The 142940-nt window shown below is 38.4% G+C and overlaps 12 protein-coding genes, 1 long non-coding RNA gene and 3 other non-coding genes across 20 annotated transcripts in view; 8 read left to right on the forward strand and 8 right to left on the reverse strand.

The window, feature by feature from the left end:
* Window positions 1–8129: 8129 nt before the first annotated feature.
* On the forward strand, window positions 8130–8214 carry TRNAM-CAU. Its single transcript is given in 2 exon segments — window positions 8130–8167; window positions 8179–8214. It is a non-coding gene; the product is annotated as a tRNA-Met (tRNA).
* A 2477-nt stretch (window positions 8215–10691) lies between these two features.
* LOC122646143 (uncharacterized protein At5g41620-like) lies at window positions 10692–19909 on the reverse strand. The gene is made up of 3 exons (XM_043839638.1): window positions 19483–19909; window positions 17635–17760; window positions 10692–12469 (listed from the first exon to the last, which is right to left on the reverse strand). The coding sequence occupies exons 1-3, from the start codon at window positions 19819–19821 to the stop codon at window positions 10934–10936; spliced, it is 2001 nt and encodes a 666-aa protein (XP_043695573.1). The 5' UTR covers window positions 19822–19909; the 3' UTR covers window positions 10692–10933.
* Window positions 19910–23658: 3749 nt separating this feature from the next.
* On the reverse strand, window positions 23659–26710 carry LOC122665380 (F-box/kelch-repeat protein At3g61590-like). 2 transcript variants are annotated; one of them, XM_043861731.1, is made up of 2 exons: window positions 26384–26710; window positions 23659–25107 (listed from the first exon to the last, which is right to left on the reverse strand). In XM_043861731.1, the coding sequence occupies exon 2, from the start codon at window positions 25083–25085 to the stop codon at window positions 23877–23879; it is 1209 nt and encodes a 402-aa protein (XP_043717666.1). In that variant the 5' UTR covers window positions 25086–25107; window positions 26384–26710; the 3' UTR covers window positions 23659–23876. The 2 variants fall into 2 exon arrangements, with proteins under 2 accessions (XP_043717666.1, XP_043718160.1); XM_043862225.1 differs by lacking the exon at window positions 26384–26710 and adding an exon at window positions 25658–25923.
* Window positions 26711–36558: 9848 nt separating this feature from the next.
* LOC122660992 lies at window positions 36559–37580 on the reverse strand. Of its 2 annotated transcripts, none has more exons than XM_043856274.1 (2): window positions 37529–37580; window positions 36559–37496 (listed from the first exon to the last, which is right to left on the reverse strand). In XM_043856274.1, the coding sequence occupies exon 2, from the start codon at window positions 37442–37444 to the stop codon at window positions 36593–36595; it is 852 nt and encodes a 283-aa protein (XP_043712209.1). In that variant the 5' UTR covers window positions 37445–37496; window positions 37529–37580; the 3' UTR covers window positions 36559–36592. The 2 variants fall into 2 exon arrangements, with proteins under 2 accessions (XP_043712209.1, XP_043712219.1); XM_043856284.1 differs by having other exon boundaries at window positions 36559–37492; window positions 37525–37580.
* Window positions 37581–41437: 3857 nt separating this feature from the next.
* LOC122662494 (ARF guanine-nucleotide exchange factor GNOM-like) lies at window positions 41438–46762 on the reverse strand. Of its 3 annotated transcripts, none has more exons than XM_043858156.1 (2): window positions 45936–46762; window positions 41438–45167 (listed from the first exon to the last, which is right to left on the reverse strand). In XM_043858156.1, the coding sequence occupies exons 1-2, from the start codon at window positions 46642–46644 to the stop codon at window positions 41662–41664; spliced, it is 4215 nt and encodes a 1404-aa protein (XP_043714091.1). In that variant the 5' UTR covers window positions 46645–46762; the 3' UTR covers window positions 41438–41661. The 3 variants fall into 3 exon arrangements, with proteins under 3 accessions (XP_043714091.1, XP_043714084.1, XP_043714098.1); XM_043858149.1 differs by having other exon boundaries at window positions 41438–45255; window positions 45913–46762; XM_043858163.1 differs by having other exon boundaries at window positions 41438–45255; window positions 45936–46065.
* A 5296-nt stretch (window positions 46763–52058) lies between these two features.
* LOC122649283 lies at window positions 52059–52156 on the reverse strand. Its single transcript, XR_006331249.1, has one exon. It is a non-coding gene; the product is annotated as a small nucleolar RNA snoR113 (small nucleolar RNA).
* Window positions 52157–71199: 19043 nt separating this feature from the next.
* Window positions 71200–74459, forward strand: LOC122648263 (cation/H(+) antiporter 18-like). The gene is made up of 3 exons (XM_043841499.1): window positions 71200–71467; window positions 72151–73152; window positions 73249–74459. The coding sequence occupies exons 1-3, from the start codon at window positions 71276–71278 to the stop codon at window positions 74425–74427; spliced, it is 2373 nt and encodes a 790-aa protein (XP_043697434.1). The 5' UTR covers window positions 71200–71275; the 3' UTR covers window positions 74428–74459.
* Window positions 74460–86009: 11550 nt separating this feature from the next.
* LOC122648252 (cation/H(+) antiporter 18-like) lies at window positions 86010–88666 on the forward strand. The gene is made up of 3 exons (XM_043841491.1): window positions 86010–86241; window positions 86365–87366; window positions 87458–88666. The coding sequence occupies exons 1-3, from the start codon at window positions 86041–86043 to the stop codon at window positions 88640–88642; spliced, it is 2388 nt and encodes a 795-aa protein (XP_043697426.1). The 5' UTR covers window positions 86010–86040; the 3' UTR covers window positions 88643–88666.
* A 261-nt stretch (window positions 88667–88927) lies between these two features.
* On the reverse strand, window positions 88928–89536 carry LOC122655547 (cation/H(+) antiporter 17-like). The gene is made up of 2 exons (XM_043849745.1): window positions 89190–89536; window positions 88928–89068 (listed from the first exon to the last, which is right to left on the reverse strand). The coding sequence occupies exons 1-2, from the start codon at window positions 89388–89390 to the stop codon at window positions 88928–88930; spliced, it is 342 nt and encodes a 113-aa protein (XP_043705680.1). The 5' UTR covers window positions 89391–89536.
* A 1580-nt stretch (window positions 89537–91116) lies between these two features.
* Window positions 91117–92212, forward strand: LOC122655554 (cation/H(+) antiporter 18-like). Its single transcript, XM_043849759.1, has one exon. It carries the CDS (start codon window positions 91487–91489, stop codon window positions 92210–92212), a length of 726 nt encoding a protein of 241 aa, XP_043705694.1. The 5' UTR covers window positions 91117–91486.
* Window positions 92213–94729: 2517 nt separating this feature from the next.
* LOC122655561 (BAG family molecular chaperone regulator 6) lies at window positions 94730–99860 on the reverse strand. The gene is made up of 3 exons (XM_043849771.1): window positions 99683–99860; window positions 96826–98863; window positions 94730–96430 (listed from the first exon to the last, which is right to left on the reverse strand). Exons 2-3 carry the CDS (start codon window positions 98743–98745, stop codon window positions 94730–94732), a joined length of 3621 nt encoding a protein of 1206 aa, XP_043705706.1. The 5' UTR covers window positions 98746–98863; window positions 99683–99860.
* Window positions 99861–110921: 11061 nt separating this feature from the next.
* On the forward strand, window positions 110922–111532 carry LOC122655569 (disease resistance response protein 206-like). Its single transcript, XM_043849784.1, has one exon. It carries the CDS (start codon window positions 110922–110924, stop codon window positions 111498–111500), a length of 579 nt encoding a protein of 192 aa, XP_043705719.1. The 3' UTR covers window positions 111501–111532.
* A 4326-nt stretch (window positions 111533–115858) lies between these two features.
* On the forward strand, window positions 115859–115930 carry TRNAC-GCA. The gene has a single exon. It is a non-coding gene; the product is annotated as a tRNA-Cys (tRNA).
* A 284-nt stretch (window positions 115931–116214) lies between these two features.
* Window positions 116215–125509, forward strand: LOC122662688 (GDT1-like protein 1, chloroplastic). The gene is made up of 12 exons (XM_043858393.1): window positions 116215–116430; window positions 116724–116814; window positions 118400–118711; window positions 119516–119569; window positions 120652–120713; window positions 122332–122400; window positions 122911–122962; window positions 123152–123226; window positions 123703–123832; window positions 124296–124366; window positions 124485–124532; window positions 125218–125509. Exons 1-12 carry the CDS (start codon window positions 116261–116263, stop codon window positions 125287–125289), a joined length of 1206 nt encoding a protein of 401 aa, XP_043714328.1. The 5' UTR covers window positions 116215–116260; the 3' UTR covers window positions 125290–125509.
* On the reverse strand, window positions 118719–137942 carry LOC122662697. The gene is made up of 4 exons (XR_006333080.1): window positions 137932–137942; window positions 129712–129715; window positions 126719–126723; window positions 118719–118852 (listed from the first exon to the last, which is right to left on the reverse strand). It is a non-coding gene; the product is annotated as an uncharacterized LOC122662697 (long non-coding RNA).
* LOC122662679 overlaps window positions 135498–142940 on the forward strand; it is a 7567-nt gene continuing 124 nt past the window's right edge. Inside the window, exons 1-2 of the mRNA XM_043858384.1 lie at window positions 135498–135650; window positions 140402–142940. The exon at window positions 140402–142940 is cut by the window's right edge and continues 124 nt beyond it. Coding sequence (XP_043714319.1) covers window positions 140722–142785 — 2064 coding nt within the window. The 5' untranslated portion in view covers window positions 135498–135650; window positions 140402–140721 and the 3' untranslated portion in view covers window positions 142786–142940. The remainder of the gene's footprint in view (window positions 135651–140401) is intronic.

Genomic DNA, 142940 nt, shown 5'->3' on the forward strand with positions numbered 1-142940 from the left:
CCTTGGGCTTGAGTGCAACAGTGGTTCCTTGTTTTAACCTAAATCTTTAAGGATACGGACCGCTATATCTCCTACTCGTCTTCCCTTCTCTTTTCGCTTTGCGTTATTATTTTATTTTGGAAAATGATGTACATGTTACTGGACATGGATTTAGGTATCAATACCGATTTGATACCATTATGGATTGAAGGTATTCGTATCGTTGGTATCATTGGAGGGTAAAATGGTCCAAAAAGGTATGTGCATTTTTGGGAATAAAATGGTCTAATCCGTACCGATATTGGTATTGGTATCAGTCGGAACCAATGCGGCCAACAATAGTGTATACTAAACCCTTGGTTGCATGTAGTACTTGTCCTCTCTCTTCTCTCTAACACACACACACTCTCTCTCCTCCAAGATCATGTGGATCCTTGAGTACGAATCATAAAACACTTCCTCCCTTTATGCTTAAGGACTAGGTATGGAAGATATCAATAGATACGGATAGCTTGTAGATCCCTTTCACGTTCATTTTTTGCCAATCACAAAACGCAAAAGCTTATTTGGTTTTGAACACAAAAAATGATCGATTTTCCTTCACTCTTCTGATTGACATAGGGACGGATAGTTTCAGGTATGTACAATAGGGGCGAGAGTTAATGATGACACAAATTTCCATTCACATATTCACATCACCAATAGAAAAAGAAAATTTTATCCCGCAAAATATATCTGATCAAAGTTGGATTGCCCTAGGCCTAATAAATAGTCAAAGTTTGGATTAGGGCCAAACCCTAAAAGCCATCTCCACTCCACAACTTAGGTACCCTTATAAACAATAATCCACCACACATTTTTTGGGTAATCATCTAACCTGGAACATACATATAGTTTATGGGTATTTAACTCTATGATAAAAATATTAAAAAATCACATCTCAAAGAAATATAAAATAATTATTGTGATACTGTATGAAATAATACCTTTGTGGGGGGGGGGGGTGCAAGTCCTTATTTTAAAAAAAAAAAAATTATTCTCTTTTAGATATCATTTGCAATATGTCTGAAAAATTAATTCAGAGCCCTTTGGAACTCCTCCTTTTCTTTTTTCTTTTGGTTCCCCACCTTTCTTCTTGTAAAGCCAATTGCCTTAAATTCAAGCCTCAAATGCAGATGCACAAGGAGGCAGGTTCAAATAGTGTCTCACTCTCTCCCAACCTCTAGTGGTTTGATTTTTTATTAGGTTAAAAGAGTTAAAGATGCTTTATTTGAAAACTCCTAAAGCCCTTATCTTATGGGGTCTGCCTAATAACATTGAAAAATTGGTGAGACTCATGCGTGTTCCAAAGAGCATATCAACTTGAGATTGAGCAATATTTTAAGATCCAACATGATACTAAACTATATATAAAGAATAAAATATGGGTGATCTATATTTCTATGATCATGATGGAATATAGGTCATAGACCTGTGGAAAATATATTACTTTGGAATGTTTAATATCAAGAACTGATACATCTAATTAGATTTCATTAAAGGATGCCATATCTCAAAGTGATCATCATCATTATATTAGTATTTTTTTACTCTAGTATATAAAATTTTTTATTTTTATATTAGAGCTGGTTTGGGAATAACTTTGATACATAATATACTATCAGAAAGTCGTTTGAGGTGGCATGACCATGTTTAACAGATACCTTTGAATGCTTCAATACGAAAGAGTGATTTGATTCAGATTGAAAAAACTAAAAGAGTTAGGACAGACCTAAAATAACCTTAGGAGAAGTGGAGAGGAAAGACATGCATAACTTAGGTTTTGTATCAAGTATGACCTCAAATAGAGTTGATTGGAGGACAAAGATCCATGTAGCCGGCCTCATTTGGTTGGGATAAGGTTGAGTTGTTGTTTTGTTTTTTTTTTAATTTTGTTTTTTTAAATGTTAAGTGCAATTTATATTTTGTTGGAATTATCATTTTTTATTCACGGTGATTTATGTGTTTTACGTAAATTTCGATTATAGAGAAAGAAAGCTCTCTCTCTCTCTCTCTTCACACATGTTTATTGCGTTTTCCTTTTTATTTTAAGTGTGATTTATATTTTGTTGGAAGCGTATTAACAGTGCCTTCATTGATTTATGTAAATTTCAACCATAAAGAAAGAAAAAAGAATGAAAATTTTCAAAATATAGGAAAAATAACATTGTCTAACTGTATAGCGTATGTTAGCATATATTTGTTTTTATCTATCTCCTCCCTCTTATGAAATGACATATATATCTGTTTTCTATTGTTGAAGAAGAGAGATAGACACATGGAGACGCTAGAAAACTCTACATAGAAACTAAGCCACACAAAAAACAAACCATATAAATATATAATTGAATTAAGCCACAAAATTCGCCATGAGATCAATTACAAAAACAAGTTTCTATCTATCCAACAATGGCAGAAACTGTATCAGTATTGCACATGACCTAATATAAGCAAACAATGTGAAGAGAAAAAAGAAAAAAAAAAAAAAAAAAAATCAAAGTGACCCACTAAGAAATTTCTCCTCTATCTGATAATAATGATGATAATCTCAAGATAAACAATGCAATTGGAAAAAAATGGTACTTAGCATTGACTTCAAATTTTTGATGCATTTGCTTTCAAGACATATCTACATAATTATGCAACGCACTTAACTTCCAATTACATTTTATAATCTTAGAATGCAAGTTGACTTCTATTACAAAAATTAGTTTCTATAAAGAGTTGATTAATTCATGAAACATCATTTTAGATTGCTATTTATCGACAATAAAGAAATGAAAGGTCAATTTTAGACTCAATTATTTAAAAACCCATTGTTTTGCTTAGAAATCCCATTGATAAGACATTATAGGATACTTCGAACCATATCATATATATCAAGTATTGTAAGAGGTAAAAATACTAAAATATTATGATAAAAAAAGGATTTCTTTCTATCACTGTGTCTAGTGAAGTATAACGCTTCATTATTTGCCACATGGTAATACATAGGTTAGTTTTTGTGATAGATTGAGGACAAATTAAGCATCTCATTGATACAATTTCAGATTAAATAAATAGAGGAAATAGTTAAAATTTTATATTTTATATTCATCTTCATTTTATGGCATTTCGATAATTTTACTAAAACTTTGAATTTGAGTTTAAACATCTTTCTTTGCTTAAACTATCGCATTAATAATCCATGTATTTTCAAGTGACAATTAGTGAAGCGTTATACTTTACCGATGCCCAGAAAGATCCAAAAATTATTATTTTTTCTTTTTTCTACATAATTATGCAACGCACTAAACTTCCAATTACATTTTATAATCTTAGAATGCAAGTTGACTTCTATTACAAAAAATTAGTTTCTATAAAGAGTTGATTAATTAATGAAACATCATTTTAGATTGCTATTTACCGACAATAAGGAAATGAGGCCATAGTGAATAGCCAAAAGGTCAATTTTAGACTCAATTATTTTAAAACCTTTTTTTTACTTAGAAATCCCATTGATAAGACATTAGGATACTTTGAATCATCATGTATATCAAGTATTGTAAGAGGTAAAAATATTAAAATATTATGATAAAAAAGGGTTTCTTTCCATCACTGTGCCTAGTGAAGTATAACGCTTCATTATTTGCCACATGGTAATACATAGGTTAGTTTATGTAATAGAGGACCAATTAAGCATCTCATTGATACAATTTCAAATAAAAATAAGTAGAGGAGATAGTTAAAATTTTATATTTTATATTCATCTTCATTTTATGGCATTTTGATAATTTTACTAAAACTTTAAATCAGAGTTTAAGCATCTTTCTTTGCTTAAACTATCACATTACTAACCCATGTATTTTCAAATGACAATCAGTGAAGCGTTATACTTTACTGATACCTAGAAAGATCGAAAAATTGTTTTTTTTTTTTTTTTCATTTTTTTTGGCATAGATCTAGAATATTACGATATACCATCCTCACTGAGATGAGAAAGCGGGTCCTCTATTTATGCACCTTCAGATTCATAGTGTGCTCGTGAAACACTAAAATGCTTCCAACGCAAGGCTTAAAAAATCCAAAATCGTGATCCGATTGGAAGAACTCACTCTCATAAACCGGTCTACAAGGGGAGGGAACCCAATATTATATATGCCTACATCCAAGCCTTTACAGGACCGATGTGGGACTATTGTACATAACATTACCCCACCCTTTAATGGCCGATGTTCTCGATGGCCCACTCCGGATCAGGTAGCCCTTTCTAGGCGGCTCCACCCTGCTCTAGGATTCGGCTTGGCAGCAAGAATAGCCTTTTCCTAGCGGCTCGCACTCTAGCACCAGGTCGCCCCTCTCAAGTAGCCAACCGCAAAGGACGGGTCGATGAAAGCACCAATGATATGTTTGGAAGAACTTACCCTTATAAACCGATCTACAAGGTGAGGGAACCCAATATTATATATGCCCACATCCAAGCCTTTACGAGACCGATGTGGGACTATTTTACATAACAAATCGAGATCCAGATCTATCCTATTTTGGATTGAAATCAATCAAGATCGGGCTTGGTAAATTTCGATTTGAATCGACCAACCTATATATTCGAATTCAATTTCTAAAATGTTGTTCCAACCAGGAATGTAAAATGTTAGTAGAGAATTTAAAAAAGAAAGAGCAACATATATTTTGCATTAGCACATATTACATCATAATATCCTCATCAAAAAAAGGAATTATATGCATAGATTAGTGTTCCTAATTTTTGATTAGCCGACATGCCACTTTCTTTGTCATAAAAAGACCCAATAAGGTACTTAGTTTGAGCTTTGTGCTATACAAAGCATTACTAACTACAAAGGAAATTTCTTTTTAAAAGGTATTGTTTGATAGTGTAGCATGAAAAGTTTAACTCACACTAATCATCATATCTAAGATCTAAAGATGAAGCTTAATATACAAATCAACAATGGACCTATTTGACAAGAAAATAAGCAACCATCATTATGAATTATTTATTTGATTAGTGGCATTGGGCTCAAAAGCTTTCTTTCTTAAAGTTAGGCAGAGGAAATACTATAAACCTGCAACATTACTGTTAAGCATTGAAATTTTCACAAATGTGCTCGTTAATAGAGGTATTAGTGTGGTAAGAAACCCAAGGGGTGCATCTATGGTTCTAAAACTAGCCATCAGATCACCGATTCCGATCGAATTGGATCGGAATTAGCTGGATCCGATTCCTGATTGAAATAATCGGCATAATTTTAGGGTTCAAGGCAATTCCGGCTTTTCTTTATCGATTCTTGACCTTTTTTTTTCTTCTCTTTTGGTAGAGATAAGTGTGTCAAAGTTCATCCTGATCTAGTCGGACAGATCGAAAATGATCTCTTCAGATCGAACCGAACTCTTATCAGTTTGGTTTCGGGTTCGGGTTTTATGGAACCGATAGAAATCAAAATCAAATCGAACCGAACCCAATACAAAACTGAAACCAGATTGACAGTAACCAAATTAGAAATTGAAAGCCTAAAAAACGTTAATTTTCTTATGTATACATTTAAACTCGAAGTCAAGTCAAATCAAATTGAACATAATAATATCCCAATTACAAACAAACAAATATCAATAAGAAATGTTATGATCAAATTGGACTAAAACCGAAAACTTCTCAAGGGGTTAGTTTTGGATTGGCCTAGTAACATACAAAATCAATTTAATCCTTATCAAAATTGACCACGTCAAACAGAGCGATTGACATCCCTTCGGTAGAGATTAGGGAGCTTACTAAACATACCATGTGTATTATGAAGTAATTATGCTATTTTCATGGTTTAAACTAGTTGTAAATAATTGAGACAGAGTAAGGACCGAGTTTCCTTCCACCCACACTGAATGAAATCCCATACACCACGGAACCCGGAGATAAGAACAAAAAAGAATATCAAGAGGGTGTTTTAGAACATAAAAAACCTTAAGAGAGGTTTGAGGTTGGTTGTAAATATTTTTTTTTTTTTGGAGCTGTCAAGGGAGGTATATACTTGGGTTGGGTGAGATTTGGGAATGTTATGGGTAATTGGTCCCGACATTCTCCAGGAAATCGGGCTTCATAATGGAGGTCCAGGACACAAGGAGCATCGGGAACATGTCTGTCAACGTTACCAAACAGCAACTTTATGTTCTTCAGAGTTAATTTCACACTGGTCTGGGCCGGCCAGGATATATGAGTTGTACGTCCGCCGCTCCATGGATAAGTTAGGATAGGCTAGGTGCCTTAAATCATGGTTTAAGTGCACGGTGTTGGATCGGGTATCAGAATCGATCCGACCCGTATGAGATAATTTTGTCTCTAATTTTTAAGAAAAATTAGGTTTTTTTTTGTTGACAAGTTTATCCCTGATCCGTATTATTCCACCGATACAAAATTGGCCAGGTATCAATATCGATGTTGGCTGCTCTGGTCCGATACCTAAAAGAATGGCTTAAATTTGATAAGTTGCTAATAGATTATAGAATAGAAACAAGAAGGGGAAAAAAAAACCCCATACAGACGTATTGGTATTGATATTATACATTAAAACCCTGTTTTTAGAAGATAATTAGAAAATTAATTATCTCATTATTGTTGGGATTCTATTCAAAAACAACAATTCCACATCGGAAGTGAGTAGCCCAATATAAAAGCTTATAGAGGTTTAGACTCTCTCCTTAATAGTTAGCTTTTGAGATTGAGTTTTGTTTGAGGTTTAACAAGTGAAATCAAGTGCATCCGAAGATGAAAAAAAACATTCCTTAAAAAAGATCTCATTCTCACATGTACTTGCGCTTAGAGGGAGAGATTGTATTAACTATATTCCTTAGTGAATCTCTTCGAAGGTTTTGTTAGAAAATAAAATAAATATATTTTAAAACTCAAATAAAAACGCAAAGCTTCCCTTCCCCAAAATCTTTTACCTCGTTAAATGAAATCTTAAATTAATTTATGGGTTTCCTTTCTCTTTCCTTATAACATAAACAATTTCGACACCTGCACCAAATCCAGGATCCCGGACTAGAAAATCTCTACTTTAAATTCTTCCTATATGGAAAGACGTGTTGAAATTGAAGGCAAATTTGAATCTTAATCTATTATTTAAGTAGGGTTATAGTTCCATATCCAATACTTCCTTATCCTGAGCTGCTAGAGAAAAAAAGTTGTAGGTGTTCTAAGGAGAAATGGGGAAGTGGAGTTGGTTGAATGCCACTACACGAGACACTATTGGTGGGTGGTAAGTGGGTTTACAATACAATAATTTTTGCAGGGTGGGTAGGGAACCATGACTAATGCATTTGGAAGCTTCTTCTCACTCCCAATCCCATAAACAAGGGAGGCTGCTGGTTCATGAATACCCAGAGAGGGGGAGGGGGGGTGTGGTTGCTGCGCAGTCTCTAATAAAGGTTTGTATGACCGATTAGATGAGAACCCTTAGACTCCGCTCTGATCAATTTTATTGACATTGAAGTGTAGGAAGTCCCTCCATCTCTTTCAGGGTCTAAAAATTAGATCATTGAAAGGACTACTACGTATATAAGGGGGGCTGTAGGCTGATTAATAATCGATGTGAGACTAAACTCTCAACACTGGGGATGATCCAGATTAATCAAAGCCAATTTTTTTTTGTCTGTTTTTTAGAGAGGTTTTCGATGACATCAAAATGCAGTTTCTCATAAATATGCAATGAACTAATTTATCAAAAAAAAAAAAAAAAAAAAGAGATGGGAATCCATCAGACTTAAAATTGGATCAGATGCAGATAATCACTAATTGTGAGAATTTCATATTCATCAATAATACTAATGAAGCTTAGATTCTTGTAAGCAAGGAAAATTTATTCTTCATGTTTAAAATCTCACCCAATTATAATAATATCCAAAACCTATCTTATAATTAGAGATTTTTCTTTCACTAATTAACCCCCTAAACTGGAAGTGCTACTACACCTAGTAAGACACATCCTAAAATGAAAATGGTTTCTGTTTTTCTTATTTCAATAATAGTTAATGCAACCATTGTAAAACTAAAATTTAAGCACATGCTGATTTAGGTTTAAAATGTAGATAAATTAAAATTGGCCTACTTGGACATCAAAGGGGTGGTGGCGCAGTTGGCTAGCGCGTAGGTCTCATAGCTATAGAGTAATCCTGAGGTCGAGAGTTCGAGCCTCTCTCACCCCATCATTTTTTTATTATTTATTTAAAGGGCATCCATCCACATAGGCCCACATGGTTGAGAAGAGACTATTTTTTTTTGGAGATACTGGGAAACTTTTGAAGTGTAAGCTAGTGTAGGAGAATCTTCCACGTTACACCAATGGTGACGTGGAGAATGGCATCATCTACAAAGGGCCCGCATGGTCAAGGTAAGAGAGAGAAAAAAAAAAAATGTGAGATGGCAATAGTAGATTGGTATTGGGAGAAAACTTTTGAAGGAAGTGTAAGCTAGTGTGGAAGAATCTTCCACGTCATATCAATGGCAGTGTGGAGAATGGTCAGGGTAAGAGAGAGAAAACAATAAAAAAAGCCAATGTGAGATTGCGATGGTAGACTGATGAGAGACTTTTGAAGGAAATGTAAGCCAATGTGGGAGAGAATTTTCCATGCTACACCAATGGGGGTACAAAGAGTGGTATTATCCACAAGGCCCCACACGGTTAAGGTATGAGGAGAAATTTTTTTTAGGGGTATTAGGAAACTTTTGAAGTGTAAACTAGTGCGAGAGAGTCTTCCACACCACACCAATGGCAGCACAGAGAAATGAGAGAATAGGATCATCCACGTGGGGTACATATGGCCGGGGTGGGACGGAGAAAACAATAAAAACCCAAATTTGAGAAGGCTATAGATACTACATTGGCATTGTGAGAAACTTTTTCCCTATTCCTTATTCCTTGTGTCTCTATACTTTGAAGGATTCCAAATAAATGTTATAGAGTGTAATAGGCTCGATTGAATGCCACTAAAAACATTTTTTTACAAGCATTACAGAACAATTAAAAGGCACAAACAAGACACAAGGAATTCAGCTTTGGTCTTCCTGTCCTGAGATTAGAGAACAAGAATACGTTTTATATGGTTTCTGATATATTTATTCTTTTCCGTACTATGATTGTGAAGAAATTAATGGAAAAAAGAATGTTAGAAAGGCAAAGGATCACATTTGATGGTCTCTGCATTTTTCGTATTTTAAGACACCAATTCTCAGTAGAGCTTTTGAAGTGATCATCCAAAATACTAGCAAAACCTAATTATAAAATTCATCAATTCCCCACCCCAGGCCGGGTTTTAAAATTCAGGATCAGATCGGTTGCGCTGATCCTAATTCTGACCGATCCATACTAAGGGAATCTGTCCGGTTTCGGCCGATTCTGACTAACCCAGATCAAATTCTGATCAGAATCGGCTGGGACCAATCCAGATCTGTATCCTGATTTCGATTCCACAATTTAAAACCCTTATCACTCTGTACTTGTATATGTACATGGGCCAAGTCAAATTTAGCTCAACCCTGACCCATACCCAGCTTGAGATTTGGTGGTTGGGCCGAGCAATTAGCCCTAGGTTAGGCTTGTAATCTAGTCAAGACCTTAAGCTTCCACCCAGCTTATCCTTAAGACTGTAATCTAGTTAAGACCTCAAGCCCAAACACATCCAGTTAAATATTTGAGGCTTCAATTTTTTAGCCCATTTACACCCAATTTACAATCCAACAGCTACAGAATTTAGACTGAAAGAAGTAACCAACTCGCTTCATCAAAATATAACAAAAAAGAGAGAGCGAGAGCATGCACAATTGGAAACTAATATTTTTTTTTTTGGGTAAGCAAAAGAAATATAATAAAAGAGAGAATGGGAAACTAATCTTTTTTTTTTGGAGGGGGGGGGGGGTGGGATTGTAAGCAAAAGAAATATAATAAAAGAGAGACGGAACAATGGAGTAGAGCCCTTCAAGGCAGGTGATGAGCCACCCGGGCAGTTCTCTATCAAAAACTAGAGAGTTCACAGAAAGAAGAGCTCTCTGAGCTCTAGCATGAGCACATCCTTCATCATCTCTTAGGACTAAAGTCTATATTTACATGGTCAGAAAAGGGAAGAAGATATCTGATATATTTAACTAAAAATGTTCGTTCAAAACAATCCAGTAACCCACCTTCAAGAGATCCAAAATAGCATTCACAATCGAACCACAGTTGCTGCTTAAGTGGATCCTTTTAATGTTGTTTGATATAGTTAGCTGAATCCCATATAAGATTGCTAGTCCTTCAGCCATTGTACAGGATTGAGACTGCATTCGACTTCCTGCTGCACATAGGAAAGAGAGATTATTCTTAAGGATCAATGATGCCACACAGTAAAAACCTAAATGAGAAAGAAAAGCTCCATCAACGACGACGTGGCATAATTGTGGGGAGAGATGTTTGTGGGAGCAATTGTTATTGTGAGATTGTTTGTGGAGGTCTCCCTCTTTTTTAATTCCTGGATGGCTATCTTCAGAAAGCTCATATCTCCTTTCTTGATCATTTGAATTACAGTTTGAGGGATCTTTTTTCTTTTGGCAAGGAATCAAAATTCAGGGTTCACCATTCTATGCATAACTGCTATAAAATATGGGTAAGAGCAAGACTGTAAGAGTTGCAAAAAGTTGATGCGGCAAGTTATTAGAATCCCGTCAACTTAAAATCTTTTATGATCCCTATGTAACCATGTAATAACAATACAATTTTCATATACAGAGGTAATTCCCAAAATTACAGAAGTGGGGAAAAAGTATATGGCATACAATGGAAACACATCGCAACATTCTAATTTAGAGAGAAGTACCTCGGATGATGTGCACAAAAACCCACAGATTCTTGATCAGGATTGTTTGTCAGCTGAAATCATTGTTGCCATCAACCTACGAAGAACCTTTGGAAGATCTTAGGCGAGAACGCTGCCCCTCTAACCTTGCTTCGAGTAGTTTTGCTTTCAAAGTATTTTCCTTTGAGCCCCGTGTCCATTTTGATGAAGATTCAGATATGTCGAGGTCTGGGGAAGTGAATCTTGACACCCATTGTCGTACTGGGCTGGCATGACCCCTCCATGACGTGCGACTGCATAATTCTTCCTTGCAATTTTCAGGATGAACCTTACTACCTTCCTCAAAAGACTCGCTTCTAATTAAGTCATCAATCACGTGGTTTGAGTTTGATCCATGGTTCCCATCCCGTTTACTCTTTCTTTCATGGCTGCCCTCTTGTGTAACTGCATAGTTCTCGGACTTCTGAGAAATGCTTATTTCAACTGGGTTTACATCTTCTCCCACCTTCCCCTGCTCCTTATCCATAACCTGGGTCTTTCCATTACATGACATTGCCCTTGCAATTTGTTGTTCAAACTGCACTTGCAAGTTGGAGGGATTATGGCCCTTGATCCTTTCACGGGAGCCTGGCTTCTTCTTTGTAGGGCAAGACTTCATTTCTTCCAGTTTATCTTCTCCATCTTCTTCTAAATTAGACCTAGACCAATGATTGGTTTGCTTGTCCTTGACACACTTGTTCAGTTCAAAACAGTGAGAATCGTTGCCAAGAGTATCTTCTTCGTCTTCTGGATCATTTGGTGCACTAACAGCCTCATTCAAGTGGACAGACTCAAGAGAATGGTGACGCAAGTAGCTGTCGTGATCTTTAGCGAAGACATCATTGCTCCTAGAACTACCAGATCGCTTTGCTTGAAGGAAGGTCTCTATTTCAGAGCTTAACTTCTCCACTATCATGTTCTTTTCAGTGAGATCAGAACGAGCTTCTGCAAGCTTCATCTGCATCCGCTCATCAAGCCATGCCTCAGAAATATGAAGGATCATCAGGTCATGGTCATCCCCGCCACCATGATCCTTGTTAGATTTGTGTTTTATTGTCCGCACCTCCTGATCATAATCTCCTATTCCCCGAGCAAACTCATCACATAGGTTTTCCAACAAAGCCCTTGCTTTTCTCTCTCTTTCAAGTTCTTTCAGGGTCTTTGAGAAGGCAGACTTCATCTCCGACAGCTCTCGTGCTAACTTCCGATGCAGGCTTTCGGAGCGCTTTCTTAACTTCCTCTCATCTTCTAGTTCATCCCTGACAGACTGAACTGCAGCCTTGATGCGGCTTTGCTCCTTGCTCTTCCTGACCACTTTGTCCTCGGCAACTTGCTTCATCAAATCATCTATTTCTTGTCGGTCTGCTTGCTGTTCTTGCAGCAGCTCTTTGATCCGAGTTCGAGAATGACCCAGCTCAAATTTAAGTGCTTTCACCAATGCTATGTTGGACATATGCTGTTCTTCAAGGCTCCAAATCCGGTTCAATACTTTTAGTAATTCTGCAGATGTTTTAAGGCTATAACCCGTCTCCCCAAGCCTTCCCTTGAGTTCCAAAGAACTACTAGGAGTGACAGCAGGGTTATAAGCTGCCACCTGCAAAGAACAAAATGATATTTTGTAAAACTGAGATAAACAGGGTTAAATTACTTTGCATCTGGGCCGGTGGCATCAGACAGTACATGGCATGCATAAACTGGTTGGCACAACCAAATCACAAAGGACCAATCACACAACACTAAAATCCTTATGTTTCAGCTGTCAACGGCTAAAGCCATGACAATGACAATCCACATGAAGGCTTCCACGAATCAAAGCAGAGATTAGAAAAGAATAAACCGGGGAGAAACGCAAAGAGAAAAACAAGAGAGAGAACAGACAAATTGTACAACCCCACTGAAAGAAAACTCCTCTTGTCGTAGTATCTCTTTCTTATAATTTACCTCCCTCAAAATCACACACAGACCAAACTGCCTCACTGGCCCAATGGGTGGCTTGAAAGTTGAAACAATGACAAGGCCAACTCATAAAGACCGCAGAATCATTTCTCCCACAATTAGTAGTCCAAACAAAAGAGTTTCAAGAAAAAAAGGGAATCCAGAATCTAAAATCCATTTAGAACTGTCCAAAGCATATGAGAGGAAGTAGGAGTTGGTTTCTGAATAAAAACCCACCCAGAAAAACATGTCAGCTTTAAAGTAAAGCCACAGTATAACAGAAAAAAAGATGGAGAAGCAGTTAACAGATTCTTCAGTCACCTTAAAGGTAGACAAAAAATTTGGAATAATGCTTTGTCTACTAACCATCAGAATCTTTTCAAGCGGATACTAAGGCCACTCGGAACAGTTGCGAGTGCTCAAATAATCTTTCCTGGAAGGAACAAGCTTACAGAGAGTACTATGCAGAAAACCTCATGTGCACATGTACTTAATACTTTCCTGGCTGACAATATTTTACTTTCTTCTGAGCTTCTCCTCCCCTCACCTTCTTAACAGGAAATCGAGGCAGACATCATATATCAGGTTCCAAAGGAATTACGAAGCAATCATTCTTGAACTCTTGTGAGGCCCTTTAATAGTGGAAAAGAGGAATCCATCACACTGTCACTGCACTTTGATTATGAGTTTACACTTGAAAGAAGCAACTATGATCTCCGACAATGTTTTATGCTGCTGGTTCCACACGCGGATAAAGGAGGAGGGTTGGTGTGTCAGGTCGGCAGCTGGCATTATTATAACATTAGCCAAACCTTTTTGGATGGATCCTAGAGCTTGAAAGAAGCAACTCTGAACACCCCACACCCCACAATATATATATATATAAAACCGAGGTTCAAGGATTGGAATACTTAACTGTCATGCTCATATTTCCTTTATATTTATTGGATAGAGTCTGTTACAACCCCTTATCCCAAAAGCTCGAGCTGTTAAGGGTCAGAGCAACGTATATCAACACACAAAAACACCCCTGCATGTGCAGCCCCCCCCCCCTACACCCCACACACAAACACGGCTCTGCACATGACACCATCACATGGCACCAAAGAGGCACAATGTGTAGGGGCAGAGTAACACACAACACAAACTGATGTGATTCCAGGTTCTGAAACCCTTAAATTGGATTGCTTATGACCCCATCCAAACTCTAAATAACTCAAGGACCAATTGACAGAATTATAAACATTGTGAACAGTGTAGTTCTTTTTTTGGTAATAGAACAGAACCAAAACTCAATTGTAATGAAGTATCATGTATGAGGGTATTTCTGGAATTATAATAATGGAAATAAGAAAGGAACGAAGGGTATTTAAGTGAGACAGCAAATAGAATGGAAAATATGTAAATTCGGGGTTGCTTCTTCTTCAACCTCATGAAGGAAACAAAATCAAGCAATAAAACAGCAATAAGGAGTGTTCAATCTCTACCAAATTGACTTGTATCGACCCGAAATTTCAGGAGGAAGTCGATTTCTCAATGCTCTACTGAATCCAGCCCACAATCTGGTGAACCAGCAGCTGGAGATTTGTCTACAAAATTCTGAAACAGGTTCTCGCAGAACAATGGAACCAGGTTTGAAGTTCTGGTTAGAACTTTCAGTAGAGGTCAAATCTTGACTCGAAACTGTGTAGGCTGAGTCGTTTCTATTAGAGGGATGAGCCATTAAAATCTCAAACTGATCCGAAGGATATCAGGAGAGATCAATGTCAACAACTGGGAGTTGCAAGTACTGCCCACAACAGAGTACCAATAGCAGACACAAAGGAAGAGGAATAGTAAGAGAGGAAGAAGAAGAAATATAAAAAATAGAATAGAGATCAAACATGGAGGAGGAAAAAGAACTGGCTCAATCAAGGAGCGGAGAGAGAGAGAGAGCAGAGCAGAGTGAAAGAGCACATGGTTGCACACGCAGGTAAGCATAGACCAACTTCTTCATTCATTTCTCCAAAATCCAACCAAGAACCGTTGGGTACATGCTGTTGTTATATAGAAGCAAACTTGGAAGTCCTAATCCAATCCTAAAACTGAAACAAAATTTGACTCTAACTTAGACTCTATCTGCGACTCCATCAACAGGAATAAAAGAAAATTACAAAATAACTAAAACCCAACTTCCTACTACATCACAAACCCCTGCACTTACCAAGGATCAAGCACCTAACCACGAATTGTTATCCCCTCCAATTCGCTGCCCGCTTCAATTCCTCCAATTTCTAACATAGGAGCGGAAATGACCACCCTACCCCCTGTCCGAACACTGTCCAAGGTGGGGTAGGGTGGTCATTTCCGCTCCTATGTGAGGAATTGGAGCGGGCAGCGAATTGGAGGGGATAATTATTCCCCGACCACCTAGCTTTGATACCATATTACACCCGTTTATCCCAAAAGCTTGAGCTGTTAAGTAAGGGCCACAACAATGTATATCAACATAGAAGAACAAAGTCGACACTCTTTTTTATGAAAAATTCCAATAATTTGATTTTGTGAAAGGTAGGATGTATCGTTGCTCAGGATATTCCTTATGAACAGGAAACAGGATAAGAGCATCTTAACTGTGGTAACCCATAGATTCCTAGTTTGATACCATATTACAACCGTTTATCCCAAAAACTCAAGCTGTTAAGTAAGGGCCACAACAATGTATATCAACATAGAAGAACAAAGTTGACACTCCTTTTTAAGAAAAAATCCAATAATTTGATTTTGTGAAAGGTAGGATGTGTCGTTGCTCAGGATATTCCTTATGAACAGGAAATAGGATAAGAGCATCTTAACTGTGGTAACCCATAGATTCCTAGTTTGCTTGGTAGTTCAAAGACCCAAACAAGGACAAGTCAGTGAAGGGTCCCATATTATCACTTAGTGGAATGAACTCTCTCACATGCTAAATATATTGCCAGATTGTAAGACTAAGGATAGTAAAACAACCCTTTAATATATATTGCTAGGTTCGAAAACTCGGGTCTCGGAGCCATCTCGGCCCAGCAAAAAACCGAGTTGGAACGAGATCTCTCCGAGATCTCGGCGAGTTTGTGCATTTTTTTTTTTTCCTACTCAAAAGCCCATCTCGGTGGGTTTTAGACCTCTTTTGGGTCTGAAAATCGGTATACAGCCTATTTTAGGCCATTTAAACACAATGGCATTATTAGATTTTGCAAAAACAAAGTCCAAATAGGAGTTTCAGTTAGTGAGAAAGCAGGACAGACACTTACTTATTCTAGAAACCAGGACAGACACAGGACAAACAGTCTTATTTATGCCTAATATCATTTAAGTATTTGTATTACAAATACTTAAGATATTATTCATAAATAAACAAATACCCCCTATTTGAATCTAATAAAAATAGTTAAAAAATCAAATTCCAAAAGAAAAAAAAGTCAACCCCCCAGTTCAAGAACAAAAACTGGATTTTCGGCGGTAGGTGCAATTTTCAACTTTCTAATGCTGGGGTTTTTCTCAAATCTAAAAGTTCCATAAATCTTAATATGGTACAACATTGCTAAAAACCAAAAGTGCGGTAAAATATTCATTTGCTTTGATGTGTCCAAAAATATATTTTCATTCAGAGCGATTTTGACAGCATTCGCGCACACCGAATATATGGAATTTTTAGATTTGAGAAAAACCCGAGCATTAGAAAGTTGAAAATTGCACTTACCGCCGAAAATCCAGTTTTTGTTCTTGAACTGAGGGGTTGACTTTTTTTCCTTTTGGAATTTGATTTTTTAACTATTTTTATTGGATTCAAATGGGGGGGGTATTTGCTTATTTATGAATAATATCTTAAGTAAGAATACTTAAATGATATTAGGCATAAATAAGTGTCTGTCTTCTCTGACTTAGTTCCTGGCATAGATAGGTGTCTGTATACCAAGAATTTCCAGCAAGATCTCGAGATTTGACACTCGTATAAAGGACCTAGATGGGCATTTTCCTATGTCAAACCGAGATCTCGCTGAGATCTCGGAGAGATATTGACATTTTAAGTTTCGTAGGCCATCTCGACTCGGGAAATTGGAAAACCGAGAATCTCGGCGAGAACTCGGCTAGATCTCACAAGATTTCAGACGGACTATGGCCAGATTGCAAGCCAAGGATGGTAAAACAACTCTTTATCGATAAAGAACTCTCTTTTGTAGTTTCTATAACTTTCTTCTCCACCAACAATTAACATTTGAGTTTGTTAAGTTTTGTTTCTCTTATCCATGGTGAAGAGAGAATCTCTTCATCCCCAGGATCTGACCCTTTGATTGGACTATAGAAGGGTATTTCGGACTTCAACAATAGGGGATGGGAGTTAATGATGACATTTGCTCTTCCCAAAGTCCAATCCTACTGTCTATGGTAAAGAAAAACTAAACTCTGTTTATTAGGTTGAATCTACCTAGTCAATAACAAGCCCACCCCCCAAAAAAAGTTGGTAAAATCGGTTGTACCATAAATCCCATCCAGATTCAAAACCACCATCACCTACTAAAACCTCACTCATTGACTCTTGAAAAGGCGAGGGGGGAGAAGAATGCAATGGTTAAATCCATCTAATTCACCAGGGTAATATGACCTGTATCTCACTTTACACAAGGGTTTAATTGGACTCATCATAGTCAGGTTAGACTCTGTTGCAGCATGGTTTCAAATAGATATTATTGCTATTAGTACTATTACTATGATCATCACCATCTTTCATGATTTCTTTCGTCTCCTTCTTATTGGTTCTTTTGGAAGAAAAAAAGGAATGGGGGCTTATGAGAGGATGTTTACCTCCAATGAACTACTATAACTTGCAAGAGACATAGGCTGTCGAGCGCGACCATTCCTTTCAATTGATTGATGGTGCTGCATTAATGATGCTGCAACATGCCTCCTCAAACTACTAGCACTGTCCGGCTGTTATGGAAAAACAAAACAAAGATTACTTGTACTACATGTTCTAACTTGAAAAAGAAAGAGGGGGGAGGGGGGAATAATTGAGCATGCAAAATGTTCAACAGAAGAGACACCTCTTCAATGATGGACATAGCCTGGCCGAAAAACATACCAACCAGTGTGCAATTCCAATCTAGGTAGATACGGTTGGAACCAACCGAAGCCAAACCACAAAAACTAAATGATCAATTTATAGCTGAATCCAATTCCAAAGTCAACCCAAGCCCAATCAATCTCATTTAGTAAGCTCTAAACCCAAACTGAATTGGATCACGTTTACTTGAAGTTATACCTAGGATGAGAGTTGAAAATATGCCTCTTCACTCATGATAAGGGTACCGCTTATAAAATCTAGTAGTACATGGCTTCCACCCCACCCTACTTTCAGTGAAGGGACGCGATTTTCAGCTAAAGCCCAAACCAAAAGGTCTTGAAAAACCAGATCACCTTATTTATTTCAGGTTGAGCTCAGTTTATGTTTTGAAACCACTCAAAGACTTTTTTTTCCTATGGCGATAAAAAGCGTAACTTTTGGTAAAGCTGGTTACGGGGCTCTGGATGGCAGCCCAGCAAGTTAATGAACCTAATGACTGAACGGGTGCACTATGCCTACAATCAAGGATGTATCACTCATTGTGGATGTGAAAACTCAGGTCTGGTGTTATTATCATCCATTAGAATGAGATTTAATGCAATTATTAACAATTTCCTTTCTATGATGAATGAGAAACTGCAAAACATTTGACAGCAAAAGAGTTACAGAGGTTTGGCAACAAAAGGTTACCACCATTAAAATAAAATATCGCTTTTCCCTGGGCAAATGTGAATTTTCAAATTTTGAATTCCAAAGTTTTTATTTACTTACAAGCAAGGACATAAATCGCAACTACCATTGTTCACCAAGTTGATGCCATCCTGTACAATTCTACATAGTATGCTACTGAATTGGCAAAGGTTCAGAGAAAATACATCCAGTTATCAAGGTTGAGTACTTTACTGAGCCAAAGAATCATCATGCATGAAACAAACCCATAATTCCACATAAAATGAGAAGTTTTAATGGAAGTATAATTCAATTGAACATTTTTCTAATCATATTGGATCAAATGCAGGACCAGAAACCTAACTCAATGGATGTCACGTACTAAGGGGAATAATGAGTAAAGAAACAGTGTAAGAAAACGAATAGAATTTAACAAATAAGATGGTTAGAATTTGGGGCAAAAAATTGCCACGAAATGAAACACGAAACACACCCGGAAAATGTCCACATAACACAATCAGTAGAAATAAACTAAAATAAACCCTTGAAGGTAAAAGCAAATCATGAACTCCATATACCCAAAAATAAAAAAGGAGCAAAGAAAAGAACAACCGAGAAAACCAGGAATGCAAAGCGAATGATTTCAGGAGAGGAACCCAAAACTAAAATCCTACCATCAAACTCTATTTTTCTAAAAATTAGATAAACCCAAGAAATATTGAACCCCGAAAGAATGATTTGGAAGTTATAAACAATATATCTATTCAACAAAAAAAAAATAAAATTCAGGCCCTGCTGATGAACCCATCAAGCAGAAGAGCTGGAAGAAGTTGAAGAGAGAGACACATACACTGGATATAATTATATAAATACAATAGCAGGGGGAAGTGAGTAAAGGGAGGTGTACTCTAAGCCTCTACCTGTGCAGGGGGAGGACTATAAGAAGGATCGGCCAAATGGGTGGGAAGCTCAAGACCCTTGTCCTTGTGGTGACGAAGCCTGAGACCAGCCTTGTTCATTTTAGAAAGCGGCAGGTGCTGGAGTTCCCAGAGGTTGGCACCGAGCGTTCTAGCAGAGACGGTGGGGGGTACTGTGATAGGGTCTTTGATGGTGCTATCCGGCGCATACCCAAGTTTCCAGATGGGCACTGGAGTGCAAGTGCCCCCTCTTTTCCCTACCGAAATCCCGCGTTTTAACTTTATCCCCAGAAATTCCTGCTTTTCAGCTGCCCCATCTCTACCTTTTTCTTCCCTTTCCATCTCACTCCAAAGTTCAAACTTCAAACTCCTCCCTCTCTCTCCATATTCCTATAGTGGGTTGGTCTGTTTTACTGTTCTCTTCTCTTCTTTCTTCTTTCTTCTTTCTTCTATCTTCTTGCTTCTTGCTTCTTTCGATTGACTGAAAGCTTTCTTCTTTTTGTACATCTGCACGCGCACACGCGCACACATACACACACACACTCTCTCTCTCTCTCTCTCACATGCGTGTCACTGTTTGTTACAAAAAGTGGAGAACAACTATTATTAAAAAGTAGGAAGGAAAAATTTGAAGGTGATATGATGGTCTTAATGGAGATGATATGATGGTCTTAGCTTGGTATTGAAGTTCAGAATTAATCCTTAACTTAGCACAATTAACGGCTTTAACCCTGCCCTGCCTGGAGCCCTGGACAGGCGGACACGGGTGCCATAGGGCGGTTGGGCCTAATGGCCTATACCTCTACCTTTAACTCCTGCCGACCTGTCCAGGGCTCCACTACTGTGTGACTCTTCTTTGTTATGACCTGTGCCCAGTGCCCAGTGCCAACGGCCCTACTGTAGCAATCCCATATTCCCTCTGATCCGGCTCGGGAGAGCAACCCCAGGGGATATCCAAGGTTGGCTTGTGCTGCACATATTCCTAGGCATACGTGGAAGGATGTATATGGTTAACGGTTGGATGATCCTTGGACATAGTAGACTCCCTGGAGAGAAGCTTACCTCTGGGCTTTGGTTGGCTCTCCAGTTTTGAGTCTTAGAACACGAACAAATTTAGTGCACCAAACGATCAAAGTGGTCTCACGGACTCAATAGTAAGCTCTGCTCTCCCTATTTACTTGCTTAAATTATGCTTATGAGTTCTGAGTGAACTCAAATGATAAACATCTTGTGTTTAATGTTCAAAATCCTTGAGCAAAGAAGTGAAAAAACGCTTCAATCTACAAAAGCAACCCTATTGGATGCTGTCCTAATGAATATGGACATTTTGTTTGCACCATTAACTTCTCCATGTTTAGGCTCACATTCTATAGTTATGTAAGTCTTAGAGTAAGTCCAAGTTTGGATCTTCTGCAATGAGATTAATCAACCTAGACAGCAGAACCCAAGTTCCAGAATCTAAAGCAAAAGTAAAATGTGGACTAAAAACCTAAAAAAGAAGGATTACAACCATTTTGTCCAGAATAAAATATTAATTACAGAACAAGAAACAAAAAAGTAAAAAAAAGGGTAAAGATCTCTGAACTGTTTCGTTTGACCCAGAGGCATGTCGTGGACAAGATTATCTAAGCAATAAGATAAGGGTCCTATCTCATCAAACCAAAAAAAGATAAGGATACTAAAAACTGCAGTGTTTGGTTATCTTTCTTATTACAAATAATAATAATAATGGGACCCATGAAGATCCAGAACAAAGCTTTGGTCGCTCGAGATTTCTGTCCATGACCCTTTTCTTGGGGGAAATCCTAGGATTTTAATATCCAGCTTGCCTTTTAAGTAAATAGTTAATTTAGATTCTGTACTACTTCAAATCTCTTTATGGACATCTCTCTTCGCTTGCATTGGGGTCCAGAAGATGAACAATAGACCGACTCTGACAATTTCTCAGCAATCTGAAAATTCTGAATGTCGAACTCTGAATGAGGTTTGGTTGTTGAGACAGTAAGGCCCACGAGAAATATCTTAGGGGCCACTACTCGCAATCTTCCAATTGGTTTAGTCCTACACCAACTGATGCTGAGGCTGCCTTAACTCTTGATGCTGTGATTGTCTTTTGTCTCTCTGGTGTGCACCTAATTCCTAATTTCCTACCCATAACCTCTTACATCCCAATTCCACCCCCCCACCTACCCACACGAATTAGGTGAATCAGGTGATTCGATTAAAAAAAAGTGTACCCAATGCAAAAGTCTCCTATCACTGCAGGATCTGAGGAGGGTCATAACGTACGCAGCCTTACCTTTACTTTCGTAGAGAAACTATTTCCAGACTTGAACTCATGACCACTTGAAATCGAACTAGGTGACCTGAAGAGAAAAAATAAAGGGGTATTTACAACCCATGAAAAATTCTATAGATAAAAAGATAATATATATTAAAATGAGAAAAAATAAAAGGGGAGAGGAGGAAGAAAATCAAAAAAGACCCTCATCACAGATAAGTAACATCTAACAATTTCAGGAGTAAGCTGTTCAAAAAGTAAGGACTATCTTGCCAATGTTAGAGAGCAACTTAGCCAAGTGTGTGAGACGACTAAGGAGCTTGTGAATGTGCTCTAACAACCAACATACCATCCAAGGGGCTCTCTTGACATTGTCGATATACTCAACAGAACACTTGGAATCAGATTGAATGATGATTCTTTGATAACCCAACCTTTATAGCTTCCTTAGTCCAGCTATGATAGCCTAAAGCTCATGGATAATGACTGAAGGAGGAGGAACAAACCAGTTACGGCAAAGATGACTGCATCACTAGTTTCTCGAGTCAAACACCCAAAGCCAGTTCTCTGTTGATCTAAAGAATCATCACAGTTAACTGCCAGGAAGTAACCAGGTGGGGGAACCCAAGAGCACCATTGTTGGGAGGGTGTTCTGAACAAAGGAGAAATTCCCAAACAGTTAGCAAAAACTGCGAGAACGTGGAGTATCATGAGAAAATCTGGGCCGAGACCTTTTTCTTTCTCTAATGCACTCAAGTATTTGTGCAAAGGGAAAACCACTCATCTACTCAAAACACAAGGGGTAAGTGGAGCTAAGTTGATACTTGCGTTTGAAACTCAATGGCAGTGGTCAGCTTATTTGAAACTAACTTTATTATATATTTAAAAGGAAAAGGGAGAGAAAAATGAGATTGATTTCAAGATATACTGAGATCTTACACGCCAAGTTAATGATAAAGAACAGAAAATGTATTTTGATGGGTGTCAATTAATCATACAAGAAAAAGACTCACGTAATTACTGAAGAGAGAGGGAGAAAAAAAGGCATTGATGATGGCATCCCTGTCCTTTTCCTCAAAAAGGAATTATTCTCCAAGAAAAATACACTCTTGTGGGCTTATGGCCCCTAGCCTCTTCCTTCCTCGGCCGACTGCTAGTCTGCTATCAAGACAAAGCTTCTTTTTTCCTATTCTGTATTCAGTTTTACCTACCAGAAGCAGAGAACGACAGCAGATACACCAAGATGGCATTGTAAGAATGCCACTTCATGCAGCAAGTCTCAGCAAAAAATAAAATTGAAATTGTATTAATTGCATTTCGCACCCACATCCATAAAGAGGAGAATTTTAAAAGGGCTTAAACATTCCACCAGGATATGGAATACAGAAAAGTTAATGCCCATCACCGTCTACCATATTGAGGAAGAGAACCACCCATTTTTAGATCTTCCCCTGTGGTAAGGACTCTCCTACAGTGAAAACCCACAAAGCTAAAATATACCTGCATGACATGAAAGGCAAAACGATGCATTGGGCCAATATATATCTCAACTACAAACCCTCTCCAGCCCAATCCACCCACCATGAGAGAGAGAGAGAAAAGATATTTCAAAGAATATTTGCAGCACCAAGCCACATAAAAAGAATGCTTGCTCTATAGTGCCCTACTCGGGAAAAGGAAAAGAGAGGGTGGGGGGGACCTATGAGATGAACCCCAACACAATAATAAACTTCAATTCAGAAAGGCCACTGGAAAAAGAAAGAAAAAAAATAGAAGAGAGGAAGGGTAGGGGAGCAGCAAAAGCCTATCCCAGCATGATATTAAGCAAAAGATGCAGCATCAAAATATTCAGTGATTTTCTTTTTCAGAGAGTGGCGGCAAAAAGAAGGCCATACCACTTGTACAAGGCTTCAAACTTTCAACTTGTAACTCTTCTGACGATATCTCCAAAAGCAAAGAATACAATTCACATTTCATGAGAGACATGAATAAGCCACAGCCTTGTCCACTACATTTTCTATAGAATTTTCCACTGACTTCAATTCCAAAATTACTTAAAATAAGGGAGCAGCATTAAATTATCAATTACCATGAAGAAGAAAGAACATGCCCACAATTAGGGAGCAACTTCGAGCCTAGGTTCGAAACAAAAACCAGTGAAGAGCTGAAGTGGGAATCTCTTTGTCACAGGGCACTTCTGTGACCACTTCCATTGCTTCTGGTTCATATCAAACACAAGAAGTGCCGGAGCTCCATAACTCTGTATGTATATGAGATCATCAGTTCCACCGCTGGCAAATACATCATCAAACTCACCAAATCCTTGGAAGAACTTGTGGGGCATCCTTGAAACTTCTTGCCACTCTTCCCCATTGAGAATCCAAATTCCAATCCCCTTTATTATGTCCGGTCTGTCTAGTTTCCCAATCCCACCCACCATCACCAACTTATCCTTAAGGTTCATCAGACGACCACATGTCAGAGAGTAAGGGACAGGAATATGCATCAGCTTACCATGGGAAGATCGGCTAGAAAGATCATGCATAATCAAGCCATGGCGATCATGCCAACCCATGCCACCTCTAGTAGAGTAACTCAAGAAGTACAAAACCCCATCACAAATCACGCTCTCATCTCCTCCTCTCCACCCTGTCAACTGCTCTGTCGCAGAAGTCATCCATGTCATTGTTTCTGATCTGTAGACATCAACTGAGAGATCCCACTGGAGGAAATTGCCAGGAACTTGCTTAGATTTTGCAATGGTAACAATGTAACTGTTAGATATCCTATCAACTGAGATTGCAAGAGCACTGTAGTCAGAGTATTTCAAACCCGGAGGCTCATCAAGCGACTTATATTCTTTGGTAATAGGGTTGCAGACAAATAGCTGGCTTCTACTATCATTGTCCATGAAGCAGACCAAACCACAGGAGGAAGCAATAAACCAGTTAGATGTCTCAATGCGGGGGAGCTCCAAACTGTACCATTTCCGTAGGATGGGATCATAAGCATACCCAGTCGGTTCATCAGAGCTGGTAAACATAAAGTACCAAGGTTTCTGGGACAAAACACTTAAACTTCTGGAATTTACAAGCTCATACCAACGTTTACATACAGAACCTGCTCTAAAGATGCTTACAATAGGGAGATAGGCAAAAATTCTTTCCAGTAAGTCATCAGGAAGAATGAAATCTATGGGAACCAGTGTGTTTAAATTACTGCCTTCATCACTGATTTCAGGGAGTATCTCAAACTTTGAAATATATGTAAACTCTCGCCCAATGTCATCAAAGCGGTTGGTGATCCATGATGTTTCCTCCTCCATGATCAACAAAAGTGTTGATACCCTAAACAAAGGGAAGGACAAAAAAAAAGAAGGTAAACAAACCACCAATAATTACAAAACAAGTTTTCTTAAATTGTAAATCCAAGCCACAATCATTACACTGAAATCATAACACCTTGAAGACAGAACCTCCTCAATACACATATCAACTAAAGGTAGGCCTGGATGAAAAAGAACAGCAAAAAAGCTTAAGTAATTGGGGGAAAGAACACCATTAAGAGACTTCACAAAATTTTCCCTTCTTTGGAATTCTGAACAAAATAACCTTTAAACACAATCTCAACTAAACTGATTCGTGAGGCTTACTGTCATTGATGAACTTAAAGAAACTACACCCAGGGTAGTTGGGGTAAGGCTTAGTCCGGTTGAGTTGAGATACAATAGTGGGATAACAAGAAAACTACCAACCAAACAACTCCTCTCCCCCCCCCCCCCCCCCCCCCCCCCCCCCCCCCTCCCTTTTGTTTCCAAAAGAAAAATCATATATACAAATTTAACATTAAAAAATGTGTAATTTCAACGCTAGTAAGTGAATATTAAACCCATTTCACCTGCAAACGATTCATGTTATGCTAATCTGGGAATTCTGTCAAGAAAAAGATACCCACATAAAGAAAAAATTCGAGAATCCACGAGAAGATTTCAGAACCTAAAATACCGAAAAGTAAAATAGAAGCTAGGTAGCAAACCAGAATCTCCAGCTATTACGAGATGAAAAATGTGCCTGAGAAGAAACATAAGAACCTTCATCTAAGAAAAAAGGAAGTACAGTAGACAATCGGATTTATCTGGTTAAATTCCCACCAGTAAAGAAGAAAGAATCAAACTCAAACGATTGAACCCATACCATAAGACCGAATCTACACTCAATAAACTTTCCATAGTCAAAGAACTTTGAAGAAGGGGGAAAAATCAAACTCAAACGATTGAACCCATATCATAAGACGATGGGAAAGACCAGCAAACATTAAGCAAGAGAGACAGAGAGACATTTTAATTTTTATCCAACCTTCGACTACAAGGAGCACTCTTCCATTATCATGATTCATGACATCGAACAAACCCTAAATGCGATCCTCAAAGAAAAATGTTAGGTAAGGCAGTGGAAAACGGAAACCCATCTATAAAACATTGGTGAAAACACCCACGACATCATAAAAAAAACAACAACGAACAATGAAAATAGAAGAATGAAAAACAGATCAATCAAGGGAACAAAAATAATTCAACGACAAACTAAAAATAACCCAATAGGGGGAAAGTGATGATGAACCCACCTTACCGGAAACAGAACTATGTTGTGTTCTTCCAACAATCTTTTCTTTGGTTATTTATCAACAACCTCCAGATTTAGCAGAGAAGATGAATGATAAATAGGAAGGATTAAAAAGAACCCAATGAACGTTTTCTGAAAAATGTCAAGAACATAGAAGGAAATGAGATGGGTAACACTGTTTTTATCCTTAAATTGGTGGACTCAGCATAGAAAAAGCCATAGCGATCCATTAACTTAGGCTTTCTTAAAGGACGAGTTGAAATATATGGCCTTTATTCCGAGGAAACAAAACGACAGGTTAGGCCTAAGAACGGAAGCAGCTTTTATAGGGTTGTTAAGAGAGAGATAAGGTTTGGGTTTGGGTTTGGGTTTGGGTTCGGATTTGTTATTGTGTTAATTAGATGAAGTTTAGAGACAAAAAAAAAAAAAAAAGACTCTTGGACAAGCTTTCCATGGAGGTGGTAGTGTGTTCCTCACTTTTGCTTTTTTTAGTGATAGACCCATTGGGTTTTTACTTTAGCCGCACTCAAATGGGAAGGAAATATTCGTACCCAAAAAAAAAAAAAAAATGGGAAGGAAATATAATACTCTCTTGTTCTTCCTAGTACTCATGATTTTAAGTATCGGTGTCATATCGTTTGATATCGGTTTTGCTAGTCATCGATATCAATATCGTGTCTATATGGTAGCACGGTATGGACAAAGAGTAAAATGGTCAAAAAACTTATTTTTTAAGAAAATTTAAAGGTAATTTTGTTCGACACATCCGATCTAGGCCGCTACCATATCGGTATCATATCAATTTTGTGTGTTGCCAATACCCGTTTCGATACCGTGCATGAAAACCATGCTAATACTACTTACTACTCATACTCATGACTCATGGGTCATAATCTTGGTATCGGGATTGGATTGGGTTGGATTTGGATCGTTGAAACTCGGGTCAAATATGATACTTTTGTCTCTATCTTTGTTAAAAAAAACTAATTTTTTTACCTCCCTTGTCTATCGGATTGGTCTAGATCGATATTGATCTGATCCGATCCGACCAAAATCGATCAATCCGATCTAAAATTAAGAACCATGCTCACACCAACCGATCCGATACATTGATCATGAACCGATATTAATGTTGATACCATGCACTAAAACCCTGTCATCAGCATATTTCTGCTACCTTCATTTATCTTTTCTTCTTTCATAAGCCCTTTTTTTTTTTTTTGGTTTTAATTGCTTTGCTTTTTTGGATTCTTTTCTTCCTGACTCCCTCCACCCTTTCTCTCTCATCCTTCCTGTTAGGGTTGGGTTCCCCCCTTACTCTTCTCTTTTTGAATTTTGTAGCAAGACTTTTAGGAAGTCAGACCTCCTTCAGAAGTTTTTCTTCCATTATAAGCTTGTCTTTCTGTTTCTCTTTCCTAAAGTGGACTCCTTTTCATGTTACTAGAAGAGGCCCCTCTATCCTAACTCGTTTCTCATTTCGTAAAAGGTCCATGTGAAACTAGGGGTGTAAATAAATAATCAAAATTGGTTTTTGTATCCATTTAGCACTATCCGAATTCGTTCGAAAACTAAACAGATGCGGATACGGATAGGCTATAGCTATCCGAAAAATTATATTTACATGTAAACGGATAAAATATTCGATCCGTATCCATGTTCGTATCCGTTTAGCACTATCCGAATCCATCCGAAAACTAATCGAATGCGGATGCAGATATAACACTATCCAAGCCGAATCTGATCCGTTTACATCCCTATGTGAATCCCATGATTTTAGTATATGATATCGAAACAGGATTGGGTATCGATCAACTCAGAAACGGATATGGTATTGGATCAGTGTTGGTACAGATTGATCGTATCGAAAAAACCTCCCTTGATTCTTCTTTAAAAATGGGGTATTTGATCATTTTACCCAACCCAGCCGTTGGCTGCACGCTGGTGCCCCTCCACCCGGGAGAGGATCCAAGTCCTCCCCCCCCCCCCCCCAAAAAAGCCCCAAGAAAGAGAGAGAGAGAGAGAGAGATATTTTGCTTGAGGAAGAAGTTGGCCCCAACTGATAGCTTCAAGTCTTCTAAAGGAATCTGATAACTCTAACAATTAGGTGGATGGATAGGGATCCTTCTAAATTGATTAGATGTTAAATTTCATCCCCATTCATAATAGGATGGCCACCATGGCAGGAAACTTTTTTCAAACTATTTAGGACCAAGTTTAAGGTGAAGGAAGACTTTCTCCCATTTTGATAAATTAGAATTCAAAATTTTCCTAAGTAATTTCTTTGTTTGACTTAGAAACCATTTTTTTCCCCATATGATGATGCATTCGACCCGAAACATATCAACATAAACTGATATGATCACAACATGTCAACTAAGTATGATTGCGGGCGAACGACCATGTGGTACACATAGCAATTGTGTGGACAAGTTCTTCTATTTATAGTTTACAAAACTCTGTAAATTTTATATTTGGGAGTGTCAAATGAAACCTCTATAGGTGATTAGGTGTATTTAGAACGGACACCTTTTTCTATTTTCAAAAGTTCTTTAAGATAGGGGTATAAAAGGTATTCAAAAATAATTTGAAAAGTATATATCATTATGGCATTATCAAAAAGTGTAATTGTAATGCATATTTTCAAGTAGACATGTGAAATGAAGGATCTTTAGCCTCTCAATTTGCCTGCCTCTCAATTTCCTCAATTCCATCTAATAGAGGCTAGAAATGACCACCTTAACCCCCTGCTCGAACACACTGCCCAAGATGGGGTCCACCTTCCTCTATTAGAGGGAATTGAGAAAATTGACGGGCAAGCAAATTGAGGTGATATTTTTCCGTGAAATGACACTATTACCTTTATTGAAACAAATTATGTATCATAATGAACAGGCAAAAAAGTAAAGTTACAAATTATTTGACATCTTAAGGGGTGTCAATAAGAAGATCCTTTTACATTTATGTGTTAAAAGATCTTTTTTATGGCCTTCCTCAATATTCCAACTAGTTGTGCCGATAGACTGTGAAAAGGGAATGTGCCATTTCTGACAATTGGATATATAGGGAATGGTCGAATGTTATATTTAAAGACAAATTCAAACACATAACCTTCATAGATTGGCATTTTTCCTTGTATTTTTAATTATAATACTTTTTTTTAGTCATTTTCCATTATTTTTAATTTTTATTGGATTTTTTAAGCTTCATTTTACCACTTGGCCATTTCTATTTGAACTAAAATTTTATGTATGAGTAGGCGATGTTGGAGCCTAACCGATGTTTTATGAATTAACAATGCAATAGAACAACAATTAGCAAAAGAAAAACAAAAAAGAGCTTACACACAAACACGCACAGAACACAATGATTTATGTGGTTCACCCTTGATGGGCTTATGAGAAAACCCATATATATAGTGTTGTTATGTGTTACAATACAGAGAAACCCTAATCCCCAAAAATACGAATCACCCCCAATTTACATGACTCCCAAAAATTTATGAGTGAGACCATTGAAAAATAAAAAAGAATCAACAGTACTTCTTAAATTAAACTGAGACCAGACTTTACCAATAACACGATGTTCAAAATTTTAACTACGTCAAATTAAAAATATTTAGATAATTCAAAAAGACCTTTCCATGTGGGTTATCCAAGAAACAGTTCCCTATGCATTTGCTTGATAAAAAAACAGTCGATTTCATATAAGATTTCTTTGATTGTGAGGGTACCCTCTAATGAGGATTTGAATGAATGTAGAATTTTTACCTAAAAAAAAAAAGAAAAAAGAATGAACGTAGAATTGTTGTGGGAATGGAATGGATTCATTCCACTAGATGTGGGGTATGGCTAAGGTGAATCTAGTCTCATCTAACATGATTTAGAAGTGACTTCTCATCCAATCACACCCTCATTGAATGCAATATTGGAATAAAAGTCTTAGAACAATTATGATTATCTTTCCTTGTTTTCTTTCTATTTGTAAAGTGGTTGGCTAGATTTTTATTAATCAGGCAAAGCTATCAATTTGAATTGGCAATAAGCCCCAAGGGCAACAGCCTCTGTTGGGTATTAACCATCTAAGTTCTACAAAATCAGTTAAAGAATGAAATAACTAAAACTTATAGAGTAAATTACACTACGATCCATGAGAGAATGAGACTTTCGTCATGTGCTGTATTTAAATATGAGAAGGATTAATTTTTCACTCTTCCATGAATCATGTCAGCATGAGAGATAGAAACTTATAATTAAAAATAAAAGATTAAGTCATAAAACTCGGCTTGAAACTATATTGGAAAATTTCTATCTAGTTAAATGAGATGTTTTCTTGACTTAGAAAAAACCAAAATGATTAGATCTAGAGGAAGAATAAGGATTCCAAATTGACAATTTGTATTTATTTTATGGCAATAAAATGAAATTAAAAGAAAAGGGACATAACATAAATATGTGTTATGTTAAGAAATCGTCGTATGGTCCTTCGGGTGCTGTAACCTGCAAAAGGACGTCAGGGAAAAGGGAGACCGGTGTAGTTCCGACCTAGGACTCTCCGATGCCTAAATTGGATTTCTCTGAGTAACAGATAAATTGTTGGAATTCAAGATGGATTAATGAGATAGAATACCTAGATATTTATAGCTGGGTATGGCGGTGGAGAGTCTAGGTAATTGGTGATAGTCTTCTTGGTAGTAGAGTCCATCACCTAGTAGATCATCTCCTCTTGGGAGGTAGAGTCCGGATAGGAAAGGTGTTTCCTAGCAGATGGACATGTGCTTTCCTCGCGTATTGGATAAGATCCTTGAGGGTCGTACGTAGATAAGGTTCATCTCCTTTGGGATAGATCCCTTTACTAGTAGGATGACGTTGATCTGGGTGGTGATGCCCTTGCCGATTTGTGTAGTGTCCTAGCTTGGTCCTTGAGTGACCTATTGGGTCTCTTCCTCTTGAGTCTGGCGGATGAGTCTTGAGGTAGCCGAGTCTGGGTCGTCCTCTCTTCATGCCATGCTATGTGGCAGATCGGGGTTGGTCCCGAGTATTTATGGTTTATCAGTATGTATTGATTCTAACAAAAAAAAAAAACTTTTAAAATAGTCTGAAAGAACCCCGGCCTACCCATTTCTTTTATGGGTATACAGGATGAGTTTGGATCTCGTTCCCCGTTCCCACATGGGGACAAATCCAGACCCTCCATTGGTATGGGTTTGAAATGTCAGAGGTGAGTCCCACATCCCATGGAGGATGTGATATATGTCCTTCCTGTCCCCATGTGGGGATGGGATCTAGATTCACACTGAAACCCATGAGAATCATGAAGTCATTTTCATGTGGACAGCCCCAAAAGACAAAGCATAATTGAACCAAGGACCTCTCCTTCCTTAGGCATGATCCCTTGCCTAACACCCCATACGTACCCAAGAGTCCAATTGAGGGAAGGGAAAATAGGAACAGAAGATATCCTTTTAGGATATCCGTTTGTCTCCATAGTTCATACTTAAAGATTCAAATATTCAACTAAGTCATTACATATATAATATAATCTTATAAGGTATGTGAGTATGTGTTTCCTCCACTAATCACTAATGTGGACACTTAGATTTAGAAATTAAGTTAAACAATCACCACTAATCTCTTTGAAGTTCAAAATTAAACTGGCTTTGAACTTCCACGTAAGAATTTGATGTCCCTTTTTGACCTTTGAATAAAGAATTAAGTAAAATGGAGATTAGTGGCCTCACCACTATGGCAACTCTTTCCAGCCACTTAGCCTTTTTTTTTTTTTTTCCATCCATTCTCATTGGTATCATTGGATTGCATTAGGGAGAGATAATTTTGACTCGTCAATAAGAATCTATTCGAATAGTCATATCACTAGTGAGGAAGAGATTTCTCTTTAATACACCCATAACTAATCCCATTTTCAACCGTGTTTTGTGAATCAAATTAAAACTCAAAGTAGAAGAAAACAAAGAACTTTAGAAATTAGGAGAGAGGACAAAAGTATAAGGGGCTTTACGATTCTCTATTCTGCTTTGTATTTGATGGAAGGTGCCACCTTTGTTTTGTTCCATTTTGATTCAAATCGAACGATTCACCCGATCCGATTCCAATTATTAAAACCCATAGGCACTAATCGCTAATTGTATGCACGTGCATCAGCTAACCCATAAATCTATCTAACTCTAAAAAGTGGATGATAATGTGAAGGAAGATGATGTTTATCTTTTATTTATTAACACTCTTAAAGTAACCTTAGATTATTTGTAGTTGTTGTCATCAAAAAAAAAAAGAAAAAGATTATTTGTAGTTGTTATATGGTTTCCAACTTTCATAATTAAAAGTTGTTGAAATCTTTGGTGGGTCACATTTGCATCCTCTCCCCTTTTCCCTTGTGGGTTTAATAAGAGTTGATACATCAACAACCACCCACCTTTTGTTTTCATTTTTAATGATGTTTATAATTTTTAAATGAGATCATGAATACTAATTAGTAATTAGTTGTACTTAAATATATCACTACATCCATATTCCTTATTGTAAGAGAAATATGTTTCCTCCATTGCCCATGCTAAAATATGTTCTGATATTTAACACGTGATAAAGTCTGATTTGAGAAGAATTTGACACGAGTGGAGAGTTACATGGATGACATAGTGATCCAAACAAACTATTTCATGACATATATATTATATAACATAAGCTATTTGGTCGAAAATCTTTGTTTTATTGGTCATCACAAATGAGAAACTTTTTTCAAAAAAAAAAAAAATAAAATAAAATAATAATAATAATAATAATAATGAGAGGACTCGTACGTAACACATGATTCATGTCCATGGTCACTTGACTCACTCTATGGACAACGAGTCGCCTATAGACCATGTTTGTTTGGTAGAAAATAAGAGTGAATATTTTGCTTTTCAAGTTGATTAGTTGGTTGTTTATCAAAAGAAAAGAAAGAATATTCTTCTTTTAAATTTAAAATCACTTTGTGAAATGGCAGAATTTTTTTTTTCTCACAAAGGTTCTTTCCAAATTTGTAAATGGACAAAGATTTCCTCCACCCATAGCCGACAGTTCACCCACCATCTTAATAGTGGCTGTTTAATGTTGATTCATATTCTAATATAAGTCAAGGAGGCCATCATTGTATATGCAAATTAATTAAATTAGTAGAGGTATTTGAGAAGATTTCACGGACCAAATTTTTACAACAAAACAAAACAAAAAAAAAAAAAAAAAAAAGAGAAGAAGTGGGTTGGAGGGGACTGTGGCAGATGAGAGGATGGGATTAGAGGTAATTTTGAAATATCAAGGGAGATACAGAGATGAAAGTTTGGTTTTTTTGAGAGAATAATAAAAGAAACTTTGAGTAGGAGAATTTGAGTACCTATAGGAAAGTAATAGAAATATTCCCTAATATTATCTTAATCTTTAAACCAATTGGATCTCCCTTTTCCCCATATTTTTGCTAAATATTATATGACAAACCATGCATGTTAATGAAATTTATATTTATTAAGCATTAGAAATTTAGAATAAAAGAAAATCAAGTTAATGTTTTTTTTTTTTTATCTTCTTAGTTTGAGGTAAGTTGGTACAATTATTGTTTTGTGAAGGAAGGTTTCATGTTCAGTTCTCTAGGTACAGCTTCATAGTGGTCCTCCAACACTCCCTCAACATAGACACAAAAATAAATTGTATCCCTAGTAGCAGTAAGGATCTATATTTTAAAAACATTATAGCATTTGACTTGTATATTCATGATACAAAAAGGATGAATTTAAAAAATTTATATAAACCTAAAAAACTTTTAGGTATTGACTATTCATCCATCCTAGTTGAAATCAAATGAAACATAGTACTGATATATATATATATTGATGTTTTTTCATATATACAAATAAATTTTTTATACTCTTTATATATAAAAATTTCTTGCTTGAATGCATTAGAAGACATCATACCAAAATGAAGCCTTAGTTTTCATCCAAACAAAAAAAATATATATATGAAGCCTTAGTCTTCCACCAATGATCTTAAACATTTGGACCCACTATTTATTTTTATTTAGTGGAAAAGAAGGCTGCTAGGATGCATGGAAGCTGCACCCAGACACAAGAAAGGCAATATGACAACTCCACCCACCCTCTGAAATGAAAAATCCCACCCTTGTTGGATGCTCCCGTGTTGGTCAAAACAGTGCGGGATTACGTGAATAATTATCACCTCTAATTCACTGCCCCTTCCAAATCCTCCAATTCCTCTAATAGGGGGAGTGGACCCCACCTTGGGCAGTGTGGTCAGGCAAGGGGTGGGTGTTCATTTCTGTCCCCTATGAGAGGAATTGGAGGAATTGGAGGGGACAGCGAATTGAAGGGGATAACGATTCAGGATTACGTAGCCTGGCAATGATCCCCTTCCCATTTGTTTAGCACATTTTTTTTTTAATGAAATTATTTAATGTATATTTGTTAACTCATATTCTTAACCTCAACAATTTGTGGATCCTTGGCACCCCACCTCCTGAAGATCTTCAAAATTATATAGTTAAAGAGGATTATACATCTATACTTTGAGAACGTTAAAAATCACATTGTGGACATTTTGAAATTAAGGTTGCATTTGGTATGATTTCTTGGAATGCAGCTTTAGTTTGGTGGGCCTCTTTAATGTACTCTTACTCCCTTACAGCCCACCCCCTGTTGACATGAAAATGTTTTGGTGGCCCTAATGGATTGGTACTTCTTTTTCTATTCCTTCAATAAAGTCTTTTCTGGTTTCCTCAAAAAAGAAAACTTTGGACCTTTATACGTTGCTGTGCCATCGTGCGGTGCAGCAGTGGCCATGTGAGCACAGGGGGCCCATTTTCCTCGGATTTTTTGAAGTGCTCAATCATCCTAAGTGACACATTCTCACTATTTCTTTTGCTGTACTTTTAAATTTAGGACCAAATTTCCTTTCGCCCATGGTGATGGAGGAATTCTTTCATCATGGACATCATTATCGCCAGATTGCTGAGGGAGAAGGTAGTTTCAATTTTATCAATTAGGGGTGGGAGTTCAATGATGACCAAAGAGTCCGATCACAAGATCACTTCGCCAGTGAAAAAGGAATTCTCCATACTCTACAAGGGACAGATACTTTGGCATTATAAGTCTAGAATGTATTGATATTGTTTGGTTCATGTTCATATTTCGAATTGCTGTAATGGTATTAAAAAGCCTATTTCGACAAAAATGTTGTTTGGTACATCTTTTGGAATAATTATCACCTCCAATTCGCTGTCCGCTCCAATTTCTTCCAATTCCCCACATAGGAGTAGAAATGACCACCCTACCCCACTTGGGCAGTGTGTTCAAGCAGATGGTAGGGTGATCATTTCTGCTTCTATGTGAGAAATTGGAAGAATTAGAGCGGGCAGCGAATTGGAGGGGATAACGATTCCATTTTTTGTCACTCCACAATGCATTTTAGACTCTTTTATTCAGTCTAAGAATGCATATCAAACAAAGCCTTAAGGGCTCATAGTAACATTAAGGCAAAATACTAAAAAACAAAACCCTAAATCCTATCAAATTGAGCTTTCCGGATTAAAAGTGAAGCATCGAAGAAAAATTAGGCTGATTCAGATCGGAGTTGGCCGTAACTGATCCCGATTCCACCCCCAATTTGAATCGGCCTCTTTGTATACTGATTCTGATCTGATCTGGATCGGAATCAGCTGGACCCGATTCGGAGACCGATTCCGTCTTTAAATTTTCTCATTATTGGAAGAACCAGAAGCGAACATTAGAGTGTTTCATCACCAAAATACACTACAGACACAGTATGGAATCCATTAATGGCCGTTTTGCAACATTACAGTGACGAAGGATGAGGGATTACTGATGAACAGGGGTTCCTAAATCCTACCCTTTGTGAAAAACCGAGGGGAGAACCCACCGAAAAATAATGAGAGATCATCTTCTGAGACAGGATCACTTGCAGGAAGAAAGGAAAGGAAAGGACCCATTGAGGCCATGGTTCCATCCGATTAAGATTTCTAGAGAGGGAGAGCAGGAACGACGAGAGAAACAAAGAAAACCAGAAATGATGTTAAGCACCCACCACTAACATTAGCAACCGCTGCCTACAAAGGCACAAAGAACACGATCGGAACCCCAACGCATGAGCTGCAAAAAAAAATTGCAGGTTCTAATCCAACGGAGTCAGCCGAGAGGTCCACCGAAACCCCAACGCGTGCAGCATTGCGCTAGATTCATATTAATATGATTCTTCTTCCGCTGAAACCCTAACCCGCAAAGCGATCCTCCAAAGTCCACCAAATCTTTTTCGTTCCCATCCGCAGCAATGTCTCTTCTTCCATTACAATCTTGCAGAACCGTCGATGAGGTCGACGTAGACGAAGCCGAAGACGTTTCAGCGTCGGAATAATCACCGGAGTCTGCACACGAATTATCGCAAGAATCGGACTGTTCCTCACTGCTCTTGTTCGATTGCTCCCGCCTGCGGTGTTGGTGTTGGTGTTTGTGTCGGTGGCGTCGGTGGTGCCGGTGGTGTTGATGGCCCATCATGTCACGGTACCCAATCGCCGAGAATTCCGTCAAGCCGAGGAGGTCTAAGCCGTTGATCAACATGGCTCCAAGGTTGAGAATGCCATGAAATCTGCCAGAGGGGCGGCGGATTTGGAGAGCGATGAAGCAAGGAATGCCGACGCCGGCGACGACTGTGTCAGGGGAAGAAACTGAAACTGCAGGGGAGAGGCAGTTTCCGACCAAGAACCTAACAGTGCCGATGAGGGCATCTTTGAGGCAGCCGATGGCGTAGATCTCAACGGAAACGGCCGAGGTATCGCTGGAGAGAAAGTCCGGGGAGACTCTGAAGATGAATTTATCATTCCAGGTAGGGTTTTCACCGCCTACAATGTCGACACGAGTGCGGAGCTTGGTGGTTGGGTTCACCCACGCCAATGCATACGTCTGCAACCGACGCAGGTTGGGAGAGGGAGTCTTGAGGCCCTGAGCAGAGATCAAGTTGATCTCCAGGAGATGTGTTTCCATGCTTCGTCTTTCTTTCTGTCTCTTTCTCCCTTCCTCTTTTCCCCTGTAATGAGCGAGCAAGCGAGCGAGCGAGCAAATCTATGAACGTCTCTGAACTTCTGATTCGATTCAAGAAGAATAAATCAAGAAATGGGGACGTAGACGACGAAGAAAGACGTAATAATAAAGGGCGAAAAACTTATGAACAACAACAAACAAGGGAGCCGTGTTTCTCTGTACAGCATTTTTATACACAAAATTTACACACAGATTCGATAGTTAGCCTCTTACAGAGCAGAGGAGGAGAGTGAGGCCTCACGCTGTAACCGTGTAGGATTTGCTTTGAGAGCTAACTACAACTCTACTAGTGATAGATGGAAGGTATCTTTAGGAATTACTTCAACCTAAGGAGGGTATTATAGTCTAACAAAATTCTTCCTCCACCGTTTTGTTTTTTAAGGGCTCGTACTCCTTAGCCGACCTGATGAAACCCACGGTTTGGTGATCCGGCTCAGGGGCGTAGACTAGAGAATGTTCTTGTAGGTGAACCTGAGCCAAACTTGATTTGGAGTTGGGCGAACGGCTCCCAGCTGTTCAGATGGAATCCATCCATGTGGATCCCATAAAATGGATTCCATCTGAACAGCTGAAAGCCGTTGTTGTATGCTCACGTACGTGAGCTTCACTTGTTTTGGAGGGGGGTTGCATAAGAAATTTTTTCAGAAGACGCAGCAACTTATGGGAGTCAAAGTTTACCGATCAAAATTGATGGGTAAACCAAAATTTTTGTTTAGGTAGAAAGTTCGCTTGCCCAACAGAAAGTTTGCTAATTTGTTTATTGATGAAAGGCAAAAGTGACAATTTTCTCCCACGATTTATGGTAGAGATGCTATCAAAGATTGACCAGAACATTATTCAATCTGAGGATTATGTTTTCATCGAATTATATGTAAAGTAATTAATAGGAAAAATATGGTTTTTCTGTTTTTTTTTTGGGAAGGGAGGGGGTAAGTCTTCTGCTTAAAAGGATGAAACTAGTGAGGAAGCCGCTGATACTAATCAACCGTATTAGTAAATGCATTACAAGAAATTAGGTGCCCGCTTGATAACTTTACGGGTGTTTCTGTTCTGATTATGTGCTGAGAAACAACAAAACAGTTTTTTCATTTTCTGTGCTGAGAAATCGTTTTTGACCCGCTTGGTAAATCTGTTCTTGGAAACAAGAAAAACCCTTTTTTTTGTTTTTTTAACTAACAAAAGGATATGTTTGGCACACTTTTCCAATTTTACAAAAGAGCATAGTAAACGAATATAGGAGTTTTTATCGAGCACACTTTTTCAATTTTCAGCCAAGGAACGACAACAAAAGTCTTCCAGGGAGCATAAATTTTGATTTATGTTTCAAAAAACAGTCACAAAAAACACTTTATTATCAAACGATTTTTAAATGTTTTTCCGTTTCTCAGAACGAAAAAACACCAGAAATTGTTTCTTGTAAGGTTATCAAGCGGGCTCTAGGTCTACAAAAACATTTCCCGGCATTTATAGGTACACTGCAAAAGCACCACTATATGTACCGTCGGGAACGAATGACAATGTTTTTCCGAAGTGCCCATGTAGATTACCTTTTAGCTGCGTTTATACGAAAAGGCGAACATCAATATGTCTGGGATCGGTCAAGAATCATTATCTGTCACCACCGATACCGATAAATCGCCTGAACCTACCAATCTAATGCCAATTCCTAAAACCATGGGCTAGAGTGGATTTTTAAAGACCGATTCGATCTCCAATCGGATCTAGTCTATTTCAACCAGGTGGGATTGGAATAGGTTGGAATTGGTTCAGAAGTTGCCGGAATACGCCAAAAACAAGTGGAACTCTGGAATCACTATGCACTTATGCAGATAGGCCAATTCAAATGGGGAATCGGGATCAGTTGCAGCCGATTCTGATCCGAATCGTCATATTCATCCGATCCAATTCTGATTTTTTAAACCATGGAGTCTAATCCGATTCCATGCCTCTTGAATCCCAAAGAATCTAATCCACAAGGATTCAAACCCAAAACCATATTTGTACAAGCATCGTGGATCGTGGTGTGGGATGTCATCGCAACAAAGAACTAGTAATGCTCTCATAAATACAACCGATCGAGGACCATCAAGTCTTCAACATAATCCATCATGCCTAACCAACTCATATTCAAGAGATTCTTCTGCAAAACCTCACATTGGTATGCGATTAGTTGATGCTATGACATTGCCAATAACACCAATGAATAAAATTTACAAGGACTAACAATTGTGTTGCTAATGCCTTGGCAAGTTGGGCCCTGTCTACTATGTGTTTGATAGATTGATCGAGTTCCACTCTGTGGCTCTTTGATCTTTGCAGATCAGAGGCCACTGATTGTACACATGTGATTAATCAGTAAATTTCCTCTTCACCCAAAAAAATGAATAAAACTTTCAAAAGAAACTTGGATTGTGCTTTTATTTATTTTGAAAATAACCTTATTATTTAGGGCATATGGTGTTTAGCACAATGGTGGTGACCATCTAGTTGAGTATGGTGTAAGCATGGATTAAGTGCACGGTATCGGTATATATCGACATGGATCGGCCTGTATCAGACAGTTTTGCCCTAAGTTTTCCCTAAAAATTGGGTTTTTAGACAATTTTACTCCCGGTCCGTACCAGTCCCAGCTAAGAGGATTGCATAAAAATTTTGTCACTTCAGTCTACAGATTTGAAAAGGAACTGAACTCCAATCACGACTTTATAGCTGTGGAAACGCCATTCAGCCAATTGTTCATCCAAAAATTGATGCTTGTACCATCACCAGCTCATGAGAAATTAACATCTCTTAGGCTGTGTTTGGTATACATTCTTAGTCAATTTCGTATTTTTGAACGATAAAATCATCTACTTTATCATCGGAGAATGCAAAATCAACCTAGAATGCATATCAAACGCAGCCTTTTAGTCTTCTTACACCCAAACCTCCTTCAGAAATTGACTTACATACATCACCACCATCCAATGGTAATTCCTTTTTTAAATTTTGGATGATCATTCCAAATAAAATTTTGCATTCACCTTTCTATTATACTAATAAGAGATGATGGCCACTAGTAAATGGAAAAGTTGTCGACCAGGAGATTAGAAATAACAGATTTTACCAATTGCACCCATCCTATCATAGAGATTTTTTTTTTTTTTTTTGGAGATAGGAGGGGTATCCGACTTTAGGCCGACTAAATCCCCCCTGGGCTCGTACATGACCCCCGCGCAATGCACGAACCGGGAGCTTCTGGGCCCTAGTGAGCCTCAGGCGGGTGGCCTCAAGAAATTATGCAGCGGTGAAGGCTTGATCACGAGACCTCACTTCTTGAGACGGAGTCTCATGTCCCCTCCAAGCCAGCTGTGCTAACCCCTTGAGGTTATCCTATCATAGAGATTAGTCGGCCTTTCCAATCAGAAAGCCTAGTTTTAAACTTGTCAATAAAAAGAAAGAAAAAATATCCTTTTTTAGGCCTGATTTGGTATGATCTCTATTTCAATTTCAGGAGGTGATTTCTATTTTGAAAATATAGAGAATCAATTCTCAAAAATAGAACTACCAAATGGCATTTTTTATTCTTGAAATATTTCATATTGATACAACCAAAACAATTTCAATTTTTTGACCAAAAATCTATTTGTTGACTATTTCATGAAATCAATCCGAAAATGAAATAGAAACCATACCAAATCTGGCCTTATTCTCCCCTTAAATAATTTCGCATCACAATTAGACATTAATAGCTGCTAGAGTTTGAATAATTGGATAATAAATTACGGGTATTTGTGTAGACACATTAATTTCCAAAATTTGGAAGCCTTGATAGCACTTGCTTGTGTATTTTTTACATTTTAAAATAAAATTCCTCCAATTGATAATTTGCTTCTATAAGTGGCATAAGTAGAACTTTCACATGGTAGACAGACGGCTTCAAAGGCAAAGCAACTGAAAGAATCAACAGGAAATATAATTAATTGAGAGCATAAAAATGAGGGGCTACATCTACCTCTTAATACAGAAATAGAGCTGAGGCCCATATAATTGTGGTTGTAACCACATCCTAACTTCTCTCGAGAATCTGTCTAACCATCGATGGATATCAGTGAAAAACACCTCAAAGCTGAATGAAGGGGAAAAAATTAATTAAAAAACTGTTTTCATTATGAAACCTACTATGACTGTATGAAACCTGTTGTACCACTTTCTTCTGGTGATGCTGGATTTGCTGTCTCTTTTAGCTGGTTGTCTGGTTCCTGATCTGGGAACACTTCAGACTTCAGAGAAGAAGCGATGTTACTTACAAGGGGCCATGTCAGCTCCCACAATGAATCACTTCCTGTATCATCACTGTTTGGCTTCACAAGGACACCTTTTGTTTTCATCACAAGCAAGGTGTTTTTGAGGAGTTCAGGAATGAGTTCCTGGAGCTTCTCACTCCTCTTTCCTCTGAGCTTGACCTTGGTGTACTTCTCCATGCGTCCGAGAATGCCTAGCCACAGTCTGGAGAAGCTCTCCATCGGAGAGAGGTCGTTCACAAGCTGCAAGAACACCTTGGATGATAACTTTACAGCATGTATGAGTGTTCCTTCCATGTTACGGTAGTCCTTTGATGATGATTGCCCCTGTGTAACCTCAAGCATGTCATCTAGCATTGTGAAGATCACCTCATCAAAACACTGTATCCAAATCAGAGGCGGAATGGAAAACTCTTCACATCCTGTTGTGCATCTCTGCAATGACAAGACCGCATGATTTCTAACTTCTTCCCTTCGGTCCAAGCAGACTTTCCTCAGTCCTCGCACCAATCTCATCCAAATCTCCCCAATTTCCTGAGGAGATACTTCCCACTTTTTGAGACATGTGAAGGACCCTGCCATTAGATCCAATGCATGTATGGACCTCTCAGAGGGCCCAACCCGGGATTCAGCAAACTGCCTTGATGCATCAATAAAGAGTACGCAATTACCTGGAGAAAGGTGAGCCCCATCATACATGACGAATGCCAAAGCCTCAAACCCCACTTCTGAAGCCTCTGGATGTCGAGCTGTAATTGAAAGGAGGGATGTTATCGTCCGCCACCCCATCTGGGATCTGATACATCCAGCATTTGTTTTGACAAGGTCTGTGACTTCTTGCGTTATGTGCTCACAGTATGCATCAGCTACCCGGGCATCAAGCTTCAGGACAAGTTGCAATGACCTTAAGAGATCATCAGCCAGGTTCTCTTTGTATGGAAGAAGCCGCCGACATATATGCAGGAGTCCGAAGACAGCCCTTTCAACAAGGGCAGAAGGCATAGCAGTAGACTGAACAATACCGGCTATATGCTCATGCACACTGGGCCAGAGGAGAACTATCCGGTCTCGATTGTACAGTGTGACAGTAATCAGCAATTCCAAGCAGAAAACAGAAGCGTCTTCATCCTCGTGAGAAAGGTATTTCCCTTTCTGGGATTTACCTGACACCCAGATAAGGGCCTGCACAAGATGCAACAGTGAATTTGACTGTAAGAACTTGCTTTCTGTGAAAATACCATTAATCCGGCACTTCTGGATAGTCTCATGGGCACGTTGACGAGCTTCAACTTCCTCGTCGCTAGGTTCTAAAATTGGCTCTTCAGCATCAAAAGATAATAGCCTACTAAACCTGCTCATCAGACCTGATGACCTCTGGGCAGTAGTCACAATCTTTGCAGGCACATGAGATGCTGATGTTGAACTTTTAACAGGTTTTCCTGGCATGGAATCTGAAGAGAGCTCATTCTCACCGGTGGAGTCATGGCCTACAAGAGCAGGAACTAAGCCTAGCTTGTGCAAAGTTAAAATGCACTCCAGGATGCTTCTCCAACCAGTGTGGATACTATCACCGTATGTGTTCGCTATGGTGAAAACTGTTACAGTTGCCATCATAGCCTTGGCATCATCAGTAAAGGTTAGAATGAGTTCTTCTGGTTGGGAAGGATTTAGAAGGGTTGTGAACTTGCATAGAGACACGACCAGATCATCCAAAACCTCTTCAAAGTGATGGGATGCTGATATCTCTGCAACAGCCAAGAAGCCATCAATGCACATTTGGTAAACATCTTCATGCTCTGCATGATCATATACCACTGAGAGAGCAGCAAGTGTTGGCCCAGACAAGATAGCAAACATGTCATGGTCAAGGAAGGGTCTGGAGTCATAAGTAATAAATGGAGTAGCACCCTGTGACTTGTGCAACAGATTGATCCAACGGCTCGATGTCACTTCGACAAAATCAGCCCCTTGTTCTGGAGTCATCCGGATCTCATTCTTGCAGATTGAATGGTACAGGTCTGATAGGAATTCACGTGGAAGGTCATTCCCACCGTTGATGCGCCGATTATTCCGAATAAAATCCTCTTCTGTCATCTTCTTTTTGACTTGCACATTGTGTCGATCTGTGTTTAGCATTATGATTGAATAAGACAATAACAGAGCAGCATCCTTGTTAGCAAGAATCTGTGGTGATTGCTCATAGTATCTCTCTGAGAACGCCTCAAGTACCCGCTGTATTTTCTGGGATTCTCCGGGTAGTCTAAAAGATTCCAAGAACAGACGCAAGGCAGTATCCAAACTCCTATCTTGGAAATCAAAAGTCCGAGCAAATTCATGGAGCACCTGCACCCAAAATTCATCATGACTTCCCAACAGGTCACCAACTACATTCTTATCCAATCCAGGTGTGTATCTGAGAAAGCAAGCCACACTTGATGGATCAAGCTTATCAGGCAAAAGATGCATTCCTTGAAGGAATTCCAGCCCTTTCTTTGTGTCCCTGTTGAAGTGATCAGCGCTGGTCATTAGCACTCTCTTCAAGTGCTTCCTTTGACGAACAAATTCAACCCAGCAGTTAGGATCTGTATAGTTCTCGCACTTCACAGTCCAGAATGGAGTATAGTCAGCAAGACCTAATAAGGTCTGATCTTTTACGGGTAAGGCATTGCAAGTTCTTGCAGCTAGTCCCTGAACAACAGCAAGCAAACCTTCCAAAGCAAGAATATGCATTGAAGACAACGGTGAGTTAACTGGAAATGCACTCTTTGACAACAGGTTAGCTAGGTCTTCAAACACATCACAGAAGGATAAGTCACAGTCAAAGTTGGTATACATCTCTGCCATGAATGTCTTCTGCCTGCAGAAGTCAACAAGAGCCTCCATTAAAACTTCATGCTGTTGGTATGAAGCACTTCCATGCCTGCTGTGTGTAAGCCTCCAAGTCAAACATGAGAAGAAGGCCTCAAGCTGTAGTTTCAGTTCAGCACGCAAATGAAGATATAGGTTAAGTGTGATATTACAGACCATAGACAGAATTAGCGGGCTAAGCGACATGCCAAACTGCATCAAGTTATGGAATAGGTCATCCTGTATCAAAGCCAATAACTTTGGATGTCGTTCAATAGCTGATCCCGCTAATTCAATAGCTGAATTTATCAATCCCAAGGCGAAGAGTGGGACATCCTCATCGAATTCTGTCTGGTTAGACCTTGGACTCATTTCCATCTGCTCAGCAATATTCAGTAGAGAACACAGAAAATGGAAAACCTCCACCATACAAGGAACACCATATGGTTCTCTCATGATTTGCTGCGTGTCATTTACAGCCTCGCCAACGCTACCATCACTGACAGCATTTGCAGCTGGCAAGCTCCACTCTGAACCTACAGAGATTGAAGCATGTTTGAAACTGCCATTTGCACTAGCTGATTGCTTAACCCCAAAAGTATATTCACTGTGAACTCCACCTACCTGCACAATAAACTTGTGGTTGACATTAAGTCTGCCACAAATATTCTGATATTTTCATAAATTCACAAAAGGGAAAAGTTTTCGTACATGGTCGTGTAAACCGTGTATGTGAGAGGGTGGGAGTTTCAAGGCATTAATTAATAGGTAGGGATTTATGACTTTTCCAACTCTTTGTGAGAGACCCTCTCACATACACGATATACACGGCCGTGTATGAAACCTTTCCCCTTCACAAAATTTCGTTTTCCATAGACAAATTAAAATACTAATTCCTTATGGGACTTAGAAATATGCAAGACAATGATTTTTAAATTACATGCATGCGGGATCATGCATATGCAGCTAAGACATTCAAACGGATATATAAGGGAAAAAAATCAAACTATATGTTGAGACAAGGCCCACAGCAACGACATAATTAGGAAAATCCAGGGAGGAAATGAGGAAAACTGTGTTGTCGCATTTCATTCCACTCATTAGATAGTAACCAATTACATGTTTCCACTTTATTGAGAATATCAGGACATTATCTAACATTCTTTTTGTAACATAGTATCAACAGGAGAATGATAATATATCATTACTTATCAAAATAGCATGGTATAAATTCACAAGGAGATGTCCCACAGAATAAGAGAAGCAGTTAAATAGATGTACCTCAGTTTGGGAAGAAGGCCCACCTCCATCAGATGGCTTTTCCATATGTTGTATATATGGCAAGCGTGAAAAAATACACCTTATAAGTTCATGCATTGTGGTACGAGCTATCCGCTGCAGCAACTCACCTTTTGTTCCTGCTTGATGAACAATGCGGAAACATGTGTAGACTATGGTGCACACTTGTTGGTTGTTTAACAAAATGGATGCTTTACATTTCATACATGCCAGAAGAACTTGAAGAATCTTCATAAGCACAACCTCTTCTGATGCAGGGTCTGTGACCTCAAATCTGCAACCGGTCACAGCATCGACTATCAAATGCATTGCTTCTCCTACATTTACAGTGTTCGGATCAAGGATGCCAAGGGTTAGTATTTTGTATACAGATGAAAGTGCAACTCCCGTTATAGGGGCACCAATTTCATCTGATCGGATCACATCCAAGAAAGGCTGTAGGTAAATGGATGGACTGACTGTATGCCACTGATTGTCCCACGAAAATATTTGCTTCCGTAAGATCTTCAGAGATTGCACTAAAGAATGCTCTAACTGATCATCATCAGCCATATACCGGCCCCCCCATCTTACATTTCTCCTCACAACAGCCAGCACAGCACCAATTTCTGAATTCACCATACATGCTAAAGCACATCCGCTAGGTATGCAGTGTCCTGGCTTTTCCTTATCTCCTTCGACTCCATACTGGAGCTTTAAACTGCCAATCTCCATCTTTTACTGTTTCAAGTACTCAACATTGTAACACTCACAGCATGGGAAGGAACTGGAACTCAGCAGCAGCATCTCCTTCATTATGATCTATGAGATAACCTGAATAACAAAATAGAAGACACGGAAAGAGTTGTAAGATTAAGGAACAACTTTAAATTATTAAACAAAAGCTGTAATTTTGCATTAATATTAACAGGTGTCCATAAAACTGGAAGTGTAAAAAGTTGGCCACATAACCCAACCAACAACAAAAGAATGCCAAGAAGATAATTGTGGTTGTTAATAAGAAATGAATATTATCTACTTTGTAGAAATTAGAGCCTCCTATAGTATGTTCTATTTCCTAAGACAAAACACTAGGCAAGGATTTAACCAGTTTCATCTTGTTCATAACTATACATTGTATTACCAAGTACACAAGACGCCAGTTTTCTGGTTTAAATATGGTTCGAATAACACAGAAAACAAAAAATAAGAGACTAAAATGCCTCTCCATGATGTCCACACCCTGCATATTTATTATGATATCACATAGAAGAAAAATGCAAGGAAAATGAAATTTTGCCTTGTACAAAAAACAATGAAAACCTCAAATGGAGGTTCTAAAGCTCCAGTAAATCGAAGCTAAGATCTTTCGTTGAGTGGCTTCACTAAAAAAATGCATACAAGGATATTACAGCTAGCATTACATAAACAGAATGAATGAAGTTAAAGGTTACAAAATAAAAAGCTTTCAAAACAACAATGAAGTAAAACTGTAATGCAGTTATGCGCATGGTTGCTTAGGGATATTTATGTAATTTGATTTTTTTAGTTTATCTTGTTGGAGTTTCTTTTAGAGTTTGATTAGGAAACCTCTTTCTTAGTTTCTTTTCCTTATAAATGTAAACACTCACCGAGAGATTATTGGATTGAATGAAATAGTTGGTTCGCAAGCTGCTAAGAGCTTTGTCGTGTTTTCCCTTCTCTCACTCACCTTCTCCATTTGATTTGTTGATTCCGATTCTCATTCTCAGGTCAGTCTTCTACTTATATTTCTTCCTGTTTTTCTGTTTCTGATTTCCTATCAAATTTCTTGATCAGAATTGCAGGAATGGGACCCAACTGGCAATCAGGAGAAAACTCATGAATCAAGCAAAACAGATCAAATCAGGCTATAAGTCTGGTCGAGGTCAGATTTAGGGAAAAAAATAGTCCTTCAAAGTTTGACTTGAATCTGATGGCCAGAATAGAAATTATGGGACAATCCCACAGGGTATATGATTCTACAAACAGAATGTCAAAACACTAAACTCATATCAGAAGTTTAAGCAACCGGAACAGATCTTTATTAAATAAAAAGGAATAACAGTAGTAGCACACCCCACCCCCCCCCCCCCCCCCCCCAAAAAAAACAATTATCATAAATCATATGCCAAAATACTAAATCAGCAGCTCAGAAAATTGGAATGAAGACTAGAACTAGGACTCTTCTATTCAATGGAAAAATAAGAACTTGAAACCAGAAAATAAAGTAGAATTCAGAAATGATTTTCAGAACATGATGGAAGAGGAATATAATAGGAAAACATGGTCCTTAACGCAATATATGATTTGCAAATGCCATTCATGAAAGAAGTTACAGATCGATTACTCACATGGTTCCATACCCCCGGCCCACTCTTCCTGCGTCAAGAATCAAGAGGTTGACGATTTGCATATCCCATGTATCTTCATGTATCTGCAACTCGCCCAATCTATCAGCTCGACCAAGAAACGAGTTTAAACCAGATGGGGCTTTGAGTTTTCGAAAAATTAGGGTTCAGGGATAAGAGATAAGGAAATTTGAAGAGAGGAAGAGCAGATTTGGTGATCGGATTTCGCAGGGATGAGAGGTATCGTATGTTGGGCTCGAAATCTGATTTCATGGGAAGATGAAAGGGAAGGCATCGTAATGTGCTTTTCTGGGTTTGATTCTGAAGTCGCAGAATAGGGGCATTTCTCCACAAAAATCATTATGCACATAAGTATACCAAACGATTTTTAAGTTTTGATTTAAAATAATTTTTATTAATGATTTTTGTTAAATAGACAAAAATCAAAAATAAAAATGATACCAAAGATATCCTAATTATAAAAAATTACCATTATGGGCATTTACATAGTTCACGCTTCAAAACATATACAAATGATGACCTTTTAGCATTTTATGAATTACTACTTCTAATATGAGGTTCATAGATCTCATGGCCCCTAGGTGAACCAAGGTGTTCGAGGGGGCAAAAATAAAGAACCAAGGTGTTTATGCAATGCTAGATGTAATATAAATGCTTCTAATGCTCCCTTTTCTTGTAGTGTTTACTCTTGTCCTAGTGATTGAAAATCACAGTAAATACCTTTATTTTTTCCCACCAATTAAAATCTAATCTATATACTACCAAATTGAAGGTAGAAAGAAAAATATGATTTTATGATTTATGAAATAGTAATCTTAAAGTCCATGGTCCTTATACCTTTAAGATCTATGAAATAGTAATCTTTGGTGTCCTCCCAGTGTTGCGTCCCTTGTCTTTTACGGGTTCATGCCTCCTCTTCTATAAAGGCAAGGCCTTGTAATTTTTGTTGTATTGTTTATTATCTCCCCCCTTCTCTTTCCTTTGGTAATGAATTTTTTATTCATAAAAAAAATCTTGAAGGTCAATGGTAAAATATTCACATAACAAATAAATTGTTGTATTAATTTGATTTCCTCCAATGTCTTGGCCCCGTTTGGTAATGCTTTCATTGTGGGAGAATGTTCTTTTTATAGAAGTGCTATTTTTCAGTTATTTGATGTGAGAATAGTCTTGTCGAAGAGAAACAATGTTTGGTAAAATTGTTACAGAAATGTTACATGAACAGAAAAAAAGTAGAAATAATGTTTGACAAACATTTTACAAAATCATATCTTACCACTACAACAAATAATTACGTAACTGCCATCACACCGACACACCCACACCTAACAAAGTTATTAATATATTGCCCCGTTATCATGCTTGACTAGATAATAAAAAGATTTACAAAATTGATAGATGTAAATTATGTTTTAGAGTCACAAGTTACAATGTTGAAAAGATTTACCAAATTCCCATATAAAGAAAAAAACTAAATGAATATCCTAAACTACTCTTAGCATCCTTCTCTTTCAATTTTTTTCCTTTATTTAACCTTTTAACTTTTTAGTTTTTTTATTGATCCTACCCTTCGTTCTTTTTCTCCTTCCTCCAATGAATATTTCTGTAACCACTCCCTCCTTCCTCCACTACCACTCCGCACCACCATTGCCATCCACCTCCTCCCTCCCTCCCGTTCTTGACCCTTCTCTTCCCTACAACCCCACCCCCGCCCAACCCTGTGAAACTATTTCCTGCTGTCTGTGGAGATCTGCTTCTCCTTCCTTGCTGATGAGGGTGCAAGTCTATCTAAGATGATAGGCTGCAAATACAGCATATTGAACTACATGCTTTTTCGGGGAAAAAAATTACATTTTTAACCTTCTTTAGTTTTTCCCGACATGTGCCCCTCACAATGCCCTATAGAAAAACAATAGAATAAACTGATCAATGCTGAATCACCCTACCTGAAAAAAAAATAAAAGATAAACAAAAACTTTGGAGAAGTAATAAAGTCCTTCTCAAAAGCTCATAAAGAGAGGGTTTTCGATATTTCCAAGCAAATTGGGAAAATTCAGAACGGATTGGGGATTAGATGCGAAACCGACAGGAAACGCCTAGATTAGAAGAATAATTTCAATGAATCTAAGCATGCGTTGATGGATGATGGCGAAGGGTTCACTCAGGCGAGGCAAAACATAAGAACATTACGGTTTTAAGTGCAAGAGAGGGATGAAGGGGTGGATGGTAGTGGTCGTGGCAGTGGTAGAGGTAGTGTGGACCAATCTGCAGGGAGGAGGGTGGGGTGGGGGTTGCAGGGGATGGTGGAGGGAGAAGGGGGGGTGGGACTGGTGGCGGAGGTGTTCTTCCGTCAGAGGCCGAGGAGAAAGAAGAAGGAGAAGAAGAAATATAAAAAATAAAAAACAAAAAATAGAAAGTTAAATGAAAATACAGAGGGAAGAAAGAAGCATGCTAGGGGTATTTTAGGTTATTCCTCAAGCTTCTTTTACTCATGTGGGGATTTGGACAATCTTTTCAACATTACAACTTAAGATTGTAAAACATAATTAACATCTACCGTTTTTGTAATTCTTTTTTATATATAGTAGATCTAGGCAATTTCCCCAATAACATATTGTTGAACGAAAAAAAATAATTTCAGCAACAAGTCAATTTAAAATTGCTTTGTTACATAATCTTGGCATTATAGCGAAAGAATATTTTGGTATTTCAACAAATCAATTGATTCTGAAACCAAAAAAATAATCAAAGCAAGGTTGTTGATACATCAATAGCGTGCATGATTACTTTCATGAACGCTATGTGGATGATTGCCTTAATTGATTATGCTATGAACAGTTGAATAAAAAGGGTCTTGGTGGATTCGAACCACCATCCCCTTGGAACATGTTTGACATATGTTCATGTTTTTGAGCTAAAGACCCATCAAGTAGAGTTTGGAATTTACAAATAACCATGAGAGCTTGCTTCAAAGAGAATACCCAATGGAGTTTCTATGACCAAAGCTCAACCTACCTACATCACGTAAGGTCAAGATGAAACTGAACCTAAATACATGAGATTTGCAAGAGAGTAAGCTTGAGCTTAACCAAAGTACAAACAAAAAATGTAATAAAAAAGATAAGAAGTTAAAATGAAGAGGCCAAGAATGAAATTGCACCTATGTCTTAGTGGTGTCAATGGGTCGGGCTGGGCTGGGCTTGGCCTTTACCCAACCCTGACAGCCTTAACCTAAACCCAAGCCCAGCCTGACCCTACCAGGGTCAAGCATACCCTCAACCCAGCCCGACTCTGGTAGGTTTTCGAAGCCCGGCCCGGCCCTGATTGGCCCTAAATAGTGAATAGCCCATTACAGCCTAGTGAGCCCACTTAACAAATAACAAAGCCCTAGCCCACTTAACAAAGCCCATTATACATATAATATATATGAATACATTGCCCCAACCCACTTAACAAAGCTCATTATACAGATAATATATTGTGTATATAGGGTCGTCGGACTGCCCCTGCCAGAGCCAAGGCCTCAACCAAGGCCCAGGGCCAGCAAAATACTAAACCCAACCCGAACCTATCTAGAACACAGGCCCAGCCTAGTCCTGTCTGAGCTCAGAGTGGGTTAGGGCCGGATCGAGATGACCGGGTTTTTTTTGACACCCCTACGGTAGTGTATCACTCTAATAGTGTAACCCAATGTAAATGATATATGAAACTTTAAAGGGTAACTATTTGATCTCGGTTCTAGTTTTTAAATAATCCTGACTGGCTCACCAAACACCTTCAATAAGTCTCATCATTCTACTACTAATTGGATGAAATCCAAAGCAGTTGTAAGCACGACCATTTTATCACCATTGCCAATGAGAATGTTACCACAGTGCACCATGTGTATAAAGTAAACATAAAAGTAAATGAGAGCAAAGGCTTTAGCAATGGCAACCCACGGCAGACTGGTGCAATAGGCTTAATATATTTGACCCCTAATTGTAAAATCCGTAATAAATTTAAATTTTTGGAACTTGTGTGATTTCAGGTTTCAGTTCCATGTCGATGCTTGCTTCGATGTTATGGGCTGCATCAATCAAGGTATTAGATCAATCTACTGACACACCTATGGAGGATTTCGGGGAGTCTTCTTCTCAACCAGCCCTTCTAGTATCAGAGAACCCTAGCGGGGTCTCGCATCTAAGCTACCTGTGTCAAATCTGCTACCTGGAGGGCTTGCAAAACCTTTCCCTTAACTAACTCATTGTAAGTATGAATTTATATGTGTATTTATATACAGATTGTACGATCAATTAGAGTTTATAGGGGTAGAATGATCATTTCTACCTGTGGGACCCACATCCCCAAAGGAGAATCCAATTTCCAGTAATTACCCGTGTTTGGATAACCTCAAATGTCGTTCGGCATCACTTTGTGGTTAGAATAAACCAATAAATACAAAATTCAGGTTATAAACTGTTTTAGAAATTAGTTTAAACCTAATTTATGCCCAAAAGACTAAAATGCCCTTTAGTGCTTAAGTTATATATATACAGCCCATCTTTACTATTCATTCATTCATAAGCTAAGAGAAACGAATCTGCCTTAGAGAAGAAAAATAGAAGGAAGAAAAGAAATGAGAAAAGAGAAGGAAAAGAAGAAGGGAAGGAGCCGTACCTTAGGGCTTTACCTCTCCACCTGGTTTTACTGATTTGGGAATCTCCATTAGAGACCTTGGAGCAGGAATTTAAGGCTGCATCTTCCATCTTTACTGCTGCACACATAGGTAAGTCATGAATCCTACTGGTCTCTTCTTCTTCCTTTCAATCCTCTTATCTCTAAATAGTCCATAAACTCATTCCAGCCATTAAACCATAGAATTGATAGGTTTAATTGACCAAACCCTAAGTTTAAACCCTAATTTGGACCAATTTATGGTTCAGGTATTACTACAACCTGTGATCTTCTGTTTTATCTTCCAATTCACAGCTGAATTGTACAATTCATTAACCTTAAGATGGTAATTTGGGTTAATTAGACAAAACTCTCAAATTGACCCCAAATCTGGTTCCATGAACCAGATTATAGAACCCTAACTTTTCAATTTGGGTTAAATAACTAAAATCCCCAAATTAGAATGTAATTTCTCCTCCATTTCTCAGTCCTAAACAAGCCCTACCCCCATGGCTGCCATTAAAACCTTAACACCAGGTTGTGATAATAGAATTTTAGCATCCTAGGGATTGATTTGGATCAATTTTTACTCAATTACACCTGAATTTCATGGCAACCCATTTAATTGTATCTAAATCTGGTTCTAGAGACCAGATTTATGAACCCTAACCCATTAATTTGGGAATAAATAACCAAAACCCCCAATTTAATAAGTAATTTTGAAATTCAACAAACAAGAGGACTGACCCACCTTTAATTGGGTCTGAAACATGAAATTGATGGCCTGTATGTGAAGATAAGAGCACCTGGGCCAAAACCCCCAATTTTGCCCCTAAATCCGATTCATTTTTTTTATGTCCGTTTTGCCCTCCAATGGTAGGGTACTGTCCTAGACCTATACCAGACCCTAATGCTTGCTGTTTTCTTTCTGTTCTAGGACTATCTCTGCTGTTCTTCTTTTGTTGTTGTCTAGTTTGCTGGGATCTTATTTCCTAGGCTAGCCTAACACTACAGGTAAGGGAATTTTGTCTTAATTTGTGTGTGTTTGTTATTTAATTGCTATTTATTCTGTGTGCCATACCATGTTCAATTAATAATGCACTCTTCATGTAGTTTGTTAGCTTGTTTTTCTTTTGCACTAGTTGCATATGATACTAGGCTACATTGGTATTCGCATTTGCATTAATATTACTATTACTGTTCAATAGTTGAAAATGAAGTACTGTTTATTCTCACAACTCAGCTATCCATACATGTTCCTTCATGCATAGATTGCACTGGGCTAGACTGTTATATCATAACCCAGTACTACGCCCCTTACCAACAGGGGGTGAGGTGTTGGACAACCCGTAGTACAGCCGAAGGGTATGTCGGTGTACCATTCACTATCCCATGTTAGCGTGTGTGCTCCGCTGTGGGAACAAACAATAGGGTTGGTCATTGAGGGTCTCTTGGGTTGGCTGCCTGGTGATATGCTTTTCTGATGGGTCCTCACCGTGGTAGAATGGTTTCGCTCGGGTGACCGACGTCTGGTTATGTGTTTCTGGGACCGAAGTTGGCATCTACCACACTAGTACTTAAACCTCATGTGACTTAGTATCCATACTAGGACATGTTACATAGGACATTTATCAGAACTGCTGTGATATGTTTTGCATGCATTCCCTTATTGGGCTCAGTCGAGAGCTCACCCCTCGTAATCACTTTATTTTACAGATGAGGCTACTGTCGCTGCTGCTTTTATTTCATGGGTACTTCTTCTGTTCAGGGTTCTTCTGTTGACCGTGGAGTTGACACTACTGTTCTGGTGGAGCTCTGTGATGATTGCTCATTCTCCTGATCTCCCAGACTGATCAGGCTTCTTCTCCCCTTTTTGTTATATCACTTTTGTAGTACCTATTGTATATAATCTTTTTGAGTTAGTGTTACATCTTTTGTGAACCAGCATTGTAACCCTGATGTACATGAATGTTCATATATGATATATAAACTGTTATCACTAGTTTTCCCTTAAATACTGTCTTATGTCTTATTATATTGCTTTCGCTGTATTTAATTCTGATTATTGTGAATGAGATTGCGAATAGACTACAACGCTTGCGATCCTGGTGGGTTGGTTGGATGTGAGACACATCCTGTCATACTTAGCCCTTATCAATCAGGTCGGGGTGTGACACTAATAGTTGGGGATGAAGCTTAGCAAAATTGACTATAAAAGTAAAGAAGTGTAGGGGCTTTAGCAATGGCAACCTAGGATAGTAATTACAAGCATAGAACTAGGGGTGAAAGAGGGCCGGGTTTTTTAAACCCCTAGCCCAACCCTGAGTCCTCTTAGCTCAGCCCAAGCCCAACCTGACCCTAGGTCGGGTTGAGATATCTTAGTCCAGGACAATCCTGTCGGGCTCAACCCAGCCCAGCCCGGCCCTGATTGACCCTAATTTTTTGCTAGGGCCTGGTTGGCCCTGATTGACCAGTCTCATGTGATTGAGTATTGGTTTGTTTCATACTCACTTGACTAGTAGACTATTTTTTGGGTTAAATACTTTTGTTCAATTGATAGTAAGCCCTTTTTTTTTGGTAAGCCAATAGATAATTAGATACTAAACAAAAATTACATAATGAAATCAATAAATTGTAAAGCATAACCTAACACATGGCTGGGCCGGGCTGGGCTTAGCCTGAGGTCTCAACCCTAGCTCAGCCCGACCCTGACCCCAGGCCTAAAAATTTCAAACCTAACCCACCCTTAGGTTTGAAAAATCCAGCCCAAGCCTTGTTCGGGCTCAGAAGAGGCTCGGGCCGACAGGGCAAAACTTACACCCCTACATAGAACTAATGCATTTTATTGAGAAATACTGTAATGACCCAAAATAAAAAAATAAAAAAAAGAAGCAAAAACTCAATACCAATTTTCCTCAGAAATTATCTATCATGCAAAAGAGAGAAACAGAGAAATTGAGAGAATCAACAGCGTACCTGGTCCACCTCAAAGATGAGCTTCGGTGGTTTCGCAGGTTGCAAAGAAGACGATGTGTGCGTGATCTTCAACTTCCACCTCAGAGACGAGCTTCGTCAAGCCTACCGATGGAGTCGCTTGTGCCAAATCCACCCAGATTTTGGAGAGTTTCAGCGCCTAGCCATTCTCTAGAGAAGTATTTGTGAGAGAGGCCGAGTGTGAGTCTATTTTTTCCATAACACAAAAACAAACTGATTGTGCCAATCACATTTCTGTTGTATTATCAATCTTGTAGCACAAAAGAACACCAGAAGTCTTGTCGCTCGCTTTGAATTTTCACGATTGTAATTCTTTCTTGTATCAACAACATACACCCAGGTTGGAAGATAAAAGCAAAAAAATTGTATATGGAGTAGGGGTACAAGTTTGGCCTTGTCGGCCTGAACCCGCCTTAACCCACCCTGAACTCATCTGGGCTGAGAGCCTGAGATATATGGCCCTGAAGGCTGGAAATTTCTAGCCCTGAGTTAGGGTTGGGTCGGGCTAGGGTTGAGGCCTCGGGCTAAGCCAACCCAGCCCAACCCCACCTTGTTTTAAATTATACTATAAAATATATATTGACATACTATATATATTATAAACTTTAAATGTTACACATATTTTGTTATATATTATATTATATTTGAAGATAATAAGTGCTAACATATTTTATTTTAGTGTTATTGTATGTAAAATTGATAATTTTCTCTCCGACCCAGCCCAACTCAGTACAGTCTATGCATCTCTCCCTTCCCCCACTCCATGATCAAGACCAATCAGGGTCAACCTGGCCTGACCCTGAGGGCGGGTCAGAGTTGAGTTTTCCAGGCCTTGAGTCAGGGTTGGATTGGGCTTGAACCCAACTAAGGTGACTCAGAGTTGGACTAAGATTTTAAAAAGCCCGACCCAACCCGACCCTGTTGCAACCTTAGCCTGGAGTATAGTGAATACTTCTCTAGGGTAATGAGTTGTTATAAATAAATATCATGTCAGTAAGGTACGGTGATTGTGTGTCCTTCATTCATAATAAATGCATGCCTTCTAATACCATTTAACAACACCTAACATGCATCTTATCATGGTAGTGAAAGTGAAATTTATATTTTTGTTCTTTATTTTCTATTATAATAAAGTGTTATTAAGGCACTCACTCGTACCATGTTTTATCTTCATTATGATTTCATTCATTACCCTTATGAAAAAGAGTTTTTTTCTAGATGGGTGTCAATGATTCTCTTTGGTAGTATTCCTCTTAATTGGTTGGAAGATAAAAAGTGACTTTATCATCCATAGCCAAAATAATGGCTCAGTGACAATAGTAATCGAGGGCACTTGGACCTTCTACACGAATCTGGATTAGCTACCCACATGGGACGGGTGGGGCTACATCTGAACATTCCATGGGACGTGGATCCCACACCCTAGAGGTGGGTCCCACACCTCCATGGAGGGTTCAGATCTATCACCAACCGTCCCCATGTGGGTAATAGATCTGAACTCCTCCTACATCACTCCATTCCTATCATACAAGACTCGGAGCATAAGAGTAGCATGAACCAAATGTTAACCACTAGACCTACAAAAAATATCGTCAAAATTTAAACACCATATAGCCATTAATCTATTGTAAACATAAAATTCATTTACTCAAACAACATCACAAAACTTTAAGTTATTGAAAAATGTAAATCAAAAGCTAAGCCGTTCTAATATTGTTTGCATTCTATGTTGAATGTTAGAGCAATTGAAGCTGTTGACTTATCTAGATGGTATGGGCCTTGTCAAACAGGTACGACGATCGTCAAAATATCTCTCTCTATCTCAAGCTCTAAAAAGATAGAAAAAAGAGGGCAAAATTGGGCAAGGAGATTGAGGAGGGAACGCGTGTGTGACGCCTCTGCCTTTTGTTTTGAGAAGGAGAGATAGACACATGGGACTATGGGAGCGTTGGCATAGACCAAAGTCCAGGCAGATCTTTTCCATAGTACGCACCCCACATATTTTGATTCAATTTTTAAAATGACAAAAATACCCCAAGACCCCTCTCAAACACCAAGACAAGATCACATATTTCATCCTCTTAGTTTTGCAACGGTCCAAAATGCCCCTGACCCTCTCAAAACTGTTGCGTGCATCGCCTCTCCAAAAGTCGCAACTCGCAAGTCTCCCCTCGCTTCCCTCTCCTCTTTTTTGGATGAAAGAACAATGGAACCCGATCTCGAATTGCAAGTAACATGAGACCATATAAATAGTCGGTCTAGCTTGCAAACTAGGCCAGATCTTCTATGGCGTGGCTGCTCCAACGGTTTGTGCTGCGCAGACACAAGGCGGAGTGCAATGACCACTTTACGCCCACTCGGGCAAGGTGCTCGGACAGGAGTAAGGCAGTCATTGCGCACCACCTTTTGTCTGCGCAATACAGGCTGTTGACCCGTCAGGCCAGATCTTCTATGGCGTGGCTGCTCCAACGGTTTGTGCTGCGCAGACACAAGGCGGAGTGCAATGACCACTTTACGCCCACTCGGGCAAGGTGCTCGGACAGGAGTAAGGCAGTCATTGCGCACCACCTTTTGTCTGCGCAATACAGGCCGTTGACCCGTCATTTGGAGCTTTTGAGACGCTAAGTAATCCATGTTTGATTTATTGGGCCAAGATTTTTCAAGACCTCAATCGCTGGATCGAAGAATTAAAATTTGTGAATCAGTTGAGTAGATGTAGAATTAGAGAGGTATTTGCGTAATATGTGTATGTATTAGACTCTAATTACATAGAGTCATTTAGTTTGGATGCTACAGAAAGAGGGAGTGCATAAGTTAGACGATGGAAATCACAGAAAGGGAAGAACTAAGATAGAGAAACCCAGATCAGCTTCGACATGATCAATGCTTCAACGGAAAAGAAACTAGAAATTGATCACCCGAATCACAATGAGAGAGTGAAACAAGATCAAAACAAGTTTTTCTCTTCCTCTAAGATCACAGAAGAAACACAAAACTCTGAATAATCTCGGATCTATGAACCCAACCCATCGATTCAAATAATTCAAGAGAGATAGAGAGAGAGAGAGAATAAAATGGACGAAAACTATACTTTCACATCAACTCTGAAACAATTCAGAAAGCCAAACTGATTGAATTGAATATCAGAAAATTGGCGGTCATGGCTCTGGGTTATGGATTAGAAAATTAGGAGAAGATTGAGAAATAACGAGCATCATCCGTCAGGGTGGGTCTCATGTATTTTGTTAAAGGGCAAATTTATTTTTATCACAGCAGGGATTTTATATCGAATTCACTTTTTTGAATTCTTACAGGATTAGATCATGCTACGAAATTAGGGTTGAATATGAAAGAAGTTTGGGGCTCTCACAAGAATCTGTCCGGTCTTCTTCCATCTCCATCCCAATCTCTGTGGCCTTTGAAAATTATTAATCTTTTTTTGCAAGTCACTGACATTTCTAAAGAAGTATCTTTTTGTCTTTGTCATAGCGAGCATCATCCGTCCTCTACGTCATATTAGAGAATTGTGAATTACATGTATAGGTATTCCTTGTTCTGTTTGTTTTGAACCTAGATGGCTGACAATTAAAAAAAGAGCAAATTACATGCACCTCTCCTTGTGTTTGAATCAATAACAAAAAACCCCCTGTTGTTTCAACAATTATGTATGTGTACCCATTAATGGGGGGAATGGGGGGTTTTCTGTTACATGGAAAACCTTGGTTACGAATCGTAAAATATGAGGTTTGGGAAGAGAGAGAGAGAGAGGCCCTCAATTTGTATGAGATGGTCTAAGGGTGTGTGAAAGAATTCGTAAGATGGCATCGTGCGAATCTTTTCCCCGACCTAAAGATAAAGCAAGTTGATATGATTCATATTGGAAAAACCAAAAGAACCAACGGTAAACCTAAAATGACTTTAAGAGACTTGGTAAGGAGAGGAAAGACACATATGATTAGGACCATAACAAGGTGGCATTGACTAGAGTTGATTGGAGAAAGAAAATCCTTCTAGTTGACCTCATTTAATTGGGATACACTTGAGGTGACTATTCAAATCCACCATCAAATTAGATGAACCTCAAAGCCTTCTTAATTAGGTTAGAACATAATGAATTGAAGTGTCTTAACAAAAAAAAAAAAAGGGAGAAAGAACGCCACCCGTGTGCCCTGACACAGGGGTGCGTGAAATGACCGCCACCCCTGTGCCCTGACACAGGGATGTGTGAAATGACTATAACACCCCTATTCATTTTCACAGTTCCAGGGAGTGCGTCGATCATTTCGTGTATGCCTATGTCAGGGTGCAGGGGCGGCGTGCACTGCGCAATCGGTGGAGTTCTTTTTCCCAAAAAAAAAATATATAAATAAGGGCAAGAGATTGTTGCTTGGTCTAATGTTCCCTAATAATAATAATAATGAATTTTTGTGTAGTTATATTTTCCTTGTTCCCCCCCCCCCCCCTCTTCTCTTAGGGGATCAAATAAATAAAATTTGTTAGGAAAATTACATGCCTCTCCCTTGTATTATAGCCTAATTACACATTCATACCCTGTATTTTCCCTAATTACTCTAAGACCCCTTTGGCTGCCAGTGTTAACCTACTATTAGTTTTAATTTTAAAAATAGTATTTTATCCTTGTACTAAAGATGTGAAAATACAATACTACCTTACTACCAAAAAAATGAAAAAATAAAAAATACAATATTACCCTTTATTCATCTTCAACCTAAAACACTCATGTATCTTTCCTCTTCCACCGCCAGCACCACCACCGCCGCCGCTTCCGCCTCCTCCACCGCCTCAGTTCTGAATATTTACAATGTTGTTCAAACTGCAGAGCTGCAAAAATATAAGGAAAGCCCTGAGATTCATGCGTTAAACTGACGAACAAAAACTGCACTAGTGCTGCAACTATTTCAACCCACCTTGGCCTTCCAAACGAAAACCAACCCCAATCCCCCCCATCTCTTCAATCTCTGATCCTTTAATTGCCCCATTCCCACCTTCAGGTCCCAATTTCACCTTTGAGAAATCAAGACCAGTCATCTGTGAATTGTGAAAAAAAAAAACACAAATGATAATTAGATTGCCTTAGATCCAATCAAACATAACAGTTAGGAGTAATTTCTTTCTTCACATAAAGGAAATAACAGTGCTCCATGAGAGGAAACTAAAGGGATTACAGCTCGCCTAATAAGACATCTCTTGTTTTCCCAACATGTTTGGGTTTTATTGAAAGGTTAGGGAAAACAAAAGGTTAAGAAACCCTATCTGTGTAGGAAAGGGGTTGCAGGAGGAGGAAAAAGAAGAAAGAGGGTAGAAGGGTCATCTCACAAAGACCTAGGGTTAGTTTAGGAATTATGAAAAATATTATTAAACCACGTCATCATTTAATAGACAGACACTAACGGCAGGGATGTAATAGTATATTTTTGCAAACTAGAGAGAGTCAGAGCGTAATTAGGGAAAATGCAAGGGAGGAATGTCTTAATAGGGCTTGAAACCAACTGGAGACAGGTGAACACAAAAGATCCCTTTGTGGACATAATTTTTTTCTTCATTTGTGGGAGGAAAATGCATTTTTATGTGCAGCAAATCCATTTGATATACTAGTAATAACTCATTGGGGATATGTTCTTTCGTTTCATCCTATTGTGGTCGATGGTTGCGCAAGCATAGGAAAATGGTATCATACATTGGAGGGCATTAATTAAATATTATATTAGGGGGAGAGGATATTTTGAGCAAATGGTAAAGGAGAGCAATAAAGTAATATCCTACATCAGAGGACAGCGATGTCATTTAGTGTGAGAAAAAGACATATAGATACAAAAGGTGCTAGCGTACCTAGCCCAGCGGTTCAGAGAACCTTTTCAATTTTAAAAAGGCCAGTAAGCAATATTTATCTATAGAATGCTAACGTTACAAAAGTGTACGGCCTTGAATTCTTAAAAAACATTTATAGGACCACTTGTCATATCCACAGGACCCAACAAATGATTGAAATTTGTTTTTTTTTTTTTAATTTTAAGTAAAAAAGATTGATGAAATTTCAATTTCCCCACCAAAATGATGTAGAATTTCTACATTATCCCATCAAATGGCTCAGCAATTTTAGCCATGCGATGGGATGATGTAGAAATTCTAGCGCGCCTTGGATAGATAGGTGTAGAGTTGGATTATCCACAATTCAAATTTTAAGTTTTAATTCAATCAAATGCTCTCGAATGCATTGGCTCCATGCCCATGCACACTTTTTGTAGCTTCTCATAGTCTTATTTTGCTACTAGGTGAACTTTGTTTGAGTTGAAACTTGACAAGGCATGAGACCATGAGCGCTACTTCTCCACAAAGTTTGAATGGCATGCATCCATCTATTTGTCAGCCATTTTTGTGGCCTTTCATAACCTTATTTTGCCACTAGGTGAACTTTGGTTGGGCTGAAACTCAAAAGAGGCATGGGACCATGAACTCTACTCCACAAAGGTTGAACCCCATCTGATCTATCATGTGATAGAAACATATTTTCTTCTCTAGCAACCGGTTCAATGTGGCATCGTCCCTTGTAATGATCAAGGCTGATAAGTGTTATATAAGGCATATACTGTAAGACAAAGCAGATATACAGAAATAGAGAAATACCTGTTATCGCACACCAGTTGCAGAGTGAAACGAACCAAAAAGGAAGAAGCACGGACAATCGAGTTGAGTCGTATCTGTAAGATACTTTCCTTAAGGATTTAGATGCCCCCTCTTCTGCAACGGGGTTGACCTTGCACCTTACCCTCCAAGATAAATACAACTCCTAAATGTATAGGTTGCAGAACCTAATACGAGTACCAGAGATATCAAACGGCTATACAACCCTCTTATTACTTAAACAAAAATACAGTATCTGTCTCTGGAACGGACTGTTGCAGGGACAATACGTTTCTGTTGTCTATATTAAAATGCAGGAATGACATGGTGTATATATATATAATACTGGAGTACCCTTTCATGAAGGGATACATCCGTATGAATACAGGTGATATACATACAAGGGTGTAACCCTTACATGGGAGGTGTGACCGTATGTATACCTCCACGTACAGGGAGGGGGTGTAACTATTTATATATATGTACGAATAGACAAGTGTGGTTCAACCGTATAGATGAACCAAATCGAGTTTTAAACAAAACATTAAAACTCCTATAAGGTTTTGTCCACACCCACACCCCGACCCCGACCCCGACCTCGACCACGGCCCGGCTCGGCTCGGCGCGCGCGCGCGATTCAAAAGCACCCCAAGGACCCCCCCACACACTAGAGAGTAGGGTGTCTTCCTCTCCAAAAGGCTCACACCTTAAGGAAACAATCCTATATATATACCCCTCAAGTAACTCTCCCACAACCAATGTGGGACTATTCTTGAGCTCAATTCTAGCCTCTTGCACACAAGAGAGTACAACCAATTTCAAACAAAATAGAGGAGGAAAACAAAAAAAGGAGGGAATGAAATAAAACACAATTTTGAAACTTTGACACACACTTGAAAAAGTGTTTTTTTGAAACAAGTGCTTTGTCCCAAAGTGCATCTATAAAATAATAATACAACAATTCCCCCACAAGTTTCAAAATAGTGATACATATCGAGTGATAAGTATATTAGACATAGTAGGACACATCGTTGCGTGTCTTCAGGACTTGAACCTACACTAGGTCCGATGAACTACGCCACGCAGTACAGTGAAGTCGACTTCTTGAACCTTTCCTCATCGGTGTAGCCGACTAGTTCACTGACCACATCCTACTAGTCGACCGTTTGTGATATCCCTTTTATAAAGATGGACATTTTTTAACGGCCTTGTCCCCTATCCTGGTCTCATAGATGTTTAGAGAATTCGCCTATAGAATTCTCATCGGTAGGCGGCCTCACCTCCTACATCTATTTAGGTCAGTCCATAGTGTGCACCACAGTTAACACACCCCCACTTTACATGAGATCCGACTAGATTAAGAGTCTATAAGACTCATCCTCCTTCCTTTGTGGTGGTACTACTTTTCCTATCTACCTAGAATGAGCAAAAAAATGTAGTAGTACTAGACAGGTCATCCAGTGACTTCGTTTGTACCCTTTGAACCTAATTCAGGAATTTACCTCTTCACATAGGTTGGGTGTCCATCACATAACCTATGTCACAGGCCTTAAGCTCATTCCCTTAGATGAATCATGAATTATTTTTGTAGGCAACGGTTTTGTGAAAACATCAGCTAAGTTGCTTTCAGATTTCACAAAATCAATAGCTATTGTTCCTTCATTAATATACTCGCCGTACAAAATTATGTCTTAGGCGGATGTGGCGCTTCTTTCCATTGTACATTTTATTCTTAGCTTTAGCTATTGCCGCTTGATTATCACAATGAAGTGATATCGAAGGCAATGGTTTTGGTCACAATGGAATATCTCGCCATCAAAGTTTCGAGCCACTCGCCTGGTTCCCGCCTTTTCCAAAGCTATAAACTCAGCTTCCATGGTGGATCCTGTACCACAGGATTGCTTTACCGATTTCCACGAAATCGCTCCACCGCCTAGTGTGAAAACATATCCACTAGTTGCTAATGTTTCCTTGGTATCTGAAATCCAATTAGCATCACAATAGCCCTCTAACACGGCTGGTCTTCCACTGTAGTGAAGGCCATAGGCTATCGTTCCCTTTAAATATCGCAATAATCTTGTCATAGCATGCCAATGCTCTATACTTGGATTATGAGTGTATTGACTCAATTTCCCAACTGCTAAAGCGATATCTGGTCTGGTGCAGTTCATTAGATATGTAACTGAACCAATGATTTGTGAGTATTTCTTTTGGGAGACAGGTTCCCCCAAATTCTTTTGTAAAAAACAATTAATGTCCAAAGGTGTTTTAACCGATGATAAATCATTATAACCATACTTCTTTAGTATGGTTTCAACATAATGGGATTGGGATAATATAATCTCTTTTTCTTTTCTGATGATCTTAATTCCAAGAATTACATCAGCCTCCCCCATGTCCTTTGTATCAAACTTAGACATTAAGAAACCTTTAGTTTGCTTTACAATGTCTAAACTCGTTCCCATTATCAACATGTCATCTACATAAAGTACGATGAACACACCTTTGCCTTTATTGAACTTACTATACAAGCACCTATCAGCATCATTTATGAGAAAACCATTCGATACAAGTACCGAATCAAGTTTTTCATGCCACTGTTTTGGAGCTTGTTTGAGTCCATAAAGTGATCTAACCAACTTACATACCTTGTGTTCTTGTCCAGGCACAACATAACCTTCAGGTTGCTTAATGTATATTTCTTCTACCAAGTCGCCATTTAGAAACGCTGTTTTCACGTCCATTTGGTGTATAACCAAATTATACATAGATGCAACAGCCATCATTACTCGTATAGTAGTTATTCTTGCTACTGGAGCAAATGTGTCAAAGTAATCTATATTCTTCTTTTGTCTAAAGCCTTTTACTACTAACCGGGCTTTAAACTTATCTAGTGATCCATCTGGTTTCAATTTCTTTCGAAATATCCACTTAGTGTCCAACACTTTGGAACCTTTAGGTAAGTCAACTAATATCCATGTGTGATTGGCTAAAATGGAATCTAGTTCACTTTTGATGGCCTCTTTCCAAAACACGGCATCTAAAGATGTCACCGCTTCTTTATACGATAAAGGATCATTGTCTAAAAGATAGACAACCCAATCACCATCCGAAAAAGTAGCTTTCTTTTGCCTTTTACTCTTCCGTAATTGACTTGAATCACTAGATATAGGTTCAATATTCTTTGACACTTCTTGGCCAAAAGATGATACACTACTATCAACCTTCCTTTCTAATAGGTTAGACTTAAGAGGAAATACATTCTCAAAGAATTCTGCATCCCTTGACTCAATGATATCATTTTATGTCAAACACATCATCTATGGTTTTAATAACCATAAATCGATATGCAGTACTGTGAGCTGCATATCCAACAAAAACACAATCACATGTCTTTGGTCCTAGTTTCCTTTTCTTTGGTTCTGGTATAGCCACTTTGGCTAGACAACCCCATACCCTTAAATGCTTTATGGTAGGTTTTCTTCCATACCATAATTCAAAGGGTAACAATCCGGTTTTCTTGTGCGGAACTCTATTTAAAATATAACATGCCGATAACATGGCATCCCCCCACATGTCTAGGGGTAACCCTGAGCTTATGAGCATTGAATTCATCATTTCCTTCAATGTTCGATTCTTCCTTTTTGCCACCCCATTAGACTCAGGTTGATAAGGGGCGGTGGTCTCATGAATAATACCATGGTCCTCACAAAACTGAGAAAGATTAGAGTATTCAGTACCTCTATCAGTTCTAAGCCTTTTCACTTTCCTCCCTAATTGATTTTCCACCTCTGCCTTATAGGATATAAAAGCATTACTTGCTTCATCCTTGGACTTAAGAAGGTAAACCATGGTAAATCTAGAGTGGTCATCTATGAATGTAACAACATATTTTTTACCTCCTCTAGATTCAAGTGACTTATAGTCACAAAGATCACTATGCACCAAATCAAGAAGGCCACTTTGTCGTTCCATTGACCTATGTGGTCTTTTAGTGAATTTTGCCTCCACACATGTGGGGCACTTTGTCAATGGTTGCTTAATATGATTGTCTATTAAGCCTTTCTTATGCATATAAGAAATATAAGATGCATTGCAGTGACCTAATCTACCATGCCATAAATCATAATAATCAATAAAGTAAGCAGAAGAAGCACTAGGCTTTTCTTTTATTATCTCAGAAACACTTAGTACAAATAAACCATCGCTAAGATACCCCTTGCCCACAAATACATCATTTTTCGAACTACAAGCTTGTCGGACTCAAAAAGTAACTTCATTCCCGCCTTGTTGAGAAGCGCCCGAAATAAGATTGCGTCTTATTTCGGCACATGCAAACACATTGTCCAAAACAAGTGTCTTTCCTGAAGAGAGCTTCAAAGTAATTTTTCCTTTGCCGATAACCTTGGTTGACTGAGAGTTGCCCATATAGACCTTATCATCTAAAATAGAATAACTCAAAAAAGAGTTTCGGTCCCCACAGATGTGCCTCGTAGCACCTGTGTCTATTATCCAGTCATTTGGTTTTTCAACCAAAAATACTTCGGTTATCATTGCTGCAAAGACTTCCTCTTCAGCAAGATTGACTTTTGCCTTATCTGGCAAAACCTTCTTCTTGTTCCTGCAGTCTTTCTTGAAGTGACCTGGCTTGCCGCACATGAAGCAATTTCCTTTCTTCCTCTTTGAGTTTGAACTTTTCTGAACAGGATTGCCTTTCCTCTTAAGATTTGGTTTCTTCTCTGTTTCCACCAGATGGGCATTGGATCGAATGTATCCAATGGGCTTTTCACCTTTGTCTTTAATGCGGTTCCGTTCCTCTATTTTGATGCGAACTACCACCTGATCAAAAGACCAGTCCTTCCTCTTGTGTTTCATTGTAGTTTTGAAATCCTTCCAAGAGTCAGGTAGTTTATCAATTAAAGAACTCGTGACAAACAGATCTGGTAAAATCATGTTCTCTTTAGCCAAATTCCCAACCATAACCTGGAATCATCTACTTGAGAAGAGATGGTTTCACCTTATCATCCGGAAGTTCGAAAATTTGACACCACATACTTCTTTAAGCCAAGATCTTCCAGAGTATATTTGTTGACCAAAGCATTCCAAATCATGTAGGCATGATCAAAGGAATTGTAAACATTATACAATTCATTCGATAGAGCATCGTAATCCTGTTCTTGCATTGAAAGTCTGCTTCGATCCAAGCAAGCCTCTTCATATCAAGATCAATATCCTCACTGTCCAGAGGCTTGGGATCAGTCAATGCAAACGCCACCCCTATTTGCGTTAATGCAAATAGCATCATCTGCTTCCACCGTTTAAAATTCTGCCCGGTGAACTGTGCTATCTTATCAAACTCGAGACTATTCTCGTTTCTCCATACTCGGTTGTATGGTAGCAGATATTTTGGGCAATGCAGCAGAGGTGGAAGGTCCACAGATGTGATAGTATCCACAGATATTCTTACCATAGTCTTACACAGAAAATAAGCCAAATAAGGTCTTAATCCTTAAGATTGTTATATAAGGCATATACTGTAAGACAAAGCAGATATACAGAAATAGAGAAATACCTGTTATCGCACACCAGTTGTAGAGTGAAACGAACCAGAAAGGAAGAAGCACGGACAATCGAGTTGAGTCGTATCTGTAAGATACTTTCCTTAAGGATTTAGATGCCCCCTCTTCTGCAACGGGGTTGACCTTGCACCTAACCCTCCAAGATAAATACAACTCCTAAACGTATAGGTTGCAGAACCTAATACGAGTACCAGGGATATCAAACGGCTATACAACCCTCTTATTACTTAAACAAAAATACAGTATCTGTCTCTGGAACGGACTATTGCAGGGACAATACGTTTCTGTTGTCTATATTAAAATGCAGGAATGACATGGTGTATATATATATAATACTGGAGTATCCTTTCATGAAGGGATACATCCGTATGAATACAGGTGATATACGTACAGGGGTGTAACCCTTACATGGGAGGTGTGACCGTATGTATACCTCCACGTACAGGGAGGGGGTGTAACTATTCATATATATGTACGAATAGACAAGTGTGGTTCAACCGTATAGATGAACCAAATCGAGTTTTAAACAAAACATTAAAACTCCTATAAGGTTTTGTCCACACCCACACCCACACCCCGACCCCGACCTCGGCCACGGCCCGGCTCGGCTCGGCGCGCGCGCGTGCGATTCAAAAGCACCCCAAGGACCCCCCCACACACTAGAGAGTAGGGTGTCTTCCTCTCCAAAAGGCTCACACCTTAAGTAAACAATCCTATATATATACCCCTCAAGTAACTCTCCCACAACCAATGTGGGACTATTCATGAGCTCAATTCTAGCCTCTTGCACACAAGAGAGTACAACCAATTTCAAACAAAATAGAGGAGGAAAACAAAAAAAGGAGGGAATGAAATAAAACACAATTTTGAAACTTTGACACACACTTGAAAAAGTGTTTTTTTGAAACAAGTGCTTTGTCCCAAAGTGCATCTATAAAATAATAATACAACAATAAGTCCATTGGTCCACCCAATTGAAACAACTTGGGTTGAAACTAATTAAAGATGAACTTAAGCCGTATCAAACCTGTGGACATTGAAGCTAGATCGGTTGATGGAATAGATGAGGAGGTGTGGAAACGCTTAAGTGAGTGAAATGAAAAAGGCAAACTGCTCGTGATGTCGCTAGTTGGTTTGTTTCATGCCAGCATGGGTGAGTAGCAGGGAAAAGACAGTCTGCTCGTGATATTGCTAGTCGCTCCATTCCATGCCTCATTTGACCGAGAAAATCAAAGTGATTCTATTTCATTTTAATTAATTGTTTTTAATAAAAGAGATTGCATAAATGACAAATCTATAGGTGTGCCTGGAGCTTAATTGATAAATTTTTTTGGATTATCCCAAAAGTTCTTTAAGTCAGGCGTGAAGAAAGGTTTACAAAATTATTTGAAAATGATTAACATTATGTCATCATCAAAAGATGTCATTGTGTTGCACATATTTTTAGAACACATATGAAATAATTTGATTCCTCCTAATAATAATAATACAAATTATTAGATACCGTACCTTAAGGGATATCGATAAAAAAATAAAATCTTAATTACATAAAATCTATATAAGTATGTATGTGTGCTTATTGGGTTTGCTCCAATCATATACTTCAATTCCTTGGATTTTCATTCTGTCTTTGAACTGGGTAGCTAGAGAAAAGGAAGAGATTTATGGCTTATTCAGAAATATCATCGTAGGCATTAGCATTGAAGGAAAGCTCTAGCTATGCCTACCAGCTGAAACATAATATTCAGGTAAGAAATCTCTCTCTCACTCAAGAAAAGTAATAGTCCTCTTGTTTGTTTGTTAGGAAAAATTAATGGATAGAGATTATTTCTTGCAAGCAGATTGATTGGTTTTGTATTCCTGTTCCATGATTTTTTTTCTTCTTTGTTACCTTCACGTTTATGGTTTTTTGCAAAGATTAACAACGACTGAAAGAGAACAATATCACAAATTTTCAGTTAAATTAGTCTTAATCTTAGCAATTATGACTTTCAAAACAAACCTATTTAAACATATTACAAATCCAAATCTCCCAGTCAGAATATAAACATGACACAACAAAGAGAATATTTCCCAAAATCAATCCGATCTTGTGTTTTTGTCTGACCAATCCATCATTTCCTGACAATCTGTCTAAACTTCTACACTCGGCCATACCAACTCCAATATACTTTACAACCAATAATTTTTGCCTCTTTGGTATATCTTGCAAAACTATAATCCATGCCATGTAATTTTTTTAAACAAATTAAAAAATTAAATCAATTTAAAAAATGGGTTAGTCTTGGAATTCTATACACGCTCTCTAATATTTTGTAATGGATTTATACCATATAAATTATTTTAAATTATTGTTATTTCTTAAGTCACAATTTGGGTCTAGGTGTCGTGGTTCAAGCCCAATAATATCAGATTTCTTTATTATGCTTCAAAAATAGTTTCGTTCCTAATTGAGGGCCAGAACTATTAACTCAATCTGGCAAACAAAACAAAAAAGAAACCAATAAAAACCATTTAACCAGAACCGTTTATTAATTTGTTTTTATTTGGGATATTGAAACTGTTTAATTAACGGTTCGATTTTGGTTTCTACCCTTCATACATCTACCCAACCAGAATCGAACCAATTAACAGCCTTACCTGAACTGAGTTTAAACATGGTTATTGGGTTTTAATTGAAGAATCTGAGAGCTTTGTGGCGGGTCAATTATCTAACTTTTCAGTTCTCAATGATCAGATGAGGAGATCACAGTAGAACTGGATGTTTTGGGGCAAACCATACCCTCAACCCAGTCCGACTTTGGCAGGGTTTTCCCAAGCCCACCCGGACCTGATTGACCCTGAATATTTTGGCCCATTGACAACCCTAGATAGGGGTTCAGTTCAGGGTGAGCCGATCAGTTTCGATTGGTCCGACCAATTCGGACTGGAAATTGACAATCCTATGTCCCTATCAATGCTTGATATGACGACCAAATCTTTGAGTTTGTAGCCAAATTTCATAATCTAAATCTGTAAATTGGAATTAAGAAGCTTTTATATTTTGTTTGCAGGTCTTGAAGTACAGAAAATTTGCTGTAAGTGAAACAAATATTGGTAGAAGAAATGGCTTCCAATGCCACCGTATGTCCAGCTCCCATAGCTGCTACTTCTAATGGGGTCTTCCAAGGGAATAATCCTCTAGACTATTCATTACCTCTCGTCATTCTACAGATTTGCCTTGTTATCACTGTTTCACGCACACTTGCTTATTTCCTCGGACCCCTCAGACAACCTCGTGTCATTGCTGAAATCATTGTAAGTTTATCCAATCAGTTATCTCCCTTGCTGCTTCCATAAAAGTGAAATCAGAATTGATACCTGTTGCGCATCTAAACGGCTTAATTTTTTAATGAAGCAATTCAATTTTGTATAATATGAGAGTCAAAACACGAACAAAATCACGAGCACTTGATGGGATCGAGTCGTGCCACTGATCACTTTCCTTAATATCATAGTCATCTCCGATGCAACAATACAAGTTCTTGTGAATTGACCACTAGAACACTTTAGAATCATATTCTAAAGTATCTAGTTCGTCCTCTATTTATAGAAAAGAGATGCCCTTAGAGACACATGTCCAAAGGAGTCCAAAAGATGTCTCTCAAAGAGAGAAGGCACGTCAGGCGATGCTCATCTGCTATCAAAAAAACCACGTTTATCGTAAAATAAAAATAAAAATGAGATATATACAAGTCTGATCTAGAGCAAAAAGAAACTTCGAACACACTGAGGCCCACCTCGTCACACCACAACTCTCTGTGGCTTGGCATACATTGAATTCTACTCTCTTCCATAAGTAATGTGGGACTAAACATTTCCCAACCATATGCTTTACCAAAAAACAGCATCAAATGGATATCAAGTGAGCCCTCTATCTTTCTATCGCTCATTTACTCTCTTAAAAATTTTGTTTATGGGTTGTTCTTCAATGTTTGCAGGGAGGAGTATTGCTTGGGCCATCAGCACTGGGTCGTAATATGAGCTATTTGAATTCAGTTTTCCCTTCGAGTAGCCTCACAATCCTAGACACTCTGGCCAACCTTGGACTTATGTTCTTTCTCTTCCTAGTAGGGGTAGAATTGGATCCAAAGTCTCTCAGAAAGACTGGAAAGAAAGCCCTTGCCATCGCCGCCGCCGGAATTATCTTCCCCTTTGCATTAGGGATAGGTTCATCCTTTGTCCTCCTACAAACTATCTCCAAGGGAATAAATACACTTCCCTTTGTTGTCTTTATGGGTGTATCCCTTTCTATAACTGCCTTCCCTGTCTTGGCTCGCATCCTTGCTGAACTTAAGCTCCTCACAACTGATGTGGGCCGAATGGCAGTATCAGCTGCTGCAATTAACGATGTAGTTGCTTGGATCTTGTTAGCCCTTGCTATTGCTCTCTCCACCACTGGCCATTCTCCTATAATTGCTGTGTGGGTTCTTCTCTCTGGTTGCGGTTTCCTTATCTGCGCCATTCTTATACTTCCTCCACTCTTTAAATGGATGGCAAGGCGTTGCCAAGAAGGTGAACCTGTGGATGAGTTATACATATGTGCCACCTTAGCTCTTGTATTAGCAGCTGGGTTTATCACAGATGCTATAGGGATCCATTGCCTCTTTGGGGCTTTTGTGGTTGGGTTTCTAGTCCCCAAGGATGGACCCTTTGCAAGTGCTCTTGTGGAGAAAGTGGAAGATTTTGCATCTAGTCTCTTCCTTCCTCTGTTTTTTGTCTCCAGTGGATTGAAAACAAATGTGGCCACGATTCAAGGGGCTCAATCATGGGCTCTCCTAGTCTTGGTCATTGTCACTGCTTGTGCTGGGAAAATTGTGGGTACTATTGTAGTCTCCCTCCTCTGTAGGGTACCTTGGCGTGAGGCTGTTGCACTGGGTGTCTTAATGAACAGTAAAGGATTGATAGAGCTCATCGTCCTCAACATCGGTAGGCAGAGACAGGTAGAATTTTGTAATTTATGTCCTCAGTTTTTGGATTAATTGTGTACTTTTGTTAGCTTTATAGATCAATGTTTTGATTGATTTTCATTATCGCAGGTGTTAAATGAGCAGACCTTTACCATCATGGTTTTGATGGCTCTCTTCACAACATTTATCACCACACCTCTTCTTGTTGCGGTGTATAAGCCTGCAAGAAGGGCCACCATGAATGATTATAAGCACAGAACAATAGAGAGGAAGAAAAACTCAAGTACTCAGTTTCGGATTTTAACTTGTTTTCATAGTAGCATTAACATACCAACTTTGATAAATCTCATTGAAGTCTCTCGTGGAACTGATCGGCAGCAAGGTCTATGCGTCTATTCTATGCACCTCAAGGAGCTCTCAGAGAGACCCTCTGCAATTCTCGTGGTAAACAAGGCAAGGAAGAATGGGCTGCCTTTCTGGAACAAGGGGCAACGACAGGTGAACTCGGATCACGTTGTGATCGCCTTTGAGGCATTTCAACAACTAAGTCGTGTGTCTATAAGACCCATGACAGCTATCTCTTCAATGTCTACTATCCATGAAGACATCTGCACTAGTGCTGAAAACAAGAGAGTGGCTATGATCATACTCCCTTTCCACAAGCACCAAAGAGTGGATGGTTCAATGGAAACGACAAGAAATGATTTCAGATGGGTCAATCAAAGAGTTCTTGAACACGCGAGATGCTCAGTTGGGATACTCGTTGATCGTGGCTTCGGTGGAACTACCCATGTCTCTGCTAGCGAAGTTTCTTCATCCATTATTGTCTTGTTCTTCGGAGGGTGTGATGATCGTGAGGCACTTGCATATGGAGCACGCATGGCTGAACACCCTGGTATCAGTCTCACAGTGCTTCGCTTCTTGATGGAATCTGAGCCAGAAGTCGTTGGAATCGAAAAGATTGAGAAGTTGGACAGTGGGAATTGCTCAAAAGATGATGAGTACTTGGCTGAATTCCAACAGAAGATCCAAACTGAAAACTCAATCAAGTATGAAGTGAAAATGGTTAGAAATGCAGCAGAAGCCATTGCCATGATTAGGGAGTTGAGTCGTTCTGATCTGTTTGTGGTGGGGCGAAAGCCGGAGGGAAAGGTTGCAGAGATTTTGGATGTTAAGAGTGACATTCCTGAATTAGGACCAACTGGAAGTCTATTGGCATCATCAGATTTCTCAACTACAGCAACAGCATTGATTGTACAACAGTATCACAGCTTGACATCTTCGGATTCACCAGTAATCTCCATTTAGCCTTTAGGGAAGGGAGGATCATTTGTAAGTCATACATAATAGGCTGTGTTTGGTAAGTATTCTTGGAATGCATTGAAGGCAATTTCGTTTTCTCATGTGATAAAAACAACTGTTTTATCATCTGAGCGAAATGGACTTAGAATGTATACCAAACACTACCTAATCATTGACTATGATGTTCCCTATGATGTTCTTGGATAGGTGAACACTGATACCCTTGATTATATATAAAGCTTTATCTTTCCCAGGGAAATGTAAAGGAAATAATATTATTAAACCTCATTTGCTTAGCGGGGAAGTTTGGGTGGGACAGTTGGAAGATTATGAAGTTTTAATACAAGAATAGTTGTTTTTTTTTTTTGATTGTAAGACAAGAATAGTTAAATGGGAAATATTGTAGTAATCAAAGTTGGTTAAAAAACAAAAAGAGGAGGGTTGGGCATGCTGACAGCTTAGCGAAAGCTAGCAGCATACACCAATCATAAGACTGAATACAAAAGGACAGGAAGGTCTTTTTCTAAGGGGGAGGAGAGAGGACGACACATGTTGGGCACATGAAGGTATGCCAGTCTTGTTCCAAAAAAAAATAAAATCGTAACTTTACTTTTTTCCCCTTTTAGCTAACATATTTTTTAGGGTTAAAGAACACTAACTGGTCGCACAACGCAGTGTACCTGCGGTGCAAAATGACCGGCACACCCCTTGAAAAAGTGGAAAGGACCAAGGATGCACCAGTTATTTCATGTGTGGCTGTGTCTGGACATAGATACACGTTGCACTACTCGACCGATAGGCATTCCTTTTCCCTATTTTTTATTTCAATGAAAGTAAATCTTGTCCTTTTCACATCCAATTTTAAATAGTCCTATCCGGCCCATTTATTAAATGTGTCGGGCTTAAGCCCAACATGTTTAGTAAGTGGTCGGTCCCGGTGTGGGGTTTTAGCCCGTCGGGCGCCCGACCGGACTGATCGATTCCAAGCCCGACCTAGCCTGCTCAATTATAGCCCGACCTTTAATTTTAAAATTTCCCTCCCCTTCCCTCTCCCGGTCTCCCCTGTGTGGTTGTGTGACTTGTGTCTGATCTTGTTATATGTTGTTTTCTTCTCATCATATCCTGTTAAATGAAAATTGCTCGAGTAATAAGCCCATAGTCCACACATGAAAATTGCTTGAGTTGTAAGCCCATAGTCCACAAATGAAAATTGCTTGAGTATAAAAAAAGATCTTGTTATATGTTTTCTACTCCATAAACCACACATTGTATCTTATTTCAATAAGCCCATTATATTCAAAATTGACTTGATCAAGATGAAATGGGTCGAAATGGACAGCTTGAATGGTGTTTCTCATTTTTAGATTTTTACTTTAGCCCTCTGTGGCTGCACCGATTAAGGCCTGTTTAGAGTTAAACATGTCCACAGCCCGGTTATGGCCCGATTATAGCTGTCCGTTTATAGCACAATGCCCGACCTAGCCTGACCGAGCCTGACCAGGCCCGGCCCGAAAACTTAAACGATCGGTCACGGTGCAGGCTTTTAGCACCGTGAAGCCCAGCTAGGCCCGACCAAACCCGACCGAGCCCAACTGGTTGACACCCCTAGTCTGAACAAAGAACGTCCGTTCTTGACTAGAAACGTTCTTTTGCGTTCTTGGTCTAGAACGGCGTTCTGAGACAAAAAATGACCTTTTGGTAACGGTCTCAAGAACGTCGTTCAGAACGAAAATGGTGTTTGGTAAAACCTGTTCTTTCCTATTTGATAATCAAAAAAAGACTTGTAAAATCCTTTTCTCTTACCAACCTTAGCATAAAATTAAAATATCTCATTAACATAACCAAAGTAAGTATAAAAATATGTCAAATTTAAAAAATGCCATTAAAATTGAGTTCTTGTGTGGATTGGTGGCATAACTGACTATGTTATGAACAGTTGAATAAAGAGGGCCTTGGTGGACTCGAAACACCATCCTCTTGGAACATACTCATGTTCCAAGTGCTCTACCAATTTGAGCTAAAGACCCATCAAAACTGAGTGCAACCCCTTTCTTCTTCTTCTTTCTTCCATCATTAGTATACTCCAACTCCACCAGCCCAGTTTTCTTTCCTTTGTATTTTGTTTGTCTATTTACATACTGATATAAGGTAATCATAAATCATGTTTTTTTGCAACTCAATCTACTAACTTTAACAACCTGAAATCAATTGACAGCAAAAGAAGAAACCCATCTCCCCTCCTCCCCCCCCCCCCCCCCACCCCCAAAAAAAATGTTTATCAATCCAGCTAAACCCAAGTATCAAAACTTGTGGATGAATGACACCAAACTCCTCTGAGGCTGTAGATTCCAATTTACATCATTCAACCATGCACACACACATACACACGGCAGGGGAGAGAGAGGGAGTTAGCAGAAACCAAAAAGAAGAAAATGACTTGACTAGGATGACCACCTTCCCTAACTTTTCCTTCCACTTCCCTGCAACCCTTCCCCCCCCCCTCTCCACCCCCCAAAGAGAGAGAGAGAGAGATGCTGGAATGGAAGGAAAAGTAGACCAGCAATTCACATTGGTGGTCTCACACAATGCCTTTCCGATCATGGGCCCACCAGCTTCTTGGCTTGATGTGTTGAAAACCACTACTTATAAAAACACATTTGTTCAAGATTGCCTTGCCAACTTGAAAATAGTTCATGCCATAGACTATGGCAATATTTATCAAGAAAAAAACTCTCTTTCACTCTCTCACTCTTTCACTCACTTTCACTCAAAATGCAAATCCACCCCAAGGTTGAAAAATGCTAAACAGATCAAGGGTGAAACTATAAAGAATAGAACTGACACTGAATGCATTCCCTAGAACCTAGTGTTAACACCAATTGGTAAGATGAAGGAAGTTGACTGAGATGGTTCAGTGCTGTGTAAGGAAAGTCCAAGTGCTGCATGAGAAGCATGACTTGAATAAGATTGGATGTTTAAAAAGGAAATGGGTGAAACCAAAAGGAAACTATTGATACATAATAAGCATTTTCAGATGTTAAATTGACTACATGAGCACTAAACCACTCTTTTTGGTGTTCATTTGCAAAAATCCAGGAGAGGCATATACATTCATTATGCAGCAACCATGTACATCATTTACCAAACAGATTAATAGCATATAGAATATATAAATTTATCAAAAGAAGTCCCTAATTTAGACTGTAAATCAGTTTTTGCACACGTGGACTTATAAAGTTATATTATGCCACTTGGACAGCTCTAACTGGGCAATAGCATAATATTGTTCAGACATGTCTTTCCATGTTGAACAATAGCATAATATTGTTCTGCTATTCCTGCTGCATCTGAATATCAGTTCTAATCTATTCTTAGGCCTGCACATCCATCGAATTCCAAATTATCCTAATTTTAGTATAATTCTCAGGTTTTTGGGTTTGTTTACTAAAATATGACTTCTGCTATTTGTTCATGTTTCAATTTTTGATATTCCTAATAATTCAGTTTTGATTTCCTTATTTCCTGTTATCGATTTCTAGTTCTGGAATTCTGTTCTTGAATATCCAACAGACCTAACCTTAGTACGGTTCTTTCATATCTTAGAATTTGAACAGCTTATCATCCAGATCAGACCCTTTGATTTTCTGATGCTTAATTTCTCCTAAAATCTGGTTGTTCCTATCTCTAAGATTCTGGAATTTTATTGGGAATTCTGATCCCTAATCCTCAGGTGACTTTGAACCCCATTGTAACCATTAGGAGAAGAGGAAGGTTGAAAGTGTTAAAAGGAAAATGGGGTAATCGAAAATTACTTGGGCTGCAGTCATCTCAAAAGGATAAATTGGAAGCATTATTAGTAGATTTATGCTACAGTGCAAATTGGAATTTCTTATATTAATATGGGTATAGGGGAAAAAATGATTTGGGCTGCAGTAGTAAGAAAGGACATGTGTGCTTATGATTTCAAGTGCTAAATAGAGGACCAACACAATAGTACTCATGTAGGAAAAAGTAGTTGTAGTTGGGTCAAAGATTAGTTGAGTTGTGTTGAGTATTCGGTGGTTTATGGAGAATAAACAATTTCAAGTGCTGAAACCCCATTACCTTAAGTATGGAAATGATTTACAGCTGCGTTGTATTTGAATTTTGATCAAAAGACGAATTCCTTTGTTTCTACACTATATAGATGTAAGGCAATTAGAAATTACATCTGAAAGAAGTATATCTGAACCAATATTGGATGTAACCATGATTTATGAATCAGTGAGACTTGAGAGGCTGTGTAAAACAAAAAAACTGTGTAGGATAAAGCTTCTGTTTCTCAATCTGAGGAAATACAAAGTTGGAAAGAGTCATAAACATTATTAGGAAACTTAGGAAGAACAGACTAAGATTTAATTAGAAGAAGTAATCAACCAAAATCTGAACATTAGGGCTGAATAGAGAAAACGTTTGATAACCACAGGGGAATAACAGAAGTAGCAGCAGCAGTGGGCAAAAGGAGCCAAGACTGAGTTCGAGCAGCCCTCTTAGAGGGTGAAAAAAAACCCCAAAATCCTGTACAGAACAGAACTTAGGAGAGACACCAATAGAGGATCAATTTCTGCAGAGACAAAATGGGAAACAAAGGGGTTGTTCTCCATACCTTTTCGGTTGTAGGCTGCTGATTAAAGGGGTGCTGATCCACTTCCTGAGACAAAATCAGAAACAAATTGGATCAATCTTCCATAATCTCCACACAAAGAAGGTGAGAGGGGGAGTATGAGAGGGAGAGAGAGAGACAGAGAGAGGGAAAGAGCCAAAAAACGACACAGAGAGTATGAGAAGGACAGAGAGAGACAGAGAAAGGGAAAGTGCTAATCTTCTAGGGTATATTAATAATATAAATTCATCATACCAACAACTGCCTAGCTCAGTTGATGAGCCGTGGTGCGCTTCGAGTCTCCTGGCTGGTACCTTCTCCCCTCCCCGATCTCCCCCTCTATACAAAATATATATATATAAAGCATCCAAGTCCAAAAAAATATATATAAATTCATCATTTAGAAAGAATTAAACTCTCTAAGCCAAAAAAGAGATTACAGCTCAAACAAATCTACTTAATTACATTTTGACGAAATGAGAATCACAAACATATCTCTCGGACAACATTTAGGTTGTGGAATATCTAAAATAGACTGGTATCCAATCCAATAAAAACAAGAAGAGAGAAGAGTTTATAAACGCCATTTGTTTTTCTAAACTTTTGGAGCAAGTGTGAATCGATTTAAAAGTTAAAACAGGAAAAGTTCGAGACAAATAAGGGGGAAAAAAAAAACCAAAACAAAACAAAAGGTCGGTGGATAAACAGTGGTACTGAGAATAAGAAACAGAGAGGGTCGGGGAAGATGAATGATCCAAATATCCAAGCGTTTCAGATCTATTGTAAAATTTAAACTGATAATAGCTCTTCCAATAATTACTCCCCGCTTGTAGTTTACAATATATCGAACTGAGCTTAAAATTATTCCAACTCATCGACTAATCAAGGATAACAAACAATTTCTGCAAAACCTGGTCAAGAGTCATGTAGACTTAGGGATCTTTATCCCCTCCAGTTTTTTGTCCGGCCCAGTCCCCAGTTCCTCTAATAAGAGGGGGGGCTGGAATGACCACCCTACTCCTGCCCGGACACTCTGCTCGGGTGGGTTCCACCACCCTCTATTAGAGGAAAATTATCACCTCCAATTTGCTGACCGGCCCAGTTCCCCAGTTCCTCTAATAGGGGGATGGTGGACCCCACCCGAGCAAAGTGTTTGGGCATGAGTAGAGAGGTCATTGCAGCCCCCCTTTGTTAGAGGAACTGGGGAACTGGGCCAGGCAGCCAACTAGAGGTGATAAAGATCCCTATTAGAGGAATTAGGGAACTGGGCCAGGCAGGGAACTAGAGGAGATAATTTTCCGTAGACTCGGCCAGGTTGAAAAAATGACTAGACTAGGTCACGAGACTCACGAATTGTCCGAGTCAAATAAGACTCGGTCTTTTCATCCAAGTTACTATAAACCCAGTGAGTCTAGTCATTTTTAAAATACATAGTTGAGTACTTGAGTGTTGAGTAAATAATTAAGTCATTAATGTACTAATTAATATAAGCAGAGTAATTTTTTATTGTAACTCATAAAGAAAAGATTCTAATTTGACTATCTTACCTTTGAGGCATGATATATATATATATATCTCTCTCTACAATACATTTGGTTGGATAATTGATGAATAATCATCTTACCTTCCCAAAACTAGTTAATTTATAAATGAGATTGAAAAATAATTATAATAAATTTTGAATTAGTGTCTAAGATTTAACTAGTGCTGCTAATATGTATATATCGATAATGTTAGGCAACAAAGAGAATCACGTTGGTGCGTTCATCTCACTCCTCCATATGTATTGCTATTAAGTTTTTTTGGTAGAACATATGTACAACTGTTATAGGGGTTGATAAAGGATCATTTATACAAGAGAAAATTACATGCACCCCCCGGTGTTTGAAACAATCACACAACACTCCATAGTTCACCTTTTAATGACCCAATTTTCAAGTAATCTAAGCTAGATTGGAAAATGGAGTCCCTCTCTCTCTCTCTCTCTCTCGTTTAGTAGTTTATACTTTATACAAATTAATTGTATTAAAAAAAAAAGACATGACTCGCCCTGACTAGGTTTGACCAGGTCGAGTCACCAGGTTTTCCAAAAGACTAGTCGAATCAGAAAACTTAGACCCTCTTGATAACCTTACTATTGTTTCTGTGTTGTTTCTGTGCTGAGAAACCGCTTTTGACTCGCTTTGTAAACTTGTTTTGAAAACGTTTCTAGATGAGCAGGGTGTGTGTGGAAAATCCATACACAAAGATCATTCACATCTTCCAATAATTAAGCAAGATATGTTCACATATCCTGTTTAAGACAAAAAAAACTGCTATGAATGACTTCAAAACCCCAGTTTACGAACTTTAGATTCCTCAAATCAACAAAATAAAGATATCAATGTCCATTAAACCACTTGAGCTTGGTGAAGAACCACGTATTTTTTCATCTTCCTCTATCTTTCTTTGCACAAACTCGAGTTCGAGAGGGAGCGCAATAGGAGAGAGAACAATGAAAGATTGGAGCAACAAAAGAGTTAAATTACACGTCACCGCCTGGTTTTCAAACGAAACTCAAATCACCCCCTGGTTTTTGAAAATACTCAAATCACCTCGTGTATTAGACCCCAACATGATAAATTAGTCCCTATCGTTAGTTTTATGCTATTAAGTGATGAAGTCAGTCAGTTAAATAAATTTAAATCCCTAAACTATCCTTGACATCCAAACATAGATTTTGAAGGGTAGTATTGTAAATTTAATTTCAATGTTTTAGAACAAGGATAAAATAGTCCTTTCACACCAATAACTAACAGCAGACTAATACCGTTATTATCGAGGGGGACGGATGAGTATTTTAAAAAACTAGAAAATGATTTGAATTTCGTTTGAAAACCAAGGGGTGACGGGTAGTTTATCCTATAGATTTTATGAAAGAGTTGACTAAGGGCAACATTAGGGATATATCTCTTACGTAATATGTGAATGTGTTCACGTAATTTCTTAAGTCAATTCAAACTGAATGTTACATAAAGAGCAAATGTTAGAATATCTGACCATTAGGGAAAATAATAAATATTTTCTTACCAAAAAAATCATTAGGGAAAATAATATATATTAAGTCTAATAGAGACTTGATACGGCAACCAATTAAAAAACACTTATATTGAGATAGACTAGAACAATACTGATACGGAAAAGGATTTATTGAATAATTTAATAGAATTTTCATAAAAAATAATAAATTAATAGCATGGATGTGACCGCTTAGATGACCCAATACCGAACAGATAAGTATTCCCTCTAGATGGAAGAGTCCATCGTATTTTTTTATTTTTAAAACCCGAATATTATCTGGGACCGGGGAAGACACTAAGAGTATATTAATAATTGTGAAAAAACAATACAAGCGAGGGGGGACCTAACCCACCTTACCCTAACCCAGGAGAAGACAAACACTTTTTGCCTCAAAACCTGAACCGTTACAATTAAAGGCAAAAGGAATTACAATCTAAACACAGGTAAACTTGCTTTGTCATCCCGAGTAGTACGACGAAGCTGCGAAGGGACCTCCTGCTCTGTATAGCAAATAGAGTTGTTGGTTGTTTCACATTCCAAATTAGCTAACCAATCCGTTGCTCGATTACTCTCCCTAAATGAGAAGAAAATACAAGCTTAAAGAGAAGCACAAAGGGATAGAACTTCTTGAAACCAATACCAACAACTCCAAAGATTGCAACTTTTTAGAAATGAAGCCAAATCATAGTTAATATAAAAAATCTGAAAAGTCCAAAGTAGCTCACAGTTTCAAAGCATCTCTGAGCGCTTTTAATTCGACCACATAAGTAGTTTGTTCCATATGTAACATATGCCTTTAAAAATTCATTATAAATATAAATAATTAAAAAATGGAAAGGTCTAAATAACACCTCTATAAATATATTTAGAATTTGACACCTTTAATTGTCCCTTATTTTATTTTCAAAAGTTCTTTAAGATATGGATATAAAAAGGTTTTCAGAAATAATTTGAAAGTGAAATATCACTTTTGCAATTATCAAAAGATGTCATTGGCATACCTATTTTTCGAATACACGTGTGAAATGATTCTATTACCCTCATTGAAAAAAAAATATGTATCAAACAAAAAGGGTAAAAATGTAAAATTATAAATTATTTAATACCTTTAGATGTGTCAATAAGAAAATCTATAAAAGGGAATTGACAGATGTACACCAAAAACTAGTCACATTGGTATTACTTTGTATTTTATGTGCATGAATATTTACGATGCCACATCTTATCTACAATATGTTAAGACATAATAGAAAGTTAACTCGTACACGTTCTCCTCTTATAGTTAATACTTGTGGTAGGAAAATAATTTAATTATAGTTTTTTTTTTTTTGATAAGAAATTTAATTATAGTTGAGAATTAGTCATAAGCGACTAGCAATATATTTCAAAATATATAATAAATTAATTCATATCACTTTCTCTGATATAGATGAAATTATTTTGTTTATAATTTTAGTTGTTAACAAAAGGATAAAAAAAAAAAAACGGTCGTCACAGATTTCTTTTATGTCATAAGCCAATTATATTTAAATTTTATGAAGTGGTTACATTTTATTTTATTTTTTATGAAATAGTTACATCACAGATTCCTTTATTTTTTATCCCCAAATTTTATGGGGTTTCAGTCTTTCAGATGCCCATGAATCATTGTGACGTATAGGCTGATTAGGTAATTTAGGGAAAATTATTTATTTCCTACAATTTTCTGTCCGGTCCATCTGGGTAGTGTGTTCAGACAGGGGGTAGGGTGATCATTTCCTCCTCCTATGAGAGGAATTTGAGGAAATAGGCGGACAGAAAATTGTAGGGTATAAAGATCCGATAACTTAGGCCTGTGAGATAACTATGTGGTCATTCCTATTAAGTTTGTATCCTTCGTTTTAAAACTATTATTGGTCTTTTTTGCTTAAAACAATTTATTTTACTATTCAAGAAGGGCAAAATGACCACCCCATCTCTTAAGAAATAAAAAATCCCACTCCTATTGAATACTCCTATGCACGCTCTCATTGGCCCCACGTTGGTGCAAAGATCGCACACAACCTTGCAACGATTCCCTTCCCTAAAATAATATATAGAAAATTTCTCAAAAATTTTACAAAGTAGAAGTACAAGAACTATTCTTTATAATTTCTACCCAAAAAAAAAAAAAAAAAACTATTCTTTATAATAAAAGTACATGAAACATTAATTATAGGAGGGGGGCTTGGAAGTAACGTGATTCCTGAAAATTTTGATATATAAGGAATTAATTATTTATAATAAAAAAAAAGGAAAAAAGGACTTTGTCCTCAAGCATGGCTCTTGCTCCCAAACATAATATGGGGTGAAATGACCACCCCACCCCATGGTGGAAATCTCACCCCTTGTTGATGCTTCTGTGCGTGCACCCATTGGATCCTCACTAGTGCAGGGGCTACACTCCCGGATAGAGAACTCTTGCACAATAAATAAAATATAGTTACACAGAGTCTATATATGCATGTGTACTTATATGGCTGCTGCTCCTATCATATACTTGAATTTTCTTTCTTCTATCTTTGAACTGGGTGGAGGAAAGGAAGATATTTATAGCTTCTTCAGAAATATCATCATATCTACTAGCATTGAAGGAAAGCTCTGTACCTATCAACTGAAACACATTCAGGTAAAACACTCTCTCTCTCTGTACTGAAGGAAAAGTAATGGGAAGAAATTATTTCCAGGCACATGGATCATATATATTTGTTACTATTCATTTCGTCCCTGTAAGTGTTCTTGTTTGCATTCTACGATTCTTATTTGTCAGTTGGAAAAATTCATGGGAGGAGATTATTTCGTTTATAATTCTCACCTATCCATATTCTTCCCTCCAAGTATTCTTGTTTATTAGTAAGGAAAAAATTAATGGGAAGAGATTATTTCCTGCAGGCAGATTGATCCAATAATCTTTTTGGTTTTACATTTTTTTCCTTGAAGTTTTTCTTCTTTGATACCTTCAAGTTTTCTGGGTCTCTCCACAAAGATCAGAAAAATGGATAAAACTATTGTGCTTGTTTCTAGTATTCCTCTGGTTGGAGTTTTACTTCTACTGTGTGTGTGTGTGTGAGAGAGAGAGAGAGAGAGAGAATAAAACCTGTTACATGCAAGGGGAGTTTAAACATGGTTACTGGGTTTTAATTGAAGAATCCAGGAGCTCTATGGTGGAGTAGTGTTGTACTCAATGAACACAGACAGAGGAGATCACAACTGAACAGAATAAACCCTGAACCCAATAATCTTTTGGGGGGAGTGGGGTATTATATCCAGGCAAAATCCACATCTACCTCCCCATTTTTTTCTTTTTTCTTCCTTTTTGGGATAAAAAGATCCATATCCACACTCCCTCCCCCAAGAGAGGGTTCATGGAGAAACTCACATGTTTCAGGTTGGATTAGTAAATACACAGTTACTACAGGAGCAGGGTTATAAGAATTGGGATGGAGGCTGAACCCAATTCTGATCCCGATTCCGGTCTATTCGACTCGTCTGATCCTTATACAATAATACCAGCCCTAGATGCAAAAATATACCAATTCCGGGGCCGATCCAGGCCAATTCTGATCCAGGATCCTAATTCCATGTTTTGAATCCCTGTACAAAGGTCTAATTTGCCTTCAGAAAAAGAAAAGATTGTTCTAATTTGATGTTGGATTTTGTTAATCTCACATTGATTATAAGTGAGAAATCTCTTTTCCTAATATAAATGTGTACACCTTCCTCTTATAAGATCAATCTTCTCAAGAAGGGAATCTCTAGTTTTGTCTACAATTAAAAAATTGAGTTTGTTGCCAATTTCATATTCTGAATCTATAATTTGGAATTAAGAAGCTTTTGTTTTGTTTGCAGGTCCTGAAATACAGAAAATTACCTGGAAGTCAAACACACTGGTGAAAGACATGGCTTCCAATTCAACAACGGGAACTGTATGTCCAGCTCCCATGGCAGCTACTTCTAATGGAGTCTTCCAAGGGAATAATCCTCTAGACTATGCACTACCTCTCGCCATTCTACAGATTTGCCTTGTTGTCGCTCTCACACGAACTCTTGCTTATTTCCTCAGACCTCTCAGACAACCTCGTGTCATTGCTGAGATCATTGTAAGTTTATCAGTTATCTTCCCCTGCTGCTCTCCTCTAAAGTGGAATCAGATTTGATACCAAATGATCTCAAGTCCATCTCTCTATCATTTTGTTTATTGAGGTATTCTTCAATGTTTGCAGGGAGGAGTATTGCTTGGGCCATCAGCACTGGGCCGTAATACGAGCTATTTGAATTCAGTTTTCCCCTCAAGTAGCATCACAGTCTTAGACACTCTAGCCAACCTTGGACTTCTCTTCTTTCTCTTCCTGGTAGGCGTAGAATTAGATCCAAAGTCTCTCCGTAGGACAGGAAAGAAAGCTCTTGCCATTGCTGTCGCCGGAATTAGCTTCCCCTTTGCATTAGGGATAGGTTCATCCTTTGTGCTCCGACAAACTATCTCCAAGGGCGTGGATGGACCTCCCTTCCTTGTCTTCATGGGTGTAGCGCTCTCTATAACAGCCTTCCCTGTCTTGGCTCGCATCCTTGCCGAACTTAAGCTCCTTACAACTGATGTGGGCCGGTTGGCCATGTCGGCCGCCGCAGTTAATGATGTAGTTGCTTGGATCTTGTTAGCCCTTGCTATTGCTCTCTCCACCACTGGCCATTCCCCTGTTGTCTCTGTGTGGGTTCTTCTCTCTGGCTGTTGTTTTGTTATCTGCATCAGTCTTGTACTTCCTCCAGTGTTTAAATGGATGGCCAGGCGTTGCCAAGAAGGTGAACCTGTAGATGAGTTATACATATGTGCCACCCTAGCTGTTGTATTGGCAGCTGGGTTTGCCACGGATGCTATAGGGATCCATGCCCTCTTTGGGGCTTTTGTGGTTGGGATTCTAGTCCCCAAGGATGGACCCTTTGCAAGTGCTCTTGTGGAGAAAGTGGAAGATCTTGTGTCTGGTCTCTTCCTTCCTCTGTATTTTGTCTCAAGCGGATTGAAGACAAATGTGGCCACAATTCGAGGGGCTCAATCCTGGGGTCTTCTAGTCTTGGTCATTGTCACTGCTTGTTTTGGGAAGATTGTTGGCACTATTGTAGTCTCCCTCCTCTGTAAGGTACCTTGCCGTGAGGCTCTTGCACTAGGCTTCCTGATGAACAGTAAAGGGTTGGTGGAGCTCATCGTCCTCAACATTGGTAGGGACAGAAAGGTAGAATTTTGCATTCTGTGTCTTTTGGTTTTTGGGTTAATTGTGTACTTATTGCTAGTGTTATAGATCACTGTTTTTTTAATTATGGCAGGTGTTAAATGAACAAACCTTTTCTATCATGGTTTTGATGGCTCTCTTCACAACATTCATCACCACACCTCTTGTTGTTGCGGTGTATAAGCCTGCAAGAAGGGCCAACATGGATGATTATAAACACAGAACAATAGAGAGGAAGAAGAACAATAGTACTCAGTTTCGGATTTTGGCTTGTTTTCATAGTAGCATTAACATACCAACTCTGATAAATCTCATTGAAGTCTCCCGTGGGACTGATCGGCAGCAAGGTCTATGCGTCTATTCTATGCACCTCATGGAGCTCTCAGAGAGACCCTCTGCAATTCTCATGGTGAACAAGGCAAGGAAGAATGGGCTTCCTTTCTGGAACAAGGGGCAACGACAGGTGGACTCTGATCACGTTGTGGTCGCCTTTGAGGCATTTCAACAACTAAGTCGTGTATCTATGAGACCCATGACAGCGATCTCTGCAATGACTACTATCCATGAAGACATCTGCACTAGTGCTGAAAACAAGAGGGTGGCTATGATCATACTCCCTTTCCACAAGCAGCAAAGAGTAGATGGCTCAATGGAAACGACACGAAATGATTTTAGGTGGGTCAATCAGAGAGTCCTTGAACACGCGAGATGCTCAGTTGGGATACTCGTTGATCGTGGCTTTGGTGGAACTACCCATGTCTCTGCTAGCGAAGTTTCTTCATCCATTATTGTCTTGTTCTTCGGAGGGTGTGATGACCGTGAGGCACTTGCATATGGAGCACGCATGGCTGAACACCCTGGTATCAGTCTCACAGTGCTTCGCTTCTTGATGGAAACTGAGCCAACTGAAGAGATCGTTGGAATCGATAAGATTGAGAACCTGGACACTGGGAATTGCTCAAAAGATGATGAGTACTTGGCTGAATTCCAACAGAAGATCCAAACTGAAAGCTCAATGAAGTATGAAGTGAGAATGGTTAGAAATGCAGCAGAAACCATTGCCATGATTAGGGAGTTCAGTCGTTCTGATCTGTTTGTGGTGGGGCGAAAGCCTGAGGGAGAGATTGCAGAGACTTTGGATGTTAAGAGTGACATTCCTGAATTAGGACCAATTGGAAGTCTATTGGCATCGTCAGATTTCTCAACTACAGCATCAGTATTGATTGTACAACAGTATCACAGCTTGACATCATTAGATTCACCAGTAATCTCCATTTAAGGAAGGGAGGATCATTTGTGAGTTTTTTTTTGGTAAGAATCATTTGTGAGTTATACATTATCAAACTAATCATCGAGTCCGGATCCTCTCCAACGACATTGAAGAGGATTCCTCTCCAATAACCTTCTCCTAGTGCCACGTTTCATATCAATTCACGGAGACTTAACTCCGTTCCGTTAATTTTTTTTTCCTTTTTCTATTTTTCTTTTTCCTCTCTCTCCTTTTTAAGAAATCATAAAACGTGATTGAATTCAAAACTTCAAATAGGTAATTAAGATTAGAATCTCATGTCCCTACCAGGAAGAGAAAGAAGAGAAGTCCAAGGTTAGCCGGAGTGTCTAAGACTGTGAGGCTTCTTGAGGGGAAAACTGAATTCAAATAGCTCGTATTACGACCCAGTGCTGATGGCCCAAGAAATACTCCTCCCTGCAAACATTGAAGAATAACCAATAAACAAAATGATAGAGAGATGGACTTGAAGATCATTTGGTATCAAATCTGATTCCACTTTAGAGGAGCAGCAGGGAAAGATAACTGATAAACTTACAATGATCTCAGCAATGACACGAGGTTGTCTGAGAGGTCTGAGGAAATAAGCAAGAGTTCGTGTGAGAGTGACAACAAGGCAAATCTGTAGAATGGCGAGAGGTAGTGCATAGTCTAGAGGATTATTCCCTTGGAAGACTCCATTAGAAGTAGCTGCCATGGGAGCTGGACATACAGTTCCCGTTGTTGCATTGGAAGCCATTTCTTCCACCAATATGGTTGACTTCCAGGTAATTTTCTGTACTTCAGGACCTGCAAACAAAACAAAAGCTTCTTAATTCCAAATTACAGATTCAGAGTATGAAATTGGCAACAAACTCAAATTTGAAATTGTAGACAAAACTAGAGATTCCCTTCATGAGCTCAAAAGATTGATCTTATAAGAGGAAGGTGTACACATTTATATTAGGAAAAGAGATTTCTCACTAATAATCAAAGTGAGATTAGCAAAATCCAACATCAAATTCGAACCATCTTTTCTTTTTCTGAAGGCAAATTAGACCTTTGTACAGGGATTCAAAACATGGAATCAGGATCCTGGATCGGCCCGGAATTGGTATATTTTTTGCATCTAGGGTATTTTTGTATAAGGATCAGACGAGACCGGAATCGTGATCAGAATTGGGATCGACCTCCATCTGAATTCTTAAAACCCTGCCCTTGTAGTAACTGGGTATTTACTAATCCAACCTGAAACATGTGAGTTTCTCCATGAACCCTCCCTTGGGGGAGGGGGTGTGGATGTGGATCTTTTTATCCCAAAAAAGGAAGAAAAAAGAAGAAAAGGGGAGGTAGATGTGGATTTTGCCTGGATATAATACCCCACTCCCCCAAAAGATTATTGGGTTCAGGGTTTATTCTGTTCTATTGTGATCTCTTCTGTCTGTGTTCTTTGAGTACAACACTACTCCATCACAAAGCTCCTGGATTCTTCAATCAAAACCCAGTAACCATATTTAAACTCCCCTTACATGTAACAGGTTTTATTCTCTCTCTCTCTCTCTCTCACACACACACACACACATACAGTAGAAGTAAAACTCCAACCAGATGAATACTAGAAACGAGCACAATAGTTTTATCCATTTTTTTGATCTTTATGGAGAGACCCAGAAAACTTGAAGGTATCAAAGAAGAAAAACTTCAGGGAAAAAAAATATAAAACCAAAACGATTATAGGATCAATCTGCCTGCAGGAAATAATCTCTTCCCATTAATTTTTTCCTTACTAACAAACAAGTATCTTGGAGGGAAGAATATGGATAGGTGAGAATTATAAACGAAATAATCTCTTCCCATGAATTTTTCCAACTGACAAATAAGAATACATTTTTTTTTTGGTAGAAGACAAACAAGAACACTTACAGGGAAGAAATGAATATATATATATGATCCATGTGCCTGGAAATTATTTCTTCCCATTACTTTTCCTTCAATACAGAGAGTGAGAATTTTACCTGAATGTGTTTCAGCTGATAGGCACAGAGCTTTCCTTCAATGCTACTAGGTATGGTGATATTTCTGAAGTAGCCATAAATCTCTTCCTTTCCTCCACCCAGTTCAAAGATGGAAGAAAGAAAATTCAAGTACATGCATACATGAGTGATAGAGCCACGTCATCCTAGGCAGTTAGGCCTGTAACAAATCTGTAACAACACATGTGCACGGTTAGAGTGACCACGTGGATAGTTGGACAGTCATAACTTGTAATATAAATATATGTACTCTGTTACTTGTCTAATGAATGAAAACCAAAGTCTTCAAGGAGCAGCAGCCGTATAAGTAGATAGATCATTGTTTTTTGGTTTTTTTATTTTCATTATGGCAGGTCTTAAATGAACAAATTAACCTTTTCTATCATGGTTTTGATGGCTCTCTTCACAACATTCATCACCACACCTCTTGTTGTTGCGGTGTATAAGCCTGCAAGAAGGGTCAACATGGATGATTATAAACACAGAACAATAGAGAGGAAGAACCCAAGTACTCAGTTCCGGATTTTGGCTTGTTTTCATAGCAGTATTAACATACCAACTTTGATAAATCTCATTGAAGTCTCCCGTGGAACTGATCAGCAGCAAGGTCTATGCGTCTATTCTATGCACCTCATGGAGCTCTCAGAGGGACCCTCTGCAATTCTCATGGTGAACAAGGCAAGGAAGAATGGGATGCCCTTCTGGAACAAGGGACGATGACAGATGCACTCGGATAGCGTTGTGGTCGCCTTTGAGGCATTTCAACAACTAAGTCGTGTCTCTGTGAGACCCATGACAGCTATCTCTGCAATGGCTACTATCCATGAAGACAAATTGCTGCACTAGTGCTGAAAACAAGAGGGTGGCTATGATAGTACTCCCTTTCCACAAGCACGAAAGAGTGGATGGTTCAATGGAAACGACAAGAAATGATTTCAGGTGGGCCAATCAAAGAGTTCTTGAACACGTGAGATGCTCGGTCGGGATACTCGTCGATCGTGGCTTTGGTGGAACTACCCATGTCTCTGCTAGCGAAGTTTCTTCATCTATTATTGTCTTGTTCTTCAGAGAGTGTGATGACCGTGAGGCACTTGCAAATGGAGCACGCATGGCTGAACATCCTGGTATCAGTCTCACAGTGCTTCGCTTCTTGATGGAACCTAAGCCAGCTGAAGAAATCGCTGGAATCGATTCGATTGAGAAGTTGGACACTGGGAATTGCTCAAAAGATGATGAGTACTTGGCTGAATTCCAACAAAAGATCAATACTGAAAGCTCAATGAAGTATGAAGTGAGAATGGTTAGAAATGCAGCACAAACCATTGCCACGATTAGGGAGTTCAGTCGTTCTGATCTGTTTGTGGTGGGGCGAAAGCCCGAGGGAGAGGTTGCAGAAACTTTGGATGTTAAGAGTGACTTTCCTGAATTAGGAGCAGTAGGAAATCTATTGGGATCATCCGATTTCTCAACTACAGCATCAATGGGCGGTACTGTGCCGCACGATGCCCACAGCACCGCCCCCAATACTGGGGGCGAAAATTTTCAGTGAAATGATCGCTCGCCCCCTTGACTGGTGGAAATGCCACCCCCATGTATCTGGCCGTTTAGGTGCAATCTGCGTTATGGCACAGCCGCATAGAGAACATCGACCCTATTAATAAGGCCCAATTTGATTGGTGAAGGTGGGGATTAGTTTTTTTTTCTTAGTAAAAGATAATTTATTCATTGACGTGAGAAAATGTTGGAGTTGAATTACAGAGATCTACCAACCAAGGAGTGGAGATTGACCATCGTACACATCATTGAGAGAGCCTTTCTAATTAAGAAATTAATCACATTGTTGTTTTCCCTAGAAATAAACTAAAAGGAATATCTTTGAAAATAAGAGGAAAGGTGTAGAATATCCTCCAACACAGGCTTAACTGATAAAGAATCATTGATCCAAAGAGGTAAAGAATATAATTTTTTGGAATCTGTCTCCACTCCTAGTTGTTCAATACAGTCAAAATTTGTCTATAACAAACCACTTCGAACAGCCATAGCCTATTTAGCAAGGGTCATCTAAAGATACAATTGTATTGGAGTCATAACACTACTTCCATCAAGTTTCTGAAGTGCCAACTAGTGTATCATAAAGGCCTCAGCTGGTTCTACCGAGGTCCTTGAATAGGTTAGGAGAATGCACCAATAAAGTGTGACACAACGGTTTCGTGTACTCATAATGTACACAGCCTTACCCCTGCTTTCATAGAGAGGCTGTTTTTAGATTCAAACGCATGACCATTTGGTCACAATGGAACAACTTTTACCGTTGCACCATGACCCAACATCCCAATTTACTTATCCGTTAACATATTAAATGCTTTGAAATTTTTTTACTTCTCCACATTACCCATGTAATAGTACTTCATGCTACCACTATATTTAAGTTGTAGTAAATTTTCATTACTAATAATGCCTTTCCTAATCCTCAGTTATAATTTTAGTGGCAAAACTATTAAAGTTTCTGTAGGAAAGGGGTGCAGTTTTTCAGATGATGGGTTTGCCATTGCACAAGAAGTGGATCTAAAGTTAAACATGTGTATCCGTTAATACTCTCATTTAATGTTTGGCAACAGATGAATTGAATTTATGAAACAGTTGAACTTAATTAGCACCCCAACAAGGCCTTAACCAGATTCCCACATTCAATTCGTGATTTTTGATAGGGCAAAAGTTTTCTATGACACCAGAGTGGGAAACCACACCAATGAGAGGGTAGGAGACAGTTTCGTTTAATAGAGATCCATATATTAATTGAGGAGAAAGTGTGTCAATGTGAGCCCTTTGACTATGTGCGGGTGTGAGAATTATTTTTTTCCTTTTTCAATAATAATGCCTTTATTAGGGTTTTTTTTTTTTTTTCTTGGGGGGGGGGGGGTGGTTGGGAGTGTGGCTTCAAGCACAGGAGTATGTGCAGAAGATATGACTGCATTTCATCTACCCAAGTGCATTCACCTGTTTAAATCATTTTCAATTACTTTGTCTTGGATGCCCTTGATAAGATTGCTAGGGATTTCTTTTGGTCTGTTGGAAAAGACAAGCAAGCTATCCATACAATTTATTGGCAACATATATGCTGTTCAAATAGTTCTCTAGGACTTCAGATAAGGGACTCTTTAAGTCTTGGATCATGAATGTATCTAAGCAACCCAAGCTGGTTTGGTTCTTGTTCAAACCTCAGGACTTCTTGCTAACCTATATTTATTGTTTGGTGATGAGGATTCAGGTTGACCATGTTTCTAATGAGAAGGCTTGGTGGTTTCAGCTTTGCAGTCATTATTTTCACTCTGAAACTAAGGCTGTGTTTGGTATGCATTCTAGGAATGCATTCTTGGTCAATTTCGCATTCTTAGACAATAAAAACAACTTTTTTTATCATCCGAGAAAGCGAAATCGACTTAGAATGCATTCTAGGTTGATTTTGCATTATCGGATGATAAAAATAGTTGTTTCTATCGTCCAAGAATGTAAAATCGACCTAGAATGCATACCAAACACAGCCTAAAGAGTTCATTTTTGCTTTATATGAGATCAGAGCTATGGTTCATTTTAACAGTTTTACTTCCCTTGTATAACCCCCACTCCTGTAACAGCAGTCAGTAGAGAAGACATATCAATTCTTTTAGCATAAATAAGCACTTGACCATCAAAATGCCACAATCTCTACCAATGGCTGGCATCATTATCATCTACCTAGTCTGATTTAAGCAGACAAGGCTCATTGAAGGGGCATTGGCCAAAATTTTAAGCTAACAGTGCCTACTGCAAGGACATTGGCCAACAAAGCAATGGCCTCTATTTGCTTATGTTTTGCAAAATTACCACCTTGGAGCCGTGGTCATTGAAGCTCTTCTGTTTTTCTTTCCTTCCCCAGTGGAAGAATAAATAAAAGGAAAACATTAAAGAGATGAGAAAAGAATGACCAACAGAAAAGACACTTATTTTGCTTAAAAAACATCAACCTTGTAGTACATGGACTAATAAAACAACATAGAAAGCCATACATTTCAGTGGAACTCAATACTCATGCAGCACAGGTTGCAGCATTCCCTTTGGCCAGAGCATTAGATTGTTTAACCCTTCGTGGTCTCATCTTCATTTTCTTCTTGCTCTTCAACTTCCTCTCTAAATCTTTGATTCTGCCATTCAAGTCTGAAATGATAGATAACTGCTCTTTACCCGCTAGGAGCAACTTCTGTAGCATCTCCTTCAGTTTCTCATTGTCTTCAACAAGATCATTATCATGTAGAGGTACCTGCCTACCCTGAACAATATCCAGAATCTTTGGTGACTGTTCATGACTCACTTGCGCTACTGGATCTGAGCTTGTGATTTCTCCCTCCATTTCTGCAGGGAAGCTTGTTATTACCCCCTCTACCATTTCAGAACCACAGGGCTTATGATCAACTTCATCGCCAGTTACAGTTTCCGACCCATCAGTGCCATCCTTATCTTCTGTCACGTTTGGTGCTCCCCATGCTGCCTCCATAGCATCCAACTGAATACTTGGCAAGCAATCTTTCCCAACCTCTTTCACTATACATCCATCAATCTTGGGCAGTTCAGTGTCAGATATATCATCCTCGCTCTCCTTCATAATGACCCCCATATCTTCAGCCTGGGATGCAATGATGTGATCTGTAGAATCAGATGGACTGGTGCTAACGGCTTGAAAAGAATCAACATTGGTAATCACTTGATCTTCCACTCGTTTCTCTTCATGATTCCTCTCAACCCCTTGGAGAATATAAGCTGAATCCTCCAACTTGGGAGTTGTCATGTGCTCCTCATCTGTAAGATCTTCCTTAGCTGTTGGCTGCAAAACAGAGCTTCCTGGTTTAGAGTCGGAATCTGCAAATTCTAAGCTTTCTACTGTCACATGCCCAACATCTGAGTCAGTACTCAGTGTCTCTGGCTCCTCTTTTCTCCTTGTGACATGCCCAACATTCTGCTCAGAGTCGGAGCTCAGAGTGCCTTCCAACACCCCTAGTTGCAACTCTTGCAAAGTTGACAACTGAATCACATCATCCATTGCCTCCTTGAGTTGGTCTGCCACAGATTCCACAACCAGTGGAAGTTCATCCAGTTCTTGTGGCTTGCATTCCAACTCATTTTCCACCAGCATCTCAGGACCAGCAGTAGATTTTTCCTCCTCCATGTCTATTGACAGTTTCATGCCTGCAGCTTCAGACTGTGCCTCTTCAGACCCCTTATGTGGTGTTTCAATCATCTCCCTCACCAAGCAAGGCTCCACATCTGTAATGGTTTCTATCTTAGAATCTCTCTCTTTGTCCTCCAGTAGGGGCTCTAGTGCTTTCTCTTCACGTTGTTCCCTGGAATCTGCCAAGACTTCATTAGTCAATGGACCAACTACAATTTCATCATCAGCAGAACTAGTACGTAGTTTCTCCAAAATAGGCCCTTCAGTTTCTATTGACTCATTAGTTGGCCCATTTGGCTCAGTGTCATTCCCATGCAAGGCAATAGAAGGAGCCTTTGAAAGCTCTAATGGTTTCTCTTCATCATTTCTTCCCAGTGGCACACCCACATCGACATTTGTCTCTGGAATATTCTCTACCACTTGTTTGGCGCTGTTCGTTGGTGCATCCAATGTCAATTTAGATCCTTCAGATTCCTGGCTGGCCATAGAATCAAGTCTTTCCTGCAAAGAAACAAGGTCCCTGGCCACAGACTTTCTGATATCTCTGAGGCTAGGATGCAAGCCCTGATGAAATACACAAGCCACACAAAAAATCAGATAACTTAAAACCAATTCCAGTTTTCCCCTAGAAACTAACTACTCAACAGGTTATGCAAAAAACTGTAAATAGTACATCGATATGTGTGCATGTCAGCTTGTAACACTAGAGGTCATCTTTTGCTGGGACTTGATAGTTCAAGAGTCCCATAGCTCTAAGAATAAGCTATTAACATGTCATCCAATCAGGTGGATTTAATGCTTGTAGTGCACCCACGTAGTAGTGTATGGTTGTTGTACTTTACCCATACATCTAGCTTTCTGGAACATATAATCAAGCTCACCCTATGCAAACAATTGACCCTATTTTGTATAGAAGTGGTTAAAACAAAACAAACATTAAATTTAAAAAATATCCATACCTGAATTACATCCAGTTGTAGAAGAAGACCCATTATAGTTTCTCCAAGGCTCACTTTCTGCTTCTCATCCCTCTGCAATTCAGGAGAGGACTCCAGAGCATGAATACGCTCTCTAACCTCCTCCACCTGCTCACGCACTTTTCCCACCTGCCTCAGTTTCTTCAATGGTTGCCACTTTCTCACTTCATATCCACGATAGGCTGACTGAATTAAAACAGCTGCTTCAGTAACTGAAATATTTTTTGTTTTTTTCCTTGGATCCTCCCATTTTTCTGTCTTTGATTCTACTGCTTCCTTGGCAGTTTTCTGCTCTTTCTCATCCATCTCAACTTTCTTTGTGACCAGTATCTCTGGCATCTGCTCCTTACTTACCACAGGTACATCCCACAAACTCTTTATTGTATCTTCCCTTCTGCCTTTGTCCCTTATTTCAACAGCTTCTCTGTCATTCTTTCCTGCCTGTTCTTCAGAGACCTTCTTCATAGTAGAATCCTGCACTTTTGAGTCTTCGCTTTCCTTAACCGTATCCAAAGAAGTCAACGAAGTTCTACCATGTTCCTCTTGCAATTTGTCCTTCCCACCAGGAGGGCTTGGGGACCTTGAAGCGCCATTACCATTCTTCCTCCTTGGCAATGGATCAACCCGCAGGCACACAGGAGATAGCTTGGATGCCTTTGGTGATCCAGGTCGGCTTTTCATGCAGCCATGCGAAGACTTGTTTGCATTCTCTTCCATCTGTTTCACAGGAATGCTTTTGGGCGATGTCCCAGTTCCACCTGAGGATTTCTTTTCTTCAAAATCTTCCATTTGCTTCACAGGTATGCTTTTTGGTTTCAACTCTTCCTCAGCCACTTTTGCATTAACTCCAGAGGTGTCGTCTGCTACTATTGGTTTGTCCCCACATTCATCACACCGAAGAAGCTTTACTGGGATAGTTTTGAGCTTGGAGGGCACCTCCTCTGCAGACTTGGGACCCTGGCTAACCTCCTTCAGATCCTTCGTCTCAGCTTCTGGTCTCTTATCATATGCAGGCATCCAAAAAAATGGAAAAGGGAAGTGTTCCCTCTTCTCTTCATTTTGCTGATATTGCTTTGGTGGAGTATCCTCTGGAGATTTTGGAACAGAGTTGATGTCCTTCAGATCCTTTGTCTCTGCTTCTTGTGGCTTTTCATAAGCAGGCATCCAAATTATAGGACAAGGGAAGTGAGACCTGTCCTCTTCATTTTGCTCGTCTTGTGTTTTTCTTTCCTCACCTCCCTGCTTCAGTGATTTGGTGTTGCTCATGTCAAATGGAAGCCATCCACTCCAGACCTGTGGCCTTGGTTTAGAAGATAAACTCCCGTCCTCCTCCTTCACATAACCAGGGGGAATCCAAACAACTGGCTTTTGGTATTCTCCTGACTTGATCGGTGTAGATGATTTTTGTTCAGCCTTCTCAACTTCAGGCTCCTGTTCTTCAATCTTGACATTACCATCTACCTTTGAACTGCATTGATGGCTTGGGCACCCACAACAATGGTTACCAGGTAGGTTCTTATCATACTCATATCTGGGTTGTCCGACTGAGTAATGTGGAGGAGGAACACAGTAAGGTGAATAAACTTCAGGGTATGGAAGGTAAGGACCATGGTGGTAATGAGGGAATGGTGATGGCAGAAGATGAGAGTGTGGAGGTTTAAAACCGTAGCAAGCAGGCCAGTAGCCGTTGGCACAGCAGCCATGGCATTCTGCAGGGTTAAAGTAACCATAGCCACCACCGCAAGACCAAGGTTCATTCATTATGGGAGACCTGCCTGGATCACCATTAATTTGAGGTGAAGCAATTTCCCAGTTTGGATAATAGTGGTTAGGATATGAAGTATGATTTCTTTGATGAGGAGACAAGGAGTATGAACCCACAGGCCTGTAGAAGGTTGACATATTCTACTACTTTATTAAGAGGGTAAACCTACTTGGAATAGTTCTGCTTTGCTCTTGGGATTGAGCTGCAATAGATCAATTAAATACAATAACAGAGTCCAACGATAAGAACTGCAACCTGAAAAAGAAAAAGGGAAGAGGGGGAGGAGTCAATGAATGACGAATTAAAATTGATTGGGTGAGAAGATCAAAAGTTTAAAGAATATAATATAAATCTTTAATACGAAATCATATAAGCCTAACAAAAGCTCTATAGTAGGAATCATTCAAGTTTTACATTCAACAGAATAAGAATAACAACAACAACTGAGCCTTATCCCAACTAAACGAGGTCAACTACATGGATTTGAATCATAAACCAATTAACATTATTTTGATAGAAAAACAGAGATTTTTTTGGGGGAGGGTATCCAAAACAAGAAAAGAGGAATTCCAACTAAATTAAAATCATCATTATGAAAGAAAATAAGAACAGCCAAGTGATCAATTCTGTTAACAGCTGCAACTAATCCACCAATCCTATTTGAGAACAGAATTCCCATTCAGCTTCCTTTAGAAGCATGAGCCCCATTCTCATATTTCAACTCTCATCCCGCTGAGGGCTCCCTTTCTAAGGAGCGGACCTTCACTCTTCACAGAGCCAAACAGTATCCGTATTCACACAGATTTACATATCCAATTTAAGAAACTCAAATACCAATTATTATAAACAGAACCAAACTAGGGGAAAAACCCCAAAATTCGTCTTTAATATGGAACAATTACCAACAAACACGAAAACATCCATGGGAAGAAAAATTGGACGAAAATCAATTCTAATTCCACTAATCCCCCAACAATCCACCAATAAACAAGAAAGATATAACTCGACCGGAGAGGTAATTGAGAGACAAGAGTAATCAACAATATCAGACAGAGAAGAAGGAGAGTGACTTACAGTTCTTGACACAATTTCCTCCTGTAAACGATCCCTCCAAACGGTTCCACAATCCAAATGACTCGGTTATCGATTCGATTCGTTCCACAAACCCAGAAATGCAAGTTGGAAAACTGTCCCTTACTCAAGCGATCAAAGCTTTATGCTTTAGTCGATTTTCAGACAATCCGAAATCCATTAATTCGAGTCTTTATATAGTACAAATTCGAACACCAGTTTCCAGAAGATTTCCAGAAGAAGAAAGGGAAGGGAAGGGAAAACCTTCTTCTGTTTTCCAGATGTTTCTCGGTTCTCCACATCTTCCGCTGGTCTGCCGTTAGGGGGAATCCTCTGGATTTTTCGTGCCACGTGTCAGATTTTTGCCGCCAAAGCTAAAATAATCTAGAGATTCTAGACTTTCTAAAGATTCTTAATCAGAATATTCACCGTGGTGACGTGTCGCTTGTGTCCGAAAACTCAAATTTATCCCGTAAGTTCTATAAATCTACACCGTTGGATGAAGGCTAGAAGTTAGTTGTATATTAATCAACATACACCCTTGGATGAAGACCAGAAGTTAGTTATATATTAATCAACGATGTAGATTTAAGAATGCCGGTCCGATCGGTTTGGTACCAATCCCAATGGGTGTCAAATAGGCACATGGGCAGTCTGTGCAGGGGGCAAGGTGGTCATTGTGCCCACCCCCATGTGCCTAGGTGCAGGCTGTGCTGCGTCATAGAGAATAGCGCTCTATAAAAAAAAGAATGCATAATGGTGGTGGGATGAAAAGAATCTCACACGTTAGCATTTTATTGACCATTAGATGGGACAAACGACATCTTAATCGATTGTTGCCACTACCTTCCTTATTGCCTTCTCCTCTACCTTCTTTCAAGTGCACCCCTCCCCCTCTCGTGATTCCCCATCGCCCTCCCTGTCTCCCCCTCTTTGCACCCCTTCACTATTCTTCAGGAAGAGGGATAGGGTGAGGTCGGAAGAGTGATGGTGGATTGTGGGTGATGTAGTAGTAGTAGGTTGAATGGATGAAATATCTTCCATCTAATCTTGCGGTTAATAAGATTCCATTACACACCGCTAGTGTATAGATTTCTCTCTCTTATAGAATAATAGCTTTTAGTGGTTGAGATGTGTTTCTCTGTAAAAATTTGGGTTTGAGTCCTTAAATGTGGTTGGAGGTTTACAAGAAGAAGAGATGTGAAGATGAGACTTGATCCCAAGACCTAGTAACAACAATACAAGGTCCTTGTTTACATATTTAGAATGCATCATGGGCTTGGGATGCGGGTGAAACAAGGATGGGTTGGGCCAGATTTTTTAAAGCCTCCAGACAAATCCTAAGTCCTCTTAGCTCAGCCTAAGCCCAACCTGACCCTAGGTTGAGTTGAGATATCTCAGCCCAGGTGTCACACCCCGAATCCACTCCTTGGGAGGATTCAATGGTTGACCCGAATACCCGAAGTATTCGAAGATCGTCAGAATCCAAATGCAGTATTTACACATCACAAGCACAACACAATATCCAGATAACAAGTGTTTTCTTGATCAGAGTGCACGGAAAGTAAATATTTACAAGTCCTATATATATATTATTTACATTAAAGTTCCAACAGCCCAATATTCCTAAGTTCACGACCATCGGGTCAACACATAATTATTCTAAAATATAAATAGTGAAAATTCTTCCACAAAAAAGGATGGTGTTTAGCAAAAGAAAACATAAAGACAACACCACGTCATCAGTCCTTGTTCTCCAAAGACACCTTAATCGTTCGTATGATTGGGGTCACAACGCTTTGGGTCCACTTCAGCACGTTCACAGTAGTCATCAGCCTCCGCATCGAAGTAATCCTTCCTGCTACCATTACATTCACCTATAAAATAATCTAAAAGAAAATATTCCACAGGGGTGAGCTCCACTGAGCCCAGCAAATAAAGGATAGACCACACACAAATACATTCACACACAAAGCAAAAATCTTATATGTATGGATTCAATTTTAAATCTTAATTCTACCTAACAAACAAATGCCTAAGTCACTAAGTCTGTGCTACGCCAACAACTAGAGAAACATTCTCGGTTCCTTCTTAACCTCCCCGAGACGTAACCTCAACGGTTGTATAGAGCCCACACCAGTCGTTAGTATTATATATCTTCCCGTGGGTAAACCCCGATAATCATAGTCAGGACCCCATCCTGGCGTACGTCACACTCCTCAGTGACATACATAGAGCTATGATTACCCAACACCTGAACCCCTACTGGTAAAGGTTGTAGCATCAATGAATGACATTCCTAACCATATGCAGTCTAATTGGCATAGTACGAGCTGTACAGTGCTCTCGCATCTCATACTATGACACACCATACCACTCGTTTCCAAGCCGACTACAACATCTATTCTAACACAAAGATTCATATTGCATATCATTCCACATCACATCGTTCATGTCCATAAGTCATAATAATAAAATCAATAAATATTATAAGCAAAATAGGAATTTAAATATACATATGATTCATTAACAAATAGTACTAAGAATGAATTAAATACTCCCAAAAGAAATCAAAGCCTACCCCCACTTACCTTGTTATAATCGCAGTTGTGAAGTCGGACTATTCTTTAAGTCGGTTATCGGTAGGTTTCGATGACCAAATGATTATTCTCTATAATTATTAAGTCATACACAAGTATTAGGATATGCTTGAGTGTTGGTGGGATCCTAGGATAGCCTTAGGGTTAGGTTAGAATAAGTTTAGAATCACATTTAGGTTTAACAGTAGTTACAAAAATTTAAAGGAAAAATAGAGAATTTTGGATAACACAGGGGCAGAATTGGACAATGGTTTATTCTAACAAAAAGAAGCCCTATGAATCTAGTATCTAACAAAATTAGAATCAGAGCAAATGAAATTCGGATGGTGAAGTTATACCATTTCATTAAACAGGGATCAATCTGCCAGAATAGAAGATAGAACATGCTACCTAACTTGAAGTGAAATTTTAGCCCATTTATGTGAAGGCATAGTGCTGGGTCCAACCGAAGTAAAATGCCCCAAAAATCTTAACCAGACTCTTAGGTGGATTTTGGTCTGAGTCCACCTAAAAACAGAATAAATTTGGACTCTTATTGCAAATTCTGGCCTGAGTTCATCTCTGGGTCCACCTGAAAACAGAATAGGAGTGAACTCTTATTGCGGATTCTGGCCTGAGTCCACCACTGGATCCACCTCTCTGCTGAATTCGAATTTCCTAAGGTTTGAGCTTCCCAACTTGATTTCACTTGGGTTTTAAGCTATAAGGACTTGGGAAAAAGGTCACTAAGTCACCTAGGGTCATAATACCCTACTCTTATCAAAGGATTTGTTGGGTTCAATGAATAAATCATCCAAAAAGACCAAAATCTAAGATTTGCGATTAAAATTTCTAGATTCAAGTGAGGGATTAAATAGAAGGTCAAGAGTAGTCTTAGAGGTGAACATCAAGCTCCCCATAGAGTGATTTAGCTCAATTTTGATAGATTTCTAAAGGAACTATCAAGGATTAATATTGGGTAATAGTTATTATAGATTCTGAATTTGAAAAACAGTTAAATCTTAAGTTTTAATGAGACTTTGCTTAGTTAGATTTCATTAAGGAACTTAGGAATAGGGAGGACCGATATCAAGCTTCATCCTAAGGCAATTGGGTAAGAGAATAGATTTGACAAATTAGTCACGAGGCTTTATAGAAAAATGGAAGAGAGAGTGAGGTTCTTACCTACAAAATCGAAAATAAGCTCCCAAGTTTTTCCTCTTCTTCTTCTTTTTTTTTTTAGTAGTGTAGAATTGATTCAATCATTCTTCTTTAACCATCTCTTACTTCACTATACACCAAGCCACCACTTATTCCCTAGCCACCTCCTACTTCACTATTTGTTTAAGTAATACAATATAATCTATGTGCTATATAAATCATATATATACATATATATAGATATAAACATAAACATCATATTATTATATTGTATATAACTTATATTAAAATAATATTATAATACGCCTTAATTTATAGTAACATTATTATAATATAATCCATTTAAATAACATATAATAATGTATTACACAGAATTCTTGAAATTTCGTATCCGACCCGCATCGGATACAAGGCCAAATCTAAGCCTGGATGTGAATCCGTGCGTGAATCTGATGTACCCTATTGTTCAGTCCACACCGGACTCAAGGCCGGACCCAAGACTCTGCTTGTATCCTTTCTTGCCTCTGATGCTTTATATATGGTTTTTCGCTCATGAAATCCTAAGGCTCTTCTTTGGGGATCCTCCCCACTTACTCTAACACGCTCTCGCAAAAAATATTTAATTTTAAAATATCAAACACGATTTATGTTTGTCAGTTAGTGGAATTTACCACGATCTGTACATCTGTCGATGGGTCTTGCAACTACATAGGGGAGGTATCCGTCATTTTATTGGTATGTGACGCATTGGCGAAAAGGTTCTTTCTTCATCATCTATCCATTCGAACACCCAGCCAAAATTCCATAACGTATTTGATGCTACGACTTCGGATTTCGAATCTATAATCGGATTCGGGTTAGGGTTCGGGTTTGGGACTTACAACCAAAGTTCAAATTAGCCCGAATTTTTTTTGGGCATGGGTGTAACACCAGGCCCAATCCTGCAGGGCTCAGCCCAGTCCAGCCCTGATAAACCCTGATTGAGCTGGACTAGGATGAGTTGGCCCTGATTGACCTTGATTTTTGCGACCTTAACTGACCCTTCTTTTTTTTCCATTTTGTATCATCCTATGCATTAAAAAGGCGAGACACGAGATTGAGTAACATATGATTGGGTATTGGTTTGTTTCATACTCAATTGATATTAGATTTTTCTTTGGATTTAAAAAACTTAGTCCAATCTTAAATTTTTAAATACTTTCATTCAATAGACAACTAATTTTTTTTTTTGGTAAACCAATAGATATTAGATACTAAAAAAATTGCAATATGTAAACACTAAATTGTAAAGCATTACCTAACACAGGATCGGGCCGGGCTCAACCCGAGGCCTCAACCCTAGCCCAACCCGACCCTAACCCCGGGCTTGAAAATTCCAACCCTAACCCGCCCTCAGGGTTGAAAAATCTAGCCCATGCTTTGTTTGGGCTCAGGGTGGGCTAGGGCGGGCTTGGGCCGACAAAGCCAAACTTACACCCCTAGCTTGGGACATGGAATTGGTCGGGCCCAAGGTCAAATCTGGAATTCAAAATTTGAAGAAATTTTCTGAAAATTTCATAGAAGGGCCAAAATTGCCAAAAAGTGTAAAATTCAGGGACATGCATATTTTATCAGTTGGGAGGGTGAACAGTACTCTAACACATGGATTTAGTAATGGATATCGGATACAATATCGGTCTTGATTGATAAACATATGGTATCAATCCGGATTGGCCCTATCGGTCTAGATCGGACAAATTTACTCCTATTTTCCAATATAAATTGGTTTTTTAACATTTTATCCCTTGGCCCGTACTGATCCATCAATATAGGATTAGTTAGGAATCGATATCGGCAAAGGCCTATACCGATTCAGTCCATCCGATACCAATTACTAAATCCATGCTTAACATGGGTTTCTGACTGAATACTCTTGAATGCTAACCTGACTATCCGGGCCAACTTGTAAGTAATTCGGATCCAGCCCACCCATTAATCCGCCTGAAGGTTGTCCAACTAATAAGCAGATTGTTGTTGGGTTTGACAATTTGATAAATGGGCTATGGAATGCAAATGGGCTTGGGTCTGTAGTGCCCATTTGCCAGCATGAGAGCCCTCGTTCAAGTCTCGTGACTGGCCCATAGTTTGAGAAATTAGATCGGAAGCAGCGATGAATGTTGTTCGATCTTCGTAATTGATAATTTTTTTTTTTAACGTATAATAGAAAATCAATGAAACTTACCTCTTGTAACAAGATCTACAAGTCTTGAAAAAATTCCAAAAAAAAATTAATATCTGTGGAAATCTGTGCGGTGCACTGGGCATCTGACGGTGGCCAAGAACATGTTCTTGGGTTTTAAAGGTGAATAGGTGCACTGCCCACCATCGGATGCAGTTTAAGGTGCACTAGGCATTGCATCACACTTGAGAGGATAAAGATCCCATTAGCATACTCCCATCCCTACTCACGAAGTCAAAAAACACCTCTCCCTAATAAAATCAAATGGTATCAATGGGAGTGGATCTCTCCACACCATGAACATTTTATCAAAATTGATCGAAATCTTCGAGTTGTCTTGATTTAGCGTTTGACCGAAACAAAAACCCAGGGTCAAAACCCATGGTTGAAACCTAAGTTTCGACCTAAGGAGGCCCAGGGTCGAAATCTTGAAATGAGATTTGACACGTTTGAATTTCAACTCTGACCAAAACTAGATCTAAAATCGAGATCTCGATCCTTGCTCCACACCGACGGTGTAGAGAAACTCGGTTCATGTAAAAGATCCAGGGTGCAATTGACTCCAAAAGCATTGGATAGGGTTGGTGAGGTGGAATGATTTGTTGTTGAGTTGCATTATGCCAATCAAAACCCAATAAAGGGAAAGGTGGAGGGAGTGGGGGTAGGGGAGGAAAAGGGTTCAATTAGGACGTACAAGTTGGTTTGTTTTTAGTTGTAGAGTTGTGTTATGCCAATCAAAACCCAATAAAGAGAAAGGAGGGGGTGGGGTTAGGGGAGGAAAAGGTTCCACTTAGGACAAGTTGTTGGGTCAAGTCAAGAATGGATGCTTGGATTATTATTAACCACCTCCTAGCTATAATTTTAATTTGCTGTAGATTGTTATTGTCAACCTATTGTAGTTGGCTTTAGTTGCTACACAAACAGAAAAAAAAATAGAAGCAAAATTAGAATTTTTACTACACTTTTGCTTTAACAACTATTGTAGTTCCTTATGAGTCTCACATGACATTGAGCTTTATGAGTATCAAAAGGGGATTCAAATGTAAAGAATAAGGATTAAAAATCTGAAACCGACCAACCAGACAAAGGAACATTATATTTCTATCTTGGGCTGTGTTTAGTATGCATTCTCAGAATAGATTTTAAGAATAAAACACATTCTAACTTATCTGGCTTCATTATATGTTCTAGACCCAAAAATTAATTCCGAGAAAAAATATCAAGCACAGCCTTAGTATGGTAAATTTTAAAAGGATAATTTACACAAACCACCCCTGCGGTTTGACGAAAGTATAATTTTATCCCCCAATTTTAGATAATTCTACATACCCCCCCTGAGGTTTACAAACATTAACAAATACATCCATTCCGTCAGTTCATGACTAACAATATTAAAAATATGATGTGAACTGACAGAATTGCCCTTGCAAGAAAAGGAAAAAAAATCTGCAACTCATCTTCCCCAAATCGTTTGGGGAAGATGAGTTGCAGGTATCCTTGTAGGAAACACCATGGAATCCAAGATCTTTGAGAGATCTGTCTTAGATAGCTGTAAAATTCCAGATTCCTATCTCATGCAGTTAGAAGATGATCAAATAGGGATTCTTTGTAATTTTTCTTATTTTATTCATGTTATTAGAATCGTTGGAAAGTAAGAGTCCAATTTTATTCAAATCTGTCTTCTGTTTTGGATTAGATAGGTTAATTAATATCTGATGTTTAAGGGGGCATCCAACCTGTTTCTTTTTGGTCATATTTCTTTCATTAGATATATGCATTATTTTAATAAAAATCCATATTAATTAAGGACAAAAAATACTCCAATTTCCTTGTAATTTCCAAGTACATACCAAAGTATCTAAGGTTATAGAGATGAAACCTCATAGCTAAACCTTATGCTTCTCCTCCTCTCTTTGGTGGAAGCGCCTGAAATTTCACTTGAGAAATTTCTTATTTCTTGAACCCTAAATCTGAATCAAATGGATCCAACTTGCCCCCATTGAAATGATAGCCTTTCTCAACACAATGGGATGGTCAGATCCTATGAAAAAGGTTCTCTCCTCATCAGGGGTGAGGGAAAATTCGATCCTCATAATATATTGGGAGAGGGATCATAGTCGCGTTGTGTGGCCCTTGCACCAATGTGGGGGACCAATGAGAGCACACACAGAGGCATCCAATATTAAGGGTGAGATTTTTCATTTCATGGGGGGTGGGGTAGTCATTTTGCCCTTCTTGAGCCTGGGCGCAGGTGCCACGCAGTTTAACTTCCTTCTTTTTCCCTAATATATTATTCCCTCTAAGTAAACTTTCAGCATTGGAGAAATAGTTGGGCTGATGTGTCATTGGTGGATCGGAAACAAGATCAATTCAAATTCATTCTATTTTAAATATAGAAGAGGGTTTTTTGAGCAAGTGATATAAGGAAGCACATGATAATATATAGAAGAGGATAACAAAATCATTTCATGTGAAGAGAAGAAAGATAAACATGGAGGATACTACGATGCTAGCACACCCTACCCCCTGCGATATGAAAAACCTTCCCTTCAAATATATATTTTTTCTCTTTTCTCAAACCGTTTGCTTCAATGTCTAAGAGAAAGTGTGTAAAATCAAGTAACATTTAAAAAATATTATTTCTTAATCTAAAAGTCGGTGATCCCTACTCATTTTTTAAAGTTGAAAATTCAACCATTCTTGATGCCAACCAACCAAACACAGCTCTAACCAAGCTATTTTGTGGGGGCGTCAAAGCTAGCCTACCAAACTAGGCCGGGCTTGTTTTGTCTTTAGAAACGGTGGTCTTGGTGGAAAACGATCATTTCTGTCATGTTCAGGTCAAGTGAATAATAATGGGTTGACCTCCTTTAGTCTGTTAACCTTTTCTTGGGTGTACGTGGAAGTGACTGAGTGATGCGAACCGTGGGGTTTACGTGTCTCAGTGGTGCTCTTCGGGCTTGTCTCATGTTGGCTGGTGCCTCCAACCAACCTTGACCACGACCGTCATAAGAATCAAACAAGTTGTGAGCATGTGATATAAAATTTAGAGGGTATTTTAAGAAACATATTAAAACTTATAGAGTATTTAATCCCTAGAATAGTGTGATGAAAGAAACTAACTTAAATTTTTTATCATATTTAGTAATGATATATTTTACATGTAATATTTATTTTATTTAAAATTTTATTTTTCTATTTTTTTAATTCTTCTTGTAATCAAACAGAGGCTTAAGATAGTCGATAGAAATTAAAGTTTCACAAGTAAATGAAAGTCATAAAAAACCTGAGCAAACCAATGTGAGGCTATAACTTTATTATACAATCACATGGAATAATAATTACAAAAAAAAAAAAAAATTTAGATTTGAAAATTTTCTATTCTAATACTCTTTGCAACTAAACAAAACCTAAGATTTTGAATTGAACCCGTCAATATGGTATCAGAGTTCCTATACATTTATTTGTTATCCTCCCCAACAATTTCTGTCGACCGGCATAATGATAATGATTCACATAATCGGAAAAAGATAGGAAGGTAGTGTCCCCCCTTTTTAGTGACTTTCTTGTTGCCATTGGCAGTATTAGAAGCACAGTGAGGACTACTGTCACTACACCGACAGTGAAAAAAAGGAATGTAATCCATTTGTCACCATCACATGGACTACCACCCTTAAAATCCAACCTTGACTCTATAGCCAAATAAATTCCCAAACAAATATCAAAATCAACACCTAACTCTCACCCACACCATCCAACCAAACTTTGATTCTTTTGACCCACAAATCACGTTTCTTCCCAATTTTTCTTAACACTAATTAATATCTGTTCCTCCCATTTTGACTCTTAATCATAACCCTTAAATCAAGTTTCAGAACAAACCCCATCATCCATTCTCCTATTCCTTTTCCATGTTCCTTCTCTTTGATCTTTTTTTTTTTTTTTTTCTTTTTTTGTCCTTAACCTGATAGATATATGTGTTGCTTCTGAGTCACTCTTTGCTTTTCGATTGGTAGATTTGGCTATTAGTACTAGTTGCATGTTAAGCTAGCTTTCACTTGTTGCTTTATAAGTTGCAGTAAAGAGTAAAGCAGGTTTGGTTATTTCCATTTCTCTCATCTAAACCTCATTATTATTAAGAACCATCAAAATCCTATCCATAATTAATTCCTTTTCCATTCTGAAAAACAGCTAAGACATAATTTTCAATCAACCCTTGATGAACTGTAATATGTACACTTAAATCTTTGCATGGCACAATTATGATACAATTTGGTAAGAATGGTTTTAGTCTTTTAAGATGCATATGGTTATGGGCATATGGATTATAAATTAAGGTCTGGTTTGGTATGATTTCTATTTCAATTTCATGGGATAATTTATATTTCAGAAATTGTTTGATTTGATTTTTGCACCTTATTTTAATTAAATAGAAATTCTGAAATAGTTGAGTTGTTCGATGGTCAATCCAATTCTAGCCGATCTGGCTCGACTGATCCCCTTCCAAAAACTAGGTTTATGGCATATTTGGGTCGATTCATACTGATTTCTCATCAATCGACATCGAACAAGACCATTACGGATCTCAATTCTGGATTTTAAACCCTGATTAGGGTACACTTATCTCCTAAGGTAACCGTTTAGATCTACCAACCCCCCCCCCCCCCCCCCCCCCAAAAAAAAAAAAAACCCCTGAAAAAATGGTTCTCGGTCTATGCAACTTTCGGCCGGGGTGGAAAATGGACCGGGCTAGATAATACCTAAATTGATGGGCCGGGTTGGGTCAAGATGTGAAAATTCTAGGGCATGGACTATGGAATGTATTAGGTGATGTCTAACCCTCAAAAGAAAAGTCTCAGGGGTGATTCAATTCCATGTCTCCATTATTGGGTGGGTGTGTAGGACACTAGGACGTTAGGTAGCAAGTAGTAACAAACCCTCAAAACAAAAGTCTACAAGAGAAAGTGACTTAGGATATGATTAACTTGGAAAAGCTTCAGACCTATTGACTATAGTTAATTCATGCTTAAACCTTAATAACCAATATTTAGCATTAATTTGTTTACACTTTTCACCAATAATTACCACATTTAAAAAAAAAATAAAAATTAATCAGAGCAGGTCAGTAGGTGAAAGATAGAAAAGTTGTCATATGAAATCCCTATATATATAATGATGTGAAGAAGGGAAGAAATAGATAAGGGAGTTGTGTTATTGGTTTTATTGCCTTCCTTCCTCATCTCTCTCCATTGCTTCTTTATAGTTCTTGATCACTTCCAACCAAATGGAAGGAATAAGAAGAAGGTTATTGTCTCCAATTATTGTTCTTCTCTTCTTCTTCTTCCTCATTGGCTACTCTTCTTCTGTGCTTGGAATGAAGCTGAAGCAATACAAGCCTTGCAAGGAATTGGTGTTATACTTCCATGACATTCTTTACAATGGCAACAATGCAGCAAATGCAACTGCTGCCATTGTAGCAGCTCCAGAAGGGTCTAACCTTACCATTTTAGCTCCACAAAACCATTTCGGCAATATCGTCGTGTTCGATGATCCAATCACGGTAGACAACAATTTACACTCCCCGCCGGTTGGCCGTGCACAAGGTCTCTACATCTATGATAAGAAAGAAACATTCACCGCTTGGTTAGGGTTCACTTTTGTACTTAACAGTACAGACCATAAGGGTACCATTAATTTCATGGGAGCAGATCCAATACTGGTGAAAGCTAGGGACATTTCAGTAATTGGTGGTACTGGGGATTTCTTCATGCATAGGGGAATCGCGATGGTGATGACCGATTCGTTCGAAGGAGATGTGTATTTCCGACTTCGCGTTGATATCAAAATGTATGAGTGCTGGTAAAGAATTTTCTATACGCTTCATGTACGGTTAGGTGATTTTACATCAATTTTTGTTTTCATAAATGTCTCTTTAGGCACTCTTAAAGAGAGCAAGTGAGACAAATGTCATCATGTAATTGTACTATAGGTGATCCGGTCTCATTTTACCTGAAGTACGTATTGTTAGAGTTTATATATGATTTTATGTTTTCTATTTCTTTGCAAGTTTTCATAAATTTTTCTTTTTAAGATTACTTTCCTTGTAATCAAACGTTGATCATGGAAATTATGTAACTCACAAGGAAAAGGTTCATATTTATCTGGTGTGGTTTATCTTATGTGTAAGATCATTATCGCCTATTACAGGACAAAGAAGACCGACCCCTATATATGTAAAGGAGGAATGATCACAACAACACTCTAGAACTTGACTGCACTTAGCACTCCCACCTTTTTCCCATTTTAGGCCATTAGTAAGTTAACTCAAATCACTGAAACTCATAGAAGTGACCTTAAGTTTTTATAAAGAATGTCTCAAGTCATAGTACAAAGAAGACTGGCCCCTATATATATGTAAAGGAGGTATGATCACAACAACACTTGACTACTCTTAATACTCGCACTCTTTTCCCCATTAGTAACTTCATTGAAATCACTGGGAACTCACAAAAATGACTTTAAATTTTTTAAAAATTTCCTAACTCACCCTAACGACTGTTAGGGTGGGTCACTTACTCACTATCCTAAATGAATCCGGCACAAGGAATTTTTGACACCAGGAAACTAAAAAATGAGGGAATGGGCATAAGAGAAATTATCTAAATCTACGAGATAAGAAAATTAATTACAAAACAAGTGAGTTTTAAATTTATTTCACTTATTTTGTCTTGTAAATTTAATTTTGTAATTTTTTTTTTTAGATCTAAGAAATTGTTCCATGGAAATACAAATTATTTTATAGACCAACGTTTTGAAATCGCTTAAGAGATTTCAACTTAAGTGGGGCATTGACCTTTGAGTCCACTTCTCCACTTGCTAAAAAGGCAAAACTTTGATGCCATGAAGGGCCCAACCAACCAAAAGAAAGAGGTAAACCAGTAAAGCACGCATTCTTGAAAGAAACTTCTGCCAGATACATGAAGCCGCCATGAATATCCCTGGAAAAAGTTCTATATTGAATTTGAAGATCATCTTCCACTTATATATTTGTAAAAGTCCATCACATTTTATCGTTTAATCAATTTTAACTTTGAAGTGAAATGACCACTTAATTAAGTACTAATGAAATGTATGCTCCACAGAGTGGAAGTGTTGTGGAAGATAGAATTAAAGATAGAAAAGCTATACCAGAAGAACCAGTAATAATTAATCCCAATTAATGAAGTAAACAATTCTTTCCAACCATAGTGGAAATAGATTTATGGGAAAAAGAATGCTACCTGATCGAATACGGGGCTCGGCCCTGTGTCTAACTATCGTACTCTAAGGGTGTCAATTTGGGATCGGAACCGGGAACTATCCCGCTAAACCTGGTACTGGACCGTCTTATTAGTAAATGGGACAGTACTGGTATCTGATTTTGATACCGAATGATACATGGGACGGGACGGGATGGTTCTGGGACGAGATTCCCAACGGTACCAGTACCGAAATACCAATTAGGTACCGGATGGTATTGAAACTACTAGTACCGTTTAAAAAGAAAGAGTATATAAGTTTTTTTTTTTTTTTTTTTTAAGAATTACGATTCATTAGGGTTTCACTAATTGCCTTTTGAATACGAAGAGGAACAACAGGTCAACAGTCGTAACTTGAAGTCTCTCCTCACAGAACCTGCTACAGTGCCACTCCCGGCCTCCTCCCTCTTCCCTCCTCCTTCCTCCCTCCTCCCTCGATCAACTACATTTATCAGGTTCTTCCTTTTTGCACTTCGTACCATACTACCATGTGACATGTGTGATAAATAGAGTTTTGTTTGGAAAAATCAAAGAGGAAACACAACGGGATTCTTCCATTTTGTAGGACTTTCTCTAGATTTAAAAAAATGAGAAGCTTATTATATGTGATCTTAGGGAGTTTGAAGAAGTGAAACTATAATTTCATAATTTAAATTGCTTTATGAAAAGCAGTAGATAACTTAGATTTCATGACAGTGAAAAAATTCCACACCACTAATAAACCCGCCTTGTTAGAAACAATTAAGCTTCTTCTCCCTTTTCCTACAGTGCCTAGCTAGAACCGTTTAAGAACCGGTACCGTTCCATTCCACTAGTAATCGGGACTGGGATCTAAGTTTAATCCCGTTAACTAAATAGGACGGTACTAGGATTGACACTTTTGATACCGATACTGATACCATTTTATCCCACATACCAGGAACCATCCCAATTGACACCTTTATCGTGTTCTCATAGAAAAGTAGGAATTCTTAAGGACGTGGTGATCATTTCAGATGACCTTATTTCTTGACACTTTCTTGACGCAACCAGATAGCATTATCTTTCTCTGTTAGATTTATATATAAGGGAAAGTTTTCTTTCACCCACGTGAAGGAAAAGGACAGCCATCAGCCATCAATGGCTGCCGCACTAACACTCTGCGCATATATTCGATTCACAAGCTAGAACACACAGTAGGAGAACACTTCAGAAAAGGTTTCACATGGTCACCACCCCACTTTCTCATCAGATACCTTTATTTCCTTCTGCCAACTTCTTAATCTTTAACAAATGGATTTATTAGAGAAGAACTTCAAAGACCAAAGCGGAAATTTTCCTAATTCTCTGAATAAGGGCAATTTGCACAGACCTGCCAATTTATATATACATGATGTATTTCTGCAAGTTTGGATCGGAAATTTATCTTTTCAAATGCGGTGTATTGTCCAATACACCACACTTAAGAATTCAATTGTTTACCCAACACTTAAGAGGATAAAATTAAAGACGTCATTGCACTACGTAGTGCACCCCACTTGAGAGGATGAAAATTCGTTTGGATCACCTACCCATTCCTGTACGTTTTACAAATAGTTAAGGGATGACATATGTCATTTTTACTTCCATAAATGTTTTTTATGCTCTCTTAATGACAGCATGTGAAACAAATGTCATCGAATCGAATCGTACATGAAAGGGTAGTTGATCCAAACTCGTATCCGATCTTCATGTGATGGGCAATTTGTTGGTCTTGCTTTTTATGCCCATCTAGGTGGATTGCTCAAGAACGGATCCTGTCTTTGTACAAGTACTGTCCAAGGTTGTCTAGGGCCACTCACATGGAATCCACTCCTCTTGTAGGTCCCACAGAAGATTTCATGTGAATGGCCTTAGAGGACCTTGGATGGTACTTGTACAAGGACAGGATCCGCGGGCACTCGATTGCTCGAGTCCCTCCATGAGGCTGAGATGGTGGAAACATATTACAGTAGACAAAGCTTAAGATTAATATTTAAGAACAATCCTCACACTTTATTTATTAATTCTTGTAGAAAATATTCTGTGGACAATTCCCTCTTTTCTCCCTATGTCTCTCTAAAGTGGTATGATGGTAACATTCACCGTACACACCTGGATAGGTGAATCGTGATCAAGGCTTGATTTGATATAAAATTTATTTTAATTTCATGAGGTGATTTCTATTTTGAAAATTGTTTGGTTTGATTTTTACACGTTATTTTAAAGATATAGAAATCAAATAGAATAGTTATTTTGAAATAACTGACGACCTGTTGCAATTTTGAATTTGAAATTGATTTCACTTTTGCTCTTTAAGGAGTACATGATTAATTTAATGGGTAAAACAATAATTTCTTGATAAAAGTAAAATACCACACTCCTTCTCCCAATAATGGTCACGCACACTCACCACCACTCCTTCACGACTCTAGTCTCACCCCGCCAGCCTCGGCCCCTTCCTTCGCTCCTACCACCACCACCTTTGTTGCCATTGCCACCACCATCACCACCACCCTCTCCCAAAGAAATATAGAGAATCTATTATAAGTAATTACAACAACAAATAGATTTATTATTCTTGAAATATTTTAAATTGATATAACCAACACAACTTCAATTTCTTGATAAAAAATCTATTTGTTGATGAAATCAATCTAAAATTGAAATAGAAATCATACAAAATGTGGACCAAGACTCCAAAATTAAGGAGTGGTTTCTTGGTCTTATCCACCTTTGGCAACAAAAAATACTTAAATGCTCACTTCTTGTTAGAGAAATTTTTTGAAGTTCCTCATCTTCGTAAGGACAACCATTACTTCTGGTATAGGGGATTGAAGGGAAGAAACTTTCACCAAAAAAGAAAAAGAAACAATAGAAAATTAATATAGACAAAATAATTTTTAACATAATTTGTTCAACAACGGGGTTCATAGCTCAGTGGTAGAGCATTTGACTGCAGATCAAGAGGTCACCGGTTCGAACCCGGTTGGGCCCTAATAATTTTTTCTTTTTTTCTTTCGTTGAAGAATTAATAGGACCCACACCAACATAAGCTTTCAGGTGGGACACTTCCATCATCAACCGTGGGAGTGAATTCCCGTACGGAGATGCTCAAGAACTAAAAAACATTATAAAATTTCCATTTTGGGACTAGGTTATACTCGTTCTGGAAAACCGGCCTATTTTCTGGTTCTTTCTTGGACCGGTCTCACAAGCGGATAGGCAAGTCTTCAACTTCTATGGATAGATTTAAAGCGGGAGCTCTCAACGTAAGGTGGTGGGGAAGACGAGAAACAGAGAGGGAAGGCTACCAGTTCAGAAAAAAATGAAGACAACAACGCTTTTCTATGAGAGCATTTTCTGTGCAAATTTTCAATCTTCACGTTCAAAACCTCTGCATTTATTTCATTTTTCTTCTTTGCTTTCTTCAATTCGTTGCTCGCAGAGGAAGAAACTGAAGCACTCGGATCAGAATTTCATTCTCATTTCATCAAGGTTTCTTCGATTCTCCCTCCTTTCTTCTTTATTCTTACTATTTCGGTGTGAATTTTTAACAATTTGGTGGAATTTTTAACTTGGAGTTAATTCACTGCTCTCTTTTGAATCTCTGAGCTCTCATAGAACTGTCTTTTAATCTGTCGTTTTTATTGAAACTATTAATGCTTGGAAGTGAATTTATTCTATGTTTTGTGAATGTTACTGTAATGGAGTAAAGAATTAAACTGAGAGGAAGTGTTCAGAAACCAGGGACGTTTCGGTTTCTAATGACAAATACAAAATGTCTGCAGGCATTCAAGCCGGTGGCCTCACTGTATTACTCTCGACGACCGCTGGTCAGGGAACTTCCTGCAGACGTCTTCCCCTCTTTCAAGCGGCATTGTAAGTTTTTCCTGAACACCAGTATTCAGTTTATTTATTATGCTTTCTAATTCAGAGGAATGGTAATATTATTTTTTTCTGTTAATTCATGAACAATATATGTCATCAATTATTGTCTTGTAGAAGTGAATTGTTGCACTCTATTAATTTGATAAGACATATTCTTTCTGGGAATGAGTTTATTAGACATGATAACTATCAACAGCATTATATCAAAAATTCAAGAAAATATATGTATAGCCTGTGAAATCCATGAATTATGGTAAGGTTCTTTATAATTAAATCTAGGGTAAGGGTTCTCTGAGCTTATGGCGCACCCTACACCAACACACATTGTCATATCTAATTTATTTTTTTAAGAGAGAAAATATTATTAAACAATCCTTATGTGTCTCGGCGTAGAGAACACCTTAGGCTCAGAGAGCCTTTTCCCTTAAATCTAAATATTTATCTGACAATCATAAGGCTGAAGTATAATACTCACAGGACTTTAGATCAATTTCTACCCCCTTTCTGTTTGTAACTATTTGGCTTAACAGCTATTGGAAACAACAGTATGCTTGCATGTACCACTGGTTAACCACCCAATATGTTGCTGACTCAATACTTTGAAAATATGTAAGCCAAAAATGGCTTGAGACATCCTCCTTTTATGCATCCAAAGGCATAAGTCATACCTCTTACGAAAAGAGGTCACATGTATGTTCAAGTAGAAATGACAACCCCATATAAAGTAACAGAGGATTGAGAGTTCAACATATTTAACCAATTTTTAGGACATAATGAGATATACCAAAATATCAACCACACTTAGGTACAGTCTGAGCAACAACCTATCATATATATTTGGATTAAATATAAACAAAATTTGGTAGGTCATTATAGGATCTGATGCCAAAATTGGTGGGGGCTGAGTTCCAGGATGTAATGTGAGGTGTCTTTGGGTGGTGGATTCTGCTTTGGTATGGGCATCCTGACTGTGCAGGTTCTTTTTGTACAATTTAAATAAATTCCCCACCCAAAAAAAAAAAACTGCATTTTTTGTCAAAGATGTGATGAAATGCAATACACGCAGGGCTTCAATGGTTTGGTTATCTCATAACTATGAGACTTGAACTTTTCTGTAGAAGTCTCCTGGATGGAACCTGGCAAATGGTGGCTCTCCTTTTGCACCACATGTGCATTGTTTGGGCAGCTATTCTTGTGGTAGACTGTAGAAGACCTCACATTTCCCCAACTGAAAAATTACCACCCATGTGCTGTGAATTACATGGTTGTCATTAGTACATTCCTTCCTCAAAGCTTTTTGCCACATTTGAATGATCATTTAGTATATTTGTCCAGATTGTATAATACTCTGACTGGATGATCTATTCAATTCTGCTGGAAATTAGTACTCTAGCATCATCTTTAGTTCAAAAGGTGAAGTTGTTGCCTTTGTGGACTAATAGTGATGATGAGGATTAGTATTCATCTAACAAGTATAAGTTTTCCAAATTATATTATGCCTCAACTTGCTGACTGTGCTATCCCCATTCACTGATATATTTTCTCATTGATGAATGATACTATATCCTGGTTTCAGGAGAACAGATTTCTTGATAACAAGAGTTCTGAAGAAACTTCGAGTTGGATACAAGTTAAAGATGATTTTCTTGCTCTGGATAAAACTCTTATTAGTTCAAGAAGTCAAGATGGCATATCAACATCTTTCAACCATAAAGATGCCTCAGACTTTGATACATTATTTCATAGATGGATGAAGTTTACAGTACTCTTTGGGTTGCTCATGCTGCAAGGCTCTCAACAGGCAGAGGCTGGTCCAGAGTTTGCTAGTGCGTTGCAGACATTTCCTTATTTGGGGGATCTTGGTGATATTAGCACAGGTTTTGCTTCAGTTAGGAAAATCTCCTTGTAACTTTTATTGCCAACATTTTAGTTATAGTAGGCAACGCTTAGTCATTATCGATGCATTTTTATCTTGAGGCTTTTCAATTGCTTCGTGTTAAACTGTGGTTGTGCCTTCTTTTAACTTGCCCTTTAAAATTTTCTGACCTGATACACTTTATTGTGTTCCTTCTTTCTAATATTTCCATGAACAGGGATTACCATGTTACCATCACCAGACTGTAAAATTTATATTCTTCTTGTCCTTAAAATGATATTGGCAGAATCATCAGTTCATGCTACACCGTCACTATTACCATTTGCACTTTGTCCTGACTTTGGTTCCAGCTAAATGAATGCTTTCACGAAGAAATAGGCATTGTCATATATATATATATATATATATATATATATATTTTTTGGGGGGAGGGAGGGGGTTCCATCTTCATGCATCAGTTCTTTATTCTTTTACTGAAAACTGATAAGAACCAATAAAGTTGAAACCTTAGTTGAACAAAATGTATAAACTTGGGAGTACTGGAGTATGCCCAGCTTGTGGACATTCTACAGGCTTTTGTAGAGTTAGATTCTGGTTTCAGTAGGCACATTTGGAGGTTGATATTTACTCTAAAGGTCAAAGGGAATAATTCTATTAAGTTTCTGATGGAGTGATTGCCCATTGATATCATAATGCTATACTTAAATAAATTCTGACAAAGACCACAATTCTGTGTGTTCCTACCCAAACTTCTGTCATGTGCCAATATTTGAGTGCACTCACTAATGTTAGCAATGTTGTCTTATTATGTTGCAGGCTTTCTTGTTGATATTTTTCTCTGAACTGGGGGATAAAACATTCTTTATTGCGGTAAGGATGCATCAATTGAAAGTATCTAGTGGTGAAACATGATCAAGTTAATTGAGAAATTTTCACCTTACTATAGTTTCTGAATCAGGACAACTTCCTGTGTGTGTGTGTGTATATTTATATGCATTAGGATTTGTAGTCTTTACTTGCATATATTTCTGTTTAAATGATTTTTAGGCAATGGTCTTAAATTAGATGTTCGTAATCTCTGAGCTAAATATTTTTTATTGAAAGAGTTTCTCCCTCGTTTCTTTAGGTTTTATGTTCGCTTGTTTCCAGTTATCTAGTACTTGATATATCACTTTACTACCAGTTGGATATTTATATATCCCCAATTAGAGATTTTCAATTCCATCTTACTTCTCAAAAGGCCTCCAGCAACAGCAGTAACATTTTTACCGAAGTCTGAACCCCAGCAGTATAAGACAATTAAAAAGTCATGCATATTTGTAACTTAAGCAACACACTTGAAGTTTGAGGTCCAAGACTCAAGATCAGGTTGTACATGAGCTGAACCAATTTGGTGCATAATAGTCATGATGGTGCTCTTTTAATGACTTGGCAACATTTCTCGAAAACTGGCTAGTGGCTAGGCCCAATGTTTGACAGACTGGCGATGGTTGTGTGGCCCATTCAGACAGTTCAATGATAGTGTCATGGAAATGAGTAGGACTGTTGAGCTTTGGAAGTGTAGGCCAATTAGTTGGACTGTCCAGTCTAATGGTCCATGAAAACCATGGCTTCAGCTATGAACTTAGATCATGTTTTCGCTTCCCTCCTGTTTGGGTAAAGGATGTAAGATTTCTAAAAAAAGGAACCACTAGAAACATTAAAATCATGGCTATTTAGAATTGAATGACATCCAGAATATGATGATGTTTGTACACAAGAAGAATACCCCCACCCGCTTTCTTTTAGTGGGAAAAGAAAGAAAGAAAGAAATAAATTCACTGCCTTAAATTCAGACTCAGTTGAATTGGGTATTTACTGTAAAGATGATGTAAGAAGTTCTTATTTTATGTTCAAGTCTTTAAGATGGATACTGATGCCTTACTGTTGTGGTATTTGTTTTCCTTGGACAGGCACTTTTAGCAGCCCGGAATTCTGGGGCCGTTGTTTTCATTGGAACTTTTGGTGCACTCGCGTAGGTTTTTCTTTTCCCCCCAATAGTAGCTGGAGTAGTTTGAATGTTTGTTACATCCATTATCTTTTGTTATTATTTTACATCTATGCATTGTTGTTCAACTGAGTGCAGTGATTAAAGTGAGAGGAAAGAAATTACAAGGTACTTCAAGACAAACTGCCAAGTAAGAGGATGTAGAAGATACCATGTAGCATGCAAACATAGGATGCTAGAATCCTCGACCTGTGTATTTGCTAGGTGAGACACCTAGCCAAAAAAAAAAAAAAAAAGAAGTCTAGGCGACCAAGGAATATGTACATGGAGTCCAGAAGAGCACCACACATTCTGCTACATTGCCCATACGTGTGGTGATGATTTCTAGGCAGATTGTTTCCTCTCTTGTCAAAATAAAGCTCAGTTCTTCATGTGTACTTTTTTTTTTAAATTAAAAAAAAAAAATCGATGGTTGGTATTGCAAGGGGAAATGTAATACATTGAGGGTCTTATGGTTTGGTTGGGCCGTGGAACTACCCACATGGCATTAATATGACATAAATATCCCTTCATTACTCAGTGAGTTATGGTGGAATTATTGCAAGCCAATATAATCTAGTTCTGGCATAGACTTTTGGCACATTTAAGCCTGTCTCCTTGAGTGTTGATCAGGTTACACTAAAATTCTAAAACCTGGCTTTCCAACCACGGTTGGACTTGAGAAGGGTGAATTGCATCAGAATTCATCAAGTTTGATTTCCTAGGTTTGATACAGGAACTTTATGTTACATGAGGAATGGTTGCGGGGTCATCCAAATAGTTGACTAATAAATAATAGGTACTGTCTAGGTTCTGTATAAGTAGGACCTTCGAGATATTTCTAGACTTTAGAACTTTCTAGCTTCAAGCTACTTGTGAGAACAAGTGAGTTCGTCTCAGTGCGGGACTTGAGTTAGTACTCTTTGGGTGAGTCCCTGTCCCTTGGGTGAATGATTCTCCTAGTTCTTTTGTATTGATGTAATTCAAATTTTGGCTATTTTCTGAGTTCCATGTCCATTGGGTTCTATTTTTTTATTCTTGGTCAGGTTGTAGAAGAAAGAAAATGTTTCCATTAAATGTTTACCTGGGTTCATCTACATATAGAAAAAGCAAATGGTATTCTGTCTTCAATTCTTTTGGGATGGTTGGAAGAAAATTGTGGATTGCAGTTCCAATAAACAAAACTGAAGAAGTCAAAGGGAAGCACATATCACTGGTTGCTCCCAAACCCCTTTTTGTCTATCAGTATATAACCTCCATGTGAAATTTAATTGTAAATAACACATTGCTTCTGATTGCAAATGAAGTGGGTTCACTGTCGGAAGAGCCATCCATGAATGAGAAGTGCTTAATTTTTTCACTACGCGTTCTTTCTTTCATAACAAAAATTTTCAATTTCCTTTAATAGTAATAAACACATTTGGAAACCTATCTGCATGATACTGAACTAATTGTTTACTTGATAAAAGCTGCTACCATTTTGTCGGTTGAGAAAAAAGTGACTCTTGATTTGGTTAGACAAGTTCTGAATTTATTTCTCTTCAAATAGATATTAAGAAGTTTGAGATGCTTTATATCTTGTAATGTGCCTTTCTATCATGTTCAGGGCAATGACTATGGTGTCTGTTGTTCTTGGCCGGACCTTTCATTATGTTGATGATATCCTTCCATTCAGGTACTTCATTTTGTTCCTCATGCACAATTGTAAGTAGTTAGAGTAAATCTGCCGTTACTACTTGGCAGACATTGAGGATGGTCTATTCATTGCAAGTCTTGCACAGATGGACATAGAAGGTGGTTAGGATGGATCAGCTATTTCTCTCTGCAGGGTTATCTTTCTGCACAAAGCTGACCTAATTTGGATCTCTTCAATTGGGCACATATAATGGTGTATTTTCACTTTTTGAAAATGTAGTTGATTAGACACTAGGTTCATCTGATAATACCAATATGGGGAAGGGAATCTATTCATCAGGATACATAAAATGGTTTATCCACCCGTTAGCATGTGAAATGTGTATAGAGGCTACTTTTGTAGACCATCCTTTGGGTCTTCAAGGAGTTCTGCATTTCGTTTCTAATTCATGGGTAAATCCTTTTGGATCATCTTTCTTGCGCTTTACTTCTACTGAAGATTTTGTGAATACTTGAAGTGTAATTCTTGAACAAATCTGTTGCTTCTCAGATTTGGTGACATTGATTTGCCTGTTGATGATATTGCTGCAGTTTTCCTCTTGGTAATTCCAGTCATCCTATTTGGCTTAAGGCAATGAACAAGACACACACCCACTCTTTCTTAAATTGATGGTTTGATTAATTATGCCAAATGTGAAAAATATCTAGAACATAAACATGCAAGTGTAATCGCACAGTTGTTCTTGATTGAAAGAAATATCATTGAGTGTGCCAATTTCATTTATCAACAGATCTATTTTGGAGTCACCACATTGCTCGATGCAGCCTCAGGTGATGGTTTGAAGGCTGAAGAAGAACAAAAGGAGGTGATATATGCATAAACTCAATTTGCCATCTATATGGATTTATGTCTGAGGTTTAAATTTTTATGCATTTATTCTATTATAATGACCAATTGGATTGGCCATCCAAGAGTATCTTTTGGATTGGCCATTTGCACATTAGAGTCATGCATGTTAGCCCCTTGGGCTCCCCTTTGGATAAACAATGGTTAAAATTATGATTTTTTAAATAAAAGAATGGGGAAACAAATGTCTGGATGTAGACACGTTGCAGTTAACTACTAGCTGCAATTTACCATATACCTGGAGTTAAGAGGATGCAGTAGGTTTTTCTATTGAATTTTATGAATCTAACTTATTTGGGAGCTTTCACCAAAAAGCAATTTTCCTATTTTATTCGGGAGCTACCCTTTTTAAATGCAGCCTGATTATTCCCCAGGTGAGACTAGTGGTATACTGGTGGACATATTTGATGACTAATCATGTCTTTGATCAACCAGGCAGAGCTAGCGGTTTCTGAATTTTCAGGCAACAGTGCTGGGATTGTAGCTGCTGCTAATACTGTCATAAGCACTTTCCTACTGGTTTTTGTTGCTGAATGGGGTGACAAATCATTTTTCTCCACAATAGGTGAGCCTAAAAATGTGTGTCTGGGGTTATCGCCTGACAATGCCCAAAGAGGGATATTACAAAAGGATAAAAAGAAGCTATACTACCTGCCTATGCTGTACATTGCACAAATTTCAGAGAGCTTTCCTTGCCATTTGTTGGTAGCGTCTATATTGTATTGGTTAAAAAGCAACCTGTTTGGATGATGTTGATGAGCCATCAGTTGACTGGTTTTCTGGACTATCAACCATATATCTTTTCGTCCATCCCTATAAAAATGTCTGGGTGATGTTTGAGATCATCCATCTTGGAAATTTCCTGGTCAAAATGATATCCTAGATGGGACAGGTTAAAACTCAGATCCATACCCTGTACTTGGGTGCTAGACTTGACGATTACAACACCGTCGCAAGCTGCATACATCCTTTCTTGATGCTAAACTATTCCATCCTGTCCTGGTACATTTAATCTCTTTCTTTTGCAGCACTTGCCGCAGCTTCTTCACCCCTGGGAGTCATTGGTGGAGCACTAGCAGGTCATGCTGTTGCAACTTTGGTAAACTCATAAAACTTCCGTTTTCAGCTTCTGGCAGTCTTGTAGAAATGCTCATTCACAGTTTTGTGCTGATGTTTTGAGGTAGACATGAAACCATGTTATTGATTCTCCTGTGCAGCTTGCTGTTTTAGGAGGTTCTTTACTGGGGACATTCTTATCAGAGAAGGTGACCAACTAACTCTTAACCTCCACCATACCAAAAGCACAGGCCACAGGGGCCTCATTTTATTATTTCTTCCTAAAATATTGCTATTCCTGGTTTTTTTAAAACACTAGTTTGCAAGGAAGAACACTCAAGTCAGTTGGGGACATAGTTGTCACGGTGTCTAGGCGAACCAAGGTGTTGGAGGGGCTTAGACGCAAGGCGACCAAAATGCCTGCCTAGGCGACCAAGGCGGCACTAGTTGTCAAGGCATCTGGATGCCAAAGGCGGTCACCTAAGCGATGCCTGGAGGGGTGGATTCCTGCCTTAATGGCACAAGCCCACCAAGTAGTTCTCCAATGATGGAAAACAAACAGTGACAGGATTACAACCACCAAGGCTAGAACGCATTGTTTTGGGGAATCAAACACTACAGATTCACAGTGAACCCCCCCACCCCCTCCCAAAAAAAAAAAAAAAAAGGTAGAATGTAGAGATGGAAATGGTTTGACCCCATCAAACGCAGGGTCTTAACTAGCAATCCTCTCGTTTGGTCTTATGTGTATCCATATGGGCTGGGTGGGCATTCTTCTTTAGGCTTCCTAAAGTATATGTTTATTCCTCTCCTATTGTTATTTTGAAAAATGCTTAGTATAATTTTTTCTGTGATAACTTTTATTGTAAGAACTAAGTTTTTGTGCCTTTACAGGTTGTTGGCTACATGGGAGGTGCTCTTTTCCTAGTCTTTGCGGCTGTCACATTGATTGAGATAGTTAGTTAGAGGTTAGGTTTGATGAAATTTCCCATTTGAAGCAGAATATGTTCAGCTTACTTTCACTAGCCAACAGCGTCATTTAGCAGAAATGGGTTGGAGAGGGAAGATTTCATGGATTTCTTTGATCTCTTTCCTCTACCACTTGCATGCGTCATTTATCATTAAGCCATCAGCACTGCCTTGATGCTTATTAGGAGATAAAATCTAGAAATCAAGCTTGTTGATTCGTGTTAGAAGCTGATACTATGTATATATGCATTATTGAAAAGCAAAAGCACTCTATGCATAAGTCACTGCATTACATTGACAACCTACCTTCATCTTGTTCCTCATTAGAGCACCTGAGGAAAATGAATTTCTTTACTCCTACTTGTTTATATAGAATAAGGAATAGTAACTACCCCCACTGTTAATTCTTCGTCTGCGCGCTTATATTTGCCATGGTAAATTGGATGGAATTGTAATTTTATGGATAGACAAATCCCAAAGTCTCTTGTTCACATTTCAAGTTTCAGCATAAACAGAGATTGTCAAGTGACAAAACACAACATCGAAAAATTAAGAGAGATACAAATAATAATAATTGGAGTTTACCAGTAGATATGCATAGACATATACGGGGATGTATGCAAATACTTGAGAGAGCATTCCTCTAAAATTTAACATGTAACTAATTATTACTAGATCTTCCATATCCAACGGTCAAGATGGCCATATTATTATTCCAAGTGGTGCAAATATAGGTGTTTCCAACCTTTGGATCAATCACATGACAAATTACATTGTTGGATGGGTAACAGATTTAGGTTTTCTCATATCCAATTCTATGGCTATTGAAATGTCTCCCCCATTCAGATACGTTGGCCTTCCTTCATTGAGTACAAAATGAGTTGCTCTTATCAAGAATCAAGATCATACATTTTAATTTGTGATAGTAGTAATTTTATAAAGAATCTAGTGAAGCAAGTTGGGCTTCAATAATTGCTTTTGTCAAAATTTTTGTGATTGCAACTTTAGATTGATTGTGGATATAAAGGAAATGCATAGGAGGCAAAAGCAAGGGGAATGTTTAAAGGATTTCAAGAAGTAAGATAATTAGGAATCACATCCATCACCATTTAGATTGATTATCTAAACCTAGTGGAGCTCTTAAATCAAAGCATGAGGAAGTGGTCTCGGGATATTTGTCTCTCTCTCTCTCTCCCACAAAGACGGGATATGATCCGTTTTCACTGGTTTAGGTTAGGGTTTGACACCCTTGGAGCATACCAATAAGGACAATGGTGTCATACATGGAAGACACCTTATATAATTTTATGTGAAGAGGAGAGAGATAGAGAGATAAAGCAAGCATACCTTTTCCAGTTTTTTTTCCCGATAGATACCTTTGTTTTTATTTACGGAGAAAAAAACCACCTAGTTGTGCAATGCATACCACCCCTGCACCTAGACAGGGACACGCAAAATGATCAGTGCACCCCTTAGAAAGGCAGAAATCACCACCTCCGTTCATTCCACACAACCCTATATCTGGGCGCAAAGGCAACGTATGCTGCCTTCTTTTAATCTTTTATTATTATTAATTTTGTTTTCTTTATGTCTAGGACTATAAAGGGTAGCTTCTAATCTCTCAAATGTCAATGCTCACCTCTCACCTCTCAACTTTCCGTGCCGACAAAATCTATTCTATAAAAAAATTCAATATATATATATATATATATATAGAGAGAGAGAGAGAGAGAGAAGAGAGAGAGAGAGAGAGAGTAAAGAAGAGGGTTTTCCATGATGCCAATGTAGAGAAGAATCTATACATTACACCAACCCCAATGTAGATAATAGAATCATCTACATGGAACAAAATGATAAGAATATGAAAATTTTTCCTCATATATATGATAATAAAGGAGTGGGTTTTCCATACAAGAGAAAAATAATAAAAGTATCCTTGCCCAAAAAATAAAGTATGAGTATATGCTGAGATTCTTTATTATTTCCTTATAAATATCTTTTTGGCATCCATAAGAAAAAGAATGACTTCTTTTTTTATATATTTTTTATTATTTTTCTTATAAGAATGAGAATGACCACATAGGCATATGCGATATTACCCAAAAAAAAAAACATAGGCATATGCGAGGAAAATTTTCGCCATTGTGCGGCCGCCATGACTGTCGTCCTCACTCCCCCTTTGTTGGTAGATTTTGAAAGATATAGTGAGAGATACTAAGACTGATCTTCCCACATGTCCCACCACCACCGTCATCTTTCCACCTTCTTTTCCCTCTCTTGGTATTAAGGCTAAGGCTAAGGCTATGCATGCTTTTTTTGTTGATCATGCAGTCATTATTACCTACTTCTATCATTTTCACTGAAATTTGGGAAAAGGTTATCTGAGCCGTTGGATAAGGATGTCAATCGATCAATTTGATCGAATTGAATCGGTTTTGATTTAGTATTAGTATTAAAAAAATAACGCAACAGAATGGTAATTTTGTAGAAGAAAACAAAGAGAAATAGAAATCAAGCACACTCAAGACAAGATTTTTAATGTGGTTCACCCCAAAGAAGTATGAATCCACTATTTTTATGGAGCGAATCCACTATTTTTATGAAGCAAATACAAATCCTCACTCACATCTCTCAAAGAGATAATTATAATATATAAGAAGACCCTAACCCTAGAAAATACAAAACTGCACCCCCCCCCCCCCAAGAACCCACCCGGTGCGATCTGAACCAACATATGATGAAAGCATATCAAATCGAAGCTCTCGACGAGCTCTTCAGGAGACAGCGTATACATCACCGATGTATTTTTTTGGCCCTTCTAGCGTGTTTTGAAGGTGAAACGACCCACCGAAGAATCACCACAACACTTTCTAAATTAGAACTAAGATCAAGCTTCATCAATAACAAAGTTTGGTTTTGGTTTCTGTGAGTGAGATAGGACCATTAAGACAAAGTTTGGTTACGGTTTCTTTTCTAGTTCAGTTCAATCTTTTAGCAAGTTCAATTCAATCTTTTATCAAGTTAATTTAACAAACTATTATTGATTCATTATTGTTTGGTTTCGTTTTCAAAACATGTTTTCTTTATGGGAAAAGGCTGGCACACCACTTGTACACCGCAAGCTACTTGGCATTGTGTCTATCTTTCTTCCCCCACTTTGAAATGATCCTTTTGTCCATTCTGTATTATGCTCCATCCATGGCCTCATTGGTGTTGCCCACTAGCTAACCGCACAAGGACGGTGTACTGTTATTCCCTCCATTTCTTATGATACAAAGTCTGTAATGCCCTTAACACTATTCCAAGAATCCCATCCAACCACTAGACCCCGTGGATTAAGAGATTATCTTTTTAGTTGATACTCAAATCTTTGCTTGTATGTTCTCCACAACATCACCATTTTATTCATGAGGCTGATCTTGGTTAAAATTCACCTTAAATTGTGGCTATACATTTGGAATTGTATAAAAATTATTTATAAGTTAGCTTTTTGGATAGATTGGTTTAACAACTAAACATACATTTAGCAGATTTAAAGGGTAACCTACCTATAAACTATGGTTTATAAAACATGCTTAAGCTTTTGAGTATTTGTTTAATGGACAAATCTAACAAGATGCTTTGAACCCTTTTCGGAATATTCCATTTTTATGCTCTTCCTTTTGCATTGAGCTCTGAGCTTTGGGTTGGGTATTCAAACATTGCAAGGTCCTTTGCATAACTTGTTTTAGCACCTTTTCAGCAGGAGAATCTGAACTTTATACTAGTTTTTTTTTTACATGTAGCACAATTTCAAAACTGGAATTGGATTGGTTGAATCCATCGATTCGGATTGGAATCAGTCATAATTGGTTTCGATTTCGACTGTTCTGCAATGATTGATTCTAGGGTTTGGGGATTGGATCGCTGGGTTTTAGATCTGAGGTGTTGATTCTAGGGTTTTTAGACCCGATCCAGATAGGAATCAACATGGACTGATGCGACTCCCTATTTCAGGTTTAAAATCCTTCACATATAAGATTAGGGTTCATGTATGACTGGACTCCTTGATAGTGAATTCCATCACTAAACTCCCAACCCCTATTTAACAAGGTCGATAATACACTTTCACAATCTAATTCAAGGGTTTTATGAGGTGGATTACGAGGTTCCCCTCTTCACCGTGGATGAAAGGAAACTCAATCATTCATATATAAATAGCAAGGGACACTTGAAAATGTACATACCTGTGTTGGTCTAAATTACATCTTTGCACTTTTTTTTTAGTTCGGTTGATCTTTTACTTCTAGGTTTCTTACTCTTGTAAAACTCTCAAGTTATTTTTGTTCTTGTAGGACATCAAATTGCTTGCTCTTGTTAAATTCTTCTAATAATGCAATTGTATTTATACTGCTACAATTAAGTATTGTAATGGTCAACAAATCTTATCCAGATTTTCCTATTGACATCCTATAAGGTATTAATAATTCGTAACCATATTTTTTTTGCCCCTCTTATTATAAGGGTAAATCTTGTCATTTTACATGTATACTCAAAACACGTACGAACAATGACAAACTCTTGATGATGACATCATGTTAAGTACATTTTCAAATTATTTTGAAGCGCCTTACTTCCAAAACACTTTATAATTAGACAAGCGGCTGCAAATTAAAGGTTTCATAATTTAAACTGCGCTATAGAGGTGCCATCTAGACAATCCCCTATAAATAATATGAATACGTAAAAGGTGAAACACGATTACATGAGAGGAGGAAGAAGAAAATAAAAAAAGAATGAATTTCTCCATAGTAGGGAGATTGGTAAGCACATATGAACAAGAATATTGTCAGACATCTCGCCTAGATGAACAAGAACAACAAAAAGCTTCCTTCCTCAAGATAGGCTATACTGATACAAGTTTTTGCCGTGTGGTAGATCGGATGCGGCATAAATTTTATGGCGAGGCAAACCTCAAAGTAACCAGCTTATGTTGAATTTCAGTCCAAACAGAGTTCGTCTAATGACGAAATATAGTTTTGAAAATCTAAGGAATACAAGAGAGAGAAGGGGCATACACAAAGAGCATCCGCATGAGGCTCCCACTATTGCAGGGTCTGGGAGGGGCAAATGGATGCAGCCGCTTACCCCCTACTTCGCAGGAGAGGCTGTTTTCAAGTAAAAGCTTGGAAAAAAAAAAAAAAACAAAGATACATGCCAACATACTAGAGGGTACTTTGGTTAAATTAAAATTTGAAATTTAACATGCGGGTAATTCAATCCTAGACTTGTCTAGTTAATGGTCAGAATTGTCATATCTTCCTACCCTGTGGTTAAGAATTGGTGAACCACCCTGATAAGCTTATGAGGATGACACATCCTAATGAATTTTTGCCATCTCACTACTAATTAGGTTATTTGAATTGCATATTAAAATAACCTATTTGCCATGTCACGTCAACTATTCAAATGACAAATAAATGCTTTGTGATGTTTTGAAAAATAACAAACTCTTGTGACAATAGTAATTTTCCTTTTGATATCACTTTTGAATAGTATCTCATGTTGTCCGTTGATTCTTCACCTTGATCGATAAATCTAAAGATTGATGATAGTTAAAAAAAACACAAATGGTATTCCCATAAACTTTTTTTTCTCTTTTCTTACATGTCTTATATAAAAATATGTACTTTTTTTTAAATTATAGATATAGGGGAAGAGTTTTTGAACCAAAACGTGGTCCAAAAGCTAGCATAGGGACCAATGATGAAAACACACGGGGAAGCATCAACAAGAGAGGGATTTTTACCTTTCATGGGGACGGGATTGTTATTTTCCCCCATCTTGTGTCTGTGTGTAAAAGCCACGCTCTCTGACAGAATCTTTTTTTCCCCATAGGTATGATAGTAATTTAGGTTTGGGATTTTCTTTTTGATTCCCCAATAAGGTTCAATAGATTTGTTACTTTTTGGCCTGTTGTTTTATTTCCAAAATTTATTTGAAGTAATATTTAATATAGGAGAAAAAAAAAAAAAAAAAAAACCATTTCAAAAATTCAAAATTCAAAAGCCATTTAATACAATTCCTATGTGAAATGATAAATACCTCATTGAAAAAATCTCCATTAAATACTTTAAAAAATAAAATAAAAAACAATTAAATAAAGATATCAAGTTCTAAATACAACAAAAAAGGTGTCATTTAGACACTCCATTTAGACACTCCTTGTAATTTGAATTGTTAAACCACATCATTCACAAACCAACCATATTATTCCATTCCTTGAATCTACAAATATTTTTGTGTTGAGTTGCATCTTCCACCAATCCACCAAGGCTGACACTAAAAATAAAATGATCTTTAACCCTCAACCATCCAATGAAGGGCCCTTATGGAATGCCACAAAAAGTCATGGAATGAACTTATTTTTTTATTACTAGAAGATCAGGAGGGTCCATACTCCAGAGCACATATTCTGTTCTGATTAGAACAATTATGAAAATATCAAGAAAATTCAATGATGGACCATGACTTTTAGCTTAAAATGACCAAAAAGATCATGGAATAACCTTATTTTTTTGACCAAGAAGATCATGTGGGTCCATGCTCCATTGCACATATGCTGTTCTGATTTAGAACAATGAGCTCCATCAATCAAAGTTTTTATAGGATACTTTATATATAAAAAAAAAAAAGGGTAGGGTTTATGAAGGGGCCTGTTCATAGGGTATTTATGGATACATCATTTATTTGTACCACATAGCGGGTTTAAATTTTGTAGATAAGTAGACTCAAAGACCTGTTGTTTACATTTTACATGTCAAGTTTCATTTCAATTGAAGTTAATCAACCTTTCAGTCGAAAACTACTAAGAAGGAGCATAACATTGCTTAGACTACCAAGAAGGTGTATGTCAAGAAATGATAGGGTAGATGAATAAATTTAGTTGTTGAATTTGACAAATGGCTAATCCAAAACATTTTTCAAATATTTTAGTGGTCAGTTGACCTTGAGATATCTGGATTGATTGGAAGGACAAAGAAAGAAAAGTCCTCCCATGATGAGACACTCATATGGAATCAAGATCTGGATTGGCCTTGCCTGACTGGATCAACCCTAAAATCGGTGTTTTAATGCCCTCTAAGATTTTTCTGTACAAGGATTTGATGAGCCATGTTAGCAGGAATAGAGGTCAGCCTCGGTTGATCCAATTTCGAATCTTAAGACCCTAACTCAACCGCAAAACAGAAAATAGAGAGAACTAAATGAAGTTTTTTTTTTTTTTTTTTTTTTTGCACATCCTTTGGCACACATGGCCATCTAAGATAATTCTTTGGTTGTTACTTTTGTTCCATATTTGTATGTTATAAATTTTGGGAATACAGAATGCCATCTGGACCTACCATACATGATGCCCTTGCACCCTAAGACAAGGATGTGCACAAAATAACTGATGCACCCCTAATCATTTTTAGAGTTTCAGAGATGAGGCGACCATTTTGACTGCCCCTACGACATGTAACAATCATATATGGCACAACCAAATGGCGTTCTTTCACCTTATATTTTGATAATACGTGCATGGAAAAACAGAAGCACGTGCTAACAAAGAACCCGAATCATAAAACGCATATTCTCCATGAAAAGTTTTCTTTAAAGTCTCACCCGATCGATCTTGGGATTTTAAAGCAACATAGGGTTGGGGATGACCACTAATATCGCTATATAATACAATAAAAGAGAGAGAGAGAGAGAGAGAGAGAGAGAGAGAGAGAGAAAAAAGGACTTCAAAGTAGTCTTTCCCTTCCCTTCCCGATAGTGGAGAAGAATAATGTTGGCACTATCAGATCTCATCTCTTCCCCTATCTTTCCTTTTTTTATCGTTTTCTTATCTACCCAGCCATGATCCATCCATTCAAAATAAAATATATATAAAAAAAAAAAATTACCTTTAGAATAGTAATATAATAATAATAAAAAGAAAAGATCCTGTACTACGTCTCTTTGTTGGTAACTTTCACAGAGCCAAATGGAAAGGTGAGGTAAAGCATCTTAGATGGTGGTTTTGGCCTGTTTTGGTGTTATTGGTTATAGGGTAAAGTGAAATTAATGAAATAAAATTTTCACTTCTAAAAGTGGAGTACATTAGGACAAAGGAACTCTTTAATCATTTAATGTGGTGTTTCGTTGGATGTATAATAATTTGGCTCCGTTTGTTTACATGTAAAACTTTAGGGAAAAAGATTCTCATGCCAAGCATAGTTTGAGGAATCAATATCGGATTGGTCAATTAGTATTGGTATTGACACAAAGATCGATAATATTTCCTAGCTGATCCCGTATCAGTGGATTGGTACTGATCAAGGGTAAAAAGATAATCTAATGATAGATCTATCCGATATGGGCCAATCCAGATTGATATTGGATTGGTAACAACCAAGATTAATACCGATTTCTAAATCCCTGATGTCAAGAATGTGAGGATGTTTTCCCACATTACGAGTGTCAAAAGTTGGCTCGGGTTGGTAGGTCTAACCAGTTTGCTTTCTTGTGCCCAATGAAACCAGTTAGTAAATAGCCTGGTGTCAGGCTTAGACCAATTATTATTCAAGCGTTCATGGTGCTTAGTTGTAGTTTGACGGACGCTCAACTACCAAGACCGGCTGACATTGATAACAGACTGGGACCAACTAGTTTTATGGTGTGTTTGTAGCCTGATTAGCCTAAGTAGCCCATTTAAAGACTGATTATAGCCTGAGTAACTTGAGCCCGATTATGGACCAATTACCACCGATCAAACATAGATGTGTCCATGCCCATGAGGACCAAATTAATTGACTAAACGATGTGGTGTGGTGTGAAGCCTTAAATTGGTGGGGGTTGGTTAGACTCGACCAAAATGGACCAGTTGACCAACAACTGCTTAGCTCAGTTGGTGAGCCGTGGTGCGCTTCATGCCCATGCTCACCAAGAGGTCTCGAGTTCAAGTCTCTTGACTGGTATCTTATGTTCTCCCCGGTTCGATCCCCCCCCCTTTCTATCAACTATATATGTAAAACTCCCAATAACCGGAAAAAAAAACAACCAGTTGATATTTTTCTTTATCCTTGCTAATCACATGGGTGTTTCTTGACAATTTTTTTTCCTTGTGCTTTAATTCGTGTGGTGGTGGAGATTCCCCTTACATTGGCAGCATGGAAACCTTCTCCCATATATAACATTAGGGAGAAAGAACGCCACCCACAGTGCATGCTGCCCTTGTGCCTAACACATGCGTACGCAAAATAACTACCGCACCCTGATCATTTCCAAGATTCCAAAGATACAATGGTCATTTCATGTGCCCTTGTGTCAGGTACAGGGGCAGCGTGCGCTGCGTTGTTCTCTTTCCCATTTTATAGATACAGTTACAAGGGATCCCTCCTTGTGAAAGGAACTGCTTGCTTTTATTTGCACAAAGGACCCCGAAGATCTTGTTTTTTAATTGGTTGGGACCATATTTAGTTGCTGGAAAAACCTCCCAATCGTTCGGTATAAAAAAAAAAGTATTAAAAGATACAATACAACCAAAAAAAACCTTCACTATCCTGAAAATTAAAATATTCCGATCCAACGCTAGTTGTAGAACGCAGGGTTAGCTTTTGCATTGGCGAGGAATTTGGTGCACCGAGACTAGTAACTCAGCAAGCAACTCTACTACCACGTGTTGAAATAGAGGGCTCATGGACAGGAAAACCCCTCTACTTACGGAAACACCTTTGCCAATAACGGCTGTGGGCGGTGGTAGGCCCCACTGCAAAGAAGGTTTTCCTTGGTGTCAAATATTGATGTTTCTGGTTGGTTTTGCAGAGAAGAAAAACCGCCGTTTGTATCTGAGCCCCAAGGAAATCGGGCCCACTGTTTTTTGACAAAGTAGCTAATGAAACACATCCACGTGGACAAATCCTCATCAGACGCACCACGGACGGTGACGAGCTACTTTCCCTACTTGAAGTATCTCACGTCATGGATGACGTGGCTATTTGTTTTGCGTTTTACCCCTTCGTATCGCCACGTTACGGGTCCCGCCTCCTCGAACATCCAGCCGTCCATCACATGCCCAATGGTGATAGGCTGAGACTCTCTTTCCTGGTAAAATCCCTTAAACCTTAGTTGTCTTAACGTGCGCCCTTCTTCTAAAAATGCGCTCTTTGTTCTTATTTGGCGTTGCCAGTTGCCACACTTCCTTATTCATTTTTTCTTCCGTCTCCCCTCCTCCTCTCCGCCTCTCCTCTCCCGCGTTATTGACAGCATTTGGTAACCCTAGTTTCCATTTCTGCAGCTTCAGTTTCTTCTGTAAATCGTATGTGACTTCGGGCTGCAAAGAACAGTATTTTGAGGTATAGTTTTTCTTTCAGAAAAAGTACTGGGATGCTTCAATTTTTACCTTATGTTAGATCCAATTTTCTTATTCGTACCTATCAGTTTTGTTAGGAGACATTAGTTTTTTGGTGCTGATTTCTTCAGAACACTTCGTTTCCAATTGAATCTATGGAGAAGTTTTTCTTCTTCTTTTTTTTTTTTTTTTTTTGGCGTGTATAGGTAGGTATAAAGATTTGTTTTTTGAATTTAATTCTCACTGCGACTGTTCCAGTTTTAAGTTTTCTGTTGAATTTTGGTGTTGATGGTGTAACAGTACGAGCTTTGGTGCTTCCCTCTTTACACAGCTTTTTAGTGGATTATTTGGTGGAGGTTGTGTATTTGGATGTGATTTAGCTTGGAACGAATATGTATCTCTTCGATATGCGATTAAAGTTTATTGAAATTCTGATTTCTGAAAACAAGGAGTCCATGAATCGTATGCTTCTGATATTTCTGATTGAGATTTCTCTCTTTTAATAATTTTAGTGGAATTTCCGTTTCATTTACTGTTTCATGTTTGAAATTTGATTGAGGTTCATTGCTGATAGTTTTAAGTAGACTTTCTGAAGATACATGTAGTATTTCGATGCAAACTAGTTCAAGAAATAAATTCTTCTTCCATCCTTCGTCGTGGTTTATTTTCCTAACATCTCATATCCTTGGTCCCATGACATCGTGTGCTTCATGTTTGGGATGACGAGTATTTGTGAGAAAGTAGGATGATTTGATTAAGTATTCAGGTCATGACACTATTAATCTCAAGGAGTCAGGTTTTTTGCTTCCCCCTCTTTTTGTGCAAAGGAGTTCCTCCTTCTGCCCTTTTCCTCCTTCCTATTTTTCTCCATTTAATCTAATCTGTGGCTTTTTGTCTTCGGGATCCATTTCACTGCTTATTATTGATTTTGGTAACCTCAATTATTTATCTAATTCTTTTTTAATAAGTAATAACAGTGAGGGAGCTGAAACTTTTTGTAGGTTTATTATTTCTTATAAATAAGGTTTCTCCCTGTCTTTTTTACCTTTGGCATCATTTTATTATATCAATTACGGGCACATCTACTGTTATTTATTGTTGTTATGTTTAATAGTTCCCCTGCTGTCTGTCAAAGCTTGAAATTCTAATTTAGATTTTCCAGTTGTTTTACGCCTTTTATCATTGTTTTCCTTTTTCTTTTTTTTCCTTTTCTGTCAGATAATTTGATGCTTTCAACAATCTGAAAGGTTCTTTAGCATGACCATTGCTTTGCGTTTCACCAATATCAATTCTTTGTGCTGTTTCTGGGAATAGAAATTTATGGTATGTTATAACTTTCTTTTTTGCTTTTTTGCATCTGAATTTTGGCTACCTTGGTATAACTTTGTTACTTTTTGCATAAGAACTTATGATCTATCAATATGGGAAGTCTGGGTGGCTTCTTTTTTTCTTTTTAATTTTTTTTTTTTTTTTGGGGGGGGAGGGGGGGGGGAATAGGCGATTCCAGATGGCACTTTCAGGTTTGGTTTCTTGCATCTTTTACATTTCTGTTGTAGCTCTTAATTGAGAAATCAGTTCCTTAATGATCCTCAAGCTTTAATAGCCATAGATCTGGATAGTTCATTGCAACTGTGACATCCCACTTTGTGGCTATAAGTTGAGGGGTCAGTTCCTTATCATACTGTGAAGCACTGATGACGCTAAATTCAAATAGCCTACTCGCATCATGTGATCATTAAGGAGAAATATATGATGAGATTTGTTCATCATCCTTGGTGAATCTAGTCGTCGAACTTGCCATTTTAGACTCTTCAGATGAAAGGCCATATCTTTGAACATGATAGCCGTAAGTTGGACAAATTGAAACTGCCTCCCAACCATCGTCTTTGGGTTTTCCAGCCACTATCTCCTGTTTAGAAGGTACAGATCTTCCAATTTACCCAATTTTAGGGCTGTGGTTCATTGTATGGTTAGGGTGAGGTTCACAAATCCCTTTGATTTTCAAAGGCTCTTTTTTTATGTTGTTAGGTTCTTAGAGTCTCATAATCTGTCCTGGCCTTTTTTCTCATTGAGGTTTGGTGCAATTCCTTACTGATCTGTTGCTCATGATTCCTGATGTCATGCTCTGTGCTTGTATTATGAACAACTTATACCTTCAATGTTGGTCCTCTGTTCATTTTTTTTTTAATTATCAAATTGCTTATCTGGCAATTTACAAACCCTTTATCTAAGAATTTTTACTACTGTGTTATTGTTTGAGGAACTCTTGAGTTACTCAATTGTACTTTGAAGTTTTTCCTCGGGTGACAGTTATCTTTATTGCGTACAGTGTGTTGGAACTTGGAAGCCACCCTTTAATAGGTAACATCCATGAGACGACTCCCAAAAGATACATAATTGGCTGACCTAATTCTTTTCTGTAGAATTGCCATACTGAATTGATTTTGGTCGTTGAATATCCATAATAAAAAACCATCAAATTGTTAAATTTTTGTGTATTCCCTTCCATTAGGCCCTCCTGTACGGTTAATGTCCCCCCCCCCCCTCTATGGTTCATGTAGACTTATCTTACATGGTTATTAGCTAAAGTTAATTATTCGTTCGGATTATTCTACGTTTACACCTTTTGGATTATCTATGCAGGTTCTTTGTCAGGGGTGTGGAATTAGCAGTTAACGAAAATTCCCTGATATGATACCACCAATTAGCTGAAGTTCCATGTGTGATACTCCAATCAATCCCCCCCCCCTCTCCCCATGAGGGGTGCTTTTCATTTAGCTTCCCTGTATCTGTTTGGGTAATGATATATTTTGCATTTTCTGTCACATGAAAAAGTTGATCATGTCCAGTTTAGATTTTCTGGTGTCAAGTGATTGAAATTGCTGGACTTTAGTGTTCATGTTTTGATACATGTTCTGATGATCAATTAAGATAAATGCAGATGAACTTTCATTGTATACTCTTCTTGTATGCCAATTGTCCTATGAAGACTTGAAGTACATTCTTGTTAGATTAGAAGCTGCAACACTCAGTACATGTACAGTTATACCACACAGATGGCAAAAAAATGGGTCAATCTTGTTAGATTTCAACCTTTTAAGATTTTTGGTATGGTTGCCTTGGGATTGTTTGCCATCTCGAGCATGCCCAAGAGGCTAGAATTCCTATCTTCTCAAAAGTCTATATTCTATCTAAAAAAGAACCTGCTGCTGAACAAGTTTCTGTTTGTTGTGTTATACTGTTATATGAACTCAGATTCAGCAATCATTGGATTGCTAACTGGGCTCAAATTTGGTTAGAATGTGTATGTTGGAGGATTAAGGTGATGTTGCAAATGAACCTGCAAAAGCCTTGGCTAAATTTAGTAGCCATGTGTTAGGGCTGATGACTTCATGGAGTGTTGATTAAGTCGGTAATTCGTAGTATGTTCTTTCTTTTTCTAAAGGGACTGACTAAATGACACCTCTATAGGTAAGGGTGTCAACCAGTACGATTTTGGTAATATGGTACGGTACAGAAAATAGGTACCTAATACCGATACCATACCATACCGCATAAGGTTTACATTTCTAATACCGATACCGTACTGACTCCGTACGGTACCGGTATTTGGTATTCGATATGTTATATTTTGTATATAAATTTATGGGGAAAGTTTTCATACACGGCTTACATGTGAGAGGGTCTCTCACAAAGAATTGGAAAAGTCATAAATCCCCAGCCATTAATTAATGTCTTGAAACTCCCACCCTCTCACATACACGGTTTACACGACCGTGTATGAAAACTTTTCCCTAAATTTATAAAATTATTATATATAATATGAAATATATTATTTAGTATGTTATATTGTATATATAAATTATTATATATATGAAATACATATATAATTATATATAAACATAGATATTGTGTATATATATATATATATATATGCTTTCAATTCGGTATGGTATCGTATTCGATAATTTGTTACGGTATCGGTATGTACCAATGGTTTCAACCATCATACCGATACCGTACCGTACCGAGTACAGTACCATTTTTCCATAGTGGTACTGTACCAAATATGTTCGGTACGGTACGGTCCCGGTTTTGGTATACAGTATTGGTACATAATTGACATCCTTATCTATAGGTGTATTTAGAACTTTTAACCTTCTTTTGATTGTCCCTTGTCTTATTTCCAAAAGTTCTTTAAGTCGGGGGTAAAAATGTGTTTTCAAAATAATTTGAAAGCCACTTATCCTTGTGTTATTATCGAAAGGTATCATTTTTATTTTTTTTTTGCACATTTTTGGAGTACACGTGAAATGACAGAATTTACCCTTGTTGAAAAATAAAAGTGTGTTATACTAAAGAGAAAAAAAGTAAGGTTACAAATTATTTGACATCTTAAGGGGTGTCAATAAGAAAATCCCTTCTCTAAATGCTAAAATTTGTTGGATTAAATTCAGTTAAAGTTGTGGATGGTTGTTTTTGCATCTAGTTGCCTACTTCTTTATTGAACCTCACTCTTTTCAATGCCAACTTTCTTGCGGAATCATTACCAGGCCAAGAAAATTTTGTTGAATTATTCATGCCACTTATGAGAGTCTTATTCTAGTCTTTGTTATGCTAGTCCTGTTTCCAAAATTTGTTGTGATGGAATCTATATTTATAGACTGACATTGAAGATCATGGTTCGATTTCTAGTCCTAATTATGATTCTTCCAGGCCGCCATAGTCCTAATCATTTTTCTTTTATTGGAACAGGATTTTGGCATTTGTGATGTTATGGTGAGGCATTTGATTACCTGTAGATTCTTCAGCTGCTTGTACTGACAAAGCAAATTCCCAGTCCCTCCCCTTCAACTAAGAAAAAGTTCTTTCAAAAAATGGATCGCTGTGATACCTCAGGGTTTGTAAGTGGGGGTGGGATGTATTCTTTCGGAAAACTCTAGGTTAGTTTTTTTTTTTTTCTTCTTCTTTTTTATTGCCCCGGAAGTCAGGCAGGCAGCTTTTTTCTTTCAATATTTTCACATCGACGTTTGGTCTGGATAAGATAAGAGAATTGTATCTTCAGCTGGTACAGAATGGATGCAAGGTTTCAGCATTTGGGTTTCACTGTTAACTCTTCCTCAAATGCATTTGAGAATCTAAGCAATAAAGTTGGAACAGCTGGAGTTGGTTATTGTGCAGAAACTGCCTTAAGGCTCGATTCACCTGGTGTATCTTTCCATTCCTTTGCCTCCTCAAAGGGAACCAAGAGGAAATGGAGTGCAATTGATGGATCTATTAGTTTCAAGGATGGTTCTTCGCTGGCCCTTGGGCTAGGGCGTTCACCAAGTTCTTCTGATAGCAAGGGAAGTTCAGAAACTGCTTGCACAACCATGTCTTCAGCAAAAGAAATTGAGGAGGAGTCATCAATGGACATTGGCCTAGATTTTGATCTCCATCTTGGCATTGAGAAGGCACGAAGCCCAAAGAAACCTGCTGGTGCTACTCTGAAGCCACTGGAAGTAAGACCAAAATTTGACCTTGAATTAAGTCTTTCAACTGGGCCTGCTGAATCTGATATCACTAGTGTCACTCCTGGCTCTAACCCACCTCAAAATATCTTTGGGATGCCATTGATGGTTGGCACAGGCCTGCTTGTGGATGAAGGATCAACATCATCTCGGTGGAAACTTGGGAATGCCATTCTTCCATTGCATCCTGTGTGTAGTGCAGAGGCTAGCTTGCCTCCAAACAAGTTGCCCAAGCCCCACAGAACAGATCCAGTTCCTGTCATGCCAGACCTTTCAACGTCGATGGTAACCTGTACAAAAAGCTCAGTCACCTGTACTTCCGGGGTTACTCAAAACCAACAGCAACGCAATACTGGCACAAAGACCTGTCAGTTCATGGGATGTGGAAAGGGAGCCAGAGGTGCTTCTGGCTTTTGTATTGCCCATGGTGGTGGCCGGAGGTGTCAGAAAGCTGGCTGCCACAAGGGAGCTGAGGGCAGGACTGTTTACTGCAAGGCCCATGGCGGTGGTCGTCGTTGCCAACATCTTGGGTGCACAAAGAGTGCTGAAGGCCGCACTGACTATTGTATTGCCCATGGTGGTGGAAGACGGTGCAGTCACGAGGGCTGCACCCGAGCAGCAAGAGGGAAGTCTGGTTTGTGCATCCGACATGGAGGTGGCAAGCGGTGCCAGAAGGATAATTGCACAAAGAGTGCTGAAGGCTTCTCTGGCCTCTGCATATCTCATGGAGGTGGACGTCGGTGTCAGTTTCCAGAATGCTCGAAAGGCGCTCAAGGGAGCACAATGTTCTGCAAGGCTCATGGTGGCGGCAAGAGGTGCACAGTTTTAGGATGTACGAAGGGTGCAGAAGGGAGCACACCCTTCTGCAAGGGCCATGGTGGAGGGAAAAGGTGTTCATTCCAAGGAGGTGGAGCCTGTCCAAAAAGTGTCCATGGAGGTACCCATTTCTGTGTTGCTCATGGGGGTGGCAAGAGATGTGCTGTGCCAGAGTGCACCAAGAGTGCTAGGGGACGGACAGATTACTGTGTCCGTCATGGTGGGGGCAAAAGATGCAAATTTGAAGGATGTGGGAAGAGTGCTCAAGGTAGTACGGACTTCTGCAAGGCACATGGCGGAGGGAAGCGATGCTCATGGGGCCAACCAAACTCTGAATTTCCTAGCCAAGATGCTCCTTGTGACCGGTTTGCTCGGGGAAAGACTGGCCTCTGTGCTGCCCATAGTGCCCTGGTGCAAGACAGGCGGGTGCATGGGGGTGGAACACTTGCACTTTCGGTCCAAGAACCAAAACCTAGCAAGCCTGAGAAGATGAAACAAGTTGTAATGGATGATATGCATGTTGATGTCATGAAGATGAGCAGTGGGAACTTTGCAGGCTGGAGTGGTTTTTATTCAAATGGGTATAGGCAACCGGCAATAGCACTGCAATTTGCACCACAGGTTCAGTTTCCTCCAGGGAAAGCAGGGCCGCCAACTGGTCCAGTTTCGCTGCCGGAAGGTAGGGTTCATGGGGGAATTCTGATGGCAATGCTAGCAAGTGGTGCAGGCTTGACTCCTAGTAGTGAAAATCAAGTAGTCGGCGGTCCATCTGAGCCAGGGACATCTAATAAGGTTCCTGAGTGGATGAAGTGAATTGAGAATGGAACCTAATAGGTTTCATGATTTGGTTCTGACAGGTTCTATGCTTTGTTTGGGGTCTTATACTTCTTTTAGTTTAGCGAGTTGGTGTCTATAGATGAGAAAAAAAAAAAATAATGTTTTTTCTCATTCATTGATTTCTGAGGTTA

Source organism: Telopea speciosissima, chromosome 1, assembly GCF_018873765.1.
Source record: "Telopea speciosissima isolate NSW1024214 ecotype Mountain lineage chromosome 1, Tspe_v1, whole genome shotgun sequence".
In the NCBI taxonomy this organism is placed as follows: Eukaryota; Viridiplantae; Streptophyta; class Magnoliopsida; order Proteales; family Proteaceae; genus Telopea; species Telopea speciosissima.

Bases quoted from the DNA above. Each gene is read 5' to 3' on its own strand.
- LOC122646143 (XM_043839638.1), bottom strand. From the start codon at position 19,821: ATGGAAAGGGAAGAAAAAGGTAGAGATGGGGCAGCTGAAAAGCAGGAA. The intron at 17,761-19,482 runs GTAGAGGCTTAG...TTTCCATAACAG, and splicing joins ATAGTCCTCCCCCTGCACAG to CCGGACAGTGCTAGTAGTTT. The intron at 12,470-17,634 runs GTAAACATCCTC...TGTTCTTTGCAG, and splicing joins GTTATAGTAGTTCATTGGAG to GTGGCAGCTTATAACCCTGC.
- LOC122665380 (XM_043861731.1), bottom strand. From the start codon at position 25,085: ATGGAGGAGGAAACATCATGGATCACCAACCGCTTTGATGACATTGGG.
- LOC122660992 (XM_043856274.1), bottom strand. From the start codon at position 37,444: ATGGAAACACATCTCCTGGAGATCAACTTGATCTCTGCTCAGGGCCTC.
- LOC122662494 (XM_043858149.1), bottom strand. From the start codon at position 46,644: ATGGAGATTGGCAGTTTAAAGCTCCAGTATGGAGTCGAAGGAGATAAG. The intron at 45,256-45,912 runs GTACATCTATTT...TTTATTGTGCAG, and splicing joins GGCCTTCTTCCCAAACTGAG to GTAGGTGGAGTTCACAGTGA.
- LOC122648263 (XM_043841499.1), top strand. From the start codon at position 71,276: ATGGCTTCCAATGCCACCGTATGTCCAGCTCCCATAGCTGCTACTTCT. The intron at 71,468-72,150 runs GTAAGTTTATCC...CAATGTTTGCAG, and splicing joins GTGTCATTGCTGAAATCATT to GGAGGAGTATTGCTTGGGCC. The intron at 73,153-73,248 runs GTAGAATTTTGT...TCATTATCGCAG, and splicing joins ACATCGGTAGGCAGAGACAG to GTGTTAAATGAGCAGACCTT.
- LOC122648252 (XM_043841491.1), top strand. From the start codon at position 86,041: ATGGCTTCCAATTCAACAACGGGAACTGTATGTCCAGCTCCCATGGCA. The intron at 86,242-86,364 runs GTAAGTTTATCA...CAATGTTTGCAG, and splicing joins GTGTCATTGCTGAGATCATT to GGAGGAGTATTGCTTGGGCC. The intron at 87,367-87,457 runs GTAGAATTTTGC...TAATTATGGCAG, and splicing joins ACATTGGTAGGGACAGAAAG to GTGTTAAATGAACAAACCTT.
- LOC122655547 (XM_043849745.1), bottom strand. From the start codon at position 89,390: ATGGCTTCCAATGCAACAACGGGAACTGTATGTCCAGCTCCCATGGCA. The intron at 89,069-89,189 runs GTAAGTTTATCA...CAATGTTTGCAG, and splicing joins GTGTCATTGCTGAGATCATT to GGAGGAGTATTTCTTGGGCC.
- LOC122655554 (XM_043849759.1), top strand. From the start codon at position 91,487: ATGAAGACAAATTGCTGCACTAGTGCTGAAAACAAGAGGGTGGCTATG.
- LOC122655561 (XM_043849771.1), bottom strand. From the start codon at position 98,745: ATGTCAACCTTCTACAGGCCTGTGGGTTCATACTCCTTGTCTCCTCAT. The intron at 96,431-96,825 runs GTATGGATATTT...GTATTTCATCAG, and splicing joins TACAACTGGATGTAATTCAG to GGCTTGCATCCTAGCCTCAG.
- LOC122655569 (XM_043849784.1), top strand. From the start codon at position 110,922: ATGGAAGGAATAAGAAGAAGGTTATTGTCTCCAATTATTGTTCTTCTC.
- LOC122662688 (XM_043858393.1), top strand. From the start codon at position 116,261: ATGAAGACAACAACGCTTTTCTATGAGAGCATTTTCTGTGCAAATTTT. The intron at 124,367-124,484 runs GTAAACTCATAA...TCTCCTGTGCAG, and splicing joins GTCATGCTGTTGCAACTTTG to CTTGCTGTTTTAGGAGGTTC. The intron at 124,533-125,217 runs GTGACCAACTAA...GTGCCTTTACAG, and splicing joins GGACATTCTTATCAGAGAAG to GTTGTTGGCTACATGGGAGG.